A 136,749-nucleotide genomic window follows, 5' to 3' on the forward strand; every position below is an offset into this window, starting at 1 on the left:
GCGTGAAAAGAGCACAGTGGAATACGGATGACAGCCTCGATTAGCTTTCAAGAATAAAAAGTATGCTTTTTGAGCATATTTTGCTAAATACATGTGAATATATTTTTTTAGCTACGTGAGAACAGAACAGAACACTCTTAGATCTTTCAACGATCACTCATTATGTGGCAATAAAACATATTTTAACAAGGACAATATAAAAAAAAAGGGAAATGGATATGTAACATCACATTTGTATCTGTCCTTGAGCCAGGAAAGCATGTATTCCCGCTTTATTGCAGATTTGGCCTTACGGAAAACTCAGAGTCCATGGAGAGCGATTTCATTCACCTGCTTTGGACGTTTCAGTAAGTATACGCTAAACCCTTGACAAAGCTCTACCCGGAAACGTACGCTCACGAGCGTTGTGTCATGCATGCTCAACTCCGTTTGCATTGCAGTACATTATGGTTTCCACTGATAACATGAAAATTGTATCCACGTTGGCGTTACGGAAAACCGCACTCTTGCTCTTTGTAACTAAAGGCTAATATTCATAATTAGTGGGCCAATAGAGATAATAGAACTAGCTGTAACCAAATCGTGGACCACTGGAGCAATTAGCACTTTGGCCAAAGCGTCCAGTGCATTTACAATGGGCCCTGCGAGCACAAGTTGATCCTGTTCATCTCGGCCCAGTGCTATTTCTTAGGCTTCAACAAAGTACCTTTGGCGAACGATATGCGTTCATGGATCTGCCAAGAGACTTGCATGAGGTTATCCATGAAGTTGTTTAAATGTTTGATAAATATAGGAAATGCTTAAGTTTATCTGCATTTTTCTATTTTGATAAAAAACATATCGCGTATTATTGCAGCTAGTGTCGTGGTACGAACTGCTGTACGTTTGCAATGTTTATTTGGCCATTGTGTCGCATACACTTCCAAGTAGCGCTGGTGAGATCTGACTGATAATATGGAATACGACTCGAGAGCCAAAGTGCGCGTTGTTTGGTTTTAGATCACGTGTTTGCTTGGTGCAAAAACAAAATTATTATTATTTCTCGGACAACGTGACCTCGAGTCGCATACAACGCGACAACGTAAATCTTTTCTCGCTTCCTTTTCTATATATCTGTTTCGCTTGGTGTCCCTGTATTTCTCTCTTTCCTTGATTCTCTCTCTTTCTGTCTTTCTTCCTCGTTCTGTTTTCTTCCCTTTCTTCCTATCGGTATCTCCCTTTCTCTTTCTTTCTGTGCTACGCTCTCTCCCCTTTCCCAATCCTTTGGTATACGATACTAACGAACGCTGTAATTCGTCTCCCGCGTTACTCATCAATGCAATGTCATAAGCGAATCGCAGGTTACTGAGATACTCTCCATTAACTCTTATTCCTAATTCTTCCCAATCTAGGCCCCGAAAACCTCCTGTAAACACGCGGTGAATAGCATTGGAGAGATCGTGTCTCCCTGCCATACGCCCTTCTTTGCTATTGCCAATCATGCTTGTTCGGCACATTGCTGGGAAAGTTGTGAAGCAAAAAGCAAGAAATAAAGACCAGATGGTGTTTATCAACGTTGTACCTTTCGGATAAAGCAAAGAGGTAGCACTGATGAAATATCAGTTAATAAAGTTGCACCGTTTATGCCTGCTTGCTGATACTCTAGGGTAAATCGGCCGGTGTCATAGCGCATCGTTTATTTTTCAGTATTGACGACTGTTCTGCTGTGAACGAAACCACGCATGAGTGTTGCCGTTGGAATTAAACGTAGATGCTCTTTTGCTTAGAACAACCAGTGAACAAGTGAAGAATACTTTCCGTCTTACCACTGCAGCTAGTTGGATTTGGTACATGGTGTTGGTACAAACCATCACTAAGACAGAGACGGAAGAAGAAACTAACAACACGCGCACTCGTGTTGTTCGTTTTTCTTCTGCGTCTGTCTTGGCGCCGGTTTTCTTTCCACCAAGAACTAGCGGAACCAACTGCGGTGGCCACGACACAAAAACTAAGATATTCTAAGTGATCCAGAACATCCTGTTGAAGACCAGCATAAATGAGCAAATTGTTTATTTCTAAGGTACAAAACATTTTCATTTATTACTAAGTCTAAAACAAAAAAAGCGTCACATTACGGTTAGAAGAATAGTTGAAATGTTTCTTGATGTGAACGCATCCACTGAAAGAAGTATCACTCACTTCCACGTCGTCGCACCTGGCGTATGAAAGATATTATAGTATCACGTGGCCGGAAGGGACGCTTTGACAGAAAGAAACGATAGCTTCGACAATTCGATCAGGACAAAGCAAGAAATTATAGGAAGATGATTGTGAACAGCAAGTGCCACAATAATCAAGTAAGAACGATTGAGATTATGTAATAATTGGTCGACCTTCGTGTAAACTAGCTCACACTGATTCATTTCTAATGTCAGATCAAATATACGCATAGGGATGATGTCTTTTGAAATAAAAAATTCGGCAGATCCCACGTTGTGCGAATCGGTTTCATGCGAAGCAGTCGGCGAGCACTTCAACGCTGTACTTTATGGCTTCGAGCTAAGCGTTACCAGGTGGATCGACGTGCTTTGGTAAGTGTAGTAGCTGTGTGCACATTGTGGGCTTACCAGGCAAGTCGACAACACTGGCGTTTAAAGGGTAACTTATGGAGCGACGTAACGTCAGCCCTCACGTTAGAGTACATACGTCAGCATTACCGAAACTAAGTGCACATTCTGCTATCATGTGTATATCACGCGTAGCTTTCGTTATTGTATTCGACCGAGGTCTGGCAACGCTTCACTATAGCTTGCTGAATGATAGGAATACAGATGTAATATTTTATAGACTGATATAAAAGCGGAACCAACACTGCAAGCACAGACGTTAATCTCATATGACGCCTGTATCGTAGGAGTATACATATGTAGTGTTTATTGCTTTCTTGTAATTTTAGATAGCCAGCACCACAAGCACAATTGACGTTGCACCGACATTACGCCTGCATAGGATGTTTTTTCAAACCAGTTTATAGACCTTCATCTTGGTTGAAAGAGCGCTCACTAAACGACGACGAAGTAAGGAAACCACAGGACAGGCGCTGACTCGCAACTAAAGTTCATTGGGAAAACACGCATATATATAGGTGATGTGCACATAAACAAAACAACAACTAAAAACATCAAAAGCAAAAAAAAACGCAAAAACACAAACAAGTCTCAGGCAAGTAAAAGCAAAAAGGCAGGTATCACACTCGGCAGGTGCTTCAAAGGTACAAAAATCATGCGTCACTCAGCCAAATCGATGGCATGCTAACACACTTATCTCCTTTTCTTCTAATGTGCAAGGCCTCGATCACTTCCCTTGCTACCTCTCTTTATGATGCGATAAAATCATTTTGTCGCTGAAGAAGGGTGCGCAGCCGCATTCGTGGCTATGAGCGGCGAGAGAATGGGGCTTTGTTTCTGTGAATGATCGTTGGTGTTCACGAAGACGAACGTTAAAGCATCTTCCGCTTTGGCCAATGTAAGTTTTCCTCATGATAATGGTATTTGGTACACTATGGCCTCCTTGCAATCTGTAAAATGGAAGGTGTGGTTGACTGCACAGTTGCCAGGAATATTTTCCCTGCCTTTCCTCTGCTTATCAATGCTTCGCTATAGCAGAGGAAAGGCAGGGAAAATGTCACACCTCGTTCTGTGATTACGCTTTCACCGTTAACTACTACGGCTGCCACAAAGGGTTTGTTTAAACATTTAACATGAACGTTAGTCGTCGGGATGGATATGTACCACGAATCATCAGTGGGTGCATCCACGTTAAACCGTGTTATAGCTGCCAGACATCAATACACTTTGTGCAAACTCTCTGATATGAATACAGTAAACGTTCAGTTACTTCTGTAAGGGCACGCTTTACTTTCGTGTTATTCCGATTCCTATGACGGAGGGATCAAACATCTTTTTTTTTTCTTCGCGCGCGCATGCATTGCGAAGCTTTCTCCCATTTCACTTGGATTGGGCCGCGCCTGGCTCTCGCTCGGGGAGCGGCCGCCACGCTCAAAAGACTCTCTCTCTCTCTCTCTTTCCTCTCATACGCATACAGCACCCGTTCAGAGCGGCCGCCCGAAGAGAGTCATGTATATGTATTTTTTTCGGCTATATGTGGCCGGGATTTCTTTCCGTGCGTTGAGGCAGGCCACCTCAAGCCCATTCGTTACACAATACGGAGTATATACATGCGGTGCCGATTGGCCACATCGAGGGTTCGCAGGGCTTTTCCTTTTAGTTTCTTTTTTATTTTTTCACAATGGCGGTAAATCCGGCTAGTTAACTGTATTCCTTTACCCGGCACAGCTGCATGCATGCCCGCAAGCAAGGCAGAGCTTCGGAAAATACCGAAAAAAATGCTAGAGGATGTGAAATGGGAGTTTTTCCTTGGTTTTATTTGTTAACAGGGCCCTGCAACACTTTTCCTTGTAGACATGGAGTGCCCTCACTAAAGAAGCTTATTGCCTCAGCAGTATGAGCGGAGTTAGAGATATGTGTTGCACGCTATAGACCTTTCCAGCGGCAACCTCAAACCAGCGAGCCGCAAGCCGATTTTTGCCACCTGGTGACGAGTAGCAGGCTTCTGGGCAACTCCCCCTTCCGCTGGGCTGTTGCTGCAGAGAGTTCACCATTCACGTTGTGTAGTGGCTCTTCAATGCGTACGCTATTTTGGTGTTATTAATTGAACATTGAAATGTCGTTCAAGAACAGTCTATCAACAGGGCATCATTGCGTTGTTTACGGCTGCGGTTATAACCAAAAGAAGAGGAACGCAGCAAGAAAAGAGCTCTGCGGCACGCACAACGTGTTGCAAGAGGAGTGCGGATGAAACGTATTTGCTGCATCGGTTTCCCGCTGACGCCGATTTGAAAAGACAGTGGGTCGCCGCAGCCAATAGAAAAGGTTTTGTGCCCTCGACATCATCACTTGTATGTTCAGCGTATTTGTGGACGGCAAGCGCAGCGATCTGAATCCCGTGCCGATGCTTCGCCTCGGAATTCAATAGGTAAGAAATTATGTCAAGGGCTCCCACAGCCCACTCCCGCATGTCGTCCAGCCATTCATTCCCCATGTTAGGATGGCCATGGCTCCTGCCATCTGGAAAAAATTGGCCGCGTATCTGCGTGCTTCGCTGCAAATGTCGTCTAAAGACGATAGAAGAGGCGCTGCGTGAGATATGAACGCCATCTGGCAATACGTCGGGAAACGTGAATGCTGTGTTGCGGGCTGGTAGTCCCGGCGCAGCAGCAGGCGAAGACCGGCGGTGACCAACGCGACCGGCGGGGACGCCAGCCAGCCCGAACACGCGGTTTGGCGCGAAGCGCCGAAGCAGAAGAAACGTCCGCACTCAATGAGTACTCTCCACACACTCTTTATATTCACGTCGCCTGGGTAAAGCAGGAATGCCAGAGCGGCGCCCCATGGCATTCGTACAGTGCAATACTGAACCGAAACGAAAACACAACAATGAGCTCATGCAGAGGGCACGGAGGAAGCCAAGTTTCGGCGCAGTCGCATTTTCAGCGCAGCTTAAGAAACTAGGGTCTCTAGAATTACGTATCTATGTGTTTTCTATTAAAGGAACACACCACCTAATACTTACCTAGTGATGTTGCGCCTCAGATGTGCGTAATGGCTGCTTTTTGATCAACAACGTACACAAGTATGAACCTAGTCAGCCGTTCACGATGGCTGGCCCTTGGGCAAGTGGTTCAACTTTGGCCGAGTGACTGAATCGAGGGACGTGCCGACAAACAGAAAGACAGACAGACAGAAAGACAGACCAAAATATCTGCGTTTAAGTTCCCCAAGAAAGACTATCGTCTTTAAAAATATAACAGAAGGGTTATTGGTTTCCTCGGATGGGTAACAATTAGCGTGAATATATTATTTTCACATAAAGTGGAAAATAATAAAGGCAAGAAGAGCAACGACACCTCGTGTAATTGCAGGTTTTATGTGTGACCACGTATCGTAGGTACACGAGTATTTTCACATTTCGCCCTCACGAACATGCGATCGGCGTGATCGATAACTGAACCCGTGTCTACGAGCTCAGCGCGACAGCTTACCTCGTAAGATACAACGACTGCTCACAACGATAAGTCCACACTGGCATAATGCTCGCACGTAAACATGGACGGCGATTTTGCTCGATCCGAATCAAATATTTACGATCCGTCCATCGAATGCAGACAGTCGCATGCCTCACCCTTAGGCACTGAGCTCCACTATTGCGATCCGAATTGTACGTGCACACGCAATTAACCATTTTTGATGGCAACAAAAAAATTGACCGCGGATCTCGGCCTCATGCGACAGCATATCGCGACGTGTCATAGCGAGGTTTCTCGATTAGCTTCAATATACCGCTGACTTTACCGCTTTGAAAAACAGGACAAGCACGATGTCAACAAAGTACAGCTACAGCGAACTGTTGTCGCACAGAAACTGCGAGCGCTCGCCTTCAAGTGCAGCGTAATTGCGCTGCAACATTTACTGCAGCTAGGTGAACAATTTCCGGCAACGGCACGGGTATGCAGCGTTGTAGTAGTAGCATTTGACGAGCAATAAGTGCATTTCATCGTGCTCGCTGTGACAATTACCACTATAACGTTGTCGTGAACATTAACGCGGTGACATAAATCAGAAACATGTTGAGTGATCTTACCTCCTAAGTCTACGGGCTCCTTAGACGCACCACCAGCCATCGGAATGTCAACACGGCCGTACAGCGTGCACCGTTCACACACAAAAACCACAAATCGCAAATACTCGATGCCGACCGTCTTGTCAGTCAGGAAAGCTCAGAGAGTCCAAAAGAACCGAACTAACGTCTCCGCAAAGCTTACACAGAACTAAAACAACAGTTTGACGACACACGATGCAACGAATGTATGCGCTCGACGGAAAGACCGGAGAGCAAACAGCCCAAGATGGCGCCGCCGCTAGACGTCGCTAGCGGTGAACTATCTGGCAATATGGCGGCGTCCAAGAGCGCCTCAGTGGAAAGGTGATAAATTCTTCTCTCTTCTCTCGTCCCGACGAAAGCGCTGGAAGCTAAACAGGGAAGGATGGCACGGGGGAGGAAGGTATGTCACGCGCACCTGGTGACCTTGAGCACTTTTAGATGCAAAGTATCTCTTGCTCGGGTATGCAACGCGGCGTGGTCATCCGCACGCAGCGTTGCAGTCCGCACTCACACTACGCATGCACAACTCTCCTCCTTCCCTCTCCCAACAGCTGCGCGTTAATCTCCCACTTCTCTACCAACACCTGCTTGCGCTTCTCCTGCGTTCTCGCTTCTGCTCTCACGGCGCATACGCTACTCTCCTCCTCTAGTCTCCTCTCCTTCAAATGGCAGGGCGCGCGCGCGTTCAGTCCAGCGCTTGCCTCGGTTGGCTCCTCTGAAATGCGGGCTCGACATGCCGAAATTCCTCCAGCGCAGCGCCGATACTCTGTTCCAGAAGTTCCGTGCAGCACTGTGGAGCTACAGGCCTTCTCAACCAATCAGGAGGGCGAGCACATCTAAGTGTGTCCTTCCGCGCCATGTCGTCTGCTAGCGGCGAGCGCTGCAGCGAAAGCGGCAGAGCGTCTCAGGACACTGTGCAACTGCGCAGTGAGATGAGCTGTAATTAGGCACTTTTAGCTGGGCATTTACGATCCGCCCGGCCAGACGGTGAATGCACATGAACGCGTAGAAGGATCGGTAGTGCGCGTGACTCAACACACAAACACGTTGAAAGAACTGCAGTGCTCGTGCGCAGAACGATCGTGCGACCGGCGGAACGTAGAACGCATCTTTCGCTCCGCTCGTGAAGCCAACTGACCGGAGCGTGAAGGTGCGTCCACTTGGTTTCGCCGTCATTAGACACTTTTAGTTGGGCGTACGCAAAGTTGCGTACGCTGCGCACAATACGTTGCGTACGCTGCAAGCGAAGCGTGCTACAACAGTTTTAGTTTAACGTACCCTGATGCGTTTCACTCATATAGTTAGTCGTACGCGAGATGTAGTGTTTTTCGCATGCTTATCAGCGCCACCGACGTCAGAAGATGCTAGGCCCAGGAGTAACGTGGCTCTGTGATCTGCACGCAGGACCTCCCGATGGCCTGGGTAATGGCCACTGGCATACATGTGAGGCGGCGGCGTTCGCTGTGTGCATTTTGGCGTCGTCCCTGGCTGCATTGGTTGCGCGCGTTGACCTTTGCCGTAAACGTGAACATTACTATGTGCACACAGCTTGAAGCTGGGTACACTATGGAAGAATGGCGTTTGATGGACTACGGCCGCACTGGATCGAACACAGCGTTCTATCTAGCGCGGCTGTGTATGAGGCTTAGCGTATACCTTACAGCAACTGGTCGTATTGCAGGCATTCTTGACTTTCCGATCTACTAGCAGTACTTTCAAGGAATCAAAGCTCGCACAACGCTCAATGTGCGTTATGTTGCGGCATGAATAAAAGTAAGCCAAGCTCACGTTCTTTTTTTTTTACGGCGTCATTCGCCTAGATGCCTGATAGAAATAGATAGCGCGTTCGCGCACACAACCTGTCGAAGACGGTTGCTTGAGGATTTCTGGGAGACCCAGGCTATGTCTTCCCACTGGTCAGGACGCCGGAACGTGCCGCTTGATTGTACCTTGTCTGGCATGGAAACTGGCCTTTCAATGTGGAGTACACACGACTTGCATCGGGTTCACTATTGCTGTCTGCGTCGAACGCCACTGCAGCCGCCATGGGCTCTCGTTTCTGGTTTGTTCGAATCTCGCGAGAACGCAACGTAGTAGCGTTGCGTTACGTACGCAGCGTCTTGCTACGGGCGTACGCGCGCATCCCTGGAATAGATACGTTACGTACTGCGCATGCGCACTTCTCTCCCGTGGCCGTGCTGCGTACGTAGGCTCGTTACGTACGCCCAACTAAATGTCTATTTTGCAGCCAAGCTCACCGCGTCTCGCAAGACGCGCTAGTCGAAAACACGAAATACATGCGGCACCTTGCACTCTCTCGAGACGCTACATCTGGGAAGGGCTGAGCGTAAGCGACGCTCAGCTAAAAGAGCCTATTGTGAAAGCGGTTAAATATTCTCCTCGGCACCGTAAAAGCGCGCGTCTTCGAGATACTTGCACGATATCGCACAGGTGAACCAGGCGCCGCCATTTTGACTAAGGAGTGACCAAATCTGCCACCGCGGACTAATCACAACCCAAGACCATGTCCTCCGCGGCGCTGTGGACGCTCGGGCTGTGCGGACTACTCATAAAAGTTTAGACAGTGTCGTACCATTCCTTCGTACTTTATAAGTAAAAACATAACGCATACGACCACAACAGCGTTATTTCTTTCGTCATGCATGCTATAACACGTAAAGCAAGAACCCTTTCTTCAGTATCATGGAGCCACAAAAATTGTTTTATACAGAAAATGCGACCAAATCGTCATACAAATCACAGCTACAACACGAGAGAAGCCTTCAAGTAAAAATCTCCGAGGAGACCGCTTGCAAAGTCATGAGGACAAACAACGGGCTACGTATATGGGGGCACTACATCTCGCTTCGCACAACAACTGCGCTCGAGGGTCGTGTAGCCTTGGCTCTGCTGCACGGAACTTCTGGAACAGAGTAGAGATAAGGGCCAGCGCATGAGCGTCCCCTCCCCCTCTCTGTCCTCTCCTACGCTGCCTCTCTCTCGTGCGCCTGTCGACGTTCCCCGCACGCCCTGTGAGAATTAATGGCCAGGCTAGAGGGGAGACAGACGCGCAAAGTGTTCCTCTTAGCGTTCCACGAAGCGAGGTCGGTAGCATGCCCACCGAACGCCAATGGAACGCGATCGTGCAAGTGCTCCGGCTTCGCATCGCCTCATGGTCCCCTTTAGCGGGAGATGGTGTAATTTATTTTCTTTTTTTTCTAACTCTACTATTTTCTATCCTAACTAACACCGGTTTCTATTTGGCTAATTGTTGGTTAATGTTGGCTATTGTTGCCTGTATAATGCTGTCGCACGTTGTGTGACGCCATATGAACAGCATAGTCTGCATTTAAGCTTACTCAATTGGGTTAGTCGTCCTGCCAGGTAATTCAATTTCTGATTCTATTACCGCGTGACTGACTAGCTGACCCGTAACGGTGGTGTGGTGGCAAAGGTATTTGACTGCTGACCCAAAGGCAGCGGATTGAATCCCGTCCGCTGTGGCCGCATCTTCGGTGAAGGCGAAAATGCTTGAGGCCCGCGGACTCAGATTTAGGTGCGCGTTAAAGAACCCCGGTGGCCGAAATTTCCGGAGCCCTCCACTACGGCATCTCTCAATAATATCGTGGTTCTGGACGTAAAACCCAAATTATTATTAATACTATTAGCAGGGAACTGACACGCGTTTCTTAAAGATGAGTTACCAGGCAGCGATACTGGGCAGCCTGGTGCTAGTGGGAAGTCCTGCCTGTGCGCACCGCCTTCGATTGCCTCCCTTCAGAAACATGTGAAAAGAGGAACTGCTCCTGTTTCGCATAAACGGATTCTTGGGCCAGTTGGTTCGTACTTAGAAAAGATGGAATAGAGAACGCACAGAAGAACGCACAGATACAGTGCTGACTCAGAGCTATATTATTGCTTTTAACGCAGGCCTTTTGTAGCAAGCATTGGAACAACACAAATGTGATTACATTAAATTTTGCGGCGAGGTCAGAAAGTTCACTGAAGGAGGAGGAGGAGGAAGGAATACGAAAGGGAGAAGGCAGGGAGGTTAACCAGACAGCAGTCCAGTTGGCTACCCTACGCCGAGGGAAAGGGAGGGACTGGAACGATGGGAGAGACAGAGAGAGAGGGGGGAGCGAAAAAAAATGTGGCGGTGGCACTGTAAAAATAGTCACAAGCGCTCACAAGCGTCACACAGGCCCGTAGTCCTTAAAAAGCACAAAAGTGCTTAACTGCCTTGTGGGCCGACGAGCGATGGGGACGGTGCTCCAGAAGCATCTGCACGGAGAGCGGCCGATCGTCCACTTGTCGCATCGAATCAGAAAGAGTTCGTCTTTCAGAGGCAAATCGAGGGCAGCGGTATAGCAGATGATCGATGTCTTCCTCAGTACTGCAGACTCGCATGCCGCACTGTCGGTGATTCCAATTAATGCTGTGTATGCCTTCGTGAAGGCAACTCCCAACCAAAGCCGACAAGAAGTGAAGCTTCGCGTCGACGAAGTCCACTGAGAGGTAAGCAGGGAAAGGTGGCAGCGCTGACTAAAAAAAAAAAGAGAAAAAATGGTAAGTAATAATGGTATGCAAAGTTAAAGTCACAAAAAGTGTATGTATAAGACTTCCCGGATGATATTGCTTTGTTTCGTTTTTCAATTGTTTTTAGAATTTATTTACACATCATTTATTGCGAATTTCACATGGTCACTACGAGCGTGGTTCCCTTTAGCCTCCTCTGCAGATTGCCTTGTTTTCTTCTTTAACCCGCCACGGGGTGTAGTGGTTGTGGTGCTCCACTGCTGACCCAAAGTTCGCGGGATCGAATTCCGGCCGCGGCGGCCGCATTTTCGGTGGAAATGAAAATGCTTGAGCCCCGTGCACTTACTTTTAGGTCAACGTTAAAGAACTTGCGGTGGTCGAAATTTTCGGAGCCCCTACTACGGCGTCCTCATACTAATATCGTGGACTTGAGAGGTTAAAACCCCAAAGGAAAATTATTATATTATAAACTTCTTTCGGCAACGTCATTAACCGTGTCATTGTCATCGCAATGTTTCTTGTAATCTCCTTTCAGTTGCTCGTATGCATGCCGTAAAAGGCCTTGCAAGAGAAGAAATCAAATAGCTGTGAATCAGCGCTGTATGTGCGCGTCTTCCTGCGTGTTCTGTCCTTATTGCGTTGCTTTATGCTTTATCGTTCCTGTGTTTCGCAAACATTGATGCAAGTTGTGAAGTTTGACTCATGTAGAATTCACGCGAATATATGAGCCACGTGCTGTGAAAACCCATTTATACGCAATCTGCTTCGTTTCACAAACGCAGATGTCGAGAAGGTCCAGATCTCCGATGTCACGGTTGAAAACGCTGTTATAGGAAAAACGATGACAATGGAATAAACGGTTTGATTCACCGAGGAACTAACACGGGACCCAACACTGCACATGAAAATACGCACGGAGCGGGTCCCTACTCCCGTGCATTTTTGGCATGGGGGCGTGGTGAGATAATTTATCTATTAGAAAATTAAACGGTATGGCGTACTTCACTGTACACATACCTATTGCACCAGGAGAAATATTGTGGATATTCTCTTGCAGTTTTCTTCAAGCCGTCATAACGGAATTTTTGGACGCACGCCAGATGCTTAATTTGTTGTTATGGGAGCCACAATCTACTGTGTTGCTTAAAAGCGTTGGCTTCGTTGCAGCTGGCCCTTTCCTTGCTTCTATCTTCGAATGAAAACCAAACAAAATAAAAAGAAACCTGCGCTAGCCCAACGAGTCACATAATGTATCACATCTTGGGCTGCATCTAACGAACATATTTTAACGTTCAAGCCAGCTTGCCAAAAATGAGTTGCACGTAGCTTGATGTGACTTCATTTTCCGTTTCGTTTTGTTCTTTTGACCAGAAAGAGGGCGTTGTCTATGTGTCCCTGTTATAGAGTTAGTACACACTCTAGCGGGAGAGCTCCCCATAGGGCCGTGAATTAGGATCTCAAACCCACAAAGGCGCCGCCATTCCCGTGATTGCATTACCGTGTGAGCATTACCAGCCCCTGAGAAGCGTGCTAGACTTGATGGTGGTACTCAATTGCCATCATAAATAATGAAAGTGAGCTAACGTGGAGTGCAGTAGTAAATACGTGTTTATAGAAATCGCAGACGACGATGCACTGCGACTCAGTCCCAAGACGCGCAATCGATCGCGATCTCGTACTGAACCGGATATGGTGGTTCCATCGCGCAAAATCACCTGGAAACGCACCTTCCTGCGCCTCGAGTGTTGAGCACAGTGAACTGCTTAAATCGGCTTGAATCTTTACTAAAGGTCTTCTTAATAAACATTAAAGTGTCCGCACGTTTCTAATTCGTAAAAATGCCCGTGTTTTTTTATAGTGCCGTGTTACTAATATTGAATAGCGCTAATTTGAGCCCATCTGACAATAATAGCAAAGGCAACAATGACAGTGTAATGACGGTGTTCGTGCGGTCGGCATCCTTCGGCCGAGCGTTTCCTCTAGAGTCTGTACTAGCTTTATGGCCCCTTTCGTGTGTATCTATGTATGTGCCCTTTCGAATAAAAGGAGATTATAATTCATATTGCGCACCGTCATTGGTAGCTCTTCATTTATTTCACATAGTAGTATGCAGTGGTGTGCTATGAAAATAGAAACCGCTCAACTTGTTGCAGCTCCTATCGGTTCTGCGGAGGAACCTCCGAGAAGGAGACTCAACTCGGTGGAGCATGGGACAATAAGTGCTCGGTCCCGCTGCATGAGTGAGGATGTCGACATGGGACTACCTCTGCCATCTGAAACAAGCGCTTATCGGGGTGTGTGTACATCAATCTTATCAAAGCCTTAGATGCCTCGTCCAACGCGCAAAGTCGGCGTGAACCCGAGTGACGCAAAAAATCATGATGTGATGACCTCCACATATGACGTCATCATGACATCAGAGGTTGCCAAATTTTGTGACTTCATCACGACGTCATATGATGGCGTCATCTTTTACACAAACGCTTATTTGGGTGAGTGTACACCAATGTTAAAGGGCCCCTCATCAGGCCACATAGCAAATTTTAGTTAGACGCTGGAAGTTGTTGTGTGCCGAATGAAGAGCAGTATACCGCAAGAATTTTTCAAATCGGTTCATTACGAGCTGTGAAAAACAATAATTTGTAGCGGCGCGAAACTATGATGCGAGGAGGCGAGTTTCAAAACCCTTGCCACTCGCCCCGTGTAGCCTTAGCAAGCCAAATCCCTTCCCTGCCCTTTTCACTTGACACATAGGCATGAATACGTCATGCGCATGCATGGTCACGTGCACATGACGTGCCCGAGCCAGCCGGAGCACGCGAGCGGCGTTGCACGGCCGCTACCTTTTTTTATGTAGCGGCCATGGGCGTTTTGTCGGCGTTCTCTGTGGTGTACTGCCTGTCTCTGCGGGACGGGCATGAAAGTTGAGACATTTGTACGGGCACGAGAGTGGCGGTATCATGAGCCAGTGCCGCATTAACGTTCCTTGGACGCGGTAGAATAAACGAGCATAATGAGTGCTCGAACACGCTAGAACATTACTTTCGTTTCCAGGGCTGGCGTCTGCTCGATGCGCTAACCGCGGGGACACAAATGCATGGGAAAGGGAGGCACATTAGCCCCGCATGTCGCTGCAATTCACGAAAAAAAAATGAAAAAGACGCACACATTCCCTTTGTGTGTCTCATTATTTCTCTCAAGTTTTATTAATCTATTCAAGCAACAAATTACACAAACTACACATGTCGTGTCAAATAATTATCGAAGCGTCACGTGCTACTGTTGGCCACGTCAGAGCACAGTCGTCTACGTAGAGGAGCGACGACACAGCACTACCATCTACGTAGGGCCATTTTCTCATGCACGTCATCCCCTCATTCTCTAAAGCGCGCGCCCGCGTGAGGAAGGGCAAGCAGCGTTCACCTTAAAATTTGACCCATTTCCGCGGCGCGTAGCGTCGAAAATTTTGGCAGACGTGATCTTGAATGCCCAGTGTATGCATTGCGCTCGTTAGCTCAAAATTGTCAACCCTGGTGAGGGGCCCTTTAAGACGAAAGCTTCAGGTGCCCCTTCAAGCGCAAAAAGGACCGTCGGCGTGAACACGAGCGAAACTAAACATCATCAGCATACGATGACGTCACCACGTAACGTCATCATGGCGTCACAAGTCGCTCAATTTTGTGACATCATCATGACGTCATATGGTGACGTCATTTTTTACGCGAATGCTTAGTGGGGTGAATCTACACCAATGTTATTTTGAAAGCTTCATCCTGGCTACATCATGACGTCAAATGATGGCGTCATCACAAGACAGCGGCGCTTAGGCAAAGATGGGTCGATCCTGGCGGCACTGCAAAATCATGTTAGGCGCAGAAAGCTTCTAATGCACCCGATCCCGGAGGCAATGCAAAAAACGTTGGGTGCTCAATATAAGGGTGCGGGTGGGGAGAGATTAATGCAATTTACAGATCGACAGAGACGAAAAAAAGAATGTGGCTTTCGCCTTCGAATTGTCCTAGGCAATTGCATAAGGGACCATGTGACGCTTTTGTTATTCCTTGGATATAACTAAGGCGTGGTGTTTTTTTATAGCTTTTGTCAGGTGGGAATCGGCAAGCAGTGATTCTTTACAGCTGTGAAACACCGACAACTGGTGGGAGTGGGATGTACTCGTTTGTAGGAGGATGTGCTTGACAGGAAGGCTGCTTGATTTATGATGATGCAAACCTAAGATAGGCAAGCTGAATATTGAATTACTTTGTCTAAATCGCGGCACAGTGTCATATATATGCGCCACCTGACATGAAAGAACATGTATTAACTGGACTACCGAAGTTGATTAGCAACAATTACATGGTCACTTCGTTCCCTCAAGTAAAATGATTCACCAAACAGGCTGTATCTCCAAGCAAAATATTTTGGAGCAGCCCTCTTTAGAAGGGTGTCAATTCCTTTCATGGCTCCGTGGCCGTTTCGACACTTGGTATTGTCATAGAAAGGAATAGTAAAAAATTTCGATTACCCAGTTCCTCAGTCGTATGCGTATTTTATGTTGAGGATTTGTAATTCTGATATTTTTAATTTTGCGCGCCTTTTTTTTTCAGGTCGCACCAACGATCGTTAACGTGGAGCTTTCCGTGACGGATGGTGGGTCCGTTGTTGGGTGTCAGCCATTCGATGTGGCCATAGCGGAATCATGGATTGCATATGCTCAACATTTACCGCTGACATTAAAGCTCTGGTTCGTAACTTTGTTTCGTTGCTGGTATTTTGTGCATTTCTCCGCAAAGTAAAGACGTACCTCTGTCTGCGTGAGGTGACGGTAACTTGACTACATCTTGATTTCATCGCTATCGAGACGTCGTCGAGTATTGACCGACTCGCCCAGCAACAATTTCCTCTTAAGCATCTCATTCGGTGAGGGTAATAAGAGCAATCGTATAATCACGGGATGAATCGAGGTCATGTTATACTAATTTGGACGACCTCGATGTAACATCAAGTCACATGACCTCAGTATAACATCACACGGCATCGTCGTTTGGTCAAAGGTGCGCAGATCCAGGAGGCAGTGCAAAAACCCGTTGTAGGTGATATATAAGCAAAATGGAGGAAAATAAGCAGAAGAAGGCTATCGCCTTTGAGTCGTCTTAGTTGAATGCCTAAAGGACCGTGGGGCATATGTTTTTTTTTTCGGAAGCTAAAAATGGATGCTTGGGCGAGTTTTTTCATATCAGGAAGAAACAACGGCGCAAAAAGACTTGTTTCTTATACCGACAACAAGCGGAAGAGGGGTAGCCGTGGCCAAGAAATGGCGATAACAACTTGTTTAGTATTTTTGTTTCAATAAAAAACGAAAAAAGAAAACGCTCTACAACAGTAAGAGAAGGCGCTGCGCTGTACCTGTGCATCTTATCTTCCTCGTGTTTCATCTTTTTCACTGTTTTCCTTAGTAAGCTTGGACTGCGTGCAGATAACACATCCTGAAACTTTGTGGCCGCATGCAGCAGTACTGAATGCGCTGCCGAACAACAATAGCAACAAGCACTAATAATGATAGTAATAATGTTAATGGTAATAAAATACTGCTACTACTACTACTACTTCTACTACTACTACTACTACTAGTATTACTAATAGCTACAAAATGAAGGCAACGATATAGATATTCAGTATCCCTTGTGGCGCGCAGGTTAGCCCTCACTGCGGAACATTAACACCAGCCGCTTGACGGTGTTCCTCGTACCATTGATACGACAGATTGTTTTCAGGTGCAGCAAAAAACAAAGGACACCATTAAAACATTAACATACGATCAAAATTGAATTGACCATAATTACACTGTCGTGCAATGGCGTACACGATAAAAGGCAAGTAAACGTAATGTAAAATGAACTTCGAGAGCGATTCTGAGAATTGTCTGATACGAGTGAGGCATCTGAACGCCAGTTGCTCACCGATTGGTCATCAGCGTGATTGAGTGACGTTACCACGTTGATTGTCGCTTAGAGATGGGAACAGCGCCACTTGTTTTGATATGACCACCTAAAATCAGTTACCCCTTCGGATGTGGAGGTGTGAATACCGCACATGCCTGGAATGTTTTGGTATTCTGAGCCCCTTTATACTCGGAGGTCTTTGGGTTGGTTCGTTTATGGTGTTTAGCGTCCCAAAGTGATTCGAGCTACGTGAGACTCCGTAGGGGAGGGTTCCAGGTAATTTCGACCACCTGGGTTATTTCGCGTTTACTGAAATTGCATAGTATGCGGGCCTCTAGCATTTCGCCTACATCGAAATCAGACAGCGGTTGCCGTGATCGAACCCGCGTCTTTCTGGTCAGTAGCCAAGCGCTCCTTTAAGTACATCGGCATGCGAAATCGCTGGCAGCGCCGACAATGAGGCACGAAAGTATTGTTGCGGCTGCTGTTCGCGGACTGCTTGCTTGACTTCTTAGCGAACGACTTCCGCCAACGAAGAGGCTGCTGCTGAAGTTGCCGCTCGGGAGCTCTTCTTGAACAATATACCGTTCATGATTAAAACTAGTCTGCAGCGCACCGAAGACGCAGATAGTAAAAGAGGAGAGGACAGCGCTTACCCGAGGACATGAGTAGGCGCTGCCCTGTTTCTTTTTTTGTGTGCGTCTTCGGTACGCTTCAAACTAATTTTAAACGTGAACGCCTACCAACTAGCCTTACTCGCCGTCTCGTCATGCACCACACGAGTTCTGGCGAGACATCGATGCTGTTCCCGAATGCTGTGGACACTGCGTCCACATATGTGACGCTAACGTCGTGGTTGTGGAGCATTGCTCGCTGTTGGAGTGCCTTCTCCATCGTTATCGCCTCGGAGCGAAGCTCGAAGACGGTGGATGGAGGGTTTCGAACCAAACCATCAAAAGCTCCGGCTTCACGCGGGGCATCAGGTGCCGAAGCTTCCTGTCCTCGCTCATACTCGGGTCAGCCCGCCGGAACGAGCGGGACATATCTCCAACGTACGTTGCTGTGTCTTTCCTTGTTCCGCGGTCCTTTCGCTTGCAAAGCGGCCCCAAACTCTTTCCCTGCAGTCCGTGCTCGGGATCGTAGCCAGCAGCTGCCGTCGGAAATTGTAAATCACCTTCGCGGTTTTTAAAGCACGTACAGAGGTGGTCAAAAGTTCCCAGGCCGCAACGCCCGGCCGAGGAGCCGCCGCTCACTGCTATTGGGGCGCTGCCATTGCAATCACACCTTGGCGCACGCTGGCGTCGAGCGTGTGCGTGGAGGAGGTGTGCTTCACCTCCCTTTCTTGCTCTCCTTGCGAAGCAAGCGAGGAATAAACATACTGCGTCATGTTCCTTCACTTTTCGCTCTTCGAATTTTACTACTGTCGAGTGTGTAGCGAGGGGGCATATGGAAAGTGACGCATCATGCTTGCAGCCACATTTAGCTAGACGCCGTATAGACTACTATAGTTTTCGGCTTTCTGGTGAACAATACCGTGCGTTTAACTTTCCATTGGCGCTGCGCTGGCTCTTTCAGCAGTCTTCGCAGGCCACTTCGCTGCTTGAGAAAATGATCGGAACCCGAAATGTTATTTAGAAGAGCTTATGCTTGGGGCTAGTTGGAACAATCTTAGTGGGATAAGGAGCGCTGCGCTGTGTAAAAATTAGCAGCGCGAAGAGTGAGGGAATATGACGCACCATTTCTTATCAAGGAGAGCAACAAATGGAGAAGGATTTCACACCCCCTCCCCTTCTCCATGCACACGCTCGACGCCAGCGTGCGCCAATATGATCGGAACCCGCCATGATTCTTGTTGCGTCCGGATTGCGATGGTAGCACCCCGAGAGCGTCCAGCTGTCTCTCCTCGGCCGGGCGCAGCGGCGTGGGAACTTTCACCAGCCCTACCTGGGGCGCAGTCTCGCCAACGCGAAATAAACGCGGAGGAGCTTTCTGTCATTAATCCATCCCTTGCAGTCTCCGACGTGCTCAAACCTTCTAGCCATTCCTCGGCGTATTCAAAGGTGTCCTTTGTAAAAAAGTCAGCACCAAGAAGACGGAAGGTATTCAAAGGTGTCCCGGTGGGAATATAATCGGGCGTTCGAGGCTAATGGCGGATGCCATGATTGTTGTTGCTTCCGGGTGCTGTTGACCCCTTGAAGGGCGCAGTAACCTGCGTGCGTAGTTTAAAGAGCGTTCCACGTCTTGGTTCAATATCTTTGTTCTGGTACTTAACGAAGAAAATCGAAAGGAACCTAGATGGTCAAATTGATCTGGAGCCAGCAAGAGAACGTATTTCATCACTGATCCCACCGGACGAGCGCAATTATCAATCTAAGGCCGTATACCTGCGAAGTCGTTTTCTTACGTAGGTCATTTTTACACACAATGAAACACTGGAACGACGTTGTCGCCCTCATCGCTATGCAAACGTATTGCGCACAGTTCAAAGGAGTTGTCAAGAGCCATTACATATCATGCCATCTGTGAAACCACTCTTGTTTCTTGAACTTTTGTGTTGCCCGTCACACGTGTTTCAGGGAACATTGAGGTACTAAAAAACGGTACTCGGTTCGTTATCGCAGTATATCCAGAATGGTTTAAACTAAGTTTAGCCCAAAAAATAACGCATATACAAGGGAACACGAAGAGAGGAGGTGTTTCCTTCTTGTGTCTGTTAAATTTTCGCGCTAAATTTAGTTTAACGATGATGGACCAACTAGCACGACCACTGGCCACGTGTACATATATATGCAATTTTCCATCTATATATACACTCGAACAAACAACCGCACCACGAACGTGCATAATGTCTCCCCACCCTACGCCATTCAGAAAAAAAATTCTGGCTACACTTCTGAGCACGACATACTTCAGAAAAACACGGACGTGGCAGGAGGAATTAGAAATGTGATTAGCTTCATTATTTGTGCACATTCGTCACTACCTTGGAGTTCATGTCTGTAACTGAGTTATTCGTAGCGCAAAGCAGGCGAGGAGGCAACCATGAAGCGATCTGACCGCTTCAGCTCTGCTGTTTAGGCGCTTCTGGAACATTTAGAGCCCGGCGCGCGTGCGTAGTATGGGCCATCTTTCAATATTTGTGTACATCTTTTATTCATTTTTCCACGCCGATGAAACTCTTTGATTGAGCAAGCCGATTAAATTCGTCGATAAAGCGCTGACGAAGGATCCAGTGACGTAATGGTGCCACTAGAAGCTGGCTACGGCAACGCATGCGCGAATATCGGAGCATCGCTCTTAAATAGAGTTACACCCTAGTGGCGGGACCTTCATTTTGCATTTGTCCCTGCCACGTTGCGCATGATGCAGGCGGCAACTAATTAACACCGTGGTTGGCCTGGTCATGCACTGGGCGTGTGCATACTAGTCGCGTCTTCTTTTGTGCGTGTACGGACTGTAACTGTCGGCGGCAACTGGGCCGTGGAACTACCGACAAGGCGGCTGCATCAACTACAACTCATCGAGGCCCACCGAAGTTACTCCGGGCTTCATCGTCGGGCATCAAACGTATTGGAGGTGAGCCCCATGACAGGCGTGGCGAGGGTGGGTATTGTTCACCGAACATCACTCGCTATAACTTTCCAGCACAACCGAATTCAAGGTAGTATGAAATTTAACGAGTGAGTTCCCTGAACAGTTTCTGCCACCTTGGGTCTACTCCCGTGACACAGGCGTGCACATAGATTCAGGTTTAAGTGATGGATAGGTAGGTAGGTAGTTTGGTTAGGATTGTCTCCGGGAGGAAGACCCGTCGGGATTGCCGTGGCGCTCCCGCAGCCATCATTTCGCTCCAGTTTGTTTCTGGTGCGGTGTGTGATTTCGGGGGCGCAAAGCACATTTTCACCAGCATTTTCTTCAGTTGGAGTCTTTTTATGGCATTGGTCTTGTAGACATCCCGCCTAACGTTTTATTTCGAGGACAAGCTTACTTCACAGCGACCGTTCCATTGTATAATCTTTTGCTCGGATTCCTCGTCCATTTCGCCGCCTGCTGCATCGCGTATGCTTTTGTATGTTGTGCGTTTGTGGTCAGTTGCTGACTGGCGAAGTTGTTTTGCCGTACTTGAGCTGGTATAGCGCATCGCGGAAATGAAGACGGCCGAGCCGGCCAATCGAAAGGACGGAGCGCTATGTCCTCTTCTTTGGCCGCCTTGACAGTTTCATTTCACATGATGCGCTATAATACTCAGTTTTGCGATGCGCGTTGATTCCGAAGCCGAAAACTTTTGTTCGGCGTCAGTCTTGTTTTGCTTGGCTCCGATGAGCCTTGTAGTACTCAGCCCAGTGCTCCCACGGCAGCCATGAGTCTGCTTCGATTCTTCTCTACCAGTGAATAAATGCCACTATAAAGTCAATGGTGTCATGTTTCAGTCTCAGTGCTGCCGTCGGCCACTTGCCGCTTTAGATGGTTTTATTTTCCTCGTTGCGTTTCGCAGAACTGTGCTCTGTTCCCTTGTAGTGATTCCATTACCGTGGCTGTTACATTCTCGAGCTTCAATATTCCGTTGCGCACGATCATTAATCGGATTATCTATGTTCTGCGATTGAACCTGCCTGTTCTGCTGTCTATTTCATTTGCTAACCCCGCTTCAATAAATGACCGGTGCCTTCCGCTCAGCCAATTACAAAAGGCAATGTCCTCCACATTTTTCTGCTTTATCGTTGTGACAGCCTGCCTGTAAAATCGCACTTATGCTTTATAATTTCAGTTGCGTGCAGCGGAGGCGTCGTAGCTTCCGCTTGCTTTGTTGTGATCTGTTCGGCCATTTATGTCTCCGGCCATTTATGTCTCGGGTTACATGTCGACCCTGGCAGTGTCAGCAATTCACCAGTGCTCTGTGCGTGCGTGCGGTGTGGTTTGGCCAGGTGCATCTGTAGCATCCTCAATGAGGATGGCCTTTTCCGTCATTCGAATACTCTAGCGAGTCCGCAGTTGAATGATTTTCCTGTTTGCAGAACAGGTATATTCGGTCCGCTTCACTGCAAGGGCTGCAAGGTCTACGGAGCTGTCTGCCTTTACATCTTGATTTCGTAGCTATCCTGTCTTCTCTCGCAAATATAACATAAGCCTCTCCGGCTACTCCTCCCATGGTTTTCCTGTTGCGCTGCTTTGCGGTTCTCACACAGTTAAGCAGTTTCTCCTAGGTTCAGGCTTGAAATATACTGATAACTACTGTGGCATCACTGTTTTAAGCCCTGGCAACATCGGCGCGTAACTTCAGCACTCGAATAACTGATTTCGAACTAATGTATTTGCATGCTGTTTTTGCAATAGCTTGCGTTATGTCATCCGTAAATTGCGTAGGCCTTTCTTTAAGCTCAGTAGCTCATTCATGTGCTCGTCCATGTGCTTTGCTACATCTTTATCGCTTCGTCATAATACTGCTGCCCTTCTCCTGCTTCTACTCCTCTTCAACAGGGAGTTTTCTTTTGAGACAATAGTTATATTGAATGACGATTATGACAGTCCGTTACTTTTCTAATGGTTAATTACCTTTTTAATGAACTTGAGGGCAGTTGTTCATATGGGACTTCATAGTGAAAAGTGCAACTTGCGGTTTTCTTGCGCATACCTCGAAATAATCGTATCAGGACGAAACATCGACGCGATGAATAAGCGGTCCACTTGTGAGTCGTTTCAGACGACTTGCCGTTTTCCTCAACAAATTCTGCTGCCACACAAATTGGGTTTGTTACTTGAAATTGTTGTCTGAGCAACACAGCGGCAGCATTTACTGCAGCATGTCTGCTGCATCGGGGCCTTATTTAGATGAAAGTCTGAAATTTTTTTCTTGCAATTTTCAAACAATGGGTACGCCACAAATTGTCACGTCCTGCATTTCCGCATCACCTGCCCTCAAGTTAAAAAGATTGTTAGTTACTCATTTCAAGTCACTTTAGGCGCGACACGACGTAGATTTCGTCTGTCAAGACGACAGATGGTACATTTATTGTCTAGAACAGGCCCTGTATTGCAGCCACCGCTTTCACAAAACTGCAGTTTGCTCCTATTGGGTTCCGGCGAAAGACTGTCTCCTAAGTTTCCCCGTATCTCTCCCCTTCCACTCTTCTCCCTAACGTTTTCGTTACCTTTCGGAGTTCAACCAGCTTAGTAGCGCCTTGTCTTGCACTTGGTGGTGCCGCCTCCTTTGTCTTGCCTTTGAGATCACATTTTACAGGCCGTCGACGTCTGAACTCTGTTGATAGGATCATTACTGTCATGTCACTCTGTTACTAGTTCGAAATCGCCTTCGCCAGTATCTTCAATCACAATCTTCTCTATCTGTTTGTTGGCGATCTTCAGTATTTCATTTAATCCTTTCATCTGCACCTGCGTAGTAAGTGTTCCCTGTTACATGTCATTGATTTCGCTGTTTGGCTGCGTTGATCCACAGGTCATGCTCCTTCCTTCGCTTCATTACTCGCTTGCTCATTTCTAGGCGGGTAGCAATGACTCCTTACCTGATAATCGGCCTTTCCAATGCTTACGCTGTCCATCATTTTTCCGCACCTTGGTCGAGTCACTCTCCTTGCTGGCGGGAGGCGGTATCCTGGTCACGGCACCATGAATAAGACAATACACCAGTCAATTCTTCGCTCCAATGCACTTTAATGCGTGCACGTGCGTTTCTTATCACTATTGCTGTACTCGGTTTTCGCCCACAAAGACTGTCAGCAACGCTAAGCGCAAACCGCGCCTTATTGTTCGAGATGCTTCGCGATTATTGTAGATCGTTTTGTTAAGATTGCGCGCAAGACGCGAACACTCGAGCTTATTCTAGAACTTGCGCGACAACCAGCAATAACGCTGGAATACTCGACGGCACATGTCTAAATGCCGACGCGCTTCACCCCTTGTCAGTTGATCGACGGTCGACGCTCTGTTCGCCGCTATCAGTGTATTGCTGTAGTTTGACTTCCAGTTCCCCGGCCACAAGTGCGGCCAATCTCTGACGTGCTGAATGCTGCCTTCGTCGACGTCACGACCACGTGACAATATCTCTCTCGCGGCAAGGAGCAGTCTTGCGCTTCTTCGAGCGCCGTGGCATTTTATAGGCTCCTACGCTGGTATATTTAGCTTATTCTTCTGCTGGGGGGCTTCTAGGCTACGGTTGTTTTAACACGAACTCTCTCGCCACACCACCTAGCATATCCTTCCTCTTCTGCGCATACATGATAAATCCTACTGTGCGCTTCACCGGTCTTGGCGTTCAATCCTTAAGATTCATTGCGGTTATTGCTGAATAATACGATGTGATATGTCAACCGTAAATTGCTTGAATTTTGTCCGTTAGCATTTATCCTACTTGGTTCCCGATCTAGTTATTTTATTTTTATTCATCCACTGAGCAGTAATGGCGAGATTCTATCTCCTTATAGCGGACCCCTTACCTAATCGATCGATTTTCCTGCTCTGCTGGAATAGCGGCTTAGCTGTGGAAGCCCTGCATATATATAATGGCTTTTATGTTTCAACTACTACTCAATGCCTCCGGAAACCCTGGTGTCTTTAGAGTTGAATGCCTTCGTAATCCGTGAATGCCATAGTTCTTTTTCTTTCACTAGGCAGATTTGTCCAATATTTGACTGCTCTCACACGGGTGGTCCATAAATCGCTTTCCTAAAGCCAGCTTACTCCGTGTTGATTAATGTGGACTGACTCTGATCTCATCGCAATTATCCGTGAATATTTTGTACAATGCTGAAAGAAGGCTGATACATCTGTAGTTAGGCTTTGCAGTCTGTCTTTATGTATGCGCAAAATATTGAGCTTTTTAAAACTCGCTCGCGCATTTGAGGTTTTAAGGCGCAATGTGTAAGCCTCTACAAGATACAATCTCCTCGGTCCGTTTTTCGTGTGGCATGATTGCAGGGCCTTTTCTAACATCATCGGTAGTTCCGCTTGAGACTTCCGTGTCTTGTTAAGCACCCCTTCCACTCTTAGCAGAGGAATTTATATTTGAGCTGCACATAGTACAAGTCCTAAACCTACTTCTTTCTCACTAAAATTGGTAATATGGCCCTGCTTATCTTTGCCTACATAATTAACGTCCTTCCCACAACTTCCATTAGTTACCTCTCTATTCGACGTTAGGTTTGTTATGTACTCTTTACTTTTGATCAGTTTTCACAGCTCGGCAAATGGTATTTTCTATTCATGGTGTTAAAAAGGACCACACACTAAATCTTTAGTCGTTTAAAAAAACCTAGGTTTACTTTCTGTCCTCGTGCTTTGCATCAGATTTTAAGGGCGACGGCAGTTGTTGTCCTCTGGGGTTTTGTTTATGATGTCTTCATTTTATTCCTCTAAACCACTGCACTGCTTTAGTAACAGCCTGCATTCCTGTTTTTAGCGATTTTATTCTTCCTCTTTATCTTCTGATCTTTTCCCTCAAAATGCTATTATCCCTGCTTCTTTTTTCTTTCTTAGTACTGCGTCCTGTAGCATGCTTGAGTCCTTGTGCATTCTGAAATCCATAGCGTTATTTGTCACGAACGGATAGTGTCCACTAAGGTGCTGAATTCCAGCAACATTCCCCGTACGTTATTGCTAGAGTAGATACCCTAGTCAATGACAATATTGTAATAGGATCATGCCTTTTGCATTACCAATTCCACTGTCTCATAACATTCTACTTTTTTTATGATGGCTGAACGTTGCGGTGTACCCTTGAAGGAAGTTTTATTATCTCCTGCTTGCTTTTACCGATGCCTGCACCCCTTTCAGTGACGCTCTAGAGTCCTTAGTTGCCCGTACTATCTTTGTTGATTAAACGCCCCATGACATACTGTCGCTCCTCAGGAAGCCCTCGGCAACAGACCACGTACCCTTCAATCAGCTCATTGTGGGACTTCCCAGTAATCTTGGTTGGGAGACGTGTGTGTGTGCGTGTGTGTGCCGGAGGTGATTAACATTTCGTAATGGGCGCGGCACAAGTAGATAACTGGTAGGCACACTGTGATAGAAGTACGTACTTCGTTTCTTACAGCTCGCTTTTACTCAAAACTGCCGGACTAGCGCTAGAATTTAATATACGCGACGAGAATGGTTAGTGTGCTGCATAAATTCGTCATTTAATTTACTTTCTTTGTACTACTGTTACCGCTTTCCGCTCCTGAGGTAGCAATGAATTCCGTTAATCTTGCTGACTTTTGCAGCCTCCGTACTAACACAAAGAAACACGTAGGCCAAGTTAGTAAACGTTCTGCCTCTGCTGGCCGTGTTAAGCCACGTTGCAATTGTGAGTCTTAAACACTTGGTCAATAAGTCTCTGGATCATACTGAAATCAGTTCGGTGATACTTAAAGGCACACATATACTAGCAGTAATGTGTAATAATTTCAGTTTATTTCTCTAAATCCATGGCTGCTCACCAGTACGTCTATTGCTCCTTAGGTGCCAATTACAGTAAAGGTTGCGTAGATTTCGTAATTTCTGGATGTGCATGTACTAGTTTGATTGGTTGGTACCTCTGTATCCCTACTGAAACGTTCTGCACGTCATTCCAATAGTTCCATCTCTTTCCTTGCGGAATCCGTACGTTTGTCATATATTTCCGTGATAATCTTCGTCAAATATACGGAATAGTTAAAGTTGTATATGGAACGTGTCGCAGCGGATGTACACTCGGACACAATGAGTGGAAACATGGCGGCCTTGATTGGAAGTGCCCAAAGCCGAACAGTGACAGCAGGAAATGTTAAATTGCTCAATAAATACCAGTGATGCCATGCCTTGCCGGTGCCACATTGACCGCGGGCCACAAGTTCCAACTCGTATTGTGCTCGATTATATTTACCTGTACGTGTTATTGAGCTGTGAATTTCCAGTAATTCCCTGAATTAGGTTAGATCTTTTCTTTTGGTTACAATCACGTAAAGGGTACATACATGACCCTCTTAGTTTCATCAGGTATTTTTAAAACAATCCTAGAAATAACGCTAGTTGTCTGTACTTACCAGCACTATTTTAATAAGTTCGTATTATTTGTAATTGGTCAACCGTTTCATTCCTCCTTGAATCGCCAATGTGATTTAATTGTGGGCTGCCCCAGATGACTTCGAAATCAACCCTTTGTTTTATTTGGATTTATTTTTTCGGGAGAAAACGAAGCCTGCGACCTACACGTGTAACCTAAATACACGCGAAATGACACGCGGCTTCTCAAGTGCTTCGGATCGATTTTCGCGTACACAGCTGCATTGGTTGATCGGTGCATCGTACGCAGATTCGCCATATAGAATGGCTCAATAGGCTTCGTCACCTGTAAGGAGGGCTAGTTCTCAGCATCTGCCTACTCGAAGTCTCATGCTGCGCTCAGCGGAGCTTTGAACTTGGACAGGCTCCTACCTCCTAAGAGATAGCAGTGTGCAAATTGAGCCGTGAAGTTGCACTTCAAATCTTTACCTGCTTATAAATCTCAATCACCTAGCACGAAAGAATGCACCACGTTTAAGAATGTGCGACCATCCTGAAGCGTGAAGCCCTGCACAGGGCAGCGATCAGCGAATTCTATCTGCCGGAATTCGCATGGAAGCGCTTGAGTAGCGGCACACTAGTACGTAACCATTGGATTTCGCGTACTTCGCGGGAATTTTTTCATTTCTTTAAACCAGGGACACCTCGGGGCGAAATTGGCACTGGATTCGGCGATAATTAGCGCTGGTCTACAGCTTTGTATATCAAGCAATGATTATACATTGGCAAGTTAATTGCATATCTACGACTGCAACGCATCGTGTTCGTAAGCCGACACGGCTACCGGTAATACGCATTACGTATGATTCTTCTAAAAGTGTTCTTTTTGTCTGCAATCGTGGTCAGTTAACGAACAAGCGAACAGTCATTCGGTAATTGTCGTTCACTTGTTAGTGACCGTACTAACAAGGTAAGCAATATTACAATAAACCTTTCCATTAAGTGCGGAAGGGCAATGCCGTGCTTGATCACATCTCTATTTCCACCTTCTTGCGAGAGGATATGGCAGTGCGAACGGCTCATGCAAACCGAACAGTTGTACACCTATTGTTGGGAAATTGCAGTTCACTGTTCCCGTACCAACAAGGTTTGCCACGTAACAATCATTCTTACTTTCATCGAGCTCTTTCTGGTAATTTTTCTGCAGTAATTTCGGTGCCTGCATCTTGGGTTAGCGCTTTTTCTGACAAGTTAAAGGCTAACGGAAAGTTCAGTGTGAAAAGTAGCGAGCCCGCGAAGACGTTAACCAATAAAGAAACAGTGCTTCAACAGCCCAGTTCTCTTGTGCCTCTGTATTTGAACCCCCGCTCTCGTTCCGGAACCGGCCACTATTGCGCTAGTAAATGGGCGGACATTTGCTGTTCGTTTAGGCAAGAGTGCCCGCAACCTCGTGTCTTGTGAATGCGTTCCCATTATCTTACGTGAAATTGCCTCGCGTTTCGTTGCAGCTTCACTCAGTGTCCGTGCTGCAATCGACTACCATCCCTCGAGGACCACCGCAAGGGTCGTCGTTACTACGAGCTTCAACATCGGCATCAAACACATGGTCAAGTGAGTCCACTAACAAGCCTGGTGAGCGCCTGGGTCTTCTGCCGTGACGGAACAAGCGCGTAATAGCTTCAGTTTTAGCTGACACTAGGCAGGCAGGTAGCTGGTTAGTGTCCTGTCACGGAGGAAGACTCATCCGGTATGCCATGGCGCTACTGGTCACAATTTCGTGCCAATTTGTATTCTGGTGCGGATTGTGGTTTCGGCGGTTGTTTCAGCAATTTCAGGTCTCGCGTCGACTTCAATCACTACGGCTACGCATCGTGCTCATGCTTCGGCCAATGACAGAGGTTGGTTTTCTGTTTTCTTCCGATTTCTTGTCTACTCATATCGCAGTCCGTTATTGTCGGTGTCACGCGGCGCATTGCACATTGCTATTATGCCCGATCAAATTTCTAGTCTTTTGGCTCCCCTGTGCTACTTCCGTAAAGGATGCAATCTCCATCAAAATAATCGAATCGCATCTGGCCCGATCAAGATCCGAAGTGTCAATGTGACGCATGGTATTAATCCGCGTCTTTTGAGCTTCTGTGTATCATTGCGATTGTTAACTCTTGCTCTCCTTTGTTTCTCTTAGACACACGTGCTTACCGCCCTAGTCAAAATACCTGACCTGGTAAGATCTCGGAACGATAGGCGCTCACAAAGAGTAGTTTTTCAATGTCCGCTTCGGCCTTTTAACGAGTGACCCATCTGTTTCAGATCGCACCATTCAGCGTTCTTCATCATCTCATCCGCTTAAGCGAATGATATGAATGAAGAGCGGCAAAAGTCATGCTCAGTAGCGCAGGCGTACTGGGCTATTGCGCATGACGTCTCCCCAACAGCATCCTTCACTGGAACTTGTAAGTTTGAAAGCATACTTTCCTTGGCATTATTATCTGTTAGTTCTCATTAATATTGTGCATAACAAAGAAAACGAGCCCTTGAAATTAACGCTTCTTTCCTTTCACTGCATAAGTGACTTGTGTATCATTCCAGCTATACGAACTGTCGGTGTCGTCGAGGCTATGAGCCGCTCAAGAAAAAAAAACCATGGACAACGATCGAACTGCTTCCTTGGCAATTCTGAACGGAATCCCGGAAGAGCCATCGTTACCACCTGCTTCATCAACGGTATCTAACTTTAAGGTGAGCGACGAACCAGGTTGAGATTGTGCGCTTTCAATGACTACTGCCAATTGCGAGCTTTTTGTGCAATCGAGTCTTTGTAGATTAACTTCGGCACGGTTGCTGCCTTGTCGGGTCTTCTCCGTGACGAAACCGAAAGGGGACTGGATCAGCAAGCGTCGCGTATAGCTTCAGGTTTCATGAACCTGAAGTCTTATGCGAATTTAGCAGCAGCTTGCTGCAGGTTGTGGCTACAGTAAAAGGACAAGCAACACCACACATACACAATAGTTGCATATTAGGCAGGTTGCCTACAGGACGTCTTGTGGAGCTAGGCGCCATTCTGTAAAGGCCAACGTTCGGTGGGTATCTACCCAATTGGTGCTTGTCTTCTCAAACGTCCATCTACATTAAGTCCTGCTGTAGCCACAGTCACCACACGAGTCGTGTGGTAATGCGGGCTCTTAGCTAACACTAGGCAGGATTTAGCGGACAATAGGCAGGGTTAACTGTTAGAAGTTCCCTTGCGTTTTCGTCGGAGGAGACTCCATTCTGAATGTCGTTGCACTCCCTGCCAGCTTTCGCGGTTGCGAAACGACATTTAGGAGTCTTAATGCTTAGTTTTTCCTGCATTAAAAATTGTAATAGGTATCGATTAGGAGCCTAGTGCTTCCTGGTCATGGCACGGTACAAGGGCATGTTGACATCTATTCATATCGTTTCACTCATGTCTAGTCTTGTTATAGTATTACTCTTACAGTCCGTCTCCTTCGAGGACGGGCGTGTTCTATTGCGATGATCACACTTGCCCTCCACCTTTGGCCTTCAAGTCTCGTCTTCTGTAATCCTGACATTAAGGAAGATCGTGCATGGATCACCTGTGGCCTTGTGGGCAGACCGGATTGGTTCGTAGTCAGCATTGGTTGTTCTTACGTTCCTTATTTCACGATATCTCTATAAGGTGTTTCAGATACCCATGACCTTACTGGTGTGCTGACCATAAGGTAGCTGCCACGTAGCTCCTGCATGGGCCCCACTCGTCCAAGATCCGGTGTTCCAGTCCTCTCTCCCGTTCTTCAAACCTTGTTCAAGCAAGGTACGTCCTATATCTCCTGCTTCATGGCCTTTCGTGGGCCGCCATCTTGCACTTGCTCGAGTGAAAGTGCACTACGAGTCTTCATGACTAACGTCTGCCTCGCGTGTCCTTTCAGGTTCTCAACGTACGCATCTGGTGCAACCCGAAACTGCCTGCAGAATTCGCACCACTAACGTTGACGTCCGTCCACCCACGTCGCACTTGCTTACTGGCGCAGACATTCTTCCTGGATAACATCCTCTTCGTGTTGCCTCCTGTGAGAATCTCGCACTTCGAACGATACTGTGGCTGAGAGGGGGAAAAGGGAAAAGTCATGGATAATAAGGATATAACATGTCTCAGCCCAGTGGTTTGTCGGGTATGGCGTTCACAGATAAGCACAAAGCAATGGCGTCATTTAAGTGGGAGCGAAGCAGATTTCTCTCTAGTTCTAAATTTAGGTGCATCTCTTGGTCAGGTTTATTCTGTAGCCCAAAAGACTAGGATTTCAAGTCATCATGTCGTAATTTTGGCACATAGGATTCTATCTTTTAATCATTTGCACTCAGTAACACACTTGTCGGTGCAGCTTTGCAATGTGGCCGAGTCACCTGAACCGGGAACTACGAACCAGGAACCACGGACAACATTTATCGTCGGCGATTCGTCAAGGACCACCGAAAGAGCCATTGCTGTGGAGCGGCGTAAAACTGGCAGGTGAGCCCACAACAGGCTAAATAGGAGGGCTGAGTTCACGGAATATTGCCAGCCATTGCAGTTTCGCAGCGCCACCAAAAAGTGCTCATGTAAAGAGTACTTCCCGGTGCTTCCCAGTACGTGCTTATGTCTCCTCTTCCACAAATAGCTGCGATTTATGCTTGGGCTGTTTATCTGGGAATGATACACTGGGAATGATATCTGGGAATGATACGCCTACCTGCCCCGAGTGCCTTGTGCATACCGGCAAAGCAGGTACTCCGCATCTTCCCATATTTAACGAATCACTCATTTTTTTCCAGCTTACGAGCCATCAATTCTGGCTCTCGCAAATTACTATTGCTACACGCTCTCGGCAAGATTTCTACGCAGCCTCATCATCGTCCGCCCGGCCTAGGCACGGCTGCCTGCCTACATCGCTGCGCTGCCGATAAAGAACAGCGCCTATGACACGTTGACGGAGATGGAAACGCAGCTGCCTGGCTTGGAGGCACACTCACTGCATTGATGTGCGTAGCGTCGGTATGGTCACCTGTTGCTTCAAATGCAACAAGCTGCTGTCATTTTTGCTAGCGTGGGATTCGTTTCTCGGTTTGCGGATCATCCAACATCTGGTGATACCCACAACCCATTACCAGGGACTACCAGGAAACCCCTCCGCAATGGAGGCAGCAGCTTCTGTAGGACCAGCACGAACTTGATGATTCGGTGCAGCAGCGTCATGGAACGCAAACAGAAAACTGGCCGTGCGTACTGCATCCGCTGAAGTCTGAATCCCCGAAGTACGCATCTATGGGCGCTGCTCTACATGCCATAGGTCGTGTCGCCGTCAAGCTTCTGCAATCTTGGGTGGACTCGCCTGAGACTGGTTTCGGGCGAGTCGCGATGCAGTTCTGTCATGCATCACCGAAGACCAAGCGCACCATGGTTACGTCGACGCCCACCTGAAACACCGCAAAGCCCAAAGGTCCGGGATGTGCTCACCAACACACCACCAGCCAGCCTTTGCCTGCAGCTGAAGACCGAACCTGCGCCGCCTGCCAACAAAGAATGACCGGAAGGTCCGAATTACACGGAGTAGAAGCCTTCGCAGTTCCAGCGCCACATGAGTGCTCCAACAAGCAAGACACCAGTCAGGCATCTTTTCCTGCAAATGCTCTGGCTTAAACGACTACCTCAATCAGTTCCGGCCTTTCTGCAGTCTCGGCTATTGCCACCTCCACACGAACTTTCCGAGATTGTTGAACAGGTGATCGAGAGTCATCACTGTCCAGCCAGCCAAGCTGTATCACTGCTGGATACAACGAAAGCTTGAAAACTGAATCCTGGATATCACACGACAGCTCACTTCTTTTCAACTTTGCCTGAATCATCGTCCACCAGCGCGCCCCCTGTAACACTCGGAGCCACGTCACCGTCAGATTCTACAATCGTCGGGGCGATTCGCGCGAAAATGTCGACCACCCTGCGTCGCCCGAAATAAGGACAGCTGCCAGGATACGCAGCTTGTGGACGCCGTTGTGAAATTTGTTGCTGTCCACAATCTCGTCTTCAACGTTCCTGTCCATCCAGGTTTTCAGAGCTCAGTGCGACGATCCGGTTTAAAATCAATACGTACGGCTCCCACCAGATGCACTGCCAACTTAACAGCCTACGCTGTGACCTTCATTTGACTTTCGTCATCAGACATCCGGGCACAACCTCCATCCGGACTGCTGCCACGATCCACCCACCCATCCATGCGACCAAACGTTCTTAGCGACGCCAATGCACGACCATCCACTAGCCCAGAATTAAAGTAATCGGCGTGAGAAATGATTCGCCATATCATGTTATCGCCTAATTTTCCTGTTTTGGTCATGGTCGCTGAGGCACCTTTACGTTTATCGTCTCTCTGCTCTTCGAAGATTACAGCTGGCGTGGTCGCCGAGGCTCCGACAACGAACGAACTGTTCGCAATCCTTAGGAGTGAGTCTTGCTACAGCTGCAACAAGTCTACAAACCTGCGTCAATAACCACCCTAAACTCGAAGATGTTGATATGACCTCTTCAAAAAGCTCCACAGCCTTGGCCATCCAGGCATCCGCGCCTCTAACGCCTCGTGTCTGACCACTACGTCTGGCAGTTCCATGCAGCGTGATCGCCACACCTGGGCACGCACCTTTGCAAACAAGCCAAGTCAAAGGTATGTACGTCGATTCACCCCACTTCATTACCTCAGCTCTCTGGTCGGTTTGAACACGTTAGAGTTCACATAGAAGGAACGCACAACACAGCGCCTTCTCGTAACTAACGTTAGTAAAAAGCACATAAACCAGCTCAGGCGTGACCAACACCCACGTGTTCTCGTATAATTGACAGCAGCATTCAGCACTACAAAGATTTAAAAAGGTTACAAAAAGATTTAAAAGGTGATCACATGAACAATCTTTTCCTACGTTAAGACTAAGTTCCAGAAATTTTGCTTTCATGCGGCACCACTGAAGGCATGCTTACACATAGATCGTATTTTTTTGTCATCTCTCGGTTCTCTTGCAACCAGATGTCATAAGTGAAAATACATATGGTATCGCCAAAGTGAGAGGTGCATCCGTGGTCAACACCACGTCGAGAAACATGAGTACTCATTCTCTTCTAAAGAGCGCTTATGTTTTGGCAATTTTATATTCGAGCAACGACAACTTTGACCGATCTTAATGTGACCGGAGGAAAAACGAGGCTGGTGTACAGCTCCTACTACGAAAGGCACGAATGCGGCCGTGCTTTATAACGAAGCCTTTTTAATCGCACCTGAATTTTCAGGCCAGTATATTTTAAATTCCCCAAATGCTACTCCTTTTATAGGGGAATAAAAGGGTACCTTTGTGTTTTATCTACCAGCTAGTTTCATGCCCATGCGAGTGCTTGTGCACATACAAAAAATACGACAAATATATTTTTCACATGAGGAAAGGGTTGCCTGTGAAGGGCGTTTCTAATTGTATACGTTTAACGAGCTCTTCCATATTCGCCCAGATAGTGCCTTAAACAATCTCTCAGTCTAATGCGCGCTATGTTTGTTGCACATATTTCAGCTGCTGGAGTGAAACATCATTTAAACAGAGAATTGAAAAATTTTGACATAACTGAACTAACTGAAAAGCTTGTTTGATATATGTAGAGAGATACATCCTTAAAACTATTCCCGAATTCTAAATCTGCGCATTCCAAAAATATTAAAAAAATATTGCTTTAGTCTGTTTGTCTCACAGCACAATTTCGCAGGTGCTTTAGGTACGTGCTACCACCCGTTTCCCGAAAAATATGGAATCTGCAGTCGACCATCTCTCATCTGTCCTCTTCTCTCTGCTACCACCCTCAGCGACCTTCTGGTGGATCTTCGCTCGGCACTGACTGACGTAAGTCCATCTACATCCAACAAGGATAGCGTTCGAGCATTCACATGCTCCAATTTAAGGCTGAGTAATCAGTCTTCTAACCATGGCGACGTAATTTTGGCTCGTACACTGGCAGCATGGCCATCATTACCTCTAGATGCCGTATTTGTAGTAGCATGCGCGGCAATCTTAACCAGTAGCCTAAAACGCTTACGATAAAAAAACGTTTTGATGTGCTCTAGAGAGCACTGTACATTGACCTATCTGCACCATTAGGTGGTCCCCTGTTTTTCCTTCTAGCTCAACAACCATCTGATCTGGCGCAAGCAAAGAACAATACAGCAGGTCCTTCATGTACGGCAACTAGCCCTTCCCTCCCCACCCGACAGATCACGCCCTCCGTTGACCATCCCTGAGCACGCTGTTGCGATTCCCTGCTAGCACAGATTTCATTCTTCAGCGCACCTTTTCTTGATGATCTGCACATACTCACGTAATTGCATGTTGATTCTTGTAATATGTGTATTTCTAATCAATAATTATTATGCCTAAGGGCAAATTTTCGAAAAAAAAAAACTGTTCATAAGAGTTGTATGGTTGGATGTTAAGCACTGGCGAGGATTAAAGTTCATGCAACGTTCCGCAAAGTTGTGGCCGATTATCTATTCGAATACTTTCTTTCCAGATCATGTTCGAGGCGATTGACGGGTATTTTGTAAAGTACGGGAACACTGACGCCTATGGGTTAGCGATATGGCCAAGTTGATCGCATCGCCAATAACTGATTGGGAGAGATGCCTGTGTTTGTATGGGTTTTTATAAAATTACCCACTAACCCATGTATCTGTGTTCGTGCACTTCTATTTCTGTGCTTTTCGCGGCTTTCATTCCGTTCACCAGCAATTCTGCTGCGTTGTGGGATGACAAAGTAGTGCAGACATGCGCTCTTCCTGCAGGTCTGATGGCTAAGACGGTATGTGTACAGCGATATGGTTGCAATAATTGTTTTGTTTGTAGCACGTATAACAACTTGTAATACGATATGTCTAACTACTTCGCGACGTCTGCATATCGAGCACAGAAGTAAATCCGGAGCGAAATGTTTACAACAAAACGGAAAGCTTGGCACACACTTGAAGAAGCACACACTTAACATCGCTGTAGACAGCGCTGTCCGTGTGTGCTTCTTAAAGTGTTAGATCCTGTATGATTACAAGGCAGACTCGAATTTTGCTCCTAATTAACTGCGTAGGTCGCAACAGCTGCCAAAGCCTAACATTAAGAATATACGCATATGCTCCCAGGATAAGTGGTAATTCAGCTGTCTTATGTTCCTATATGGAGCTTATGTGTCGGTGCGACGTCTAAGCATGAAATCTTTGCTATCGTTGCAGCTTCTGAACCTTCGATCGCGCCTGGTGCACTCGCTGTACGATGGTGGATGGCCTTCCACGTCCAGCACATGCCTTTGAGATCGGTGCTACTTCAGATGTCCCTGCAGCCGTAGTGCACCTCCACACTTAAATACCCGGCTTCACGTTCCCTTATCACCTGCTTGCGTGGCGCACTCGTGGCGCACGATTTCTCAGTCATGTGAATTTCGCCAATAATAGGGTGTGTGCCGATAAGATCAAGCACTCGTGATTTTGATTTCATCCAAATCGGGAATGGTGACCGGGACCTCGTGTTCGATCTTATCTGCACACACACACTAGCTGTGCTCAAATTGCTTGACAGGTCTGCATGTTCTTGTTGGAGATGATTGAGGCATCCACTCACATTGTCTAGTGTTTTGGTGTAATGATGCTCTTTCGCGTCACACATGGGAAATCGGTGCGGATTTACGTTATCTCAAAAAATTGACAGGTCGACCCCTTTTTTTTGTGTGTCTGTGTGTGTGTCTTTGTGTGTTCAGTAGGTCTAGCCAGTGGCAGTTCATCTTAACGTGTGAAAGAGGTAGACAAGACAAAGAAATGATTGAACAGGACACTCACTGCACTCGAAATCGGCTTATTTTCAAAGCAGAGCGTTAATATAACAAACCAGCGCACCACGTGGGACCAGGAATTTCACATGTTAGAATATTTCAGGTTAATCTTCCAAAAAAACAAACTTTACAATCTCCTAGTACAAATGATGCGTGGCTGGGTCAATGCTGTTGTCGTTTGATACCGAAAGTTTCGATGATTTTTCTGGTCAGCTGATCCGTTTTATTTGAAAGTATGTTTGAGGAAAAAGCGGCATGCAACTGCATTGATAGCACTGCTCTTTAGTGTTTGAATCTTTGTCGGTGACCTCTTGTTTTCCAAAAGTGTTGACGCACCAGCCACTTTGGCCGACTTAGTGCTCTGCGCTTGAAACGTGAAGCTCCGAGCGCGTGGCTTCTGGTAGTTAGGCTGTGTGGGTGAGAGCTCTTGTGACATCTGGTCACTGCATCCAGTAGACGGTCTTTAAGTCTGCTTCATGGTGGAAACGCTGGAGCGCTGTATGCCATGGTTTCAAAACACTGCAGCTTATGTGCCGTGCTACGCGAAGTGGCAGGAGCTAGCAGGCGTGCGTTAACGATTGCAGCACACCGCCGGATCCACCGAGAACCACGAACAGACTGACCCTTTACATGGTGCATTGGCGGTCTTTCGAGAACGCACTTGCCCTCACTTTCACCGGCACCAGCCAACCGGTCAGAGCATGGCATTGCAATCGCCGAACATTGTACAGTGGCGCCCACTCTTAGGGTGAACACGGCGCAGCATGGCCGCGTTCAGCGGAGCGCCAGTGCGGCCGCGCATAGAAGCGCATGCGCCCGGGCACGCGCGGGAGTGCACGAGGGCTACTGTGCGTAGTCTTCCACATCGCTCGAGCGCGTGGCTCCGTTGTATTGAGGCGTCGCTCTTGCTTAGCTGCAGTACAGCAAGAGCGGCACGCTCGTGTGCGCCTCTGCCACTTGAATTCAATGTGCGGCCACGCCGGATAATCCTGCGCTCCGAAGAGCGCTGCCACACTGAGCCGTGTTCACCCTAAGAGTGGACGGCACTGTACATCTTTGCAGATGGCGGGCAGAGAGTGCACAACGCGAGTTCTCCACTGTAAACTTAGATGCATGCGTAATATTTAGCCCAGACCGCATATTCTTGGTTGATATTTTGGAATCTAGCCTGGCAGGCACTTACAAAAGTGTCTCGCGCAGAAAAAAATGCTGTGTACCGGCATTCTTTCGATTATGCTTTTTCTGCGCGTAATTGCTTCTGAGATGCATTCGTTTCCACTTGCTCGGTATCTCTTTCGGCACGCACATCGCCAACCATTTCTGCGCAAAACATGCCCCTCGTAACCAGCACTGATCAATCTAACGACCATGACGTTTAAAATTTAGCTATGTTTCTGCAGACTACTTCGACAAGCCGAGCGCCGGCAAGAGTAGGCTATGCTATTTTTCAAGGTATTTCAGTACACGGAAGAGCAGTTGCGGGGCCTTGCCGACCGCGGATTGTGCGCCCCGCAAGCATGCTCTTATTCACGTGTTACTGCCAAATCCATTTATGCTGTCTTGTAGTCCGCGATAAGACCGCATAAAATGGCATGACCTACCTTTGCCTGCGCGCCGCCTTGTCGTCGTCATGTCCCGAAAATATTAGCCAAATTTTTCAGCGATCAGGCAATTAGACTGATAAGCGCTGGTTACGAGGAGTACGTTCTGCGCAGTCCAGCGAAGAAGTTCGCTAGTGATGTACGCACCGGCACTCCGACGTTGCAGCCTGAGGAGTAAACTGATGCCGAGAAACCGACTGCGTCTCGATAGCTTATGCCCGGGAAATTGTGCATAATTTTAAGAATGTCAATGGAAGGTACGGCTTAATTTTTTTTTGAGGCTAGATAGCAAAAATCTCGATCCATATTCTGTTTGGGTATACGATTACGCACGCATCGGTTACAGTGTACAACTTCCGTTACGTACCATCTGCCTCCGTCACCTGGAAAGATGTGCACTGCTCGGTGATTCAAAACGCCAGACTCTGACAGCGTGGCTGCTGGCGGTCAGGGCGTGAGCGTTCGGGCGCACGGTGACTGCATCAGGAAAATGGTCGTTCAGTCTGTGGTTCTGGACGGATCCGGTGTAGTGCTGAATTCTTAGCGCACGCCCGCAAGCTCCAGCAGTTTCCCACGGCATGGTACATGTGCGTGGTGTACTCAAGCCATGGCAACAGCACTCCGCCGGTGCCACAAAGAACCACATATTGAACGGCTGTATACCGGATGTGACACGAGCTCTCACGCACGCCGAACCGCTACCAGCCAGGCGCTCCGCGCATCGCGTTTCATTCGTAGAGCTCTTTGCACCGGCCAAGCTGGCCGATGCGCTTTTGAGTGCACTTTTCGAACGTGATTGGTTGCTCACAAGCGTTCATTTACATATTGATGGGCATTGTTGGAAGTGTTTGCATGCCACTTTTTTCACTAAAACAATACTTCAAACTCAAAGGGATCATTTAAGCAGAAAATTCGTCGAATCTTTCCATATCAACAAATGAAAGGACGACTGCATCAGTGAAGCATCACATGCACTCGCCGATTCTAATGCTTCTTTCAAAGTAAGTTTCTAACTTCGTATAAGCGACAGTCATCGTTACACGTGGTAAGCTGGTATGTCCGCATATAAACGCCGATTTTCAAAACTCTAATTGCGAATGCATCGGCGGTGCTGTCGCGTCGTTTCTGCCTTTTTTCATGTATGTGTCGGCTTCTCGTGTGTGTGTACACGATATCTCGTTCAGTCACTGGTGCCTTTTAGAGATCAACAAGTGAATTCCATGCAGCTCTTGTTCGGTCATGAGGTGATGGCGCAGACGCAATCCTTCGTAGCGATGGGCCTAAGTTTGAATTTGTCATTCGGATGTGGGGACCGGTTCTCGTTTGTGCACTGAACAGTTGCATCGTCGTCAAACGTTACGTCAATTATTTACTTCATCGGAATTGGTTTGCGTCGCACGTCAGAGTTGTAGATCGTCCATAGCATTGTCATATCCTAAAACGTTGATGGTTGAACCGTTCCTTTATTCCGATGTTCCAAAATTTTACAGCTAGCTGCTTGCCGAATTTTTCATTGGGTCTTTCATGGTATATAATTTCCAACTAGGCAATCAACAACTGCGTGCTTCACTCTGCTATTGTCAGTTAAACGTGCAAGAGCATCAACATGCCAAAACGTGCATGATGTGACTGGAGGGGTTTGTGGTGGCGGGTCATGATCATAACCAGCAAAACCATGCAGACTGGCGGGAATACTCTTCATTATGGCGCAAGTAATGTGTTACCCTATGTATTTGATGTTGTATTGTATGTCACTTTATATGCTCCTGCGGGGAACGTAAGCACGGCCACTGCTCAGAATATAAAGCGACATGTAGTGCACACGTCGATTCAAGTCTTTTTATTTCCTGGCGAAGTCTGTGAGCTTCTAGAGTGCGTATAGATTGCTAATTGAGGAGTGATAGCTGGACGCTGTTTCTGGTGCTCGATTTGACAGCTGCTCTTCGTATGTATTGTCACGTAGATGTGACGCCACTCCTAAGACGGGAGACTGGGAGGCTCGTGAAATAGAAGAGAATCCGTTTATTAGGCGGACTTGTGCCCCATAAGGAAAACTGCACACGTCGGGTTTGGGGGCAGCGAACAACGTGCTCGGCCACCGTAGGAGGACAGAATACCTGCTATAATAACCCGGCTTCAATTTTAAGACTGCATCGAACATTCGGGATAGGCCCCCAAAAGCAGCTAGTGCCTTGGCCAGCAGTCTGGGCCTATCTTGTTGCCAACGTATGAGGCCACGCTCATCCCAGATAATCGCGACGCGTCTCGTGTCGTGATCAGAGACATGTCCGCGTGTAGGTGGTTATCGGCTTTTTTGAGCATTTTTTCCAGAGCCGTTTTATGTATACATGCGAACCTTGCGTTTAGGTGATGAAAATGCGGCTACTACATTGTTTCACCAAGTGTTTCGATTACAGCAGCCAGTCTACAAAAGAGCTATATTTCATTTCAAGTCCTTGTTAGTGCAGCTTCAATGAAAGAGAAAGAATGCTCTGAAATACTGAGTCTTGCGTTAACTTGTTTTTATTTCCTGTTTTACAATGTCCCTGCTTAGTACTTCTATGCATTTTACTGACTAGTTGTACGCCTCAGCTATCATTTTTGTATCTCCTTTTGTTTGGCTAAGGCAACGTGTCACTGCATAGTTTGTTAGAGGGACTATCGATGTATGTAGTACTTGCTGTTCTAATATTTAGTACGGACAAATGTCTTTTCAGTCCACAACGCTTTCCATTGCTACGTCGCTTCTGTATTTGTGTGCTGATTGTATAGGTTGGCGACAGTAGCCTGCGCAAAGGGGCAGTTGTGCTGTTTTGTTTATTTGCTTTCTGATATGTCGGGTGTTGTCGTCGGCCCGTAGACGTACGCGTGGGTCGCGGTAGTCCAAAAGACAGCCTCGAACAGTTAAATCAAAGATTATTCCTATAAGGGTGGAGGCGGCAGCCGAACTGCCAGGCGGAAACGATCGGTGAAGTTGTTTCTGCAACCGGTCTCTCCGCAGGTTCGGAGGCTCGCTCGGGAAACGGGGAGTGCTTGGGACACTTTTTCTGATGTAGCAACCACATAATTACTGGAGCAACCAGTTTCTGCATAAGTGACTTGTGCGTCACCACAGCCATACAAACTGTCGGTGTCGTAGAGGCATCGAGTCGCTTAAAAAAACATCCACAACGTTCGAACTCCTTCACTGGCAATTACTAATGGAACACAGGAAAATTCATCGTTCCCGCCTGCCTGACCATCGGAATCTAAATTTGAGGCGAGCGACCAACGAGGTTGACAAAATGTGTGCGCTTTCAATCACTATTGCCACTTACGAGCTTTTTGTGCCATCGAGTCTGTCTATATTAACTTCGGCACTGTTGCTGACTTGTCGGGTCTTCTCCGTAACGAAACCGAAAGGGAACTGCATCAGAAAGCGTCGCATATAGCTTCAGGTTTCACTAGCCTGAAGTCATATGCGAATTTTGCTGCGGGTGGTGGCTACAGTAAAAGGACAAGCAACACAACACGTCCACAATAGTTGCATATTAGGCAGGTTGCCTACAGGACGTCTTGTGTAGCTCGGCGCCATTCTGTAAAGGCCAACGTTCGGTGGGTATCTACCCAATTGGTGCTTGTCTTCTCAAACGTCCATCTACATTAAGTCCTGCTGTAGCCACCGGCACCACACGAATTGTGTGGCAATGTGTGTCCTTAGCTAACACTAGACAAGCTTTAGCGGACAACAGGAAGGGCTTAACTCTTGAGTTCTCTTGCATTTTCATCGGAGCAGGCTCCATTCCGAAGGCCAATGTGCTCCCTGCCATCTTACGCGCATGCGAAACGGCATTGAGGATCCTTAATGCTTAGTTTTTCCTGCATTAAATTTTCCTAGTTATCGATTAGGAGCCCAGTGCGTCCTGGCCATGCCACGGCACGTGCGCTTCTCTTCATATCGTTCCAATCATGTCCACTCTTGTTATAGTAGTGCTCTTGCAGTTCGTATCCTTCCACGACGGGCGCGTTGTATTGTCATGATCACTCTTGGCCTCCATTTTTGGTCTTCAAGCCTAGTCTTCTATAATCATGACATTAAGAAGATCGTGCATGGATCAGCTGTGGCCTTTGCGCAGAACGGATTGGTTCGTAGTCAACATTGATTGCTCTTACGCTCCTTATTTAACGACATCTTAATGAGGTGTTTCAGATCCCGATGGCCTTACTAGTGTGCTGACCATAAGATAACTGCAATGTGGCTCCTGCATGGGCCCCACTCGTCCAAGATCCGATGTTCCAGTCCTCTCTTCTGCTCTTGAAGCCTTGTTCAAGCAAGGTACAGCCGTCATTTCCAGCGTCATACGTGCACGAGAGAAAGTGCGCTACAGGTCTTCATGACTAATGTCTGCCTCGCGTGTCGTTTCAGGTTCCCAACGCACGGATCTGGTTCAACCCTCAACCGCCTGCAGCATTCGCACCAGTAGCGTTGACATCCGTCCACGCCCGTCGCACTTCCTTACTGGCGAAGATATTCCGCCTGGATAACATCGACTTCGTGTTGCCTTCCGTGAGAACAATACTGTGAGTGAGACGGGGAATCGCTTCCCGAGTACCACAAAAAAAGGAAATGTCTGATTGGTTTCGCACCTGGATATTACCTGACACTCTGCCCAGTGGCTTGGCGGCTGTAGCGTTCAAAGATAAGCATAAAGCAATGGCGCCATTTAGGTGGGAGCGAAGCAAAAAGAAACCTCTCTAGTCATAAATTTAGGTGCATTTTATGGAAAGCCTCTTGGTCCAATTTATTCTGCAGCCCCAAAGCAAAGAATAGCATATCAAGTCATCATGTCTCAATTTTGGAACATAGGATTCTGTCTTATCATTTACACCCGGTAACACACTTGTCGTTGCAGCTTTTCAATGTGGCCGAGTCTCCTGAACCAGGAACCACGGACGAGCTTTATCGTCGGTGATTCGGCGACGACTACTCAAAGAGCCATCGCTGTGGAGCGGCGTAAAACTGCCAGGTGAGCCCACAACAAGCTAAACACGACGGCTGTGTTCACGGAATATTGCCAGCCACTGCAGTTTCGCAGCCCCACCAAAAAGTGCTTACGTAACCAGTACTCGCCGGTGCTTCCCAGTACCAGTGTTTACGGTCTCATTTTCCACAAATACCTGCGATTTATGCTTCGGCTGCTTATCTGGGAATGATACCATTAGTTTATCTGCGTGCACTTCTATTCTGTGCTTTTCGCGGCTTTCATTCCGTTGACCAGCAATTCCGCTGCATTGTGGGATGACCAAGTCGTACAGGCACGCACTCTGCCTGCAGGTCTGATGGCTAAGACTGTGTGCGTACACCGATATGGTTGCGCTCAGCGTTTTGTGTGTGGCACGTAATAGAACTTCTAATACGAAATGTCTTTAACTCCTTCGCAACATATCAATATCGAGCGCAGGAGTACATCTGGAGCCAAATGTTTGCGACAAAACGGAAACTCTAGTTAGTTGTTCTTCAGTCATGACCTATAGAATTGCACAGCGCGGAATACAGGACGAAACACTTGACGAAGCACACACGGACAGCGCTGTCCACTTGAACCTCTTGAAGTGTTTCCTCCTGTATTCCGCGCTGTGCAATGCCATTCGTTACAAATGTTTACAAGGCTGATTCCTCGAATTTCGCTGCTCATTAACTCCGTACGTCGCAACAGCTGCCGAAGATTAAAATTACCTACGTGGCCATATGCTCCCATGATGTTTGGTAATTCAGCTGTCCCATGTTCCTGTATGTATCTTATGCGTATGTGCGACGTCTAAACGTGAAATCTTTGCTATGCTATCGTTACAGCTTCTGAACCTTCGATCGGACCTGGTGCACTCGGTGTACGACGGTGGATGGTTTTTAACGTCCAGCACATGCCTTTGAGCTGGGCGCTATTCCAGATGTTCCTGCAGCCCCAGTGCACCTTGACCCTTAGAGATTCGGCTTGATGTTCCCTTATCACTTTCTTGCGTACTCTGGAATGCGTCGTGCAGGGAAGCCAATCACTGCAGCGTGCCCTTCCGTCTTCACTCCATGTAAGAACTGTTCCACTGTGCTTCTGGTCAGCACTCTGAGGACCACTAGCGGATATACAACTGTCGATGGACTGCTGCTTTTACTGCCTACGTGCACTTATAATCCGATTCCTGCTTGCACCTTGTACTACCACCTGTCTATGAAATGTACGATGCCTTCGCGTTGGGCATTCATAACCGTCAGGTACGGAACAATTCGAAGAGTAGTACAAGAGGTGGCAGAATCTGCCACATTTCAAAATATTTATACGCTGTTGAGCCCCTATATGGTGCGTCTAGTGTTCTTGACGACTATGTCGAATATGAAACTATCATTGTATAATTTAGAAATGTTCAACTCATGGCGCACGATTTCCCCGTCATAGTGAATTTCGCCACAAATAGGGTGTGTCCAGATAAGATCTAACAACCTTGATTTTGATTTCATCAATATCGGGAATGGTGACCGGGACCTCGTGTTCGATTTTATCTGCACACCCCAGAAGATGTGCTAAAATTCCTCGACCGAACTGCATGTTCTTGTTCGTGATGATTGAGGCATCCATTCACATTGTGCAGGGTTTCGGCGTATTGATGCTTTTTCGCGTCAAACATGGCAAGTCGGTGCGGCTTTACCTTGTCTCAAAGAACTCGACAGACCGACCCCTCTTTCGTTTTCTGTGTTGAGTAAAGTGTGTTTGTGTGTTCAGTAGGTCTAGCCAGTGGCAGTTCATATTAACGTGTGAAAGAGGTAGACAAGACAGAGAAATGATTCAACGGGACCACCACTGCCCGCGAAATCGGCTTATTTTCAAAGCAGAGTGTTAATACAACAAACCAGCGCACCACATGGGACCAGGAATTTCACATGTTAGAATATTTCAGGTTAATCTTCCAAAAAACAAACTTTACAATCGCCTAGTACAAATGATGCGTGGCTGGGTCAATTCTGTTGCCGTTTGATACCGAAAGTTTGGACGATTTTTCTGGTCAGCTGATCCGTTTTATTTGAAAGTATGTTTGAGGAAAAAGCGGCATGCAACTGCATTGATAGCACTGCTCTGGAATGTTTGAATCTTTGTCGGTGACCTCTTGTTTTCCAAAAGTGTTGACGCACCAGCCACTTTGGCCGACTTAGTGCTCTGCGCTTGAAACGTGAAGCTCCGAGCGCGTGGCTTCTGGTAGTTAGGCTGTGCGGGTGAGAGCTCTTGTGACATCTGGTCACTGCATCCAGTAGACGGTCTTTAAGTCTGCTTCATGGTGGAAACGCTGGAGCGCTGTATGCCATGGTTTCAAAACACTGCAGCTTATGTGCCGTGCTACGCGAAGTGGCAGGAGCTAGCAGGCGTGCGTTAACGATTGCAGCACACCGCCGGATCCACCGAGAACCACGAACAGACTGACCCTTTACATGGTGCATTGGCGGTCTTTCGAGAACGCACTTGCCCTCACTTTCACCGCCACCAGCCACACGGTCAGAGCATGGCATTGCAATCGCCGAACATTGTACAGTGGCGCCCACTCTTAGGGTGAACACGGCGCAGCATGGCCGCGTTCAGCGGAGCGCCAGTGCGGCCGCGCATAGAAGCGCATGCGCCCGGGGACGCGCGGGAGTGCACGAGGGCTACTGTGCGTAGTCTTCCACATCGCTCGAGCGCGTGGCTCCGTTGTATTGAGGCGTCGCTCTTGCTTAGCTGCAGTACAGCAAGAGCGGCACGCTCGTGTGCGCCTCTGCTACTTGAATTCAATGTGCGGCCACGCCGGATAATCCTGCGCTCCGAAGAGCGCTGCCACACTGAGCCGTGTTCACCCTAAGCGTGGACGGCACTGTACATCGTTGCAGATGGCGGGCAAAGAGTGCACAACGCGAGTTCTCCACTGTAAACTTGGATGCATGCGTAATATTTAGCCCAGACCGCATATTCTTGGTTTTACAAAAGTGCCTGGCGCAGAAAAAAATGCTGTGTACCGGCATTCTTTCGATTATGCTTTTTCTGCGCGTAATTGCTTCTGAGATGCATTCGTTTCCAATTGTTCGGTGTCTCTTTCGGTACGCACGTCGCCAACCATTTCTGCGCATGACATGCTCCTCGTAACCAGCACTGATCAATCTAACGATCATGACGTTTAAAATTTAGCTATTTTTCTGCAGACTACTTCGACAAGCCGAGCGCCGGCAAGTGTAGGCTATGCTATTTTTCAAGGTATTTCAGTACACGGAAGAGCAGTTGCGGGGCCTTGCCGACCGCGGATTGTGCGCCCCGCAAGGGTGCTCTCATTCACGTGTTACTGCCAAATCCATTTATGCTGTCTTGTAGTCCGCGATAAGACCGCATAAAAGGGCATGACCTACCTTTGCCTGCGCGCCGCCTTGTCGCCGTCAGGTCTCGAAAATATTAGCCAAATTTTTCAGCGATCAGGTCATTAGACTGATAAGCGCTGGTTACGAGGAGTACGTTCTGCGCAGTCCAGCGGAGAAGTTCGCTAGTGATGTACGCACCGGCACTCCGAAGTTGAGCCTGAGGAGTAAACTGATGCCGAGGAACCGAATGCGTCTCGATAGCTTATGCCCGGGAAATGGCGCATAATTTAAAGAATGTCAATTTAAGGTACGGCTTAATTTTTTTCTGAGGCTAGATAACAAAATCTCGATCCATATTCTGTTTGGGTACACGATTACGCACGCATCGATGATTACAGTGTACAACTGCCGTTACGTACCATCTGCCTCCGTCACGTGGAAAGATGTCCACTGCTCGGTGATTCAAAACGCCAGACTCTGACAGCGTGGCTGCTGGCGGTGAGGGCGTGAGCGTTCGGGTGCACGGTGAATGCATCAGGAAAATGGTCGTTTAGTCTGTGGTTCCGGGCGGATCCGGTGTTCTTAGCGCACGCCCGCAAGCTCCAGCCGTTTCCCACGGCATGTGCGTGGTGTACTGAAGCCATGGCAAGCAGCACTCCGCCGGTGCCACAAAGAACCACATATTGAATGGCTGTATACCGGATGTGACAAGAGCTCTCACGCACGCCGAACCGCTACCAGCCAGGCGCTCCGCGCATCGCGTTTCATTCGTAGAGCACTTTGCACCGGCCAAGCTGGCCGATGCGTTTTTGAGTGCACTTTTCGAACGTGATTGGTCGCTCACAAGCGTTCATTCACATATTAGTTGGCATTGTTAGAAGTGTGGTTGCATGCCACTTTTTTCACTAAAACAATACTTCAAACTCGTAGGGATCATTTAAGCAGAAAAATCGTCGAATCTTTCCATATCAACAAATGAAAGGACTGCATCAGTGAAGCATCATATGCACTCGTCGATTGTAATGCTTCTTTCAAAGTAGGTTTCTAACTTCGTATAAGCGAAAGTCATCGTTACACGTGGTAAGCTGGTGTGTCCGCTTATAAACGCCGATTTTCAAAACTCTAATTGTGAATGCATCGGCGGTCCTGTCGAGCAGTTTCTGCCTTCTTTCATGTATGTGTCGGCTTCTTCTCGTGTGTGTGTGTGTACACGATATCTCATTCAGTCACTGGTGCCTTTTAGAGATCAACAAGTGAATTCCATGCCGCTCTTGTTCGGTCATGAGGTGATGGCGCAGACGCAATCCTTCGTAGCGATGGGCCTAAGTTTCAATTTGTCATTCGGATTTGGGGACCGGTTCTCGTTTGTGCACTGAACAGTTGCATCGTCGTCAAACGTTACGTCAATTATTTACTTCATCGGAATTGGTTTGCGTCGCACGTCAGAGTTGTAGATCGTCCATAGCATTGTCATATCCTAAAACGTTGATGGTTGAACCGTTCCTTTATTCGGATGTTCCAAAATCTTACTGCTAGCTGCTTGTCCAGTTTTTCATTGGGTCTTTCGCGGTATATAATTTCCAACTCTACAATCATCTGCGTGCTTTACTCTGCCGTTGTCAGTTAAACGTGCAAGAGCATCAACATGGCAAAACGTGCATGGTGTGACTGGAGGGGTTTGTGGGGGCGGGTCATGATCATAACCAACAAAAACATGCAGACTGGCGGGAATACGCTTCATTATGGCGCAAGTAATGTGTTACCCTATGTATTTGATGTTGCATTGCATGTCGCTTTATATGCTCCTGCGGGGAACGTATGCACGGCCTCTGCTTAGAATATAAAGCGACATGTAGTGCACATGTCGATTCAAGTCTTTTTATTTCCTGGCGAAGTCTGCGAGCTTCTAGAGTGCATATAGATTGCTAATTGAGGAGTGATGCCTGGGCGCTGTTTCTGGGGCTCGATTTGACAGGCACTCTCCGTATGTATTAAGGTCTCTTGATAATGTTTTCCTATGTTACTTTTCTGAAGGTTTTTCCACAGCAGCGTCGTGTATAATTTGCTTGCGCACCTTGCGTTTATTTAATGGAAATGCAGTTACTGTATTGTTTCACAAGTGTTTCGCTTACAACAGCCAGTCTACAAAAGGGCTATGCTTTATTTCAAGTGCTTATTAGTGCAGGTTCAATTAATGAAAGAGAAAGAATGCTGTGAAACTGAGTCTTGCGTTAACTTATTTTTATTTCGTGTTGTACAATGTCCCTGCTTAGTACTTTTATGCATTCTACTAACTAGGTCTAGGCCTCTGCTATCGCTTTTGTATTTCCTTTTGTTTTGCTAAGACAACGCGTCACTGCATAGCTTGTTAGAGACTATCGATGTACGTAGTACATTTACCGTTCCTATGTTCCTCTATTACAGCCAAATGTCTTCGTTGTCCACTACGCTTTCATTGCTACGTAGCTTCTGTATTTCTGTCCTGATTGTATAGGTTAACGACAGTAGCCTGCGCGAAGTGGCAGTTGTGCTGTTTTGTTTGTTTGCTTTCCGATGTTGATCCAGTAATTCCTGCATAAGCGAATTGTGTATCATTGATGAAGCTATACAAACTGTCGGTGTCGTCGAGGTTCTGAGTCGCTCAAAACAAAACAAAAAACTTGGACAACGCTCGAACTGCTTCTTTGGCAACTGTGAACGGAACCCAGGAAAAGCCATCGTTACCACCTGCTTCATCAATGTATCTAACTTTAAGGCGAGCGACCAACAAGCTTGACAAGGGGTTCGCGCTTTCAATCACTATTGCCACTTACGAGCTTTCTTGGGCCATCGAGTCTTCCTAGATTAACTTCGGTACGGTTGCTGCCTTGTAGGGTCTTCTCAGTGACGAAACCGAAAGGGCACTGGATTCCGAAGCGTCACTGATGGATTCAGGCTTCATGAACCTGAAGTCATATACAATTTTGGCCGCGGGTTGTGGCTACAGTAAAAGAAGCAGCACAATAGTTATACCTGAGGCAGGTTGCGTACAGGACGTGTTCGGTGGGTATCTACCCAACTGGTGCTTGTCCATCTGCATCAAGTCCTGCTGTAGGCACCAGCTCCACATGTGTCGTGTGGTAATGCGGGTTCTTAGCTAACACGCTTTAGCGGATAATAGGCGGGATTTAAATGCTAAGTTCTGTTGCGTTTTCGTCGGAGAAGGCTCCTTGCCGGATTTCTCGGATGCGAAATGCCATTTTGGAGTCCTAATGCTTAGTTTTTCCTGCATTAAATAATCGTCCTAGGTATCTATTAGGAGCCTAGTGAGTCCTCGCCAAGCCAGGGTACAACCACAGGTGGACTTCTATTCATATCGTTTCACTCATGTTCACTCTTGTTATAGTGTTATTCTTGCAGTCCACGATGGACCTGTTCCATTGCTATGATGGCACTGCCCTCCACTTTTGGCCTACAAGCCTCGTCTTCCGTATTCCTGATATTAAGGAAGATCGTGCATGGATCAGCTGTGGTCTTGGGGGCAGAACGGTTTGCTTCGTAGTCGGCAATGATTGTTCTTACGTTGGAAATGGAGCTGCCTGGCTTGGAGGCACACTCGCTGCCCTGATGCGGGTTGCGTCGGTATGGTCACCTGTTGCTTCCAATGCAACAAGCTGCTGTCACTTTTGCTATCTGGGGATTCGTTTCCCGGTTCGCGGAACATCCCACATCTGGTGATACGCACTACCTATTGCCAGGGATTACCAGGAAACCCCAGAGAAACTGAGAATGCAGCTTTAGGAACGTCACCACAAACTAGATGATTCAGTGCAGCGTTATCGTGGAACGCCAACTGAAAACTGGCCATGCCTCCTGGGTCAGCAGAAGAATTCGGAACCCCCCCAAGCAAGCTTCCTGGGCGCTGCTCTACACACCGTCGGTCGTGTCGCCGTCAAGCTTCTCCAGTCTTTGGTCGACTCGCCTTGGGCAGGTTTCGCGTAAGTCCACGTGCAGTTCTTCTGCCACACCTGACCGAAGACCAAGCGCGCCATGATTACGTCGTCGCCCACCTGAACACCCGCCAATCCAAAATGGTTCGGGATGTGCTAATCAACCTAGCACCAGCCAGCATTCGCCAGGAGCTCAAGAGCGAACTCACCGCCGCCTGCCACTCAAGGAAGATCAGAAGGCCCGAAAACACGCAGAGTGCACGCCTTCGCAGTTCCAACGCCACATGAGTGCTCTAACAAGAAAGACCTCAGTACGCCATTTCTTCCTGCAAGTGCTATGGCTTCAACGACTGCCTCTATAAGTTGAGGCCTTTCTGCAGGTTCAGCTCTTGTGACCTTCAATAGAACTTGCCGAGGTGGCTGAACGGGTGATCGAAGACTTACAGCCATCACTGTCTAGTCAGCCAAGCTGTCTCTCTGCTGGATACAACAAAAGCTTAAAAACTTAATCCGGGATATCACACAACAGCTCAGTTCCTTTGAACATTGCCTGAATCATCGTCCACCAACGCGCCTCCTGTAACAGTCTGAGCCGTGAGACCGGAGCACTGCCACATAGCAAGTGCCTGTTGAGACCGTCCGATTCTGCAACTGTCGGCGGTGATTCGCCCGACAATGTCGACCGCACTGCGCCGCCGGAAATAAGGACAGCTGCTAGGATACGCAGCTTGTATACGTCGTTGTGAAATTTGTTGCTTCCCGCGATCTCGACCTCAAGGTCCCTGTCCAACCATGTTTTCGGAGCCCAGCGCGACGATCCGGTCTATAATCAAGATGGAGGGCTCCCACCATCTGTACTGCCAAGTTAACAACCTACGCTGTGACCATTTGAATTTCGTCATCTCAGATATCGAGGTACAACCTCCATCCGGACAGCTGCAACAATCGACCCATCCATCAGACAATGAAACGTTCCTTGCGAGGCTAAGGCACGACCACCCACGGGCCCAGCAATAAAGCAATCTGCGTGAGAAATTATTCGCCATATCATGTCATCCAAATTTCCCTGTTTTGGTCATGGTCGCAGAGACACCTTCACGTTTATCGTCTCTCTGCTCTTCGCAGATAACAGCTGGCGTAGTCGCCGAGGCTCCGAAAACGAATGACGAGCTGTTGGCAATCCTTAAAAGTGAGTCTTCGCTACAGCTGCAACACGGCACCAAACCTGCGTCAATAACCACCCTAAACTATATGTCCGCAGGACGAACCAGGCCCAATATTCTCCTGTCCTGTCGCCATGCCCTCTTCAAAAAGCTGCACAGCCTAGGCCTTCCCGGCATCCACACCTCTAACGCCTCGTGGCTGAACACTACGTCTGGCACTTCCACGCAGCGTGATCGCCGCACCTGGGCACGCACATTTGCCAGCGCGCCAAGTCAAAGGTACGTCGCTTCACCACGCAATTCGTAACCTCGGCTCTCTGGTCGGTTTCAACACGTTAGAATTAGCATAGAAGAAAACACACAGCAAAGCGCCTTCTCGTAACTAACCTCATTAAAAATCACACGCACTAGCTAAGGTGTGGCCAACAGTGACGTGGTCTCGCATAATTGACAGCAGCATTCAGCACTTACAAAAATTTAAAAAGGTTCAAAAAGATTTAAAAGGTGATCAGATGTACAATATTTTACTATGATAAGACGGACTTCCAGAAATTTTGCTTTCATGCCACACCACTGAACGCATGCTTGCACATCGATCGTATTTATTTTTCATCTCACGAACCTCTCTAGCAACCAGGTGTCTTAAGTGAAACTCTATGTCGTATCACCAAATGTAAAGGTGCATCCCTGGTCAAAACAATGTCGAGAAACACGAGTACTCATACCCTTCAAATGTTTTCACAATTTTGTATTCATGCACCTGCAACTTGGTGCGATTTAAAGGCGACCAGACGAAATACGAGGCTGTTTTACAGCTCCTACTATGGAAGGCACCAACGGAGACGTTCTTTACAACGCAGCCTTTTTAGTCGCACTGAAGTTTCATGCCAGTACCTTTTCAATTCCCCAAGTGCGACTCAATTCTTAGGAGAGAAAAGGATAGCTTCGTTTTATCTACTAGCAAAAGTTTCAAGGTCATGCGATTGCTTCTGTGCATACAAAAGAAACACAAATTTGTTTTTCACACCGATAAAAAACTGTCTGTGCGGGGTGTTTCTACTCGTATACATTCAACGAGCTTTTGCATATTGGCCTAGATAGTGCCTTTTGTGCCTTCTGGAATCTCTGTCACCCTAAAGGGCGCTATTTGTGTTGCACAGATTTCAGCTGCTCGATTGAAACAGGATTTAAAGAGAAATGAAATATTTTTACTTGACGAATGAGCTAACCGAAAAGACTGTTCAATATATGTAGAGAGCAACATCCTTAAAACCTATCCCTAATTTTAAATCTGCGCATTCAAAAAATGTGAAAAAATGATATTACTTTATTCCTGTTTTCGCCTGACAGCACAATTTTGCAGGTCATTTACGTACGTGATACCACCGTTCCTCCGAAATTTATGGAGTCTGCAGTCGACCGCACCTCATGAGAAAGTCTATCTTCCTTTCTCTCTGCTACCAGTAGAGCGTACTTGTGGTCGATCTTGGCAGGACAGTGATTTGCGTAAGTGCACCTACATCCGATAAGGATTTCGCTTAAGCATTCACATGCTCCAATTTCAGGCTGAGTAATCAGTCTTCGAATCATGGCGACGTAATATCGGCTCGTACGCTTGCAATATAGCAGTCATTACCTCTAGGTGTCGTATTTGTTGTGGCATGCAACGGCAATTATAAGGAGTAACGTAAACAACTTACAATGCGAAACGTTTTGATGTGTCCTCTAGAGAGCACTCCACTTCGACTTATCTACACCATTAAGAGGGGGCTTGCATTCCCTTCTAGCTCCCCAACCATCGGATCTGACGCAAGCAAGGAACAATAACGCGGGTCCTTCATGTTCGTAGTCTGGCTCTTGCCCCCCGACAGATCACGTCCTCCGTTAACCATCCTCAGCGGGCTGATAAGGTTCCCTGTTCGCAACGACTGCATTCTTCATAGCCATTTTGCTCGACGACCTGCGCATACTCACGTAAGTGCATTTTATTTCTGTGACGAGTTTTATGGCTGGATATAATTAAGCACTGGCGAGTGTTAACGTTCATGCACCATTCCGCAAAGTCGTGGCCGATTGTCCATTCGACTACTTTCTTATCAGATCATGTTCGAGGCAATTGACGGGTATTTTGTAAATTACGGGAACACCGACGCCAATGGGTTAGCGATATGGGCAAGCTGATTTGGGCCGCAGCGCGAACAACAGATGGGGAGAGATGCCTTTGTGTTAGCGGAAAGGGCGTTCATGGGTTTCTAGAACATTACCGGCTAACCCGTGTATCCGGGTTCGTGCACTTACATTTCGGTGCTTTTCGCGGCTTTCATTCCGTTCACCAGCATTGTGGGATGACAAAGTCGTGCACACACGAGCTCTCCGTGCAGGTCTGATTGCTGAGACGGTGTTATACACCGATATGGTTGCGTTCAGTGTTTCGTGTGTAGATGCAAAATATCTTTCACTACTTCGCAAAATTTGACTATCGAGAGCAGCAGTACGTCTGGAGCCAAATGTTTATAACAAAATGGAAAGCCTGGATAGTTTGGACAGCGCTGTCCGTCTCTGCTTCAAGTGTTTCGTGCTGGATCCCGCGCTGTGCAATTCCATACGTTACAAAATGTTTACCCAGGCAGACTCCTCGAATTTTGCTGTTAAGGAACTGCGTAGGTTCCAACAGCTGCCAAAGGGTAAAGTTAGCTGCGTAGGTATATGCTCCCAGGATAAGTGGTAATTCAGCAGTCTCATGTTCCTGCATGTACCTCGTGTGTCTGCGCGACGTGTAAGCGTGAAATCTTTCCTATCGTTACAGCTACTGAACCTTCGATCGGACCTGGTGCACTCGCTGTACGATGAAAATGGCCTTCCACGTCCAGCACATGCCGTTGAGATAGCTGCTACTGCAGATGTCCCTGCAGCCAAAGTGTACCTTTACCCTTAAAGATTCCGCTTCACGTTCCCTTATCTCCTCTGAAATTCGTCGTGGAGGGAAGCCAACCAGCGCAGCGTGCCCTTCCGTCTTCACTCCATGTAAGAACTCTGTTCCGTTGTGCTTCCGGTCACATTCTTCCGACCACTAGCGTACCGACAATTGTCGATGGACTGCTGCTGTTCCTGCTGCGTGGGACTTATAATCTGATTCCTTCATACACCTAGGACTACCACCTCTCTATGAAATGTGCAACGCCTTCGCGCTTGTGATTTATGACCTTCCGGTGCAGAGCCATTGGAAGGGTAGTACAACAGGCAGCAGAGGCTGCCACAATTCAAAATATTTATACCTTGTTCAACTGCTATCAGTTGCGTCCAGTGTTCTTGGCGACTATGTCGGATATATTGAAACTATCATTGTATCATTTGGGAATGTGGAACTCATGGCGGAACGATTTCTGTCATAGTGAATTTCACGAATAATAGGATGTGTCCATATAGGGCGAAACGCTCCTGATTACCAATTCATCAAAATCGGGAATGGTGACCGGGACCTCATGATCGATCTTATCTGCACACAACCAGTAGTTGTGCTCAAATTGCTCGACCACTCTGCATGTTGTTGTTGGTGATGATTAAGGCATCCGTTCACATTATCTAGTGTTTTGGTGTATTGATGCTCTTTCGCGTCAAACATGGCAAGTCGGTGCGGATATACATTTCAAAGAACCTGACAGGTCGACCCCTCTTTTTGTGTGTGTGTGTGTGCGCGCGTTGAGTACGCCTTGCCAGTGGTAGTTCATCTTAACGTGCGAAACACGAAGACAAAACAAAGAAATAAATGATTGAACAGGACCACCACTGCACTCGCAATCGGCTTATTTTCCCAAGCTGAGCGTAAATATAACAAACCAGCGCACCACGTGTGACCAGGACTTTCACTGATACGAAGTTAGAATCTTTCAGGTTCATCTTCCAAAAAAGAAACGTTACAATCGCCTAGTACAAATGATGCGTGCCTGGGTCAATACTCTTGCCGTTTATTGATACCGAAAGTTTGGACGATTTTTCTGGTCAGCTGATGCCTTTGATTTGAAAGTATGTTAGAGGAAAAGCGGCATGCAACTGCATTGATAGCACTGCTCCTTAGTGCTTGAATCTTTGTCGGTGACCTCTTGTTTTCCAAAAGTGTTGACGGACCAGCCACTTTGGCCGACTTAGTGCTCTGCGATGGAAACGTGAAGCTCCGAGCGCGTGACTTCTGGTAGTTAGGATAACTGTGCGAGTGAGTGCTCTCATGTGATATGGTGACTGTATCCAGTAGAGTCTTTAAGTCCGTGTTTCATCGTGGCCACGCTGGAGCGCTGTATGCCATGGTTCCAAAACACTGCAGCTTATGTGCCGTGCTACGCGAAGTGGCAGGAGCTAGCAGGCGTGGGTTAACGATTGCAGCACACCGCCGGATCCCCCGAGAACCACGAACCGACTGACCCTTTACATGGTGCATTCACGGTGTTTCGAGAACGCTCATGCCCTCACTTTCACCACCACCAGCCACATGGTCAGAGTACCCCATTGCAATCGCCGAAGATTTTACAGTGGCGTCCACTCTTAGGGTGAACACGGGGCAGCATGGCCGCGTTCATCGGAGCGCTAGTGAAGCCGCACATAGAAGCGCAGAAGCGCATGCGCCCGGGCACGCACGGGAGAGCACGGGAGGTACTTTGCGGAGTCTTCCACATCGCTCGAGCGCGTGGCTCCGTAGTATTGAGGTGCCGCTCTTGCTTAGCTGCAGTACAGCAAGAGCGGCGCGCTCATGTGCGTCTGTGCCACATCAATTCAATGTGCGGCCACGCCGGATAATCCTGCGCTCCGAAGAGCGCTGCCACACTGAGCCGTGTTCACCCTAAGAGTGGACGGCACTGTACATCTTTGCGGATGGCGGGCAAAGATTGCACTACGCCAGTTCTCCTCTGTAAACTTGGGTGCATGCCTAATATTTAGCCCATATTCGTGGTTGGTATTTTGCGATCTACCCTGGCACGCACTTTCAAAAGTGTCTGGCGCAGAAAAAAAGCTGTGTACCGGCATTCTTTCGATTATGCTTTCTTCTGTCCGCAATTGCTTCTGAGGCGCATTTGTTTTCACTTGTTCGGCATCTTTCCTTTAGAGGGTGTATGGCCTGAAAGACGGCACGCACATCGCCAACCATTTCTGCGCATAACAATCTCCTCGTAATCAGCACTGATGAATCTAACGACCATGACGTTTAAAATTTAGCTATTTTTCTGCAGACGACTTCGACAAGCCGCGCGCAGGCAAGAGTAGGCTATGCTATTTTTCAAGGCATTTCAGTACACGGAAGTGCAGTTGCGGGGCCTTGCCTACCGCGGACTGTACATGCTCCTCTTAGCGTATTACTGCCAAATCAATCTATGCTGTCTTGCAGTCCCCAATAAGACCGCGTAAAAGGGCATGACCTACCTTTGCCTGCGCGCGGCGTTGTCGCTGTCATGTCCCGAAAATATTAGCGAAATTTTCAGCGAACAGGTCATTAGATTGATAAGCGCTGGTTAAGGTGTACGTTCTGCGCAGTCCAGCGAAGAAGTTCGCTAGTGATGTACGCACCGGCATTCACATTTCGCGGCCTGAGGAGCGAAAGGATGCCGAAGAATGAAATGCGTCTCGATAGCTCAAGCCCGGAAAATAGCGCTTAATCTAAAGAATGTCAATGGAAGGTACGGCTTAATTTTTTTTGCGAGTCTAGATAGCAAAATGTCGACCATATTTTGTTTGGGTACACGATTACGCATGTATCGCTGATTACAGTGTACAACTGCCGTTAAGTACCAACTGCCTCCATCACGTGGAACGATGTCCACTGCTCGGTGATTCAAAACGCGATACTCGGACAGCGTGGCTCGTGGCCGTGAGGGCGAGAACGTTCGGGGTGCACGGTGGCTGCATCAGGAAAATGGTCCTTCAGTCTGCGGTTCCCTAGGGCAGGGGGGGAGATCCGGTGGAGCGCTGAATTCTTAGCCACGCCCGCCTACTCCACCCACGGCATGGGTACATGAGCGTGGTGCAGTGAAGCCATGGCAAGCAGCGCTCCGCCGTTGCCACAAAACCACACATTTAACGGCTGTCTACCGGATGTGAGACAAGTGCGCTCGCGAATACCAATCCCCTCACCAGCAGCAGCCACACGCTCCGCACATTGCGTTTCAATCGTAGAGCACTGTACATCGGCCAAGCTGGCCGGTGCCTTTTGGAACATACTTTTAGAACGCAATTGGTCGCTCACAAGCGTTCATTCACATAATAATGGGCATTGCTAGAAGTGTGGTTACATGCCACTCTTCATCGAAAAAATACTTCAAAATCAGATAATTTAAGCAGAAAAATCGTCGAATATTTCTGTATGAACAAATGAAAGGAGGACTATCAGCGAAGGATCATATGCACTCGCCGATTGTAATGCTTCTTTCAAATTAAATGTTCCTAACATCGTATCAGTCAGTCATTCTCACACGTACGTGCATAAATGCTGCATTTTGCAAAATACGCTAATTGTGAATTCATCGGTGGTCCTGTTGGCTTCTCCACGTGTTTGTGTGTGTGTGTGTGTGTGCGTGTACAATACCTCATGCACTCACAGGTCCACTTTAGCGATTAACAAGTGAACTCCATGCTGCTCTTGTTCGGTCATGAGGTGATGGCGCAGACGCAGTCCTTTGTAGCGATGCGCCTAAGTTTCCATTTCTCATTCACAATTGGGGACCGGTTGTGAATTGTACAGTGAACAGCGGCATCGTCGTCAAACGTTACTGGCGACCGGACAAGTCTTTACTTCGTCGGAATCGGTTTGATTCGGACGTCAGAGTTGTAGATCGTCCATAGCGTTCTCATATCCTCCAACGTTGATGGTTGAACCATTCCTTCTTTAAGCTGATCGTCCAAAATGTTATTTCTAGCTGCCTGTCCAGTTTTTCATTGGGTAGTCGCTGGTATACAATTTCCAACTCGGCAATGAACTGCGTGCTTTACTCTGCCATTGTCAGTTAAACGTGCAAGAGCATCAACATGCCAAAACGTGCATGATGTGAATGGAGGGGTTTGTGGGGGTGGGTCATAATCATAACCAACAAAAGCATGCAGACTGGCGGGAATACCCTTCATTATGGCGCAAGTAATGTGTTACCTTATGTGGCCTTGTGGGCAGAATGGTCTGCTTCGCAGTCGGCAATAATTGTTCTTACGTTGGAAATGGAGCTGCCTGGCTTGGAGGCACACTCGCTGCCCTGATGCGGGTTGCGTCGGTATGGTCACCAGTTGCTTCCAATGCAACAAGCTGCTGTCATTTTTGCTATCTCGGGATTCGTTTCCCGGTTCCAGGAACATCCCAAATCTGGTGATACGCACTACCTATTGCCAGGGACTACCAAGAAACCCCAGAGAAACTGAGACAGCAGCTCTAGGAACACCACCACGAACTCGATGATTCGGTGCAGCATCATCGTGGAACGCCAACAGAAAACTGGCCGTGCCTACTGGATCAGCAGAAGTCGGAACCCGTGCAGCAAGCTTCCTGGGCGCTGCTCTACACACCGTCGGTCGTGTCGCCGTCAAGCTTCTGCAGTCTTCGGTGGACTCGTCTTAAGCAGGTTTCGCGTAAATCCAGGTGCAGTCCTTTTGCCACACACGACCGAAGACCAAGCGCGCCATGATTATGTCGTCACCTACGTGAACACCCGCCAAACCAAAATGGTTCTCGATGTGCTCATTAATCCACCACCAGCCAGCCTTCGCCAGCTGCTGAAGACCGAACTCACCGCCGCCTGCCACTCAAGGAAGATCAGAAGGCCCGAATAACACGCAGAGTGCAATCCTTCGCAGTTCCAACGCCACATGAGTGCTCTAACAATAAAGACCTCAGTACAGCATTTCTTCCTGCAAGTGCTATGGCTTCAACGACAACCTCCATAAGTTGAAGTCTTTCTGCAGGTTCAGCTATTGTGACCTTCATTGGAACTTGCCGAGGAGGTTGAACGGGTGATCGAAGACTTACAGCCATCACTGTCTAGCAAGCCAAGCTGTCTCACTGCTGGATACAACGAAAGCTTGAAAACTGAATCCGGGATATCACACGACATCTCAGTTCCTTTGAAGTTTGCCTGAATCATTGTCCACCAACGCGCCTCCTGTAACAGTCCGAGCCGTGAACCCGGAGAATTTCCAGCTCGCAACTGCCTGTTGAGACCTCCCGATTCTGCAATTATCGGGGGTAAATCGCCCGACGATGTCGACCGCCCTACGCCGCCGGAAATAAGGACAGCTGCCAGGACACGCAGCTTGTAGACGTCATTGTGAAACTTGTTTCTTCCCGCTATCTCGTCCTCAAGGTCCCTGTCCATCCAGGTTTTTGGAGCCCAGTGCGACAATCCGGTCTGTAATCAAGACGTACGGCTCCCACCATATGTACGGCCAACTTAACAACCTAAGCTGTGACCATTTGAATTTCATCACAGACATCAAACACAACCTCCATTCGGACTGCTGCTACGGTAGACCCATCCATCCGGCAATCAAATGTTCCTTGCGAGGCCAACGCACGACCACCCACCAGCCCAGCATTAGAGTAATCAGCGTGAGAAATGATTCGCCATATCAAGTCATCGCCAAATTTCCCTGTTTTGGTCATGGTCGGCGAGACACCGTCACGTTTATCGTCTCCCTGCTCTTCGCAGATAAGAGCCGGAGTGGTCGCCGAGGCTCCGACAGCGAATGACGAGCTGTTGGCAATCCTTAAGTCAGTCTTCGCTACACCTGCAACAAGTCGCCAAACTTGCACCACCCTAAACTGCGACATGTCCACAGGACGAACCAGGCCCAATACTCCCGTGTCCTGTCGTCATGATCCCTTCAAAAAGCGGCACAGCCTTGGCTTTCCAGACATCTGCGCCTCGTGGCTGTACACTACGTCTGCCACATCCACGCAGCCTGATTGCCGCACCTGGGCACGCACCATTGCCAGCGCACAAAGTCAAAGGTACGTTGCTTCACCACCCAGTTCATTACCTGAGCTCTCTGGACTGCTTCAACAAGTTAAAGTTGACCTACAAGGAAAACACAGCACAGCGCCTTCTCGTAACTGAATTCAATATAAAGCACACACCGGCTAAGGTGTGGCCAACAGCGACGTGTTCTCGCATAATTGACCGCAGCATTCGGCGCTTACGAAAATTCAAAAAGATTTAAAAGGTGACCACATGTACATTCGTTTACTGCATTAAGACGTACTCAGACATTTTGCTTTGGTGACGCACCACTGAAGGCATGCTTGCACAACGATTGTATTTATTTTTCGTCTCGCGACCCTCTCTACCAGCCAGATTTTTATTGTGAAAATGTATATGGTATCCCCTAAGATAGTGGTGCATCCCTGGTCAAAAGAATGTCGAGAAACATGAGTACCCATTCCCCTCTAAAGAGCACTTATATTTCGACAATTTTGTATTCAAGCACCGGACACTTTCTCCAATTTAAAGGCGACCGCAGGAAATACGAGGCTTTTACAGATCCTACTATGGAAGGCGCGAACGGAGACGTGCTTTGCAAAGTCTTTTTAATCGCACCTGAATTTTCATGCCAGTACCTTTTCAATTCCCCAAATGCGACTCGATTCTTAAGGGCAGAAAAGGATAGCTTTGTTTTGTCTACCAGTTAGTTTTAAGCCCATGCGATTGCTACTGTGCATACAAAAGCACCACAAATTTGTTTTTTACACCCATAAAAAAAGCTGTCTGTGCAGGGCGGTCAACGAGCATTTGTATATTCGCCCAGATAGTGCCTTCTGCAATATGTCACTCTAATGGGCGCTATTTGTGTCGCACAGACTTCAGCTGCTCGACTGACACACGACTGAGCTAACTGAAGATTGCACAATATATATAGAGAGCAACGTCCTTAAAACCAAACCCGAATTTTAAATCTGCGCATTCCAAAAATATGAAGAAATATTACTTTGTTCCTGTTTTTGCCTGACAGCACAATTTCGCAGGTTCTTTATGTACGTCGTACCACCTTTCCTCCGAACAATATGGCGTCTGCAGTCGACCGCCCCTCAGCAGAAAGTCTCTGCTACCACCCTCAGCGTCCCTCTGGTCGATCTTCGCTCGACAGTGATTGGCGTAAGTGCAACTACATCCAATAAGGTTAGCGGTCAAGCATTCACATGCTCCAATTTAAGGCTGACTAATCAGTCTTCGAATCATGGCGACGTACTTTCGGCTCGTACACTGGCAGCCGAGCCAGCATCACCTCCAGATGCCGTATTTGTAGTGACATGCCGCGGTGATCTTAAGCAGTAGCGTAAACGACTTACAATGCCAAACGTTTTGATGTGTGCTCTCGAGCGCACTCTATATTGACCTATCTAACCATTAAAAGGTGGCTTGCTTTTTCTTCTAGCCATCCAACCATCGGCTCTGGCGCAAGCAAGGAACAAAACCGCGGGTCCTTCAGCTACCTCAACTAGCCCTCCCCGCCGACATCACTTCCTCTGTTGACCATCCTTGAGCACGCTGTTGAGACTCCCTGTTAGCACCGACTGCATTCTTCAGCGCACCGTTTCTCGACGATCTGCGCGTACTCGCGTAAGCGCATTTTTATTCTTGTGACTGTTTTCACGAGTTGTATGGTTGGATGTCAATATGCACTAGCGGGGGTTAACGTTCATGGAACGTTCCGCAAAATCGTGGCAGATTATCTATTCGAATACTTTATTATCAGATCATGTTTAAGGCGATTTACGGGTATTTTGTAAGGGGGGGGGGACACCGACGCCAATGGGTAAGCGATATGGCAATTGGTTTAACTTTACGGTGGGACCGCAGCGCGAATAACAGATTGGGAGAGATGTCTGTGTGTTAGCGGAAACGCGTCCGCGCGTTTGCATAAAACTACCCGCTAACCCATGTATCTGTGTTCGTGCACTTCTATTTCGGTGCTTTTCGCCGCTGTCATTCCGTTCAGCAGCAATTCCGCTGCATTGTGGGATGACAAAATCGTGCAGACACGCGCTCTTCCTGCAGGTCTGATGGGTAAGGCGGTGTGCGTACACCGACATGGTTGCGCTAATTGTTTTGTGTGTAGCAGGTAACACAACTTCTAATACGAAATGTCTTTAACTACTTCGCAACAGCTGAATATCGAGCACATAAGTACATCTGGAGCCAAATGTTTACAGCATAGCGGAAAAGCTTGGCTAGTTGGCCTTAGATTCATAACGTAACGGATTCAAAACGCTGTATACAACGCGGTCCGCGTGTGCTTCTTCAAGTGCTTTGTCCTGTATTGCGCGCAGTGCAATTCTATAGGTAACAAATATTTACAAGGCAGACTTCTAGATAGAAGACTCCTCTACTTTTCCTGCTAATGAACTGCGTAGGTCACAACAGCTGCCAAAGGCTACAATTAGCGACATAGGCATATGCCCCCAGCATATGTGCTACTTCCGCTGTCTCACGTTGCTCTATGAACCTTATGTGTCGGCGCGACGTCTAAGCATGAAATCTTTGCTATCGTTGCAGCTTCTGACCCTTCGATCGCGCCGGGTGCACTCGGTGTACGATGGTGGATGGCCTCACACGTCCAGCACATGCCTTTGAGAAAGGTGCTACTCCAGATGTCCCTGCAGCCGCATTGCACCTTTACCCTGAAATATCGGGCTTCACGTTCCTTTATCACTAGCTCGCCTCCTCTGGTGTTCATCGCACAGGGAAGCCAACCACTGCCGCGTGCCCTCCCGTCTTCACTCCATGTAAGAACTCTGTTCCGCTGTGCTTCCAGTCAACACTCTTAGGACCACTAGCGTATCGACATTGGTCGATGGACTGCTGCTGTTTCTGCCTGTGTGGGACTTATAATGCGATTCCTTCATCCACCTAGGACTACCACCTGTCTATGATATGTGCGACGCCTTCGAGTGCTAGTACAAGTAGCAGAATCTGCCACGTTTGAAAATTTTATAATATAATGAAAATATCATTGTATCATTTCGGAATGTGTAACTCATCGCGCACGATTTCTTCTTCATAGCGAATTTCTCCGTCGTAGTCATAAGATCAAACTCTGCCGATTTTGATTTCGTCGAAGTCGGGAATGGTGATGGCGACGTCGTGTTCGATCTTATCTGCACACACCCAGAGGTTGTGCTGAAATTCCTCGACCGATCTGCATGTTCTTGTTGGTGATGATTGAGGCATCCATTCACATTGTGCAGGGTTTCGGTGTATTGATGCATTTTCGCTTCAAACATGGCAAGTCGGTGCGGCATAACTTGTCTCAAAGAACTCGACAGACCGACCCCTCTTTCGTTTTCTGTGTTGAGTAAAGTGTGTTTGTGTGTTCAGTAGGTCTAGCCAGTGGTAGTTCATATTAACGTGTGAAAGAGGTAGACAAGACAGAGAAATGATTCAACGGGACCACCACTGCACTCGAAATCGGCTTATTTTCAAAGCAGAGCGTTAATATAACAAACCAGCGCACCACGTGGGACCAGGAATTTCACATGTTAGAATATTTCAGGTTAATCTTCCAAAAAACAAACTTTACAATCGCCTAGTAAAAATGATGCGTGGCTGGGTCAATTCTGTTGCCGTTTGATACCGAAAGTTTCGATGATTTTTCTGGTCAGCTGATCAGTTTTATTTGAAAGTATGTTTGAGGAAAAAGCGGCATGCAACTGCATTGATAGCACTACTCTTTAGTGTTTGAATCTTTGTCGGTGACCTCTTGTTTTCCAAAAGTGTTGACGCACCAGCCACTTTGGCCGACTTAGTGCTCTGCGCTTGAAACGTGAAGCTCCGAGCGCGTGGCTTCTGGTAGTTAGGCTGTGTGGGTGAGAGCTCTTGTGACATCTGGTCACTGCATCCAGTAGACGGTCTTTGAGTCTGCTTCATGGTGGAAACGCTGGAGCGCTGTATGCCATGGTTTCAAAACACTGCACCTTATGTGCCGTGCTACGCGAAGTGGCAGGAGCTAGCAGGCGTGCGTTAACGATTGCAGCGCACCGCCGGATCCACCGAGAACCACGAACAGACTGACCCTTTACATGGTGCATTGGCGGTCTTTCGAGAACGCACTTGCCCTCACTTTCACCGCCACCAGCCACACGGTCAGAGCATGGCATTGCAATCGCCGAACATTGTACAGTGGCGGCCACTCTTAGGGTGAACACGGCGCAGCATGGCCGCGTTCAGCGGAGCGCCAGTGCGGCCGCGCATAGAAGCGCATGCGCTCGGGGACGCGCGGGAGTGCACGAGGGCTACTGTGCGTAGTCTTCCAGATCGCTCGAGCGCGTGGCTCCGATGTATTGAGGCGTCGCTCTTGCTTAGCTGCAGTACAGCAAGAGCGGCACGCTCGTGTGCGCCTCTGCCACTTGAATTCAATGTGCGGCCACGCCGGATAGTCCTGCGCTCCGAAGAGCGCTGCCACACTGAGCCGTGTTCACCCTAAGAGTGGACGGCACTGTACATCTTTGCAGATGGCGGGCAAAGAGTGCACAACGCGAGTTCTCCACTGTAAACTTGGATGCATGCGTAATATTTAGCCCAGACCGCATATTCTTGGTTGATTTTTTGGAATCTAGCCTGGCAGGCACTTACAAAAGTGTCTGGCGCAGAAAAAAATGCTGTGTACCGGCATTCTTTCGATTATGCTTTTTCTGCGCGTAATTCTGAGATGCATTCGTTTCCACTTGCTCGGTATCTCTTTCGGCACGCACATCGCCAACCATTTCTGCGCATAACATGCTCCTCGTAACCAGCACTGATCAATCTAACGACTATGACGTTTAAAATTTAGCTATGTTTCTGCAGACTACTTCGACAAGCCGAGCGCCGGCAAGAGTAGGCTATGCTATTTTTCAAGGTATTCCAGTACACGGAAGAGCAGTTGCGGGGCCTTGCCGACCGCGGATTGTGCGCCCCGCAAGCATGCTCTTATTCACGTGTTACTGCCAAATCCATTTATGCTGTCTTGTAGTCCGCGATAAGACCGCATAAAAGGGCATGACCTACCTTTGCCTGCGCGCCGCCTTGTCGTCGTCATGTCCCGAAAATATTAGCCAAATTTTTCAGCGATCAGGCAATTAGACTGATAAGCGCTGGTTACGAGGAGTACGTTCTGCGCAGTCCAGCGAAGAAGTTCGCTAGTGATGTACGCACCGGCACTCCGACGTTGCAGCCTGAGGAGTAAACTGATGCCGAGAAACCGACTGCGTCTCGATAGCTTATGCCCGGGAAATTGTGCATAATTTTAAGAATGTCAATGGAAGGTACGGCTTAATTTTTTTTCTGAGGCTAGATAGCAAAATCTCGATCCATATTCTGTTTGGGTATACGATTACGCACGCATCGGTTACAGTGTACAACTTCCGTTACGTACCATCTGCCTCCGTCACCTGGAAAGATGTGCACTGCTCGGTGATTCAAAACGCCAGACTCTGACAGCGTGGCTGCTGGCGGTCAGGGCGTGAGCGTTCGGGCGCACGGTGACTGCATCAGGAAAATGGTCGTTCAGTCTTTGGTTCTGGACGGATCCGGTGTAGTGCTGAATTCTTAGCGCACGCCCGCAAGCTCCAGCCGTTTCCCACGGCATGGTACATGTGCGAGGTGTACTCAAGCCATGGCAACAGCACTCCGCCGGTGCCACAAAGAACCACATATTGAACGGCTGTATACCGGATGTGACACGAGCTCTCACGCACGCCGAACCGCTACCAGCCAGGCGCTCCGCGCATCGCGTTTCATTCGTAGAGCTCTTTGCACCGGCCAAGCTGGCCGATGCGCTTTTGAGTGCACTTTTCGAACGTGATTGGTTGCTCACAAGCGTTCATTTACATATTGATGGGCATTGTTGGAATTGTTTGCATGCCACTTTTTTCACTAAAACAATACTTCAAACTCAAAGGGATCATTTAAGCAGAAAATTCGTCGAATCTTTCCATATCAACAAATGAAAGGACGACTGCATCAGTGAAGCATCACATGCACTCGCCGATTCTAATGCTTCTTTCAAAGTAGGTTTCTAACTTCGTATAAGCGAAAGTCATCGTTACACGTGGTAAGCTGGTATGTCCGCATATAAACGCCGATTTTCAAAACTCTAATTGCGAATGCATCGGCGGTGCTGTCGCGTCGTTTCTGCCTTTTTTCATGCATGTGTCGGCTTCTCGTGTGTGTGTACACGATATCTCGTTCAGTCACTGGTGCCTTTTAGAGATCAACAAGTGAATTCCATGCAGCTCTTTTACGGTCATGAGGTGATGGCGCAGACGCCATCACCTTCGTAGCGATGGGCCTAAGTTTGAATTTGTCATTCGGATTTGGGGACCGGTTCTCGTTTATGCACTGAACAGTTGCATCGTCGTCAAACGTTACGTCAATTATTTACTTCATCGGAATTGGTTTGCGTCGCACGTCAGAGTTGTAGATCGTCCATAGCATTGTCATATCCTAAAACGTTGATGGTTGAACCGTTCCTTTATTCGGATGTTCCAAAATTTTACAGCTAGCTGCTTGCCGAATTTTTCATTGGGTCTTTCATGGTATATAATTTCCAACTAGGCAATCAACAACTGCGTGCTTCACTCTGCCATTGTCAGTTAAACGTGCAAGAGCATCAACATGCCAAAACGTGCATGATGTGACTGGAGGGGTTTGTGGTGGCGGGTCATGATCATAACCAGCAAAACCATGCAGACTGGCGGGAATACTCTTCATTATGGCGCAAGTAATGTGTTACCCTATGTATTTGATGTTGCATTGTATGTCACTTTATATGCTCCTGCGGGGAACGTAAGCACGGCCACTGCTTAGAATATAAAGCGACATGTAGTGCACACGTCGATTGAAGTCTTTTTATTTGCTGGCGAAGTCTGTGAGCTTCTAGAGTGCGTATAGATTGCTAATTGAGGAGTGATAGCTGGGCGCTGTTTCTGGTGCTCGATTTGACAGCTGCTCCTCGTATGTATTGTCACGTAGATGTGACGCCACTCCTAAGACGGGAGACTGGGAGGCTCGTGAAATAGAAGAGAATCCGTTTATTAGGCGGACTTGTGCCCCATAAGGAAAACTGCACACGTCGGGTTTGGGGGCAGCGAACAACGTGCTCGGCCACCGTAGGAGGACAGAATACCTGCTATAATAACCCGGCTTCAATTTTAAGACTGCATCGAACATTCGGGATAGGCCCCCAAAAGCAGCTAGTGCCTTGGCCAGCAGTCTGGGCCTATCTTGTTGCCAACGTATGAGGCCACGCTCATCCCAGATAATCGCGACGCGTCTCGTGTCGTGATCAGAGACAAGTCCGCGTGTAGGTGGTTATCGGCTTTTTTGAGCATTTTTTTCCAGAGCCGTTTTATGTATACATGCGAACCTTGCGTTTAGGTGATGAAAATGCGGCTACTACATTGTTTCACCAAGTGTTTCGATTACAGCAGCCACTCTACAAAAGAGCTATATTTCATTTCCAGTCCTTGTTAGTGCAGCTTCAATGAAAGAGAAAGAATGCTCTGAAATACTGAGTCTTGCGTTAACTTGTTTTTATTTCCTGTTTTACAATGTCCCTGCTTAGTACTTCTATGCATTTTACTGACTAGTTGTACGCCTCAGCTATCATTTTTGTATCTCCTTTTGTTTGGCTAAGGCAACGTGTCACTGCATAGTTTGTTAGAGGGACTATCGATGTATGTAGTACTTGCTGTTCTAATATTTAGTACGGACAAATGTCTTTTCAGTGCACAACGCTTTCCATTGCTACGTCGCTTCTGTATTTGTGTGCTGATTGTATAGGTTGGCGACAGTAGCCTGCGCAAAGGGGCAGTTGTGCTGTTTTGTTTATTTGCTTTCTGATATGTCGGGTGTTGTCGTCGGCCCGTAGACGTACGCGTGGGTCGCGGTAGTCCAAAAGACAGCCTCGAACAGTTAAATCAAAGATTATTCCTATATGGGTGGAGGCGGCAGCCGAACTGCCAGGCGGAAACGATCGGTGAAGTTGTTTCTGCAACCGTCTCTCCGCAAGTTCGGAGGCTCGCTCGGGAAACGGGGAGTGCTTGGGACACTTTTTCTGATGTAGCAACCACATAATTACTGGAGCAACCATTTCTGCATAAGTGACTTGTGCGTCACCGCAGCCATACAAACTGTCGGTGTCGTAGAGGCATCGAGTCGCTTAGAAAAACATCCACAACGCTCGAACTCCTTCCCTGGCAATTCTTAATGGAACACAGGAAAAGCCATCGTTCCCGCCTGCTTGACCATCGGAATCTAAATTTGAGGCGAGCGACCAACGAGGTTGACAAAATGTGTGCGCTTTCAATCACTATTGCCACTTACGAGCTTTTTGTGCCATCGAGTCTGTCTATATTAACTTCGGCACTGTTGCTGACTTGTCGGGTCTTCTCCGTAACGAAACCGAAAGGGAACTGCATCAGAAAGCGTCGCATATAGCTTCAGGTTTCACTAGCCTGAAGTCATATGCGAATTTTGCTGCGGGTGGTGGCTACAGTAAAAGGACAAGCAACACAACACGTCCACAATAGTTGCATATTAGGCAGGTTGCCTACAGGACGTCTTGTGTAGCTCGGCGCCATTCTGTAAAGGCCAACGTTCGGTGGGTATCTACCCAATTGGTGCTTGTCTTCTCAAACGTCCATCTACATTAAGTCCTGCTGTAGCCACCGGCACCACACGAATTGTGTGGCAATGTGTGTCCTTAGCTAACACTAGACAAGCTTTAGCGGACAACAGGAAGGGCTTAACTCTTGAGTTCTCTTGCATTTTCATCGGAGCAGGCTCCATTCCGAAGGCCAATGTGCTCCCTGCCATCTTACGCGCATGCGAAACGGCATTGAGGATCCTTAATGCTTAGTTTTTCCTGCATTAAATTTTCCTAGTTATCGATTAGGAGCCCAGTGCGTCCTGGCCATGCCACGGCACGTGCGCTTCTCTTCATATCGTTCCACTCATGTCCACTCTTGTTATAGTAGTGCTCTTGCAGTTCGTATCCTTCCACGACGGGCGCGTTGTATTGTCATGATCACTCTTGGCCTCCATTTTTGGTCTTCAAGCCTAGTCTTCTATAATCATGACATTAAGAAGATCGTGCATGGATCAGCTGTGGCCTTTGCGCAGAACGGATTGGTTCGTAGTCAACATTGATTGCTCTTACGCTCCTTATTTAACGACATCTTCATGAGGTGTTTCAGATCCCGATGGCCTTACTAGTGTGCTGACCATAAGATAACTGCAATGTGGCTCCTGCATGGGCCCCACTCGTCCAAGATCCGATGTTCCAGTCCTCTCTTCTGCTCTTGAAGCCTTGTTCAAGCAAGGTACAGCCGTCATTTCCAGCGTCAAACGTGCACGAGACAAAGTGCGCTACAGGTCTTCATGACTAATGTCTGCCTCGCGTGTCGTTTCAGGTTCCCAACGCACGGATCTGGTTCAACCCTCAACCGCCTGCAGCATTCGCACCAGTAGCGTTGACATCCGTCCACGCCCGTCGCACTTCCTTACTGGCGAAGATATTCCGCCTGGATAACATCGACTTCGTGTTGCCTTCCGTGAGAACAATACTGTGAGTGAGACGGGGAATCGCTTCCCGAGTACCACAAAAAAAGGAAATGTCTGATTGGTTTCGCACCTGGATATTACATGACACTCTGCCCAGTGGCTTGGCGGCTGTAGCGTTCAAAGATAAGCATAAAGCAATGGCGCCATTTAGGTGGGAGCGAAGCAAAAAGAAACCTCTCTAGTCATAAATTTAGGTGCATTTTATGGAAAGCCTCTTGGTCCAATTTATTCTGCAGCCCCAAAGCAAAGAATAGCATATCAAGTCATCATGTCTCAATTTTGGAACATAGGATTCTGTCTTATCATTTACACCCGGTAACACACTTGTCGTTGCAGCTTTTCAATGTGGCCGAGTCTCCTGAACCAGGAACCACGGACGAGCTTTATCGTCGGTGATTCGGCGACGACTACTCAAAGAGCCATCGCTGTGGAGCGGCGTAAAACTGCCAGGTGAGCCCACAACAAGCTAAACACGACGGCTGTGTTCACGGAATATTGCCAGCCACTGCAGTTTCGCAGCCCCACCAAAAAGTGCTTACGTAACCAGTACTCGCCGGTGCTTCCCAGTACCAGTGTTTACGGTCTCATTTTCCACAAATACCTGCGATTTATGCTTCGGCTGCTTATCTGGGAATGATACCATTAGTTTATCTGCGTGCACTTCTATTCTGTGCTTTTCGCGGCTTTCATTCCGTTGACCAGCAATTCCGCTGCATTGTGGGATGACCAAGTCGTACAGGCACGCACTCTGCCTGCAGGTCTGATGGCTAAGACTGTGTGCGTACACCGATATGGTTGCGCTCAGCGTTTTGTGTGTGGCACGTAATAGAACTTCTAATACGAAATGTCTTTAACTCCTTCGCAACATATCAATATCGAGCGCAGGAGTACATCTGGAGCCAAATGTTTGCGACAAAACGGAAACTCTAGTTAGTTGTTCTTGAGTCATGACCTATAGAATTGCACAGCGCGGAATACAGGACGAAACACTTGACGAAGCACACACGGACAGCGCTGTCCACTTGAACCTCTTGAAGTGTTTCCTCCTGTATTCCGCGCTGTGCAATGCCATTCGTTACAAATGTTTACAAGGCTGATTCCTCGAATTTCGCTGCTCATTAACTCCGTACGTCGCAACAGCTGCCGAAGATAAAAATTACCTACGTGGCCATATGCTCCCATGATGTTTGGTAATTCAGCTGTCCCATGTTCCTGTATGTATCTTATGCGTATGTGCGACGTCTAAACGTGAAATCTTTGCTATGCTATCGTTACAGCTTCTGAACCTTCGATCGGACCTGGTGCACTCGGTGTACGACGGTGGATGGTTTTTAACGTCCAGCACATGCCTTTGAGATGGGCGCTATTCCAGATGTTCCTGCAGCCCCAGTGCACCTTGACCCTTAAAGATTCGGCTTGATGTTCCCTTATCACTTTCTTGCGTACTCTGGAATGCGTCGTGCAGGGAAGCCAATCACTGCAGCGTGCCCTTCCGTCTTCACTCCATGTAAGAACTGTTCCACTGTGCTTCTGGTCAGCACTCTGAGGACCACTAGCGGATATACAACTGTCGATGGACTGCTGCTTTTACTGCCTACGTGCACTTATAATCCGATTCCTGCTTGCACCTTGTACTACCACCTGTCTATGAAATGTACGATGCCTTCGCGTTGGGCATTCATAACCGTCAGGTACGGAACAATTCGAAGAGTAGTACAACAGGTGGCAGAATCTGCCACATTTCAAAATATTTATACGCTGTTGAGCCCCTATATGGTGCGTCTAGTGTTCTTGACGACTATGTCGAATATGAAACTATCATTGTATAATTTAGAAATGTTCAACTCATGGCGCACGATTTCCCCGTCATAGTGAATTTCGCCACAAATAGGGTGTGTCCAGATAAGATCTAACAACCTTGATTTTGATTTCATCAATATCGGGAATGGTGACCGGGACCTCGTGTTCGATTTTATCTGCACACCCCCAGAAGATGTGCTAAAATTCCTCGACCGAACTGCATGTTCTTGTTGGTGATGATTGAGGCATCCATTCACATTGTGCAGGGTTTCGGCGTATTGATGCTTTTTCGCGTCAAACATGGCAAGTCGGTGCGGCTTTACCTTGTCTCAAAGAACTCGACAGACCGACCCCTCTTTCGTTTTCTGTGTTGAGTAAAGTGTGTTTGTGTGTTCAGTAGGTCTAGCCAGTGGCAGTTCATCTTAACGTGTGAAAGAGGTAGACAAGACAGAGAAATGATTCAACGGGACCACCACTGCACGCGAAATCGGCTTATTTTCAAAGCAGAGCGTTAATATAACAAACCAGCGCACCACGTGGGACCAGGAATTTCACATGTTAGAATATTTCAGGTTAATCTTCCAAAAAACAAACTTTACAATCGCCTAGTACAAATGATGCGTGGCTGGGTCAATTCTGTTGCCGTTTGATACCGAAAGTTTCGATGATTTTTCTGGTCAGCTGATCCGTTTTATTTGAAAGTATGTTTGAGGAAAAAGCGGCATGCAGCTGCATTGATAGCACTGCTCTTTAGTGTTTGAATCTTTGTCGGTGACCTCTTGTTTTCCAAAAGTGTTGACGCACCAGCCACTTTGGCCGACTTAGTGCTCTGCGTTTGAAACGTGAAAGCTCCGAGCGCGTGGCTTCTCGGTAGTTAGGCTGTGTGGGTGAGAGCTCTTGTGACATCTGGTCACTGCATCCAGTAGACGGTCTTTAAGTCTGCTTCATGGTGGAAACGCTGGAGCGCTGTATGCCATGGTTTCAAAACACTGCAGCTTATGTGCCGTGCTACGCGAAGTGGCAGGAGCTAGCAGGCGTGCGTTAACGATTGCAGCACACCGCGGGATCCACCGAGAACCACGAACAGACTGACCCTTTACATGGTGCATTGGCGGTCTTTCGAGAACGCACTTGCCCTCACTTTCACCACCACAAGCCACACGGTCAGAGCATGGCATTGCAATCTCCGAACATTGTGCAGTGGCGCCCACTCTTAGGGTGAACACGGCGCAGCATGGCCGCGTTCAGCGGAGCGCCAGTGCGGCCGCGCATAGATGCGCATGCGCCCGGGGACGCGCGGGAGTGCACGAGGGCTACTGTGCGTAGTCTTCCACATCGCTCGAGCGCGTGGCTCCGTTGTATTGAGGCGTCGCTCTTGCTTAGCTGCAGTACAGCAAGAGCGGCACGCTCGTGTGCGCCTCTGCCACCTGAATTCAATGTGCGGCCACGCCGGATAATCCTGCGCTCCGAAGAGTGCTGCCACACTGAGCCGTGTTCACCCTAAGAGTGGACGGCACTGTACATCTTTGCAGATGGCGGGCAAAGAGTGCACAACGCGAGTTCTCCACTGTAAACTTGGATGCATGCGTAATATTTAGCCCAGACCGCATATTCTTGGTTGATATTTTGGAATCTAGCCTGGCAGGCACTTACAAAAGTGCCTGGCGCAGAAAAAAATGCTGTGTACCGGCATTCTTTCGATTATGCTTTTTCTGCGCGTAATTGCTTCTGAGATGCATTCGTTTCCAATTGTTCGGTGTCTCTTTCGGCACGCACATCGCCAACCATTTCTGCGCATGACATGCTCATCGTAACCAGCACTGATCAATCTAACGATCATGACGTTTAAAATTTAGCTATTTTTCTGCAGACTACTTCGACAAGCCGAGCGCCGGCAAGAGTAGGCTATGCTATTTTTCAAGGTATTTCAGTACACGGAAGAGCAGTTGCGGGGCCTTGCCGACCGCGGATTGTGCGCCCCGCAAGGGTGCTCTCATTCACGTGTTACTGCCAAATCCATTTATGCTGTCTTGTAGTCCGCGATAAGACCGCATAAAAGGGCATGACCTACCTTTGCCTGCGCGCCGCCTTGTCGCCGTCAGGTCTCGAAAATATTAGCCAAATTTTTCAGCGATCAGGTCATTAGACTGATAAGCGCTGGTTACGAGGAGTACGTTCTGCGCAGTCCAGCGGAGAAGTTCGCTAGTGATGTACGCACCGGCACTCCGACGTTGCAGCCTGAGGAGTAAACTGATGCCGAGGAACCGACTGCGTCTCGATAGCTTATGCCCGGGAAATGGCGCATAATTTAAAGAATGTCAATTTAAGGTACGGCTTAATTTTTTTCTGAGGCTAGATAACAAAATCTCGATCCATATTCTGTTTGGGTACACGATTACGCACGCATCGATGATTACAGTGTACAACTGCCGTTACGTACCATCTGCCTCCGTCACGTGGAAAGATGTCCACTGCTCGGTGATTCAAAACGCCAGACTCTGACAGCGTGGCTGCTGGCGGTGAGGGCGTGAGCGTTCGGGTGCACGGTGAATGCATCAGGAAAGTGGTCGTTTAGTCTGTGGTTCCGGGCGGATCCGGTGTTCTTAGCGCACGCCCGCAAGCTCCAGCAGTTTCCCACGGCATGTGCGTGGTGTACTGAAGCCATGGCAAGCAGCACTCCGCCGGTGCCACAAAGAACCACATATTGAATGGCTGTATACCGGATGTGACAAGAGCTCTCACGCACGCCGAACCGCTACGAGCCAGGCGCTCCGCGCATCGCGTTTCATTCGTAGAGCACTTTGCACCGGCCAAGCTGGCCGATGCGTTTTTGAGTGCACTTTTCGAACGTGATTGGTCGCTCACAAGCGTTCATTCACATATTAGTTGGCATTGTTAGAAGTGTGGTTGCATGCCACTTTTTTCACTAAAACAATACTTCAAACTCGTAGGGATCATTTAAGCAGAAAAATCGTCGAATCTTTCCATATCAACAAATGAAAGGACTGCATCAGTGAAGCATCATATGCACTCGCCGATTGTAATGTTGCTTTCAAAGTAGGTTTCTAACTTCGTATAAGCGAAAGTCATCGTTACACGTGGTAAGCTGGTGTGTCCGCTTATAAACGCCGATTTTCAAAACTCTAATTGTGAATGCATCGGCGGTCCTGTCGAGCAGTTTCTGCCTTCTTTCATGTATGTGTCGGCTTCTTCTCGTGTGTGTGTGTGTGTACACGATATCTCATTCAGTCACTGGTGCCTTTTAGAGATCAACAAGTGAATTCCATGCCGCTCTTGTTCGGTCATGAGGTGATGGCGCAGACGCAATCCTTCGTAGCGATGGGCCTAAGTTTCAATTTGTCATTCGGATTTGGGGACCGGTTCTCGTTTGTGCACTGAACAGTTGCATCGTCGTCAAACGTTACGTCACTTATTTACTTCATCGGAATTGGTTTGCGTCGCACGTCAGAGTTGTAGATCGTCCATAGCATTGTCATATCCTAAAACGTTGATGGTTGAACCGTTCCTTTATTCGGATGTTCCAAAATCTTACTGCTAGCTGCTTGTCCAGTTTTTCATTGGGTCTTTCGCGGTATATAATTTGCAACTCTACAATCATCTGCGTGCTTTACTCTGCCGTTGTCAGTTAAACGTGCAAGAGCATCAACATGGCAAAACGTGCATGGTGTGACTGGAGGGGTTTGTGGGGGCGGGTCATGATCATAACCAACAAAAACATGCAGACTGGCGGGAATACGCTTCATTATGGCGCAAGTAATGTGTTACCCTATGTATTTGATGTTGCATTGCATGTCGCTTTATATGCTCCTGCGGGGAACGTATGCACGGCCTCTGCTTAGAATATAAAGGGACATGTAGTGCACATGTCGATTCAAGTCTTTTTATTTCCTGGCGAAGCTTCTAGAGTGCATATAGATTGCTAATTGAGGAGTGATGCCTGGGCGCTGTTTCTGGGGCTCGATTTGACAGGCACTCTCCGTATGTATTAAGGTCTCTTGATAATGTTTTCCTATGTTACTTTTCTGAAGGTTTTTCCCCAGCAGCGTCGTGTATAATTTGCTTGCGCACCTTGCGTTTATTTAATGGAAATGCAGTTATTGTATTGTTTCACAAGTGTTTCGCTTACAACAGCCAGTCTACAAAAGGGCTATGCTTTATTTCAAGTGCTTATTAGTGCAGGTTCAATTAATGAAAGAGAAAGAATGCTGTGAAACTGAGTCTTGCGTTAACTTATTTTTATTTCGTGTTGTACAATGTCCCTGCTTAGTACTTTTATGCATTCTACTAACTAGGTCTAGGCCTCTGCTATCGCTTTTGTATTTCCTTTTGTTTTGCTAAGACAACGCGTCACTGCATAGCTTGTTAGAGACTATCGATGTACGTAGTACATTTACCGTTCCTATGTTCCTCTATTACAGCCAAATGTCTTCGTTGTCCACTACGCTTTCATTGCTACGTAGCTTCTGTATTTCTGTCCTGATTGTATAGGTTAACGACAGTAGCCTGCGCAAAGTGGCAGTTGTGCTGTTTTGTTTGTTTGCTTTCCGATGTTGATCCAGTAATTCCTGCATAAGCGAATTGTGTATCATTGATGAAGCTATACAAACTGTCGGTGTCGTCGAGGTTCTGAGTCGCTCAAAACAAAACAAAAAACTTGGACAACGCTCGAACTGCTTCTTTGGCAACTGTGAACGGAACCCAGGAAAAGCCATCGTTACCACCTGCTTCATCAATGTATCTAACTTTAAGGCGAGCGACCAACAAGCTTGACAAGGGGTTCGCGCTTTCAATCACTATTGCCACTTACGAGCTTTCTTGGGCCATCGAGTCTTCCTAGATTAACTTCGGTACGGTTGCTGCCTTGTAGGGTCTTCTCAGTGACGAAACCGAAAGGGCACTGGATTCCGAAGCGTCACTGATGGATTCAGGCTTCATGAACCTGAAGTCATATACAATTTTGGCCGCGGGTTGTGGCTACAGTAAAAGGAGAAGCAGCACAATAGTTATACCTGAGGCAGGTTGCGTACAGGACGTGTTCGGTGGGTATCTACCCAACTGGTGCTTGTCCATCTGCATCAAGTCCTGCTGTAGGCACCAGCTCCACATGTGTCGTGTGGTAATGCGGGTTCTTAGCTAACACGCTTTAGCGGATAATAGGCGGGATTTAAATGCTAAGTTCTGTTGCGTTTTCGTCGGAGAAGGCTCCTTGCCGGATTTCTCGGATGCGAAATGCCATTTTGGAGTCCTAATGCTTAGTTTTTCCTGCATTAAATAATCGTCCTAGGTATCTATTAGGAGCCTAGTGAGTCCTCGCCAAGCCAGGGTACAACCACAGGTGGACTTCTATTCATATCGTTTCACTCATGTTCACTCTTGTTATAGTGTTATTCTTGCAGTCCACGATGGACCTGTTCCATTGCTATGATGGCACTGCCCTCCACTTTTGGCCTACAAGCCTCGTCTTCCGTATTCCTGACATTAAGGAAGATCGTGCATGGATCAGCTGTGGTCTTGGGGGCAGAACGGTTTGCTTCGTAGTCGGCAATGATTGTTCTTACGTTGGAAATGGAGCTGCCTGGCTTGGAGGCACACTCGCTGCCCTGATGCGGGTTCCGTCGGTATGGTCACCTGTTGCTTCCAATGCAACAAGCTGCTGTCACTTTTGCTATCTGGGGATTCGTTTCCCGGTTCGCGGAACATCCCACATCTGGTGATACGCACTACCTATTGCCAGGGATTACCAAGAAACCCCAGAGAAACTGAGAATGCAGCTTTAGGAACGTCACCACAAACTAGATGATTCAGTGCAGCGTTATCGTGGAACGCCAACTGAAAACTGGCCATGCCTCCTGGGTCAGCAGAAGAATTCGGAACCCCCCCAAGCAAGCTTCCTGGGCGCTGCTCTACACACCGTCGGTCGTGTCGCCGTCAAGCTTCTCCAGTCTTTGGGCGACTCGCCTTGGGCAGGTTTCGCGTAAGTCCACGTGCAGTTCTTCTGCCACACCTGACCGAAGACCAAGCGCGCCATGATTACGTCGTCGCCCACCTGAACACCCGCCAATCCAAAATGGTTCGGGATGTGCTAATCAACCTAGCACCAGCCAGCATTCGCCAGGAGCTCAAGAGCGAACTCACCGCCGCCTGCCACTCAAGGAAGATCAGAAGGCCCGAAAAACACGCAGAGTGCAAGCCTTCGCAGTTCCAACGCCACATGAGTGCTCTAACAAGACCTCAGTACGGCATTTCTTCCTGCAAGTGCTATGGCTTCAACGACTGCCTCTATAAGTTGAGGCCTTTCTGCAGGTTCAGCTCTTGTGACCTTCAATAGAACTTGCCGAGGTGGCTGAACGGGTGATCCAAGACTTACAGCCATCACTGTCTAGTCAGCCAAGCTGTCTCTCTGCTGGATACAACAAAAGCTTAAAAACTTAATCCGGGATATCACACAACAGCTCAGTTCCTTTGAACATTGCCTGAATCATCGTCCACCAACGCGCCTCCTGTAACAGTCCGAGCCGTGAGACCGGAGCACTGCCACATAGCAAGTGCCTGTTGAGACCGTCCGATTCTGCAACTGTCGGCGGTGATTCGCCCGACAATGTCGACCGCACTGCGCCGCCGGAAATAAGGACAGCTGCTAGGATACGCAGCTTGTATACGTCGTTGTGAAATTTGTTGCTTCCCGCGATCTCGACCTCAAGGTCCCTGTCCAACCATGTTTTCGGAGCCCAGCGCGACGATGCGGTCTATAATCAAGATGGAGGGCTCCCACCATCTGTACTGCCAAGTTAACAACCTACGCTGTGACCATTTGAATTTCGTCATCTCAGATATCGAGGTACAACCTCCATCCGGACAGCTGCAACAATCTACCCATCCATCAGACAATGAAACGTTCCTTGCGAGGCTAACGCACGACCACCCACGGGCCCAGCAATAAAGCAATCTGCGTGAGAAATTATTCGCCATATCATGTCATCCAAATTTCCCTGTTTTGGTCATGGTCGCAGAGACACCTTCACGTTTATCGTCTCTCTGCTCTTCGCAGATAACAGCTGGCGTAGTCGCCGAGGCTCCGAAAACGAATGACGAGCTGTTGGCAATCCTTAAAAGTGAGTCTTCGCTACAGCTGCAACACGGCACCAAACCTGCGTCAATAACCACCCTAAACTATATGTCCGCAGGACGAACCAGGCCCAATATTCTCCTGTCCTGTCGCCATGCCCTCTTCAAAAAGCTGCACAGCCTAGGCCTTCCCGGCATCCACACCTTTAACGCCTCGTGGCTGAACACTACGTCTGGCACTTCCACGCAGCGTGATCGCCGCACCTGGGCACGCACATTTGCCAGCGCGCCAAGTCAAAGGTACGTCGCTTCACAACGCAATTCGTAACCTCGGCTCTCTGGTCGGTTTCAACACGTTAGAGTTAGCATAGAAGAAAACACACAGCAAAGCGCCTTCTCGTAACTAACCTCATTAAAAATCACACGCACTAGCTAAGGTGTGGCCGACAGTGACAGGGTTGCCAATGGTGGCTACTTTCCGCCAAATTGGCGAATTTGAGAGGCCCGTGGCGACCTAAAATTATGAATGGCGACATGGCGAATTTTTGGCGATTTTCAGCTTAGGTCTCCGCTGAGTTATGCATCCTAAGCACAGTGCCTTCCCAACGAATGAGCGGCACTATTATCTGTATTTTTCTGGGTTTTGAGGTGCACATTACGCGCCGTTCTGTATGTCCGTCCTGTAACTCGTGTGTATCTCCTCAATTCATCTAGATGCTTCTAACTCAATTCATCTAGATTCATTAGATGCTTCAGAGCTTCGCTAAAGTTTCGCTTCTGAAGGCGCTAGATAACGGGTTGGTCGTGTGTTCCGGCCATTTGTTGCGCCAAAGCTCCAACTATTCTGAATAGCTTGGCGACCTATTCACCGCTGCAGTATCCCCTAATCGAGCTCGTATAGCGAAGATGGGCGGATACGCGGGTGTTCGTGCAATAAAAAATATTTATTCCGGCATTTTCTACTGTTCTCGGTGGACGTGTGCAATGAAAACAATTGCTATATAACATTTTACAATGTCTACCTGTTCAATCATAACGCACTGGATTGACGCGCGTAGATATAAGTGATTATATATGAAAGGGACAGTGGCGTCCGGTATCATATTAGTTCACACTGAAAGGCATAAGACTCACTAATGAACGATACCTGTAAAAATTCTGTCTTACTACTTTCAATAAACCTGTTAATCCTTTTTTTCATATGAGGGGATGTAAAGCTGTCTACAAACAACGCCTTCGCGGCTTTCGCCTAAGGTTTACCACACTTTTACCTTTGAAACGAGCGGACAGGGATGGAAGGATATCATGAGCCTTTTATCCTTTCATACTTGCGCCTACGCGCACATCTTGCGGCTAGTCGGAGAACCAGGTGCACCAAGCACTCCCACAGTGAAGGGGCGATGCGCCTGGCATTGAGAAATGTCAATATACTTTAAGGGCTTTTAATGGCACTGTATTCTACGGGGCTATACATCAGTGGAAATTCTTATTACTAGGATATGCCGCACATATCTAGAATGGCGACCTTTTTGGCGAAATTCGTAAAAAAGTGGCGACTTTTGGCGACTTTCTGCTCGTCGTTTGGCGACATTTACTCGAAAGTCAGTGGCAACCCTGGACAGTGACGTGGTCTCGCATGATTGACAGCAGCATTCAGCACTTACAAAAATTTAAAAAGGTTCAAAAAGATTTAAAAGGTGATCAGATGTACAATATTTTACTATGATAAGACGGACTTCCAGAAATTTTGCTTTCATGCCACACCACTGAACGCATGCTTGCACATCGATCGTAGTTATTTTTCATCTCACGAACCTCTCTAGCAACCAGGTGTCTTATGTGAAACTATATGTCGTATCACCAAATGTAAAGGTGCATCCCTGGTCAAAACAATGTCGAGAAACACGAGTACTCATACCCTTCAAATGTTTTCACAATTTTGTATTCATGCACCTGCAACTTTGTGCGATTTAAAGGCGACCAGACGAAATACGAGGCTGTTTTACAGCTCCTACTATGGAAGGCACCAACGGAGACGTTCTTTACAACGCAGCCTTTTTAGTCGCACTGAAGTTTCATGCCAGTACCTTTTCAATTCCCCAAGTGCGACTCAATTCTTAGGAGAGAAAAGGATAGCTTCGTTTTATCTACTAGCAAAAGTTTCAAGGTCATGCGATTGCTTCTGTGCATACAAAAGAACCACAAATTTGTTTTTCACACCGATAAAAGACTGTCTGTGCGGGGTGTTTCTACTCGTATACATTCAACGAGCTTTTGCATATTGGCCTAGATAGTGCCTTTTGTGCCTTCTGGAATCTGTCACCCTAAAGGGCGCTATTTGTGTTGCACAGATTTCAGCTGCTCGATTGAAACAGGATTTAAAGAGAAATGAAATATTTTTACTTGATGAATGAGCTAACCGAAAAGACTGTTCAATATATGTAGAGAGCAACATCCTTAAAACCTATCCCGAATTTTAAATCTGCGCATTCAAAAAATGTGAAAAAATGATATTACTTTATTCCTGTTTTCGCCTGACAGCACAATTTTGCAGGTCATTTACGTACGTGATACCACCGTTCCTCCGAAATTTATGGAGTCTGCAGTCGACCGCACCTCATGAGAAAGTCTATCTTCCTTTCTCTCTGCTACCAGTAGAGCGTACTTGTGGTCGATCTTGGCAGGACAGTGATTTGCGTAAGTGCACCTACATCCGATAAGGATTTCGCTTAAGCATTCACATGCTCCAATTTCAGGCTGAGTAATCAGTCTTCGAATCATGGCGACGTAATATCGGCTAGTACGCTTGCAATATAGCAGTCATTACCTCTAGGTGTCGTATTTGTTGTGGCATGCAACGGCAATCTGAAGGAGTAACGTAAACAACTTACAATGCGAAACGTTTTGATGTGTCCTCTAGAGAGCACTCCACTTCGACCTATCTACACCATTAAGAGGTGGCTTGCATTCCCTTCTAGCTCCCCAACCATCGGATCTGACGCAAGCAAGGAACAATACCGCGGGTCCTTCATGTTCGTAGTCTGGCTCTTGCCCCCCGACAGATCACGTCCTCCGTTAACCATCCTCAGCGGGCTGATAAGGTTCCCTGTTCGCAACGACTGCATTCTTCATAGCCATTTTGCTCGACGACCTGCGCATACTCACGTAAGTGCATTTTATTTCTGTGACGAGTTTTATGGCTGGATATAATTAAGCACTGGCGAGTGTTAACGTTCATGCACCATTCCGCAAAGTCCTGGCCGATTGTCCATTCGACTACTTTCTTATCAGATCATGTTCGAGGCAATTGACGGGTATTTTGTAAACTGCGGGAACACCGACGCCAATGGGTTAGCGATATGGGCAAGCTGATTTGGACCGCAGCGCGAACAACAGATGGGGAGAGATGCCTTTGTGTTAGCGGAAAGGCGTTCATGGGTTTCTAGAACATTACCGGCTAACCCGTGTATCCGTGTTCGGGCACTTACATTTCGGTGCTTTTCGCGGCTTTCATTCCGTTCACCAGCATTCTGGGATGACCAAGTCGTGCACACGCGAGATCTCCGTGCAGGTCTGATTGCTGAGACGGTGTTATACACCGATATGGTTGCGTTCAATGTTTCGTGTGTAGATACAAAATATCTTTCACTACTTCGCAAAAATTGACTATCGAGAGCAGCAGCACGTCTGGAGCCAAATGTTTATAACAAAATGGAAAGCCTGGATAGTTTGGACAGCGCTGTCCGTCTCTGCTTCAAGTGTTTCGTGCTGGATCCCGCGCTATGCAATTCCATACGTTACAAAATGTTTACCCAGGCAGACTCCTCGAATCTTGCTGTTAAGGAACTGCGTAGGTTCCAACAGCTGCCAAAAGGTAAAGTTAGCTGCGTAGGTGTATGCTCCCAGGATAAGTGGTAATTCAGCAGTCTCATGTTCCTGCATGTACCTCGTGTGTCTGCGCGACGTCTAAGCGTGAAATCTTTCCTATCGTTACAGCTTCTGAACCTTCGATCGGACCTGGTGCACTCGCTGTACGATGAAAATGGCCTTCCACGTCCAGCACATGCCGTTGAGATAGCTGCTACTGCAGATGTCCCTGCAGCCGCAGTGTACCTTTACCCTTAAAGATTCCGCTTCACGTTCCCTTATCTCCTCTGAAATTCGTCGTGGAGGGAAGCCAACCAGCGCAGCGTGCCCTTCCGTCTTCACTCCATGTAAGAACTCTGTTCCGTTGTGCTTCCGGTCACATTCTTCCGACCACTAGCGTACCGACAATTGTCGATGGACTGCTGCTGTTCCTGCTGCGTGGGACTTATAATCTGATTCCTTCATCCACCTACGACTACCACCTCTCTATGAAATGTGCAACGCCTTCGCGCTTGTGATTTATGACCTTCCGGTGCAGAGCCATTGGAAGGGTAGTACAACAGGTAGCAGAGGCTGCCACAATTCAAAATATTTATACCTTGTTCAACTGCTATCAGTTGCGTCCAGTGTTCTTGGAGACTATGTCGGATATATTGAAACTATCATTGTATCATTTGGGAATGTGGAACTCATGGCGAACGATTTCTGTCATAGTGAATTTCACGAATAATAGGATGTGTCCATATAGGGCGAAACGCTCCTGACTACAGATTCATCAAAATCGGGAATGGTGACCGGGACCTCATGATCGATCTTATCTGCACACAACCAGTACTTGTGCTCAAATTGCTCGACCACTCTGCATGTTGTTGTTGGTGATGATTAAGGCATCCGTTCACATTATCTAGTGTTTTGGTGTATTGATGCTCTTTCGCGTCAAACATGGCAAGTCGGTGCGGATATACATTTCAAAGAACCTGACAGGTCGACCCCTCTTTTTGTGTGTGTGTGTGTGCGCGTTGAGTACGCCTTACCAGTGGTAGTTCATCTTAACGTGCGAAACACGAAGAAAAAACGAAGAAATAAATGATTGAACAGGACCACCACTGCACTCGCAATCGGCTTATTTTCCCAAGCAGAGCGTAAATATAACAAACCAGCGCACCACGTGTGACCAGGACTTTCACTGATACGAAGTTAGAATCGTTCAGGTTCATCTTCCAAAAAGAAACGTTACAATCGCCTAGTACAAATGATGCGTGCCTGGGTCAATACTCTTGCCGTTTATTGATACCGAAAGTTTGGACGATTTTTCTGGTCAGCTGATGCCTTTGATTTGAAAGTATGTTAGAGGAAAAGCGGCATGCAACTGAATTGATAGCACTGCTCCTTAGTGCTTGAATCTTTGTCGGTGACCTCTTGTTTTTCAAAAGTGTTGACGGACCAGCCACTTTGGCCGACTTAGTGCTCTGCGATGGAAACGTGAAACTCCGAGCGCGTGACTTCTGGTAGTTAGGATGACTGTGTGAGTGAGTGAGAGCTCTCATGTCATATGGTGACTGTATCCAGCAGAGTCTTTAAGTCTCTGTTTCATTGTGGCCACGCTGGAGCGCTGTATGCCATGGTTCCAAAACACTGCAGCTTATGTGCCGTGCTACGCAAAGTGGCAGGAGCTAGCGGGCGTGGGTTAACGATTGCAGCACACCGCCGGATCCCCCGAGAACCACGAACCGACTGACCCTTTACATGGTGCATTCACGGTGCTTCGAGAACGCTCATGCCCTCACTTTCACCACCACCAGCCACATGGTCAGAGTACCCCATTGCAATCGCCGAAGATGTTACAGTGGCGTCCACTCTTAAGGTGAACACGGGGCAGCATGGCCGCGTTCAGCGGAGCGCTAGTGAAGCCGCACATAGAAGCGCAGAAGCGCATGCGCCCGGGCACGCACGGGAGAGCACGGGAGGTACTTTGCGGAGTCTTCCACATCGCTCGAGCGCGTGGCTCCGTAGTATTGAGGCGCCGCTCTTGCTTAGCTGCAGTACAGCAAGAGCGGCGCGCTCATGTGCGTCTGTGCCACATCAATTCAATGTGCGGCCACGCCGGATAATCCTGCGCTCCGAAGAGCGCTGCCACACTGAGCCGTGTTCACCCTAAGAGTGGACGGCACTGTACATCTTTGCGGATGGCGGGCAAAGATTGCACGACGCCAGTTCTCCTCTGTAAACTTGGGTGCATGCCTAATGTTTAGCCCATATTCGTGGTTGATATTTTGCGATCTACCCTGGCACGCACTTTCAAAAGTGTCTGGCGCAGAAAAAAAGCAGTGTACCGGCATTGTTTGGATTATGCTTTCTTCTGTCCGCAATTGCTTCTGAGGCGCATTTGTTTTCACTTGTTCGGCATCTTTCCTTTAGAGGGTGTATGGCCTGAAAGACGGCACGCACATCGCCAACCATTTCTGCGCATAACATGCTCTTCGTAATCAGCACTGATGAATCTAACGACCATGACGTTTAAAATTTAGCTATTTTTCTGCAGACGACTTCGACAAGCCGCTCGCAGGCAAGAGTAGGCTATGCTATTTTTCAAGGCATTTCAGTACACGGAAGTGCAGTTGCGGGGCCTTGCCTACCGCGGACTGTACATGCTCCTCTTAGCGTATTACTGCCAAATCCATCTATGCTGTCTTGCAGTCCCCAATAAGACCGCGTAAAAGGGCATGACCTACCTTTGCCTGCGCGCGGCGTTGTCGCTGTCATGTCCCGAAAATATTAGCGAAATTTTCAGCGAACAGGTCATTAGATTGATAAGCGCTGGTTAAGGTGTACGTTCTGCGCTGTCCAGCGAAGAAGTTCGCTAGTGATGTACGCACCGGCATTCACATTTCGCGGCCTGAGGAGCGAAAGGATGCCGAAGAATGAAATGCGTCTCGATAGCTCAAGCCCGGAAAATAGCGCTTAATCTAAAGAATGTCAATGGAAGGTACGGCTTAATTTTTTTGTGAGTCTAGATAGCAAAATGTCGACCATATTTTGTTTGGGTACACGATTACGCATGTATCGCTTATTACAGTGTACAACTGCCGTTAAGTACCAACTGCCTCCATCACGTGGAAAGATGTCCACTGCTCGGTGATTCAAAACGCGATACTCGGACAGCGTGGCTCGCTGGCCGTGAGGGCGAGAACGTTCGTGGTGCACGGTGGCTGCATCAGGAAAATGGTCCTTCAGTCTGCGGTTCCCTAGGGCAGCGGGGGAGATCCGGTGGAGCGCTGAATTCTTAGCCACGCCCGCATACTCCACCCACGGCATGGCACATGAGCGTGGTGCAGTGAAGCCATGGCAAGCAGCGCTCCGCCGTTGCCACAAAACCACACATTTAACGGCTGTCTACCGGATGTGAGACAAGTGCGCTCGCGAATACCAATCCCCTCACCAGCAGCAGCCACACGCTCCGCACATTGCGTTTCAATCGTAGAGCACTGTACATCGGCCAAGCTGGCCGGTGCCTTTTGGAACATACTTTTAGAACGCAATTGGTCGCTCACAAGCGTTCATTCACATAATAATGGGCATTGCTAGAAGTGTGGTTACATGCCACTCTTCATCGAAAAAATACTTCAAAATCAGATAATTTAAGCAGAAAAATCGTCGAATATTTCTGTATGAACAAATGAAAGGAGGACTATCAGCGAAGGATCATATGCACTCGCCGATTGTAATGCTTCTTTCAAATTAAATGTTCCTAACATCGTATCAGTCAGTCATTCTCACACGTACGTGCATAAATGCTGCATTTTGCAAAATACGCTAATTGTGAATTCATCGGTGGTCCTGTTGGCTTCTCCACGTGTTTGTGTGTGTGTGTGTGTGTGTGTGTGCGTGTACAATACCTCATGCACTCACAGGTCCACTTTAGCGATTAACAAGTGAACTCCATGCTGCTCTTGTTCGGTCATGAGGTGATGGCGCAGACGCAGTCCTTTGTAGCGATGCGCCTAAGTTTCCATTTCTCATTCACAATTGGGGACCGGTTGTGAATTGTACAGTGAACAGCGGCATCGTCGTCAAACGTTACTGGCGACCGGACAAGTCTTTACTTCGTCGGAATCGGTTTGATTCGGACGTCAGAGTTGTAGATCGTCCATAGCGTTCTCATATCCTCCAACGTTGATGGTTGAACCATTCCTTCTTTAAGCTGATCGTCCAAAATGTTATTTCTAGCTGCCTGTCCAGTTTTTCATTGGGTAGTCGCTGGTATACAATTTCCAACTCGGCAATGAACTGCGTGCTTTACTCTGCCATTGTCAGTTAAACGTGCAAGAGCATCAACATGCCAAAACGTGCATGATGTGAATGGAGGGGTTTGTGGGGGTGGGTCATAATCATAACCAACAAAAGCATGCAGACTGGCGGGAATACCCTTCATTATGGCGCAAGTAATGTGTTACCTTATGTGGCCTTGTGGGCAGAATGGTCTGCTTCGCAGTCGGCAATAATTGTTCTTACGTTGGAAATGGAGCTGCCTGGCTTGGAGGCACACTCGCTGCCCTGATGCGGGTTGCGTCGGTATGGTCACCAGTTGCTTCCAATGCAACAAGCTGCTGTCATTTTTGCTATCTCGGGATTCGTTTCCCGGTTCCAGGAACATCCCAAATCTGGTGATACGCACTACCTATTGCCAGGGACTACCAAGAAACCCCAGAGAAACTGAGACAGCAGCTCTAGGAACACCACCACGAACTCGATGATTCGGTGCAGCATCATCGTGGAACGCCAACAGAAAACTGGCCGTGCCTACTGGATCAGCAGAAGTCGGAACCCGTGCAGCAAGCTTCCTGGGCGCTGCTCTACACACCGTCGGTCGTGTCGCCGTCAAGCTTCTGCAGTCTTCGGTGGACTCGTCTTAAGCAGGTTTCGCGTAAATCCAGGTGCAGTCCTTTTGCCACACACGACCGAAGACCAAGCGCGCCATGATTATGTCGTCACCTACGTGAACACCCGCCAAACCAAAATGGTTCTCGATGTGCTCATTAATCCACCACCAGCCAGCCTTCGCCAGCTGCTGAAGACCGAACTCACCGCCGCCTGCCACTCAAGGAAGATCAGAAGGCCCGAATAACACGCAGAGTGCAATCCTTCGCAGTTCCAACGCCACATGAGTGCTCTAACAATAAAGACCTCAGTACAGCATTTCTTCCTGCAAGTGCTATGGCTTCAACGACTACCTCCATAAGTTGAAGTCTTTCTGCAGGTTCAGCTATTGTGACCTTCATTGGAACTTGCCGAGGAGGTTGAACGGGTGATCGAAGACTTACAGCCATCACTGTCTAGCAAGCCAAGCTGTCTCACTGCTGGATACAACGAAAGCTTGAAAACTGAATCCGGGATATCACACGACATCTCAGTTCCTTTGAAGTTTGCCTGAATCATTGTCCACCAACGCGCCTCCTGTAACAGTCCGAGCCGTGAACCCGGAGAATTTCCAGCTCGCAACTGCCTGTTGAGACCTCCCGATTCTGCAATTATCGGGGGTAAATCGCCCGACGATGTCGACCGCCCTACGCCGCCGGAAATAAGGACAGCTGCCAGGACACGCAGCTTGTAGACGTCATTGTGAAACTTGTTTCTTCCCGCTATCTCGTCCTCAAGGTCCCTGTCCATCCAGGTTTTTGGAGCCCAGTGCGACAATCCGGTCTGTAATCAAGACGTACGGCTCCCACCATATGTACGGCCAACTTAACAACCTAAGCTGTGACCATTTGAATTTCATCACAGACATCAAACACAACCTCCATTCGGACTGCTGCTACGGTAGACCCATCCATCCGGCAATCAAATGTTCCTTGCGAGGCCTAACGCACGACCACCCACCAGCCCAGCATTAAGTAATCAGCGTGAGAAATGATTCGCCATATCAAGTCATCGCCAAATTTCCCTGTTTTGGTCATGGTCGGCGAGACACCGTCACGTTTATCGTCTCCCTGCTCTTCGCAGATAAGAGCCGGAGTGGTCGCCGAGGCTCCGACAGCGAATGACGAGCTGTTGGCAATCCTTAAGTCAGTCTTCGCTACACCTGCAACAAGTCGCCAAACTTGCACCACCCTAAACTGCGACATGTCCACAGGACGAACCAGGCCCTATACTCCCGTGTCCTGTCGTCATGATCCCTTCAAAAAGCGGCACAGCCTTGGCTTTCCAGACATCCGCGCCTCGTGGCTGTACACTACGTCTGCCACATCCACGCAGCCTGATTGCCGCACCTGGGCACGCACCATTGCCAGCGCACAAAGTCAAAGGTACGTTGCTTCACCACCCAGTTCATTACCTGAGCTCTCTGGACTGCTTCAACAAGTTAAAGTTGACCTACAAGGAAAACACAGCACAGCGCCTTCTCGTAACTGAATTCAATATAAAGCACACACCGGCTAAGGTGTGGCCAACAGCGACGTGTTCTCGCATAATTGACCGCAGCATTCGGCGCTTACGAAAATTCAAAAAGATTTAAAAGGTGACCACATGTACATTCGTTTACTGCATTAAGACGTACTCAGACATTTTGCTTTGGTGACGCACCACTGAAGGCATGCTTGCACAACGTTGTATTTGTTTTTCGTCTCGCGAACCTCTCTACCAGCCAGATTTTTATTGTGAAAATGTATATGGTATCCCCTAAGATAGTGGTGCATCCCTGGTCAAAAGAATGTCGAGAAACATGAGTACCCATTCCCCTCTAAAGAGCACTTATATTTTGACAATTTTGTATTCAAGCACCGGACACTTTCTCCAATTTAAAGGCGACCGCAGGAAATACGAGGCTTTTACAGATCCTACTATGGAAGGCGCGAACGGAGACGTGCTTTGCAAAGTCTTTTTAATCTCACCTGAATTTTCATGCCAGAACCTTTTCAATTCCCCAAATGCGACTCGATTCTTAAGGGCAGAAAAGGATAGCTTTGTTTTGTCTACCAGTTAGTTTTAAGCCAATGCGATTGCTACTGTGCATACAAAAGCACCACAAATTTGTTTTTTACACCCATAAAAAAAGCCGTCTGTGCAGGGCGGTCAACGAGCATTTGTATATTCGCCCATATAGTGCCTTCTGCAATATGTCACTCTAATGGACGCTATTTGTGTCGCACAGACTTCAGCTGCTCGACTGACACACGACTGAGCTAACTGAAAAGATTGCACAATATATATAGAGAGCAACGTCCTTAAAACCAAACCCGAATTTTAAATCTGCGCATTCCAAAAATATGAAGAAATATTACTTTGTTCCTGTTTTTGCCTGACAGCACAATTTCGCAGGTTCTTTATGTACGTCGTACCACCTTTCCTCCGAACAATATGGCGTCTGCAGTCGACCGCCCCTCAGCAGAAAGTCTCTGCTACCACCCTCAGCGTCCCTCTGGTCGATCTTCGCTCGACAGTGATTGGCGTAAGTGCAACTACATCCAATAAGGTTAGCGGTCAAGCATTCACATGCTCCAATTTAAGGCTGACTAATCAGTCTTCGAATCATGGCGACGTACTTTCGGCTCGTACACTGGCAGCCGAGCCAGCATCACCTCCAGATGCCGTATTTGTAGTGACATGCCGCGGTGATCTTAAGCAGTAGCGTAAACGACTTACAATGCCAAACGTTTTGATGTGTGCTCTCGAGCGCACTCTATATTGACCTATCTAACCATTAAAAGGTGGCTTGCTTTTTCTTCTAGCCATCCAACCATCGGCTCTGGCGCAAGCAAGGAACAAAACCGCGGGTCCTTCAGCTACCTCAACTAGCCCTCCCCGCCGACATCACTTCCTCTGTTGACCATCCTTGAGCACGCTGTTGAGACTCCCTGTTAGCACCGACTGCATTCTTCAGCGCACCGTTTCTCGACGATCTGCGCGTACTCGCGTAAGCGCATTTTTATTCTTGTGACTGTTTTCACGAGTTGTATGGTTGGATGTCAATATGCACTAACGTTCCGCAAAATCGTGGCAGATTATCTATTCGAATACTTTATTATCAGATCATGTTTAAGGCGATTTACGGGTATTTTGTAAGGGGGGGGGGAACACCGACGCCAATGGGTAAGCGATATGGCAATTGGTTTAACTTTACGGTGGGACCGCAGCGCGAATAACAGATTGGGAGAGATGTCTGTGTGTTAGCGGAAACGCGTCCGCGCGTTTGCATAAAACTACCCGCTAACCCATGTATCTGTGTTCGTGCACTTCTATTTCGGTGCTTTTCGCCGCTGTCATTCCGGTCAGCAGCAATTCCGCTGCATTGTGGGATGACAAAATCGTGCAGACACGCGCTCTTCCTGCAGGTCAGCTGGGTAAGGCGGTGTGCGTACACCGACATGGTTGCGCTAATTGCTTTGTGTGTAGCACGTAACACAACTTCTAATACGAAATGTCTTTAACTACTTCGCAACAGCTGAATATCGAGCACATAAGTACATCTGGAGCCAAATGTTTACAGCATAGCGGAAAAGCTTGGCTAGTTGGCCTTAGATTCATAACGTAACGGATTCAAAACGCTGTATACAACGCGGTCCGCGTGTGCTTCTTCAAGTGATTTGTCCTGTATTGCGCGCAGTGCAATTCTATAGGTAACAAATATTTACAAGGCAGACTTCTAGATAGAAGACTCCTCTACTTTTCCTGCTAATGAACTGCGTAGGTCACAACAGCTGCCAAAGGCTACAATTAGCGACATAGGCATATGCCCCCAGCATATGTGGTACTTCCGCTGTCTCACGTTGCTCTATGAACCTTATGTGTCGGCGCGACGTCTAAGCATGAAATCTTTGCTATCGTTGCAGCTTCTGAACCTTCGATCGCGCCGGGTGCACTCGGTGTACGATGGTGGATGGCCTTACACGTCCAGCACATGCCTTTGAGAAAGGTGCTACTCCAGATGTCCCTGCAGCCGCATTGCACCTTTACCCTGAAATATCGGGCTTCACGTTCCTTTATCACTAGCTCGCCTCCTCTGGTGTTCATCGCACAGGGAAGCCAACCACTGCCGCGTGCCCTCCCGTCTTCACTCCATGTAAGAACTCTGTTCCGCTGTGCTTCCGGTCAACACTCTTAGGACCACTAGCGTATCGACATTTGTCGATGGACTGCTGCTGTTTCTGCCTGTGTGGGACTTATAATGCGATTCCTTCATCCACCTAGGACTACCACCTGTCTACGATATGTGCGACGCCTTCGAGTGCTAGTACAAGTAGCAGAATCTGCCACGTTTGAAAATTTTATAATATAATGAAAATATCATTGTATCATTTCGGAATGTGTAACTCATCGCGCACGATTTCTTCTTCATAGCGAATTTCTCCGTCGTAGTCATAAGATCAAACTCTGCCGATTTTGATTTCGTCGAAGTCGGGAATGGTGATGGCGACGTCGTGTTCGATCTTATCTGCACACACCCAGAGGTTGTGTTGAAATTCCTCGACCGATCTGCATGTTCTTGTTGGTGATGATTGAGGCATCCATTCACATTGTGCAGGGTTTCGGTGTATTGATGCATTTTCGCTTCAAACATGGCAAGTCGGTGCGGCATAACTTGTCTCAAAGAACTCGACAGACCGACCCCTCCTTCGTTTTCTGTGTTGAGTAAAGTGTGTTTGTGTGTTCAGTAGGTCTAGCCAGTGGCAATTCATATTAACGTGTGAAAGAGGTAGACAAGACAGAGAAATGATTCAACGGGACCACCACTGCACTCGAAATCGGCTTATTTTCAAAGCAGAGCGTTAATATAACAAACCAGCGCACCACGTGGGACCAGGAATTTCACATGTTAGAATATTTCAAGTTAATCTTCCAAAAAACAAACTTTACAATCGCCTAGTAAAAATGATGCGTGGCTAGGTCAATTCTGTTGCCGTTTGATACCGAAAGCTTCGATGATTTTTCTGGTCAGCTGATCAGTTTTATTTGAAAGTATGTTTGAGGAAAAAGCGGCATGCAACTGCATTGATAGCACTACTCTTTAGTGTTTGAATCTTTGTCGGTGACCTCTTGTTTTCCAAAAGTGTTGACGCACCAGCCACTTTGGCCGACTTAGTGCTCTGCGCTTGAAACGTGAAGCTCCGAGCGCGTGGCTTCTGGTAGTTAGGCTGTGTGGGTGAGAGCTCTTGTGGCATCTGGTCACTGCATCCAGTAGACGGTCTTTGAGTCTGCTTCATGGTGGAAACGCTGGAGCGCTGTATGCCATGGTTTCAAAACACTGCAGCTTATGTGCCGTGCTACGCGAAGTGGCAGGAGCTAGCAGGCGTGCGTTAACGATTGCAGCGCACCGCCGGATCCACCGAGAACCACGAACAGACTGACCCTTTACATGGCGCATTGGCGGTCTTTCGAGAACGCACTTGCCCTCACTTTCAACGCCACCAGCCACACGGTCAGAGCATGGCATTGCAATCGCCGAACATTGTACAGTGGCGCCCACTCTTAGGGTGAACACGGCGCAGCATGGCCGCGTTCAGCGGAGCGCCAGTGCGGCCGCGCATAGAAGCGCATGCGCTCGGGGACGCGCGGGAGTCTTCCAGATCGCTTGAGCGCGTGGCTCCGATGTATTGAGGCGTCGCTCTTGCTTAGCTGCAGTACAGCAAGAGCGGCACGCTCGTGTGCGCCTCTGCCACTTGAATTCAATGTGCGGCCACGCCGGATAGTCCTGCGCTCCGAAGAGCGCTGCCACACTGAGCCGTGTTCACCCTAAGAGTGGACGGCACTGTACATCTTTGCAGATGGCGGGCAAAGAGTGCACAACGCGAGTTCTCCACTGTAAACTTGGATGCATGCGTAATATTTAGCCCAGACCGCATATTCTTGGTTGATTTTTTGGAATCTAGCCTGGCAGGCACTTACAAAAGTGTCTGGCGCAGAAAAAAATGCTGTGTACCGGCATTCTTTCGATTATGCTTTTTCTGCGCGTATTCTGAGATGCATTCGTTTCCACGTATCTCTTTCGGCACGCACATCGCCAACCATTTCTGCGCATAACATGCTCCTCGTAACCAGCACTGATCAATCTAACGACCATGACGTTTAAAATTTAGCTATGTTTCTGCAGACTACTTCGACAAGCCGAGCGCCGGCAAGAGTAGGCTATGCTATTTTTCAAGGTATTTCAGTACACGGAAGAGCAGTTGCGGGGCCTTGCCGACCGCGGATTGTGCGCCCCGCAAGCATGCTCTTATTCACGTGTTACTGCCAAATCCATTTATGCTGTCTTGTAGTCCGCGATAAGACCGCATAAAAGGGCATGACCTACCTTTGCCTGCGCGCCGCCTTGTCGTCGTCATGTCCCGAAAATATTAGCCAAATTTTTCAGCGATCAGGCAATTAGACTGATAAGCGCTGGTTACGAGGAGTACGTTCTGCGCAGTCCAGCGAAGAAGTTCGCTAGTGATGTACGCACCGGCACTCCGACGTTGCAGCCTGAGGAGTAAACTGATGCTGAGAAACCGACTGCGTCTCGATAGCTTTTGCCCGGGAAATTGTGCATAATTTTAAGAATGTCAATGGAAGGTACGGCTTAATTTTTTTTCTGAGGCTAGATAGCAAAATCTCGGTCCATATTCTGTTTGGGTATACGATTACGCACGCATCGGTTACAGTGTACAACTTCCGTTACGTACCATCTGCCTCCGTCACCTGGAAAGATGTGCACTGCTCGGTGATTCAAACGCCAGATTCTGAGAGCGTGGCTGCTGGCGGTCAGGGCGTGAGCGTTCGGGCGCACGGTGACTGCATCAGGAAAATGGTCGTTCAGTCTGTGGTTCTGGACGGATCCGGTGTAGTGCTGAATTCTTAGCGCACGCCCGCAAGCTCCAGCCGTTTCCCACGGCATGGTACATGTGCGTGGTGTACTCAAGCCATGGCAACAGCACTCCGCCGGTGCCACAAAGAACCACATATTGAACGGCTGTATACCGGATGTGACACGAGCTCTCACGCACGCCGAACCGCTACCAGCCAGGCGCTCCGCGCATCGCGTTTCACTCGTAGAGCTCTTTGCACCGGCCAAGCTGGCCGATGCGCTTTTGAGTGCACTTTTCGAAACGTGATTGGTTGCTCACAAGCGTTCATTTACATATTGATGGGCATTGTTGGAAGTGTTTGCATGCCACTTTTTTCACTAAAACAATACTTCAAACTCAAAGGGATCATTTAAGCAGAAAATTCGTCGAATCTTTCCATATCAACAAATGAAAGGACGACTGCATCAGTGAAGCATCACATGCACTCGCCGATTCTAATGCTTCTTTCAAAGTAAGTTTCTAACTTCGTATAAGCGACAGTCATCGTTACACGTGGTAAGCTGGTATGTCTGCATATAAACGCCGATTTTCAAAACTCTAATTGCGAATGCATCGGCGGTGCTGTCGCGTCGTTTTCTGCCTTTTTTCATGTATGTGTCGGCTTCTCGTGTGTGTGTACACGATATCTCGTTCAGTCACTGGTGCCTTTTAGAGATCAACAAGTGAATTCCATGCAGCTCTTGTTCGGTCATGAGGTGATGGCGCAGGACGCCATCACCTTCGTAGCGATGGGCCTAAGTTTGAATTTGTCATTCGGATTTGGGGACCGGTTCTCGTTTGTGCACTGAACAGTTGCATCGTCGTCAAACGTTACGTCAATTATTTACTTCATCGGAATTGGTTTGCGTCGCACGTCAGAGTTGTAGATCGTCCATAGCATTGTCATATCCTAAAACGTTGATGGTTGAACCGTTCCTTTATTCGGATGTTCCAAAATTTTACAGCTAGCTGCTTGCCGAATTTTTCATTGGGTCTTTCATGGTATACAATTTCCAACTAGGGCAATCAACAACTGCGTGCTTCACTCTGCCATTGTCAGTTAAACGTGCAAGAGCATCAACATGCCAAAACGTGCATGATGTGACTGGAGGGGTTTGTGGTGGCGGGTCATGATCATAACCAGCAAAACCATGCAGACTGGCGGGAATACTCTTCATTATGGCGCAAGTAATGTGTTACCCTATGTATTTGATGTTGCATTGTATGTCACTTTATATGCTCCTGCGGGGAACGTAAGCACGGCCACTGCTTAGAATATAAAGCGACATGTAGTGCACACGTCGATTGAAGTCTTTTTATTTGCTGGCGAAGTCTGTGAGCTTCTAGAGTGCGTATAGATTGCTAATTGAGGAGTGATAGCTGGGCGCTGTTTCTGGTGCTCGATTTGACAGCTGCTCCTCGTATGTATTGTCACGTAGATGTGACGCCACTCCTAAGACGGGAGACTGGGAGGCTCGTGAAATAGAAGAGAATCCGTTTATTAGGCGGACTTGTGCCCCATAAGGAAAACTGCACACGTCGGGTTTGGGGGCAGCGAACAACGTGCTCGGCCACCGTAGGAGGACAGAATACCTGCTATAATAACCCGGCTTCAATTTTAAGACTGCATCGAACATTCGGGATAGGCCCCCAAAAGCAGCTAGTGCCTTGGCCAGCAGTCCGGGCCTATCTTGTTGCCAACGTATGAGGCCACGCTCATCCCAGATAATCGCGACGCGTCTCGTGTCGTGATCAGAGACAAGTCCGCGTGTAGGTGGTCATCGGCTTTTTTGAGCATTTTTTTCCAGAGCCGTTTTATGTATACATGCGAACCTTGCGTTTAGGTGATGAAAATGCGGCTACTACATTGTTTCACCAAGTGTTTCGATTACAGCAGCCAGTCTACAAAAGAGCTATATTTCATTTCAAGTCCTTGTTAGTGCAGCTTCAATGAAAGAGAAAGAATGCTCTGAAATACTGAGTCTTGCGTTAACTTGTTTTTATTTCCTGTTTCACAATGTCCCTGCTTAGTACTTCTATGCAATTTACTGACTAGTTGTACGCCTCAGCTATATTTTTGTATCTCCTTTTGTTTGGCTAAGGCAACGTGTCACTGCATAGTTTGTTAGAGGGACTATCGATGTATGTAGTACTTGCTGTTCTAATATTTAGTACGGACAAAGTCTTTTCAGTCCACAACGCTTTCCATTGCTACGTCGCTTCTGTATTTGTGTGCTGATTGTATAGGTTGGCGACAGTAGCCTGCGCAAAGGGGCAGTTGTCTTGTTTGTTTATTTGCTTTCTGATATGTCGGGTGTTGTCGTCGGCCCGTAGACGTACGCGTGGGTCGCGGTAGTCCAAAAGACAGCCTCGAACAGTTAAATCAAAGATTATTCCTATATCGGTGGAGGCGGCAGCCGAACTGCCAGGCGGAAACGATCGGTGAAATTGTTTCTGCAACCGTCTCTCCGCAGGTTCGGAGGCTCGCTCGGGACACGGGGAGTGCTTGGGACACTTTTTCTGATGTAGCAACCACATAATTACTGGAGCAACCATTTCTGCATAAGTGACTTGTGCGTCACCGCAGCCATACAAACTGTCGGTGTCGTAGAGGCATCGAGTCGCTTAAAAAAACATCCACAACGCTCGAACTCCTTCCCTGGCAATTCTTAATGGAACACAGGAAAATCCATCGCTCCCGCCTGCTTGACCATCGGAATCTAAATTTGAGGCGAGCGACCAACGAGGTTGACAAGATGTGTGCGCTTTAAATCACTATTGCCACTTACGAGCTTTATTGTGCCATCGAGTCTGTCTATATTAACTTCGGCACTGTTGCTGACTTGTCGGGTCTTCTCCGTAACGAAACCGAAAGTGAACTGGATCAGAAAGCGTCGCATATAGCTTCAGGTTTCACGAGCCTGAAGTCATACGCGAATTTTGCTGCGGGTGGTGGCTACAGTAAAAGGACAAGCAACACAACACATCCACAATAGTTACATATTAGACAGGATGCCTACAGGACGTCTTGTGCAGCTCGGCGCCATTCCGTAAAGGCCAACGTTCGGTGGGTATCTACCCAATTGGTGCTTGTCTTCTCAAACGTCCGTCTACATTAAGTCCTGCTGTAGCCACCGGCACCACACGAATTGTGTGGCAATGTGTGTCCTTAGCTAACACTAGATAAGCTTTGGCGGGCAACAGGAAGGGCTAAGTTCTCCTGCATTTTCATCGGAGCAGGCTCCATTCCGAAGGCCAATGTGCTCCCTGCCAGCTTACCCGCATGCGAAACGGCATTTAGGATCCTTAATGCTTAGTTCTTCCTGCATTAAAATTTTCCTAGTTATCGATTAGGAGCCCAGTGCGTCCTGGCCATGCCACGGCACAAGAGCACGTGCGCTTCTCTTCATATCGTTCCACTCATGTCCACTGTTGTTATAGTAGTGCTCTTGCAGTTCGTATCCTTTCACGACGGGCGCGTTGTATTGTCATGATCACTCTCGGCCTCCATTTTTGGTCTTCAAGCCTAGTCTTCTATAATCCAGACATTAGGGAGATCGTGCATGGATCAGCTGTGGCCTTTCTGCAGAACGGATTGGTTCGTAGTCAACATTGATTGCTCTTACGCTCCTTATTTAACGACATCTTCATGAGGTGTTTCAGATCCCGATGGCCTTACTAGTGTGCTGACCATAAGATAACTGCAATGTGGCTCCTGCATGGGCCCCACTCTTCCAAGATCCGATGTTCCAGTCCTCTCTTCTGCTCTTGAAGCCTTGTTCAAGCAAGGTACAGCCGTCATTTCCAGCGTCAAACGTGCACGAGAGAAAGTGCGCTACAGGTCTTCATGACTAATGTCTGCCTCGCGTGTCGTTTCAGGTTCCCAACGCACGGATCTGGTTCAACACTCAACCCGCGTGCAGCATTCGCACCAGTTGCGTTGACATCCGTCCGCGCCCGTCGCACTTCCTTACTGGCGAAGATATTCCTCCTGGATAACATCGACTTCGTGTTGGCTTCCGTGAGAACAATACAGTGAGTGAGACGGGGAATCGCTTCCCGAGTAACAAAAAAAAAGGAAATGTCTGATTGGTGTCGCACATGGATGTTACATGACACTCTGCCTAGTGGCTTGGTGGCTGTAGCGTTCAAAGATAAGCATAAAGCAATGGCGCCATTTAGGTGGGAGCGAAGCAAAAAGAAGTCTCTCCAGTACTAAATTTAGGTGCATTTTAAGGACAGCCTCTTGGTCCAAATCATTCTGTAGCCCCAAAGCAAATAATAGCATATAAAGTCATCAGGTCTTAGTTTTGGCACATCTTATCATTTCCACGCGGTAACACACTTCTCGGTGCAGCTTTCAATGTGGCCCAGCCTCCTGAACCGGGGACTACAAACCAGGAACCACGGACGAGCTTTATCGTCGGCGATTCGGCGAGGACCACCAAAAGAGCCATCGCGGTGGAGTGGCGTAAAACTGCAAGGTGAGCCCACAACAAGCTAAAGACCAGGGCTGTGTTCACGGAATATTGCCAGCCACTGCAGTTTCGCAGCCCCACCAAAAAGTGCTTATGTAACCAATACTTCCCGGTGCTTCCCAGTACCAGTGCTTACAGGCTGCTCTTCCACAAATACCTGCGATTTATGCTTCGGCTGCTTATATGGGAATGATACCATTAGTTTATCTGCGTGCACTTCTATTCTGTGCTTTTCGCGGCTTTCATTCCGTTGACCAGCAATTCCGTTGCATTGTGGGATGACCAAGTCGTACAGGCACGCACTCTCCCTGCAGGTCTGATGGCTAAGACTGTGTGCGTACACCGATATGGTTGCGCTCAGTCTTTTGTGTATGGCACGTAACATAACATCTAATACGGAATGTCTTCAACTACTTCGCAACATCTGAATATCGAGCGCAGGAGTACATCTGGAGCCAAATATTTGCAACAAAACGGAAACTCTAGTTAGTTGGTCTTGATTCATGACCTATAGAATTGTACAGCGCGGAATACAGGACGAAACACTTGAAGCACACACGGACAGCGCTGTACATTTGAACCTCTTGAAGTGTTTCCTCCTGTATTCCGCGCTGTGCAATGCCATTCGTTACAAATGTTTACAAGGCTGAATCCTCGAATTTCGCTGCTCATTAACTCCGTACGTCGCAACAGCTGCCTAAGATAAAAGAATTACCTACGTGGCCATATGCTCCCATGATGTTTGGTAATTCAGCTGTCCCATGTTCCTGTATGTATCTTATGCGTATGTGCGACGTCTAAACGTGAAATCTTTGCTATGCTATCGTTACAGCTTCTGAACCTTCGATCGGACCTGGTGCACTCGGTGTACGACGGTGGATGGTTTTTAACTTCCAGCACATGCCTTTGAGATGGGCGCTATTCCAGATGTTCCTGCAGCCCCAGTGCACCTTGACCCTTAAAGATTCGGCTTGATGTTCCCTTATCACTTTCTTGCGTCCTCTGGAATGCGTCGTGCAGGGAAGCCAATCACTGCAGCGTGCCCTTCCGTCTTCACTCCATGTAAGAACTGTTCCACTGTGCTTCTGGTCAGCACTCTGAGGACCACTAGCGGATATACAACTGTCGATGGACTGCTGCTTTTGCTGCCTACGTGCACTTATAATCCGATTCCTGCTTGCACCTTGTACTACCACCTGTCTATGAAATGTACGATGCCTTCGCGTTGGGCATTCATAACCGTCAGGTACGGAACAATTCGAAGAGTAGTACAACAGGTGGCAGAATCTGCCACATTTCAAAATATTTATACGCTGTTGGGCCCCTATATGGTGCGTCTAGTGTTCTTGACGACTATGTCGAATATGAAACTATCATTGTATAATTTAGAAATGTTCAACTCATGGCGCACGATTTCCCCGTCATAGTGAATTTCGCCACAAATAGGGTGTCTCCAGATAAGATCAAACGACCTTGATTTTGATTTCATCAAAATCGGGAATGGTGACCGGGACCTCGTGTTCGATTTTATCTGCACACCCCCAGAAGATGTGCTAAAATTCCTCGACCGAACTGCATGTTCTTGTTGGTGATGATTGAGGCATCCATTCACATTGTGCAGGGTTTCGGCGTATTGATGCTTTTTCGCGTCAAACATGGCAAGTCGGTGCGGCTTTACCTTGTCTCAAAGAACTCGACAGACCGACCCCTCTTTCGTTTTCTGTGTTGAGTAAAGTGTGTTTGTGTGTTCAGCAGGTCTAGCCAGTGGCAGTTCATCTTAACGTGTGAAAGAGGTAGACAAGACAGAGAAATGATTCAACGGGCCACCACTGCACGCGAAATCGGCTTATTTTCAAAGCAGAGCGTTAATATAACAAACCAGCGCACCACGTGGGACAGGAATTTCACATGTTAGAATATTTCAGGTTAATCTTCCAAAAAACAAACTTTACAATCGCCCAGTACAAATGATGCGTGGCTGGGTCAATTCTGTTGCCGTTTGATACCGAAAGTTTCGATGATTTTTCTGGTCAGCTGATCCGCTTTATTTGAAAGTATGTTTGAAGAAAAAGCGGCATGCAGCTGCATTGATAGCACTGCTCTTTAGTGTTTCAATCTTTGTCGGTGACCACTTGTTTTCCAAAAGTGTTGACGCACCAGCCACTTTGGCCGACTTAGTGCTCTGCGTTTGAAACGTGAAACTCCGAGCGCGTGGCTTCTCGTAGTTAGGCTGTGTGGGTGAGAGCTCTTGTGACATCTGGTCACTGCATCCAGTAGACGGTCTTTAAGTCTGCTTCATGGTGGAAACGCTGGAGCGCTGTATGCCATGGTTTCAAAACACTGCAGCTTATGTGCCGTGCTACGCGAAGTGGCAGGAGCTAGCAGGCGTGCGTTAACGATTGCAGCACACCGCGGGATCCACCGAGAACCACGAACAGACGGACCCTTTACATGGTGCATTGGCGGTCTTTCGAGAACGCACTTGCCCTCACTTTCACCACCACCAGCCACACGGTCAGAGCATGGCATTGCAATCGCCGAACATTGTACAGTGGCGCCCACTCTTAGGGCGAACACGGCGCAGCATGGCCGCGTTCAGCGGAGCGCTAGTGCGGCCGCGCATAGAAGCGCATGCACCCGGGGACGCGCGGGAGTGCACGGGGGCTACTGTGCGTAGTCTTCCACAACGCTCGAGCGCGTGGCTCCGTTGTATTGAGGCGTCGCTCTTGCTTAGCTGCAGTACAGCAAGAGCGGCACGCTCGTGTGCGCCTCTGCCACTTGAATTCAATGTGCGGCCACGCCGGATAATCCTGCGCTCCGAAGAGCGCTGCCACACTGAGCCGTGTTCACCCTAAGAGAGGACGGCACTGTACATCTTTGCAGATGGCGGGCAAAGAGTGCACAACGCGAGTTCTCCACTATAAACTTGGATGCATGCGTAATATTTAGCCCAGACCGCATATTCTTGGTTGATATTTTGGAATCTAGCCTGGCAGGCACTTACAAAAGTGTCTGGCGCAGAAGAAAATGCTGTGTACCGGCATTCTTTCGATTATGCTTTTTCTGCGCGTAATTGCTTCTGAGATGCATTCGTTTCCACTTGCTCGGTATCTTTTTCGGCACGCACATCGCCAACCATTTCTGCGCATAGCATGCTCCTCGTAACCAGCACTGATCAATCTAACGACCATGACGTTTAAAATTTAGCTATGTTTCTGCAGACTACTTCGACAAGCCGAGCGCCGGCAAGAGTAGGCTATGCTATTTTTCAAGGTATTTCAGTACACGGAAGAGCAGTTGCGGGGCCTTGCCGACCGCGGATTGTGCGCCCCGCAAGCATGCTCTTATTCACGTGTTACTGCCAAATCCATTTATGCTGTCTTGTAGTCCGCGATAAGACCGCATAAAAGGGCATGACCTACATTTGCCTGCGCGCCGCCTTGTCGTCGTCATGTCCCGAAAATATTAGCCAAATTTTTCAGCGATCAGGCAATTAGACTGATAAGCACTGGTTACGAGGAGTACGTTCTGCGCAGTCCAGCGAAGAAGTTCGCTAGTGATGTACGCACCGGCACTCCGACGTTGCAGCCTGAGGAGTATACTGATGCCGAGAAACCGACTGCGTCTCGATAGCTTATGCCCGGGAAATTGAGCATAATTTTAAGAATGTCAATGGAAGGTACGGCTGAATTTTTTTTCTGAGGCTAGACAGCAAAATCTCGATCCATATTCTGTTTGGGTACACGAATACGCACGCATCGGTTACAGTGTACAACTGCCGTTACGTACCATCTGCCTCCGTCACCTGGAAAGATGTGCACTGCTCGGTGATTCAAAACGCCAGACTCTGACAGCGTGGCTGCTGGTGGTGAGGGCGTGAGCGTTCGGGCGCACGGTGACTGAATCAGGAAAATGGTCGTTTAGTCTGTGGTTCCGGGCGGATCCGGTGTAGTGCTGAATTCTTAGCGCACGCCCGCAAGCTCCAGCCGTTTCCCACGGCATGGTACATGTGCGTGGTGTACTGAAGCCATGGCAAGCAGCACTCCGCCGGTGCCACAAAGAACCACATATTGAACGGCTGTATACCGGATGTGACAAGAGCTCTCACGCACGCCGAACCGCTACCAGCCAGGCGGTCCGCGCATCGCGTTTCATTCGCAGAGCACTTTGCACCGGCCAAGCTGGCCGATGCGTTTTTGAGTGCACTTTTCGAACGTGATTGGTCGCTCACAAGCGTTCATTCACATATTAATTCGCATTGTTAGAAGTGTGGTTGCATGTCACTTTTTTCACTAAAACAATACTTCAAACTCGTAGGGATCATTTAAGCAGAAAAATCGTCGAATCTTTCCATATCAACAAATGAAAGGACTGCATCAGTGAAGCATCATATGCACTCGCCGATTGTAATGCTTCTTTCAAAGTAGGTTTCTAACTTCGTATAAGCGAAAGTCATCGTTACACGTGGTAAGCTGGTGTGTCCGCTTATAAACGCCGATTTTCAAAACTCTAATTGTGAATGCATCGGCGGTCCTGTCGAGCAGTTTCTGCCTTCTTTCATGTATGTGTCGGCTTCTTCTCGTGTGTGTGTGTGTGTACACGATATCTCATTCAGTCACTGGTGCCTTTTAGAGATCAACAAGTGAACTCCATGCCGCTCTTGTTCGGTCATGAGGTGATGACGCAGACGCACTCCTTCGTAGCGATGCGCCTAAGTTTCCATTTGTCATTCAAATTTGGGGACGGGTTCTCGTTTGTACAGTGAACAGCTGCATCGTCGTCAAACGTTACTGGCGGGATCGTCCGTAGCATTGTCATATCCTCCAACGTTGATGGTTGAACCATTCCTTCTTTAAGCTGATCGTCCAAAATGTTATTTCTAGCTGCCTGTCCAGTTTTTCATTGGGTCTTCGCTGGTATACAATTTCCAACTCGGCAATGAACTGCGTTAAATTGCCTGTTAAACGTGTAAGAGCATCAATATGCCATAACGCGCATGATGTGACTGGAGGGGTTTGTGGGGGCGGGTCATAATCATAACGAACAAAAACATGCGGACTCGCGGGAATACGCTGCATTATGGCGCAAGTAATGTGTTACCTTTTATTTTAATGTTGCATTGCATGTCACTTTATATGCCCCTGCGGGGAACGTATGCACGGCCACTGCTTAAAATATAAAGCGACATGTAGTGCACAAGTCGATTCAAGTCTTTATTTCCTGGCGAAGCCTGTGAGCTTCTAGAGTGCGTATGAGATTACTAATTGAGGAGTGTTACCTGGCCGCTGTTTCTGGTGCTCGATTTGACAGGTACTCTCAGTATGTATTAAGGTCTCTTGAAAACGTTTTCCTATATTACTTTTCTGAAGGTTGTTCCGCAGCAGATTTATGTATACTTTGCTTGCCGCACCTTGCGTGTACATAATGGAAATGCGGCTATTGTATTGTTTCACCAAGTGTTTTGATTACAGTAGCCTGTCTACAAAAGAGCTATGCTTTATTTCAAGTCCTTCTTAGTGCAGCTTCAATTAATGAAAGAAAAAGAATGCTCTGAAACACTGAGGCTTGCGTTAACTTGTTTTTATTTCCTGTTTTACAAATGTCCCTACCTAGTACTTTTATGCGTTTTACTAACTGGATGTAGGCCTCTGCTATCGTTTTTGTATTTCCATTTGTTTTGCTACGATAACGCGTCACTGCATAGTTTGTTAAAGGGACTATCGATGTATGTACTACGTTTGTTTGTTTGTTTGCTTGCCCTAAGGAGACTGGCTCATACCCACGAGGCGGATGGCCATTTACCTTTGTTTTATGTCTTCGTTTTATTTACCTTCGTTTTATTTAAAGTCCTTATAAGTGCAACCTCAACTAAAAAAAAAACTCTTAGAAATACTGAGGCGTGCATTAAATCGTTTTCTGTTGCCAGTCTCTGTATTCCTTCTATGCATTTTACTGACCATTTGTAGGCCTCTGCTATCAATTTTTGTATTTCCCTTTGTTTGGCTAAGACAACGCACAACTGCATACTTTGTTAGAGGGACTATCTATGTATGTAGTACATGAACTGTTATAAGCCATGGTACCGCCAAATGTCTTAGTCCATTACGCTTTGCATTGCTACGCAGCTTTTGTATTTGTGTCCTGATTGTATAGGTTGGCGACAGCATGCGCCTCAAAAGGACAGTTGGGCTGTTTTGTTTATCTGCTTTCTGATGTTTTCCAGTAATAAATTTTGTGGTTCCGGCAGTTTGTTCGGAGATATAAAATGGGCATTGTATTAGAGTTGTGAAGTGTCTTAACCATTCCTGACTAGCGTTTAGCTAGTCGGGTGTTTCTCAGACACAATTTGGCTTGCCATACCAGAAAGAAGCGATGTTCTAATTATGAATACAACTAGTGCGTTAGACACGTCGTCACTACAAGAGTATGCTAGTACCAATTTGTCTCAAGTTCCGCACTCGGTATAGTCCATACTCGCTCTCGTTAATACGTGTTCCCATGCCCCAAAGTACTGACTCGTGCTCGTGCATGAACTCGTAGGTTCTCGCGTTCATACTCGTGTCTACTCACTCAAGCGTAATTTCCCACGCTTGTTATGAAGACTACCCAATTAACAGGCACGCTTTCGTGCTCATACTAGCGTCAACTCGCACTCATTCGTGTTCGCTCACGTTCACTTACAAGTACTCGCGTTTATTCTGACGTGTAATCACACTCGCAGGCACTCTCATGTCTACTCTGGCTCAATAGTGTTTACTCACGTTCACTCGCACCACGCGCACTCACTACAGTTCATACTCGCGCATTTTGCTCACTCATCGGCATTCACACTCAATCTCATGCCTCTTCGCGCTCATGGGTACTCATTCACGTTTATGCACACGTTTTCTCGTTTTTTTTCTCGGGTTCGCTCACGCCACTTGCATTTACCGTTGCATTTACTCATCTCGGCGGTACTCGGTCCCGTTCATACTGGCAACACATGTAGTCGCACTCCGGCATTTACTCGTGTTCATTCTCAGTCAAGTCTGCACACAAGTACTCGCGTTCATACTGAAGTTTACTAACGTTTACTCATACTGAAGTTTACTCAACCTCGGCAATTACCGTTCATCTATGTACTCTTACTAGCACTCACAGGCAAACTCTCCTTCAGTCGCGTCGACTCGTACCCGCCGGTTTTCACTGACGTCATGCATTGGATCGTAAGTATGTCAGACATGCTCGTTCGACCTAGTTATGGCGGACGCGGCAGGCCTGCATATGGGTAACGTACCGCTCGAGTGAGCTCGCCTGGAGAACAATAAAATCTGGTGGGTTCGTCTGAGTTAATGCTGCTAAGGAAAGAGTACGTGCGGAAGTGCGCCTGTCTGAGTAGAGTTCTGGTTAGTTTAAAGGGGTCATGAACCACTTTTCCAAGTAATGATCTAATGGCCTCAGTATCGGAGTGTACTGCCTCCCGAATCGATTGCCGCGAAAATTTCTCGAATCCGTCAAGAATCAGCGGAGTTACGGGGGTTTGGCGCACGCTCCCAGCGCTTTCTCTCTTTTCTCGTGCCGGCGAGCGCACTGGAAGCTAGACAGGGAGGGATGGCATGGGGGAAAGAAGTTACGCCAGCGCGCGTCATGAAACGCGATCGCTCTCCCGCTGTGATTCGCTTGCGCGAGTGCGGCTACCGTGTACTGAGGAGTGCGGCGCCGGCAAGTGGCGGCACCCCGCGGCAAGAAGCGCATCTGATCCGAACGCCGCTCTCGATTTACGTCGGCTATCGGCCAATAAGCATGCTATGTCTCTTGCGACGTACAGCGGACAGACGCCCCGCCCACCGACGAGAGTGAGAACCGGCCTCTGTTTGAAAAGAGGGTGCCTGGGGAAACGGCAACTTCGCGCTCCGCTTGTGGCCATTACGCGGCGCGCACGACTGTAATATTTGGCAGAGCAGTTCATAGCCGTGTCAGCTTTCCGCAGGATGTGTTTTTTCAATCAGCCCAAGGAGTGCTTCATGACCCCTTTAAGTATGAGCGAGCCAGAAGAAATACTTTGAGCGACGGGGTGCCATAGTTTGAAGACCTCGGACTTTAATCGCTGCCTTCTGACTCGCCTCGCACCCACCTCCACTCAAAAGCATATGGGTACTTACGTTCAGTGTCATGTGCACTACGACCTAAAGGCACACACTAGTGCTTACTTTTAATCATATTCGCTGACCATCACCAACGCTAAGGTACTCACTCAAGTTCATACGTTTACTCACCTTGGTTCATACTTGCGCTACTACAACTGTAAACAATTGTGTCCACTCACAGTCGGGAACACATACACGTTGATGTTCACATCTAGTAGCACTCACGGCTACTTAAGTTAGTTTAGTTATCGCTCCTCGCGTTCATACTTCATTAACACACTCACATTCACTCATGCTCGCAAGTACTCAATCGGGTTCAAGCTCGCTTCGCACACTTATAGGCACTCGAATTCATACTCGCTCCTATTCACTCATGGCACGCACTCACGTTCACTTCATGTTCTAACTTCTACGCACACCTCTTGTCACTCGTACTCACATTCGCGCCTTTCAAATGAGAGCGAAAGTGTCGGGCCGAGCAAGTGTGTTGTTCCTTGTGAAGGCGTTGTGAATAGAAAACAGCGCAGATTCTAACAGAAGACTATAGGTTCGATATGTATACATATATCTTGACTCTGCAATCGCAGTTCCACGCATTGCACTTGTTTTAAGAATGTTTAGTTCAATAAAACGCGGGCGTTACCGCAGGGCTTGTATAATGCCGTGAATCCTGAGAGGCTTTCAGCGTTATCACTTTGTCTGCCCGAAGTGGACGCTTCCAAATACATAATTGGGTGCAGAAGACGCTAGTGGCCCCATTCGTATAATTGACAAGTACATTCGACGTGTAGATGTTTGATTTAATATTACCCTACATTTGCTGCGAATTATCACGCAATGCTTGCTGACTGCAGCACACTTGGCGGGCCAATAAATTGAGGTGTGCCAACAAATTATTTCTTTCGTCTTATGCACAAGTACACTCTGCTTATGTAACTCCATAGTTCTGACGCCGGCTAGAGCTTGTGCGCTACCATGAAGCTAACAAAATGCGCAATCACAATTCTGGTAGGGCAAGAACAGGTGCATTGAGAGGCATACTTTTGAGGAGTCGGAGTGAAAGTTTCATTTCATTGTTGGAGCTTTACATCCAAAAACCACAATATTGTTACGAGTTGTGATGAGAGGGTTTTATTTACAGGAGATGGATGATGGTTGGTTGGTTGGTTGGTTGGTTGGTTGGTCCTCAGCTACTTGGTGGTAGCGCGCTGCGGCCTTGCCAAAAACCCTTCGTTCTCCTCTTCTTCTCTTTCTCTTCTCTGTCCTTCGCATGACCGTTACATTCCCCCGCAAGCAGACGAAGCCCGTAGGGCGAGTCAAGATGGTCAAGGAGGGTAGAACCGTTTGAGGCGAGCAATATGAGTGAGCTGCGTTCCGCTTGATCGTCGACCATTGCTCAGGAGACGAGCTATTACGTAAGTGAGTTGGCTGAGACGGTCCACGACTACAAATGGGCCCGAATATTGTGACAAAAGCTTTTGGCACAATCCACGCTTGCGTTGCGGTGTCCAAAGCAACACCAAATCGCCTTTTTCGAACGATACTTGTTCGTGACGGTCGTCGTAGCGCTCCTTCGAACGACGTTGCGAGGCCAGAGTCCGAAGACGAGCTATTCGACGCGCTTCTTCCGCGAGGCACAAGGTCTGCGATACCGAATCGTCATTGTGCAGAATGAAGGGTAAGAAAGTGTCCAGAGGGCTTCGCGGTAACCTGGCGTACAGGAGATAAAATGGGCTAAAGTCCGTTGTTTCGTGTTTCGCCGTGTTGTACGCATAAGTGATAAAAGGCAGCACGTCATCCCAGTTCTTGTGATTGGCGGAAACGTACATGGCAAGCATGTTGGTCAGCGTTCTGTTTGTCCGTTCAACGAGACCATTTGTCTGCGGATGGTACGGTGTTGAATGACGGAACTGTGTAGTGCACATACGAAGTAATTCTTCAACAGCATCAGCAGTGAACTGGCGGCCACGGTCGCTGATAATGACACGCGGTGGGCCATGGCGAAGGACCACGGAGTGCAGCAAGAAGACCGCCACGGAAGCAGCGGTGGAAGAGGGTATGGCTGCTGTTTCCGCATACCGTGTAAGATGGTCCACGCAGACGATTATCCAGCGGTTCCTATTGTTAGATAAAGGAAATGGACCCAAAAGGTCAATTCCTACTTGTTCGAAAGGCGTACTGGGTGGTGTCAATGGCTGAAGGGGGCCTGGCGCTGCGGTGGCAGGTCGCTTGTGACGTTGGCACGTTTCGCAACTAGCGACATAGCGCTTGGTTGTTTCGTACATCTTCGGCCAATAAAAGCGTTCCCGCGTGCGGTGCAGCGTTCGCACGAAGCCGAAATGGCCGGATGTGGCATCGTCATGCATGGCACGTAGAACATCGGAGCGGAGGCTCTCGGGGACAACTAGCAGAAAACGCGCTCCAGGCTTAGAGTAGTTAGTCTTGTAGAGCAACTTGTCCCGAACAGTAAAGCGACCGCTGCCGTGGGAAGTACGGGCGGCGACAAAAAGCGGATCGAGGGTGAGATCGTTGCGTTGTTCTCGCTGAAAGTCGGCCGCGTCGGGAAACGTGCTAGTAACTGCAGCGAGACAGTCGTCAAAATTATCAGCATCGCAGTCGGTAGTGGCAAGAGGAATCCGAGAGAGGCAGTCCGCGTCAGCGTGACGACGGCCACTCTTGTATGACACCGTAAAGTCGTATTCCTGAAGGCGCAGCGCCCAACGTGCGAGGCGACCAGAGGGATCACGCAAACCGATCAGCCAGCATAAGGAATGGTGGTCGGTAATTATCTTGAATGGTCGCCCGTAAAGATAACAGCGGAACTTCTGGACGGCGAAAACAGCTGCCAGGCATTCCTGTTCCGTAACCGTATAATTGCGTTCAGATTTGCTCAGGCAACGGCTGGCGTATGCGACGACATGCTCTGCACCACTGTGACGTTGTACAAGCACTGCTCCTATGCCGATACCACTAGCGTCAGTGTGAACCTCGGGCGGGCAAGATGGATCGAAGTGACGTAAGAGGGGTGCTGACGTCAGTATAAACTTAAGTTGGGAGAATGAGGCGTCACAGTCTGGTGTCCAGTTGAAGGCTGCGTCCTGTCGCAGGATACTTGTGAGTGGGTAGACGATCTCGGCAAACCGGGGAACAAAACGACGAAAATACGAACATAGGCCGATGAATGAACGAAGTTCTCGTGCAGACTGCGGTGGTTTGAAGGAGCTCACTGCTTCAATCTTACGAGGATCGGGTCTGACGCCATCCTTGTCCACTAAGTGTCCTAGAACCAGTGTTTGACGTTCGCCAAACCGGCATTTCTTGGAATTCAGAACCAGCCCGGCTTTTTCGATGCAGTCGAGGACAAGGCTGAGACGGTTGTTATGTTCTTCAAACGTGCGGCCAAAGATTACAACGTCGTCAAGGTAACACATGCATATCTCCCACTTTAGACCGCGCAGTACTGTGTCCATAAATCTTTCAAAAGTGGCAGGAGCATTGCAAAGGCCAAAAGGCATAACATTAAATTCGAACAGGCCATCTGGAGTCACGAATGCAGTCTTCTCCTTGTCTTCAGGTTCCATAGGTATTTGCCAATAACCCGATCGCAAATCAAGTGTTGAAAAATAAGAAGCGGCGTGCAAGCAATCAATGACGTCGTCAATTCGTGGTAGGGGATAGACATCCTTCTTTGTCACTGCGTTTAGACGCCTGTAATCCACGCAGAATCGCCAGGAACCATCTTTTTTCCGGACAAGGATCACCGGGGCTGCCCACGGGCTGGACGACTCTTGAACGACACCTTTGTTCATCATGTCCTTTACTTGTTCGGCAATAACTTTGCGCTCGGAGGACGACACTCGGTAGGGCTTCTGGCGGATGGGGTGTGCTGAGCCGGTGTCTATTCTATGGCGAGTGCGGGATGACGGTAGCTGAAGTGGCGCATCTCCATGTTCAAAGTCGAATGCAGCAATATGCCGGGAAAGGACCTGTACCAGCGCTTGCCGTTCCGTTGTACTGAGAGCCTTACTGATCATACCGAGCATTAGATCGTGATGACGATTATCGCAAGGAGAGGAAGCTGTGGCGGGGTCCGCAGTTAGTGCTGCTATTGAGCTGCATGAGGCTTCATCGAAGAAAGCGATCTTCATACCGCGAGGAAGCACAACCGGCATGGCGGAACAGTTCAGCGCCCACAATGTTGCGACTCCTTTCGCCATGCACACGACAGAACAGGGCACAAGTATATTCTTTTTAGCACAGTTTATGCTGAGAGGCCCAACTACAAAGTCAACACAAGCAGCATCAACGGCACTTGAAGAGACACGAACGGGTGTCAGGCACCAAGATGGTGCTATCACTTCATCGATCACACTGAGTGTGTTCCTGTCTTCGCCACGTGAACTTTGTTCAGAAAGTGCCGGTATAAATAACTGGTTTAACGATATTTCGCCACTGCCACAGTCGACGGAAGCGCCGCATTGCTCAAGAAAATCGATACCAAGAATCACATCGTGCGAACAACGAGGAAGAACCAGGAATTCCGACGCAAACACTTTTCCAGCCAACAAAACACTCACAGCACAAACACCGAGGGGATGAAGCCACTCGCCGCCTACTCCACGAAAGGTAATGGCGTCTGTCCAAGAAAACATAACTTTGTGGCCTAGCCGATTTTTGAAGGCGAGGCTCATCACAGACACAGTCGCCCCAGTATCAACTAAAGCCATCGTCGGTATTCCGTCCATCAACACATTCACTTTGTTTTTTAACATCACAACAGGCAGAGGTATATCTTGCAAAGACCGTCCGGCGACCTCACCTCCATCGGCCGCGGATGCTAGTTTCCCGGCGGCGGAGGGGACGTACGACGCCGAGGGGACGGCGAGCGACGGGGTCGGTTAGATGGTGGTGTCAAACTCCGCTCAGAGGCTGGGGAATCGCTGCGTCTGGTCTCGTGCGAAAAACGGTCCCTCGGAAACAAGTCGGTCGTCCGCAGGTCATATGATGTACCGGTTCCTGGTGGCGAGAACATAGGTGGTGTCCTTCGTGATGGGCGGCGTTGACGACAATACCGAGCTATGTGTCCTGTGGAACCGCAGTTGTAGCACACGGGAGGGTCGCGGCTCATGCTGTGCTCGTCGAAACGAATCCTAGGCCGCTGCGGACGACGAGAAAGTTCGTTATCATGCGGGTAACGGGTCTCTGCAGCTCGCTGGAATCCGTCATATCGGTCGTAAGCCGCATCATGGTAATAGGGTCGGTGCTGTCCTTGTGTCAGCGGGACGTAGTCAGGCACAGGGTCTCGAGTATAAAACGCGGCTGTTCTCGTTGTGCTCGAGCCTGATAGGAAGGGCCTCTATCGTAGAGACGTGGCTGTTGTCGAGGCGTGAGATCGTACTCCTCAATACCCTTCGCCGCTTGATGCGAGGAGAAGGACGCCACGTGTGGCTCGAACTCTAGTGGCAGGTGGGAGTGATGACTGCTTGGTTGTGCCACTTGCGCGTACAGGCTGAGTTCCTCACGGACTATTTGCCGGATCGTTGATGCGAGATCGAGCGGCTGGTTGCTCTCTATGCTTGCAACTGTCGTCACATTGGCTAGCCTGCCAAACTTCGGCGTGATGCGCCTCGTCTTGAGTTGTTCGAAAGTGCGACAGTGCCGAATGACATCGGCGACGGAAGTCAGGGTGTCTTTCGCGATGAGGAAACTGTAAACGTCCTCGGCGATTCCTTTTAGAATGTGTCCAACTTTGTCTTCTTCACTCATTCCAGAGTCCACCATCCTACACAGTTTTATGACTTCCTCAATGTAAGTCGTGCAGGTTTCGCCTGGCACTTGTGCGCGTTGCATGAGCGTCTGTTCTGCTCTCTTCTTTTTCGTCGTGGAGTCGCCGAAACGCTCTTTGATTTCAGAAACAAATCTATCCCACGTCGTTAACTTTTCCTCGTGGTTCTCATACCATACTAACGCAGTGTCTGTTAGGAAGAACACGACGTTCGAAAGCTGGGAAGCGACATCCCACTTGTTGGCGGCACTCACCCGTTTGTAATGGATGAGCCAAGCCTCGACGTCTTCATCCGGCCTTCCGGCGAAGGGACGGGCATCTCGTAGCTGTGGAGCAGAACTGCTCGGCGTAGAAGTTGAGGAGGGCTGTGGTCCGTCGGTGTTGTGGAACATGTCCAGCCCAGATGAGTTCGGTGGGAGTCCAGCAAGGCGACGGCTCCGTCGAAGAACTTGCGGTTCAGCCTCCGTTTTCGGGTGTCGAGTACCCAGCACCTCCACCACAACTGTTACAACGAGTTGTGATGAGAGGGTTTTATTTACAGGAGATGGATGATGGTTGGTTGGTTGGTTGGTTGGTTGGTCCTCAGCTACTTGGTGGTAGCGCGCTGCGGCCTTGCCAAAAACCCTTCGTTCTCCTCTTCTTCTCTTTCTCTTCTCTGTCCTTCGCATGACCGTTACAATATGATTATGAGTAACATCGTATTGAAGTGCCCCGGAAATTTCGACCACCTGAGTTTGTTTCACATGTACCTACATGTTTGTACACGAGCCTCCAGTAATTCGCCTCCATCAAAAAGCGTCCGCCGCTGCCAGGATTCGATCTCGCGACCAGCGGGTCAGCAGTCTGGCACTGTGACCGCTACGCTAACGTGGAGGGAGGTTGGACGAATTAGTTTATATATTCTCGAGTCATGCAATATTTCGTGGGCACTTTACTTTCAAACACAGCTTAACCGATGCATGAAATGATAACAAATAGCTGATAAATTTGAAATAAGAATTGTAAAAAAATTACTGCCTTATACCTTTCGACATGTTGGCCATACGAATAGCAGGATTAGGACAAACTATGGTTCACAAACGTTGCACTACCACATTAAGACACTTTTGAACAACAGGAAATGTATAAAAATATAATAACTACACGAAAATCCAGAAAATAATGATGTGCCAAATAAGTAATTACCTTTTTCATGGCTTTCTTCTGTTATATATCATTATATCATGACATGCAAAATATTTCTTTATCTTTGTGTAAGTAATCTACGTTATGCGTGCACGTTTCTGTGTGTCTCATTTTTAAATCACTTTTCATTTTAAATCACTTCCTGCTATGTTGCCAGTGCAGTGCCTGTGCGCAAAATGCTGTTGTTTCACGTCGGAGGACCTCGTCAGGCGTTAATGCCTTTTGTCCTCTATTTCGTAAGTGCAATTTTGTACATTGAATACAAAATATTTCAATTCAATTCAGTGGGCCTTATGGCCACATCATCAAAAGCAAATCTGCTTAAGTGTGTGCATCATTTTCTAGACTTTAAAACTCCCAATCAAAATGGGGTGACGTTGGTCTTTGTCTATACGCTGCAACAACTGGCTGACTAACATCCTGTAGCGCAAGATGACGCATCCATTATTGGCTGAACTCTACGAAGAACATTATTAAACGGCTGCAGAAGATATAAGAACTATGACACGGCACTACTGTTTCTGTTTCTCTACCGTGTCGCTAGGTTGGTGTTGATAAGTTGCAAACGAGTCACCGAAAGACTGCCGTATTTCTGGCATGTAGATATTTCATCCACGTACTGCCACGTCTACGTCTGTGTCTGCGACATCTTGCAACAGTTTCAGGCTCTGACGTACTTGCACGAGTGGCAACCTCTTTGCACGAGTGGCAACGTTGAAAAAGGTGCTTGTTTAACCGAAGATGCATGCTCCCTCAGGGCGCACCTCAACACCTCGATCCCAAAAGACGCGTGGCGACTGATAACATGGCCCTGACTGAGTATCAGGCCACACTTGATCTTTCGGAATCGAGGTGTCGAAAGTTCCATGAGTGAGCGTGCATCTTCCGTTAAACAAGCACGCTTTTCAACGTTGTCGCTCATGGAAAGCAGGCATGCATGTCTATAAGGGCGCACATGCTCTTAGGCACTCTACGTCAGAGCCTGCAACTGCCGCAAGCAAGGCCGGCTGCTCGCTCGCTATAGGCAGACGTGGACGCCGCTGTACGTTTGCTCAATTTTGAAAGCATGACGCCTATATGCAACTGCTGGAAATTATTGCCACGCGTGGTTCTTTTTATAATTTTATGTAACCAGTCCATTACACGGATAACCACTGCCTTGCGGAAAGCGCGCCCGAGTGTCTGGGAACCTTTTATATTATTGTTGAATCGTGTCATAAGCATGGGCGCACAATGAGAACAGTATAGTTTGTTTCTGAAACTGATGAGGCCACCACCAATAACGTTGGAATCTTCGATACCACACGTATAAAATGCTGGCAATGCTGGCGCCCTTTCCTGATGATCAGGTTACACGACGGCCGGCGACTGTTCTCACCGCTAAATGTGTACAGCGTGAATTGCTCGCACTTTGATCGTTCATATACGCGGGCACAAGTTCACCCGAATAAAACGTTACATATTTCCGAGTTTTGCTGGAGCCTTCTTCATCGTCTCAACCACGTGGCAATATGCTTCAACTTTTGCATTCTCATTTAAAAGTCCTTGACCGAAGTTGATGTTTCAGTTTGCTAGTGAGTCATGGCTGCTAACGACAACACGAAGTGGAAGACCAGTTTATTGCCCGCCAGCTTTCCTTACCATTTACATGAGACATAGTCGAAATGTTTTTTTTTCGTATAAGATACCGGTATTTCGAAGTTTGCAGCGTGACTCGGAGCTCCTATGATAATGCCTCGAGTACAAGCAAATCTTCGGGTTGCTGACCATTTTGTTCGAGTTGGCTACTGGGAAATAACAAGATACTGGGAAAACAAATAACAAGAGTCTACTGGGAAATAACAAGATATTTGCAAAACAGGCGCCCACGGCACACGCATGCCAAAATGTTCCCTTCCCTAATATGTAAGAGAGAACAAGCGAAATATTACATGACATTTTCTATTTGAAATAGAAAAAGCTCAAAAAACAAATCACCTGCAGAAAGGAGGACGCGGACAACAACCCTGACTTATAATAAGGTTTACAACGAGCAGCATGTGCGTCAGCAGGCTAAATATCACGTTACCCTAGAAAAAAAAATTGATTTTTTTCAGCACGCTCGCACGCGTGATATTCATAGCGCGTGCTCATGATGATGATGTATGACCTTTATCTCGGCTTTGCTTTTCTACTTTTCATCATTCTTTCATTTTGTTATTTACTGCGCAGTTATGTATTGCGCGCTTTTGACAAATAAACCGCCTTGCAAGTCGGCGCTGTTGACTCTGTCCTTCTTCTACTGCTGCTCTTTACACTGCGCAGTTTTTGTTTCAAGTATGTCGAACAAACTCGGTCCAAGCATCTGCTTTAGCTGCATTTTCTACTTCCTAGGACAATGGCTGCACTGACTTCAAGAAAAGCATTCTATTTCTGTGGAATTACGAAAGCCTTTAATTGCCGGCTGCTTCCTTCCTGCCGTATTAGTTGATCTGAATTGCAAATATTTCTATCCTAGCCATCTCTGATCTCACCGCTTAAGCCAGGCGCAACCTACACTTTATTCATTGAGGTTTCAGCTTCGTAAATTTTTGCAAAAATGTCCAAAATAAATTTTTACAAGAGAAGGGAGACGCAAAGGACTCCAGTTGAAGGTCCATCGGCGCTCATTTACTGTCGCACGAGATTTTCGCTATGCGGAGAAAAGCTTGCCGATGCGGAGAAAATTATGCGGCATCGTGTTACGGGAAGACGAGCATAAAGGACCCGCAGGAGCTAGGAATCACAGTGAAAAAGAGAGAAATAATTGCGGCAAATAGCTGCGAAGCGGGGTAAAACCTAGGTGTAGAGACCTCAATGTAATGTTTCGATGTGTGACATCTTTGGTAAGTTATACAGCAATTTTTTTGGCAAAATCGCGTTCACAAAGGGAACAGCGTAGCACCTTTCCGAAATAAATGCATACGGCTCTTTAGAAAACAGATATGTTTGGGATGGACAAACTTGCATTTGAGAGTGAAGGAACCTAATTTTTGGGTAGATATCGAAATGGGCAGCTTGTAGGTCAGTTTGCAGGAGCAAAGCGTCGTGAGGACACGAGTGAAAGGTGACACCGGGCTCCGTTGCGTATGCCCTGCAGTGCGGCACCGAACACTGGCATACCATATAAAACGCCTTCAAACACAGCGACTGCATATTGCAGCGCTTTCAAGTCTCGTCAAGCGGACAGCTGAGGCAAGAAAAGCTCCCCAGTTAATCAGAATTACATCGTTGGTGGCATTCTAAGTTTCGTTTTTCAGCGCGGGTCTGTGCTACCCAAGACGACGACGATCTCTGATTCTGCCTAGCAAGTCTCGCCGATGGTGGCGCCAGCTTTTCCAGTTGCGGGCCTCGCGCCAAATACAGCGTACTCTGATACAGTGCAGTCCAGAAGATAGAAAACAGCAGAAGAATGGTGTGTTCAGTTCCCACCGAGTTTTACAGAGTGCTGTGATTGTAAACTGTTGGCAGTGCTTGTCCGCTGCATTGCTTTACAGGAGGCATCTTTGTTGCAGGCACGGCCTTCACTGACAGTCTGGTGATTGTGAGTTTATTCGATAATACACAATTATGTTCTTGAGTTTCCGTCATCATCGATAGACAACAAAAGGGGCGGATGGAAAGGCATGTTGACGACCTTCCATGTCTTCTTAAATGATGTAGTGCCAGCTCTGGATGTTTTTTACATTAGGGATCTTCGTAATATAAGTGAATCATAAGGTTGTGTGGTGAGGGTCACGTTGTATGGCACGGTTCGCAATGGGGTCTGACGGTTCAATGTTTCGGTTTTGTGGATGGCGTCGCCAATTACAGGTGGTGGATTCTTTTATTTCTGCAGCATGATTTTTAGATTGATGGCGGTAGAATCAAAATGTTACTCTTCTAAGCAGATTGGTTTGAAACGGCTGGCTTGGTTATATGGAATACTATTTTTATAATGGCGTGTGGGTTCCTTATGGTGTGGAAGATATTGCTTTCGATCGGAAGGTTTCCGACATAGTTAAACTTGTCCACAACCGACTCCATTCCTTTGTTGTCTTCTAAAGACAGGATCTGACCGACCTTGCTAAACTAACCACCCCATACCTCTCGCACCTTGGACCTTTAGGTTGAAGAGTCGCCAAGCGACTATTCCAGTCAGTTGTTTCCATGGCTGTCTCCTTTTTTTACATAGGCATATGTATAACTACAACCAAATACACTCTGTACACTCATGCCTTCATTCACCAGCATGACAGTTGCATAATATATTGTAACGAAGAGGAAGTACTCTGGCGCAGAGGCAGCATCATCGAGTGTGCAGCAGAGGCTCGAGCTAGCGAACTGCTCTCGGTGCATTGCGCGACCAGCGACCAGCTACACACTCAATAAATCGCCTTTATATTTGGTGGAGCCGTTCTGGGTAACGGTCCCTCTACCGTCCCCCTACCATCCTGGATCTCCGTTCTCGGCGGCTACCTTCTGCTATGCCGGACGCCAACCAGCAGACGCTTCCATCGCCACCTGCCACCTGTCCTGGCACTGTTCCGCAGCGAGAGCCTCCAATCTTCAGCGGAACAGACGACAACGACGTTGAAGATTGGCTGTCGACCTTTGAACGGGTGAGCGCTCTAAACAAATGGACGGACGCGGACAAGTTGACACGCGTGTCGTTCTATCTCGCGGGCGTGGCCAGTCTTTGGTTCAAGAACCACGAGGGAGACGTCAGAACATGGCCGCTGTTCAAAACGTCAATTACGGCAGTATTCGACCGACCCGCCGTCCGAAAACTCCGAGCCGAGCAGCGTTTGCGCACACGCGCGCAAGAGACAGGTGAAACGTTCACCAGCTATATCGAAGACGTTGTCGACCTGTGCAGACGCGTGAACGCTGCCATGACGGAAACTGACAAAATCAAGCACATAATGAAAGGGATTGATGATGACGCTTTTCAGATGCTGCTGGCGAAGAACCCGATCACAGTCAACGACGTTATTAGCTTGTGCCAGAGCTATGATGAATTGCGGAAGCAGCGAGCTCTGACAAGACGTCCTCCCGCACACGATTTGGCATCACTGTCGAGTCTGACCAACGACAACGCGTCGCTGATAGCTGAAATCAAAGCCTTTGTCCGCGAAGAAGTCGCGCGACAGCTCTCTGGTGCCCTTCACTCAGGAACCTACCACGACACTACCATCGTCCCTCCGTGGCGTTATTCAAGGAGAGGTCGCTGAGGCGCTGCCAGCTGCCCGCGAGCAAAACCTTGTGGCTGCTCCACTCACATACGCTGCGGTTGCTGCCATGCCCACTCGCAAAGCACCTGCACCACCATTCCAGCGTCCTCTGAACTACCACCCACCTCCTGTTCACTGGGTCAGTACAGCCGCCGCCAACCCGTGGCGCACGCTCGACAATCGTCCGATATGCTTCGCATGTAGATGCCCCGGACACGTCGCAAGGTACTGCCGCCGCCGGGTTCAAGCCACTGATGACAACCCCCGAGAGCCCTACTTCCAATTTGACTCGAACTCGCATTACGCCCCCTACGCACCAGCGCAAGCTCGCTACCAGGCTGATCGCCGCGCCAGAATGGAACATCTTCGCTCGCCCTCTCCCCGCCGCCGCTCGCTTTCTCCTATGCGTCGACGGCCCGCACCTACCGACGAGGGAAACTAGACGACGCAGTTCCCGAGGCAAGAACTGCGCAAGTTTCGATTTGCCCAAGTCCTCATTCTTGTCCTGCCAATGTTATTGATGTATTTGTCGAAGATGTCGCTACAGTCGCTCTTGTAGATACCGGTGCTGCTGTTTCTGTCATCGATGCTGGATTTTGCCGCGCAATTCGTAAAGTCACGACGCCTCTCTCCGGACTGTCGCTTCGTACAGCCAGCGCTCAGCCCATTCAACCGACCGCAGTCTGTACAGCCCGTGTGACCATTCAGGACGTTCTGTACACAATAGAGTTCATCGTTCTTCCATCGTGCTCCCATGCCATTATCCTAGGATGGGACTTTCTGTCGCGCCACAACGCCGTAATCGACTGTGCTCGGGCTGAGGTTGAATTATGCTTACTCGATGACCCAGCCTCCGTTGACCCTCAATCTACCGCTAAACTTGTCGTGCATGACGACACCTACATCCCTCCGGGCTCTTCGGCATTGGTACCAGTCTCGTGCAGCGCCATATCCGACGGGACGGTCTTCTTCACGCCATCCCACATCTTCGTTACCCGACGAGACCTTCCGTTGCCTTTTGCTGCTCTTGACCTTGTCGAAGGTTTCACCACGATGCCCATTTATAATCATCACTCATCACCGCTGTCCTTGTTTTGTCACGAATGCCTTGGCCACGTCGAGACGGTCAACTCCTCACGAATCATTCCCGTCCCCGATGAGGTCTCTTCTACGGCCGTCTGTGAACTGGGTGCCCTCTCCGCGCCTGACCCAGCATCTACAGATATATTTCGACCATTCATCGCCGAAGATTTGACACCTTCGCAGCGATCACAGCTTCTCACCATCCTTCACCACTACCGCCCTTCTTTCGACGTTGCACAAACATGTCTAGGTCGTGCCGTAGCAGTCGAACACCACATCAACACTGGTTCTCACTCACCGCTGCGGCAACGTCCATATCGCGTCTCCGCTACGGAACGCCGTGTCGTTGCCGACCATGTCGATGACATGCTCCGCCGAGGCGTCATTCGACCTTCACAGAGCCCATGGGCGCCTCCGGTAGTACTCGTCACAAAGAAAGACGGTTCTATCCGTTTTTGTGTCGATTTCCGGCGATTGAACAAGATCACGCTGAAGGATGTCTATCCACTACCGCGCATTGACGATGCTCTGGACTGTTTACAGGGTGCCGAATTCTTTTCCTCGTTAGATTTGCGGTCAGGCTACTGGCAGGTGCCGATGGCGGAGGCCGATCGCCCAAAAACCGCTTTTGTTACGCCAGACGGATTGTATGAATTCACCGTCATGCCTTTCGGACTTTGTAACGCGCCTGCTACGTTCGAAAGAATGATGGACAACGTTCTGCGTGGTCTCAAATGGAAGATCTGCCTGTGCTACCTCGATGACATCGTGGTCTTCGCCCCTGACTTCGAAACACACTTGCGCCGCCTTCAGCAAGTCCTTACTTGCTTGACCAACGCCGGTTTGCAATTAAACCTTAAAAAATGTCGATTTGCCATGCGTCAACTCACCATTCTAGGCCACGTTGTATCCAAGGCCGGCATTCTCCCGGATCCCGAGAAATTGCGCGCTGTCACTGCGTTTCCTAAACCTACTACAATCAAAGAGCTGCGCAGTTTCATTGGCTTATGCTCTTATTTCCGGCGATTCGTTCGAAACTTTGCGTCCATCATATCACCTCTCACACAACTCCTCGGCGACAGTAAAGATCTATCATCGTGGTCCCCTGCCTGCGACGAAGCTTTCACCACCTTGCGACGGCTTCTCACGACGCCACCCATTCTTCGCCATTTCGACCCTCAAGCTCCAACTGAGCTCCATACCGATGCCAGCGGTGTAGGCCTGGGTGCTGTGCTCGCACAGCGTCAACCTGGCCACACAGAGTACGTTGTGGCATACGCGAGTCGCACACTTACCAAGGCAGAGACCAACTACAGCGTCACAGAAAAGGAGTGTTTGGCCATCGTATGGGCGCTTGGCAAGTTTCGCCCATATTTATATGGCCGTTCTTTTGACGTCGTGACCGACCACCATGCGCTGTGCTGGCTTTCGACGTTAAAAGACCCCTCTGGCCGCCTTGCTCGCTGGGCGTTGAAAATCCAAGACTATGACATACGCGTGGTTTATCGTTCAGGACGGAAGCATGCTGACGCGGACGCGCTTTCCCGTTCCCCTCTCTCCCTGACGGCCACTGCTGACTCCGCATGTGAGAGCACATTGTCATCTCTTGACTTCGACAACATTGCTGTGGAGCAACGCAATGACCCGTGGACATCGTCTCTTCTCGACCTTCTCTCCGACCCCTCTAAAGTCCCAACATCACGAACGCTCCGGCGCCAAGTTCCGCACTTTGCGATTCGCGACAAGCTCCTCTATCGACGCAACTATGCACTAGAAGGTCGCAAGTGGCTGCTCGTCGTCCCGCGAGCCTTGAGGTCGGAGTTCTGTTCCTCTTTTCACGCTGACCCACAGTGTGGCCACGCAGGAGTCTTCAAGACGTACGAAAGACTGCGACACCGTTACTACTGGCGTGGCATGTATACCTTCGTCCGCAACTTCGTCCGCTCTTGCCGCGAATGTCAGCGCCGAAAATCTCCACCGCACGTCTCCGCCGGTGAACTACAGCCTCTGCCATGCCCTTCCCAACCTTTCGATCGGGTCGGTATAGATTTTTATGGGCCGCTTCCATTGACTCCTACCGGCAACAGGTGGATAATAGCTGCAGTCGACCACTTGACACGCTATGCCGAGACTGCTGCTCTTCAAAGTGCTACAGCACAGGATGTCGCCACTTTCATACTGCGCCGTTTTGTGCTGCGTCATGGAGGTCCTCGAGAACTCCTCAGCGACCGTGGCCGTGCCTTCTTATCCGAGGTCGTTGAAAAACTGCTCGCTGAGTGTGCTATTGTACATCGCACATGCACCGCTTATCATCCCCAAACAAATGGCATTACAGAGCGCTTTAATAGAACTCTTGGTGACATGCTCGCTATGTACGTCACACCTGATCACTCTAATTGGGACCTAGTTCTTCCATTCATAACCTACGCCTACAATACCGCGACGCAAGCTACGACTGGTTTCTCCCCTTTTTACCTCCTCTACGGTCGTCACCCTTCCCACACCATTGACACCATTCTGCCGTATCGACCGGACACGTCCGAATGCCCGCCGATCTTGGACGCCGCCAGACACGCGGAAGAGTGTCGCCAGCTGGCCCGCCGCTTTACCTCCGATGACCAGAACCGCCAAAAAGCAATCCACGATGCCCAGAACTCGACTCCCGTTTTTCTTCCGGGTGCCCTTGTGTGGCTTTCAGTGCCGCATCGCACACCAGGGCTCTCTTCCAAACTTCTTCCTAAGTACGATGGGCCATACCGCGTTTTAGAACAGACTTCTCCAGTGAACTACCTTATTGAGCCTCTCACGCCGCCGTCTGACCTGCGACGTCGTAACCGCGAGGTTGTACACGTTCAGAGACTCAAGCCGTATCATGGTTCTACGGTCCCTGCAGACGACTAGTCGCCACGATGGCTCCTTTTTTTCACCGGGGCAATTGTAACGAAGAGGAAGTACTCTGGCGCAGAGGCAGCATCATCGAGTGTGCAGCAGAGGCTCGAGCTAGCGAACTGCTCTCGGTGCATTGCGCGACCAGCGACCAGCTACACACTCAATAAATCGCATTTATAATATATATATATATATATATATATATATAGGTGAACAGAAGGACTCGCGTACGAAATGTAGTTTTATTAACGTTTCGGCTGGTGGGCCATATATATCTGTGTGTGTGTATACACACATGCATAGCGGACATCTGTGTTCGTTCTAAATGGTATGCTCAAAAGTATCGCACTTTCAATGTCTAGCTAGCGTCAATACTTCCTTTCTGCTTTTGATCTTCATTTCATTTTGTTTCTTCAAGGCACATATTGCCGAATGAAGGTTTGAGATTTTGTTTGTGTTAATTACAATATTTCGTGATGTACATTCTTCCTCGTGAAACATTTGAAATTACTGCCCATTAATATTGAACTTTGTTAGGCCAGTTTTTGTGCGGCGTATATTTTCCAAATAAATGCACATTTTCAGTGGACGCTTGGGGTTTGAGTGCAGAACATGGATGATTTAACAAACGCGAGAGACGCGTTGGGCTAAGACTACAAAGACAGCTCGCGGAAAATCGAAACACGCAGACAAATTGTCCTTGTGAGGACCTGCTGGTCGTTTTCCTCATAATTCAGAGACGTAACTTTTAAACGTATGCAGATGTATAACAACAAAATATATGCAGCATATCAACGGCAAAAACACTGTTTGCTTGCTTTCTTGCCAACAGTGGGAGGTCACGCTGCACTGTTCCCATCCTGACGACAAGTATCAGGTTGTGGGGCGGGACCGACAAGAAGGTAGTAGTTATGGGGCCTTGGCTAAGGACACCTCTCATTCCTGCGTCCACATGAGAGCACACAAATGTAGTGCAATTTCTTTGATCTTTTATAGAGGTTTGTCTTTTTGCCTCTCTGTGCTCGCTACAATAAAATGCCTAAGGAAAAGGCGGAAATGGAATAAAAGAAAGCTAATTCAAAAATTATGCGCTTTGTGAACAGCTCATTTTCTGGTGACCGCCTCCCACACAGCCTTTAAAGCGACCCCTACAAATGTCATGTGAGTAGCGGTCATGTGAGTAGCGGAGACGCTAAATAAATTTTAAAAAGGTCGCACCTAAGAAGCGCTGACAGCTTCATAAAAAAAAGAAGGAACTGAAGTCTGTAGCGGTTTACTAGGCTTTGCTGCTCTGAAGAGCGGTTTGGGGAGGCCAAGGACCAAGAAAAAATCCCCGTATACGTCAATACTAGAAACATTCTACATTGGTCTACGCAAGCATATACGTCAGCAAACATGAATACATTAAAACCCATCTGCATGAGGTTATACTTGACATTAAAAGCTGTGGGATTTCCTCATGAATCGCGCACCCTAAAAATTGAGTAAACGCCAAGGGTGTGTGAATATGAAATTTTCAAGTTCGAAACGATTCCAAGGGTTCTCGAAGGGAATATTTTTCTAAAATTTTCGAATAAGATTTAAACAACTACTGACTGCTGCAAAACTAAACATCTCTTTATCAACGAGACTCATAGAAGCAGGTCTGTTGTACAGCAAATAGTGTACAGAAACTTTACCTTGTAACACACCAGTGTTTTAAAGTACCACGCACACTGCTTCGTACGTTTGTAAAGCAGCGACACCATTGTACATGTCACCATTGCTCCAGGCTCTCACTCCAGCCGCTCACAGCCGCTCACTTGATACACTACTACAGATGTAATAATATTGTCATCAGCATTATTTCCTCTAAGCATACTTTGTGAATCGGGAGGAATAATTACGACTGATCTGCACGATGCTCATCGCAGGTCCTTCATGCTGAGGTGACTCAGAATAATCCTGAGTTTCTCCATTTTTAGACATTTCTTCTTATGTTTTCGATGGCTTCTAATTTTTTTTGTCGTCTGGTCAAATATAATTTCGGCACACTTTCCCAACAACCTGCTCGGCCTCATACACAATGCAATGATTTGGCCACTGCTATTGAATACTAGCGAAACATTCGAAACAGCGCCCTAGGAGGGTGGTGGGAGGTGGCACATTGGCAACTAAAGCTAATTTGTGTGTTTTAAGTGCTTAGCACTTTAGCGGCCCGGCTTCTCGTTCAAGTGGTCAATTCTGGCCTAAAACAAGGCTAGGAATGCTCAAAACCGGGTTCAAATAAACGAACAAGGTGTAAAATATTATAAATATAAAAAAAAAGAAAAAAACAACCTGACGGAAGCGCAGCAAAAAGTACCGCGCATGTCGCACCCCGGGTATGCGAATCTCCCTAAAAAGATTGTGCTCGTGCCGAGGAAACCACACATGCTTACCACAAACACTCATGTCGATGGTGGTTCGGTAAACGGGGCAGTGAGAGCTCTACGAACGGGAATTGCTGGGTGCCAGCGCTGCGCACTTGCTCAAGTTTTACCTTAAAGGAGCTGCATTTAGCGCTAGGATTTAGAACTAAACAATCGCCACGGAGAAAAATGATCAAGAAATTGGTACGTTGTTGAAAATACCGCAGTTAGATGTCATTTGATCATTCCCTAAATATGCCTCATCGACATATTGATAATTACGGGAGTACTTGCCACATAATCTACACAATTATTACTGATTAATCAAACCTCATTAACGAAAAAAATTGTTGGGAGCTACTCCAGTCTACTGGGAATAATATGGACGAGATTTCCTTCGCGTGACACCGTTTCTCTGTTTTTAAATCATGCTGCGTAATAGTTGGGACGCCCTGCATATACCAGGGCGTGGTCTACAAAGTGTCATGTTTGTAGACCACGAGCGAGCTACATAGGCGAGAGTAAGTGCTTCCCGGAAAGAATGCGCCAACACATAAACGACGTCAGGAAGATAGAAATGCAACGCAGTGCCCTTGCAGAGCATTGCGAGAAGCACGACCACAAAATTGACTTCGAGGGCGCTTCCATCATAGAAACGGATAGAAATCTGGGAAGGAGGCTCTTACTCGAGTCGTGGCATATTCAGAACACACCTGCGAATGTGAACCGGTCCCTCGAAACAATGCCTCCGATCTACGTGCACGGCCTCCAGAACGTGAGGGAAAGAGAAAGGTGGAGCCAAAAACAAGCCGCGACGAAGCCTCCCTGATCAGCACAGTCACCCCTGAAGAAGAGACCAAGCCGGTCTCGAAACGTCGGGTTTCCTCCAAGAATTTGTGGCTGGAGGTATTTCAACTTCTTAAGACAAGCTAATCACGTTATGACCTTTGAATCTTGTTTGTCATACATTCACGGCCTACTATGCCAATTTTGGTATGTACCAAGCTAATATTACATCTGGGGTTTAACGTCCCAAAACCACGATATGATTATGAGAGACGCCGTAGTGGAGGGCTCCGTAAATTTCAACCACCTGGGGTTCTTTAACGTGCACCTAAAGCTAAGTACATGGGCCTCAGATATTTTCGCCTCCATCTAAAATGCAGCCGCCGCGGCCGGGATTCGATCCCTCGACCTGCGGGCGAGCAGTCGAACGCCATAACCACCAGACCACCGTGGCGGAGCGTGCCAAGCTAAGGAGGTCACCACGAAAGCATTAAGGCGTAGGCGGATGGATGGATGGATGGATGGATGGATGGATGGATGGATGGATGGATGGATGGATGGATGGATGGATGGATGGATGGATGGATGGATGGATGGATGGATGGATGGATGGATGATGATGGATGGATGGATGGATGGATGGATGGATGGATGGATGGATGGATGGATGGATGGATGGATGGATGGATGGATGGATGGATGGATGGATGGATGGATGGATGGATGGATGGATGGATGGATGGATGGATGGATGGATGGATGGATGGATGGATGGATGGATGGATGGATGGATGGATGGATGGATGGATGATGGATGGATGGATGGATGGATGGATGGATGGATGGATGGATGGATGGATGGATGGATGGATGGATGGATGGATGGATGGATGGATGGATGGATGGATGGATGGATGGATGGATGGATGGAGGACGGACGGACGGACGGACGGACGGACGGATGGAGGAAACGTTAAAAGCGCCATAGGTTCGCTTGACATTATTCTGGAACTAAAGCGGCCACCAGCGTTAAGGCTGGAATATTCGATGCCGCATGTGTAAATGGCGATGCGCCTTACTGCAGATCAGTTTATCGACGGCCAACGCTCCGTTTGCCGCAAGCAGTGTACAGTGTGTATTATTGTAGACTTTCAGCTTCCCGGCCAGAAGTTCGGCGAAATAAAGAGTTTCATCTTGGAGACGCCGAGTCCTGCCTTCGTCGACGTCACGACTCCGTGACAGGATGATTCACACGTAGCGAGAAAAATCTGTGACTTTCAAATAGGTGTGACGTCGCTTGGAGCGACGTCCACTCGTGGTGGCATTTCATTTTACTATTCCTGGAAAATCTGATCAAAATTTGCATTGAAGCTGCTTATTACCGGCCCATTTCGCACGTTGAAGTGGAAAATAAACGTTGAGATTGTGTGCCGTTTTTAAGAATAAGAAATGTACGATTGCCAAAACATGGACATGCACAGAGGGACATGCGTTTTTGTTGAACATTCACTCAAGCTTACTACTCAATTAGACGTTCAAATGTGTTAGAGCAGTAAATGTCGAGTGGCAAGGTTTGAGTGCCTTCCGTAAAGTGCCTTGAAGCGCAATACAAGGTGGTGGGTAGGGGGAGTTTCACAGAAATGTGCGCTAAATAATTCAGCTTCTTGGGCACTGCACTTCTTTCGAGCACACGAGCATTTCAGATGAAAAAACGCAGAGCCATTCTGCTTTGTGAAGGTCTATGACCAGCGGAGCTGCACGAATGCTTAGAGAGGAAATATTGCTTCATATGTACGTCAATGGCTCTGTCGTAAGCAGCATCTTGGGAAGACACTGCGCTTCGTCCTGCACGTCCCCGGGCACGTTGGTGACCTGTGTCTTCACGCAGAGCAAGGCACTCGCGTGCGTCAAACGCGGAATTCATATGAGGGGATGGTAATTCGAGACTACACTATTTAAAATATGTCCACCATATGAAATGGTGGATTTCACCATCTCTTATTATGGCGGATTATGGTGCTGAATAGGATGTATGCTCTAGGATCCTGGAGTGTGATGGATGCTGGAGAATAACGCAGCGCAAAATGTCAGAACCATTGTGAACATTATGTGTGATGTAGAAAGCATTAGTACAAAAAAGGAAAAAAATTAAAAAAAAATCACAGCATATCCACCGAGTGAATGATGATGAGTGGGCGAAGCTGCGGAGGTTCATCGGCAAACCGTGAATCTTCCGTGAATTCTGCCCAGTACATCATCACCGACGTGAGATCGGGCGCGTTTATACTAAAGGTTCGATGAGTTATGACGACTTGCAGCGCACTTTAATTTTACATGTACGCTGTGAATTTTCATTGTTTAGAAAACCATTGCTTAGAAAACATCTGGCGTCTTTCGTTAAGCAGCTGGCGTCTTTTCGTTTTGCTTTAGAAACATCTGGCGTTCTTTCGTTTTGCTTTTACAAAACATCTGGCGTCTTTTGCTGGTTTATTTCATCAATCAATGGCGTTTTGAACAAAATTTTTATTGTTTAATCACGCACAGGAGAAATCTCACCAGGCACTACCTTGGAGGTAAACAATGGCTGCTAATGGGAATGAGAGAGAGAAGAAGTCGGCTTTTAGCTAACGCTGCGAATTTTTTATTGTTCAACAACGCACAGGAAAAATCTCCCACCGGCACCACCTTGCAGGTCAAAGCGTAAGACTGGTTACATACTACTCTACGAGGGACGAACGGGTGCCGCTATAAGGAGCTTCGCCCCTAAAACCTGCTGCCACTAAGATTCAAACGTGCCACTTTCGGATTCCCGAGCTCAGTACTTCACCACTACACCACGCTGAAACAGGTGCCGCTAGGCGTAAAAATGAATAGTTAACCCACGAACACACCGTTTCGCTTCAGCTTTGCATGTCGCACACTCAAGACAGAGGCGATCTTCCTCTCCCACTAAAATTTGCGTCTTCACTAAACACAAACAAAATGCTGCCTGCAACGGATTGGAGGTCAATAATGGCAACAACACTAACTTTTTAATACAATTCACAAGCTAACTACAAAAACATATGAAGTGGACCGAGGAGCAGGTAGAGATTACCGGCTATTTCTGCTCTGTTTAATGGCCGTTTCTCGCTCTTTCCAACGGTCGACATGTCCAGAGGCTTTATGTTGAGTCTATTCTCATTCAATAATACGCGCGTAGAAGTGATTGAGTATTGTAATAATTTTCTCTCGCAACCGACGATGTACAGCGCGGCCGTGCTAGCGCACTGATTTGTAGCTCTATCGATAGCTACAACTACTTAACGACTTGGCTAAGAACGAATGTTATACGCGGTAAAAATATGCCATCATATTGGTCCGACAAGGCGTACCAAAAGACAAGCCTGTGTTCTCACGTATGCATCGAAGTCCGTCGAGTGCGACCGCCGGATTTCGGTGACTGGAGGTGTTTGCTGAAAGCGCGTCGCAGCGACGTTCATCGCTTCTTGTCCGGACACCATACACAAATGAAAAATTGGCCGCGTATCTGCGTGCTCCGCTGCAAATGCCGTGTAAAGACGATAGAGGAGGCGCTGCGTGAGAAATGGACGCCATCTGGCAATACGTCGGGTAACATGAGCTTGTGCAGAGGGCTTCCTTCCTCTGTGGAAGAGGGCGTTCGTCGGCGCGCATAGGCATTTTCAGCGCAGCCGCATTTTGAGCGCAGCTTGAGAAACTAGGGTCTTTAGAATTGCGTATTTATGTATTTTCTATTAAAGGAACACACCACCAAATACTTACCTAGTGATGTTGCTCCTCAGATATGCGTAATATTTACTTTTTGATCGACAACGTTCACAAGTATGAACAGCCGTACCAGTTCAAGATGGGTGGGCGTTAAGCAAGTGACAGACAGACAGACAGACAGACAGACAGACCAAAATTTCTGCGTTTCAGTTCCCCAAGAAAGGCTATCGTCATTAAAAATTATTCATTTAGTTTAACCAATGTCGCAACTGTGCTGCCCTGTCATTCGTACTCGTTGAAATTGTGTATCCTGAAATCCAGCAGCACCGATGACATGTAAACGGAGTGGGTCGGTACGCCAGGCCTAGCCTTTGATGGAAGTCATACTGTGTGGGTCGTATACCGGCACAGGTGACAATCGAAGGATCAAGTTTGTGTATTTTAGCTTCGGAAGCTTCTTCAGAGTTACCTTGAAGAGCAGCTGAGGTAAGTGAATGTGTAAGAATTGCCAAAGATGCGTTTCTCGCGTGGCGATAACAAGTGGCGGCTTTTTTCTGGTGTACGCGTAAGAAGGGGCTGCGAAGGTAGAGCTTACTTCTCGACAGCTGCGTGGCGATGTAACATATTTAGTGTCGCTGTTCACACCGACACCTCTTGGCTTATAAACATCAAAATTCGGCAACACACCGCAGATGTCAGACTGATATAGATACGTGGACAAAATGTAAACATTCACGGCTGCTGCGCTCCACAAAAAATAAGGCGGGTATTGACACCGCATAAATAAAATAAAGAAAAAGTGTGGTAGAAAGCGTAATTGGCGTTGGCTTTTTTAGATTGGAATCATTTTTTACACATTTCACAGGGAAACATGGGAATTACATGACATTTATTTCACATACTGCCACTTTTAGCACCCAGCTGCATTTTGATGCGGTCAAAGTGCTGTTTACATGCATGCAGCGCCATACTTCCTTGCATCGTATCACCGTAATCTAGATTGTTAATCAAGCCATCCACCAAACATGTTTCGCATCGCCACCAACAGCCAGCATTACCCACTTTCACCAACAATAGCTATTTTGAACACCAAGAGAAGCTCGCCACCACCAACTATCGCCCACCATTTTTTTCATTTTCGCCATCACCAGCCATTGTGGCCACCACAGTTTCCAGTTTATCCGCTGTAATTTCCACGACATCTACTTTTCTTCTCATCTTCTCCACCATTGCTTCCACCCCATCCACTTTTATCTCGATCTTATCCACTAACGATTCCGGTATCCACTAACCACAATTTTCAATAGGGTAGTCATTCATCTAAGACGTTAAGTCTGGGGATGTGTTTATGTACGGGCGGGTACACGTACCTCTCTATGGAAGCAAACCGAGACATCGTACCCTTCACCAATGCATCGGACACGTAGCGCATATGCGGTTCAACACACACACACACACACACACACACACACACACACACACACACACACGCGCGCGCGCACACGCACACGCACACGCACACACACACACACACACACACACACACACACACACACACACACACAAGCCGGCCCTCACTGGCCGGCTTGTGTGTTAGCTCACTGAGGGCTGAGCTGCGAGTTCGCGATACTGGGCAGAGGCTTCGCCGCTGCACTGCGACTCGTCCTAACTGCATTGCGGTAGCCGACAACGCGCTTAATTGTATAGCGCTCTCTCGGAATGCACCGCGTGGGCTGTCTGGGGCTTTAGCTAGCTGTGCGTCGGATCTCTGTGGAAATTGGTCGCCATCACCGCCGGCTTCCCCGTTGTTCGCTCGCAGGCAGTTCGCCACCGTTCGTGGCAGTGGCCCCACATTCGCTCGCTCTATTGCCGCTCGCTCGCGGTGCGCTAGTGGCAGCGGCGGCTGATGGGCTTGGTCGAGCTGTACGACGCGACTCGCAGAAGCTCGCCGACACGTTGGCGACGTCTTGGCGTAATGGCTGCGGCTCTCGAACTTGAGCTGTTTTACTATGTCGCTCTAAATGCGTGTTTGATTACGTATGCCATCACGGCGAAATTATTTGCATGCGATATTTTAGGCATGTATTTTTATTTCGCCTTGCACGTATTTGCCATGTGCGTGCATCTTCGTCCTCTCTGTCACCTGTGACTAACTATTTGCAATCTTTTTGCGCTTTGCAGGGTGCCGCCGTTGTCCGCAACTTGCAGGCTGTTGTGCGCGATGGCGCGTGCAATGCCAGTCATCTATCGCTTCCGTTGGAGCAGCTTCAAAAAATGACTCTGCGAGATATGACAACGCGGCTGGACTTGTCATGGACATTCTACAGTTAATTCACTGAAAGAAAGCAGAAACTTCCTACGTATACACCAGAGCACGCCTGTCTCTCACCCAGGCTGCTGGCGAGCCGAGCGGATACTCTCGCACCCAGACGCCGGGCTGACCGGGGCTGCCAAGGCGCGCGCGGGCTGCACCAAGTAAACAGGGCAAGCTGCAGTTCTGAGGCTTTAAAGTGCGAAAAAGTACCCGTTCACGCCGCTTCAGCGTATAAGAGCTCGTCTCGGCACTACTGCGTCGTCTTTGGATGCCAAAACAAGCAGCGCAACAAGAGGATAATAGCGTTGTCTGCGACGATTACGACGATTTCAGCTTCGCCGCGAGTGGATAACTGTGATTCAAGCAAAAAAACTAGGAGCCGAGTGAAAATGCGCGAGTAAGTACACTAACAGCGTGTATTCTGCAGTGTGATGCCCACCTATTTCATTTTGCGAACCTAATTTGCGTAACACGCACCTGGGTTGAAGGCAGGCGTGAGCTTTGTGTGGGGGTGCACATACCTTTGAGCGTTTCCTTTGAAGAAAATCTAGTGCAAGGTAGTACTTTCAAGCACAAGCAATCAGCATGCTTTGCCACTTTCAACGTAGTATTAAGCTTTAGTGCTTTTGATGGCATCCACGCCTTCGAGAATTCGTCTTCAAAAGTTAATAAATGGCACGGTGCTCCTCAACAGCTGGCCAGAATTTCGTGCTTTCATTTCAGTGTTTGATGTCCCCAAATTTATTTGGACACGAGGCATCCAGCTGCACATAATACATATATTGGCACGTAAGTAAACAGTACTCGCGCCAGTGTCCTTTACGTCGCAGGCGTAGCTAACCGGCTTAACTAAGAGTAGCACAGTTTCGCTTGTAAAGCACCATCGTTACAAGAATAAAATAGCGCAGGTAGCTTCCAAAAGGGATCGCTGAACAATACTTCAGGTTATACTCTCTGATAGCACGCTTTTGTGAGCAAGACGCATTATTGTAAGAGCGCCCGTGAAACAAAAATTACGTTCAGCGAAACTACCCGTAAAGCGTACTCTAATTATTACGCGATGCATGCTGAAATGATCAGCTTTCAGAAAACTTTGTGCACAACTTGTAATATGGGGCAACAAAACATCGTTTCACTCTTTCGCGAGCTGCACTGCAATTACGATTCACGCGTACTACAGCGAGAACGGTTTTTGTTTACAAATGTAACAGAGTACGTATCTGACGACGTTGCTTCCGCAGCGCACTCAGCACGTATTGTATACATTGTGGACTTGCATGAGGAAGATGTTCTTGATGTTCCAATAAAATCAGCGAAAATGTCCAGGCTAGAAAAGACGCGAGACACGCTCTCCGACGGGCTGAGTTTCGGAAGTTTCACGTTTGCTCTGTGTAGCGTCTGCTGGCATGGCAGCCCGCGCGTGTTGTTTCGTCGCGTGTGCGATAGATGGCGCGACGCGCGATGCAAATATGGCGATGCGCATGGAGTTCGCTGTGTTCTGGTCTATATAGAACAAGAATACATTTCATTGTCGCACGTTTGCCTTTCCTTGTCGCATTGACTGCGAAAGCAGTGAATCACGCATGACTAAATATTTTTTGCGCCTGTTCTTTTCCTCCGCCATTTGTTGCTCACCGCGGAAAATACGCGCAAGAAAGTATTAAGCCTTACGGCAAGCAACTGTACGAAATCATCCCTGGTGATTAAAAGATCACCTGAGCTGGGGATAAAAACATTACCCACATGAAGTATTTGAGCGAACCGACAATTCGTCCGGCGAGCTGTAATTGTGCGGACTAGCAGTAGCCTGGTAAAGTGCAAAAGTGAGAATTAATGTGAGTCCATTCAGGCGTAAATGTGAGGACTAATTGTTAGTTCATCGAGGTGCAACTATGGGGACCAACAGTTGCCCGGTAAGGCGTAAACGCGAGGAGAAAATGTTAGTCCATTGAGGTGCAACTCTAGAGACTAGCTGGTAGACACGGTGCTGTAAGTCCGTAAATGGATTAATGGTTCTGGAAGGGCCATTAGTCCCCAGTAGGACGAAACACGCACCACTTTAACACCACCTTACCTTACAGTGTACCAAGGAAAGATTCCTCAGCTTACGCCTCCGCCAGGTGCAGGTATATAGAGATCCTTTATCTGACCATGCTTTATGGCAATGAAGGCACTGCACAATTATTCAAACGCCATTTCGGTATCATCATCCAGCTACCTGCCTCAGAAAAGAGAGAAACCAGCGTGTGCAAATTTTTGGGATTCTTAGCTACAAAACGTATCTGCTAAACCACACTGATAGACGAAGCGAAAAAAAGTTACCCGTTCTCGCACACCACAACCGTGGATAAGACTTTATGCATATGTGGATAGTTGTTTTAGTGGAACAAAACAGTGCGAATGAACGACGCGATCACGCTGAGGACCATTTTTATCTCAGTAAAGGTCATGATATGTATGATGTACTTGCGCCTTTACGTATAACTCTTGGGTGCCTCAATTTTTTTTTTACTTTAAAGCTTCCTATTTGTTAGAGTATATGCATCTTCGAATGCTCTGTTGACGGTTGTCTTGTGTTTGTATGTACTGGAAATGGGGATACGTGCGTGTCCGCTTTCGTGGGGTACAACCGAAGGCAAAACAAACCTGAAGGGGGTGATGACCAACATTTTGCGATTTACTTGTATGACGCATGCGTTAGCAGCATCCCTAGCTAAAACAGGAACATTGAGCTTCAAAACGTACCTGCGCGCGATGCTGTGTGGTGACGAACAATTAAGACTATGGGAGGTCACGGTGTGCGTGGTGTTTATTGCGCGTGTCCTGAGTCTGCCTCTAGCTGCTCAGTCCGTGTTACACGGCGCGCACCGCGGTCAAAGCCTCTGCTGAGCTTCATAGTCAAGGTTGCCACGGGTCTCCTTCAGGGCTACGCAAAACAATAACAACAGAGCCACATTATCATACTTTCTCATGCCACCGCTGTGGAGGATGCGAGTAATTCGCTTACCCAACACGTTCAAACGGTCCGTACCCATAGTCGGCGTTATTTGCTTTGTAACAAGATAATAGCAAAGTCGCCGTAAAAAATGAGTGAAGTTTTCTCTGGTGCAGGTGGGAACTCTTGCCTTTCTCTCAGTCTGCTTAGCCAGTGCCATGGAAAAATACATAGCCAGTGGAAAATTCAAAATTTCACGCCAACCCTTGTTATCGTGGGTGTGCAAACTGAAAAAAAAGCAAAAAGAGTATTCTTGTGTTCTAAATAAAAATACATTTTTATTTAGAACGTACGTAATTAAAAAATCTGGCAAGCTTTTTCTGTCACACTCCCAAACGAAAACATTAGTTATACCTGAGGAATCTATTACTGTAACTAAACTCTTGAAGGCATACATTTCTTTGGATAAAATAAGGCTTCCGAAATAAATATGGCTGTTTGTAAATGCAAGCCACCCGCATGAAAGAATATACACTTGTTATAGAACTTATAGCTGGGATGCATCGGTACAAAGGACAAACATTCAGGACCGAAATGACACC

General features: G+C 48.0%; 2 long non-coding RNA genes across 8 annotated transcripts; one reads left to right on the forward strand and one right to left on the reverse strand.

Annotated features, from left to right (window-relative positions):
- Positions 1-29,831: 29,831 nt before the first annotated feature.
- LOC119401870 (uncharacterized) lies at positions 29,832-92,460 on the forward strand. Of its 5 annotated transcripts, none has more exons than XR_007417105.1 (5): positions 29,832-29,915; positions 30,865-30,990; positions 31,106-31,246; positions 31,559-31,686; positions 36,458-36,588. It is a non-coding gene; the product is annotated as an uncharacterized LOC119401870 (long non-coding RNA). The 5 variants fall into 5 exon arrangements; XR_007417103.1 differs by lacking the exon at positions 29,832-29,915 and adding an exon at positions 92,312-92,460 and having other exon boundaries at positions 30,620-30,990; positions 36,458-36,540; XR_007417104.1 differs by lacking the exon at positions 29,832-29,915 and adding an exon at positions 83,615-83,686 and having other exon boundaries at positions 30,620-30,990; positions 36,458-36,540.
- Positions 36,445-92,594, reverse strand: LOC125759534 (uncharacterized). 3 transcript variants are annotated; one of them, XR_007417108.1, is made up of 3 exons: positions 92,467-92,594; positions 44,603-44,721; positions 36,445-36,575 (listed from the first exon to the last, which is right to left on the reverse strand). It is a non-coding gene; the product is annotated as an uncharacterized LOC125759534 (long non-coding RNA). The 3 variants fall into 3 exon arrangements; XR_007417106.1 differs by having other exon boundaries at positions 44,603-44,708; positions 92,454-92,574; XR_007417107.1 differs by lacking the exon at positions 44,603-44,721 and adding an exon at positions 72,046-72,151 and having other exon boundaries at positions 36,454-36,575; positions 92,454-92,581.
- Positions 92,595-136,749: the final 44,155 nt, after the last annotated feature.

The sequence above is a fragment of the Rhipicephalus sanguineus genome, chromosome 8 (genome assembly GCF_013339695.2).
Source record: "Rhipicephalus sanguineus isolate Rsan-2018 chromosome 8, BIME_Rsan_1.4, whole genome shotgun sequence".
Classification (NCBI taxonomy): Eukaryota; Metazoa; Arthropoda; class Arachnida; order Ixodida; family Ixodidae; genus Rhipicephalus; species Rhipicephalus sanguineus.